The 143,178-nt window shown below is 46.5% G+C and overlaps 1 protein-coding gene across 1 annotated transcript; it reads left to right on the plus strand.

Moving 5' to 3' along the window:
* Window positions 1-18,337: 18,337 nt before the first annotated feature.
* STXBP6 (syntaxin binding protein 6) lies at window positions 18,338-80,071 on the plus strand. Its single transcript, XM_009911701.2, has 5 exons — window positions 18,338-18,519; window positions 56,927-57,057; window positions 58,657-58,822; window positions 77,206-77,363; window positions 79,399-80,071. The coding sequence occupies exons 1-5, from the start codon at window positions 18,366-18,368 to the stop codon at window positions 79,420-79,422; spliced, it is 633 nt and encodes a 210-aa protein (XP_009910003.1). The 5' UTR covers window positions 18,338-18,365; the 3' UTR covers window positions 79,423-80,071.
* The last annotated feature ends 63,107 nt before the right edge of the window (window positions 80,072-143,178 follow it).

A 143,178-nucleotide genomic window follows, 5' to 3' on the forward strand; every position in this document is an offset into this window, starting at 1 on the left:
TTAAAGGCATAGCCTAAAACTACCACAGCCAGCATCACCATGTATAGTTTGTACACTGTGCCATGAGCTGCTTGCTGCTGAAGGGCTGAGCTGCTCCAGCATGGGTGCGTGTGACCTGTGAGTGTGTTGGGTGCCTTTATCCTGTGCAGAAGCACTGCAATTGCCTCCTGCTTATGTGTCACCAGCACAGGCATGAACCCAGAGTCATACCCAGTGCTCATGTAATAGAGGCAGTGATGTAATGCAGTGTGGTGCACACGGGGCACGTGGATCTGTCAAACAGGAGCTGTGTGATGCAAATAAATGGCTGCCTTTGTGACAGACAGGTGTCTAGGGGGTTGATCTCTCACATGCTAGATGACAGGATTGTCAAGTACTAAATACAAAGCTCTGGAATTCTTTTTTTTTCTTTATTTATTTTATAAATTTAGGTTTAGAAGGTTGAGATCTGTACTTAATCACAGAGTGGTTTTGCTTGGAAGGGACCTCCAAAGGTCATCTAGTCCAGCCCCCCTGCAGTCAACAGGGACATCCTCCACTAAGTCAGGTTGCTCAGAGCCTTGTTGAGCCTGACCTGGAATATCTCCAGGGATGCAGCCTCAACTACCTCCCTGGGCAACCTGTTCCAGTGTTCCACCACCCTCATGGTAAAGAACTTGTTCCTCACATCCAATCTAAATCTCCTTTTCATTTCAAACCATTGCCCCTCATCCTGTCACTGCAGGCCTTTGCAAACAGTCCTTCTGCAGCTGCCTTGTAGCCTCCTTCAGGTACTGGCAGGCTGCTATGAGGTCTTCCTGCAGCCTTCTCTTCTCCAGGCTGAACAACCCCAGCTCCCTCAGCCTGTCCTCATAGCAGAGGTGTTCCAGCCCCCTGATTGTTTTTGCGGCCCTCCTCTGGACCCTCTCCATCAGGTCCATGTCCTTCCTGTGTTGAGGGCTCCTGAGCTGGACACACTACTGGAGGTGAGGTCTTACCAGAGCAGAGCAAAGTGGCAGAATCAACTCTTTTCATCTGGAATATCTCCAGGGATGAAGCCTCAGCTACCTCCCTGGGCAACCTGTTGCAGTGTTACACCCCCCTCATGGTGCAGAACTTATTCCTTTGGTTTAGACAGAGTTGGCCAAGAATGATGTTTCCTGGTTTCAGCTGCTGAAGGTGAAAAAAAATGCCTCTAAAAGGAGGTTTACTTGGGAGTGGCATTAAAATCTGTGTAGATAAATACCAGTTGTAAACCTGTGCTGGGCCTGCCCTCAGAAAGAATTGGATCTTTTGAAACACATTCCAGCTCTAGTTTCCAAATTTCAACATGAACTGAACTTCTACCAGAATGAAAACTGCCCCATGTTTTTTCCTGTCATCAGAAATAACTTGGTCCTTTGGTTTTGGTGTTCACCTGGTATTGATAGTTCTTAACTTAGAATCATAGAATTGTCAGGGTTGGAAGGGACCTCAAGGATCAGCCAGTTCCAACCCCCCCTGCCATGGGCTGGGACACCTCACACTACAGCAGGTTGCTCAGACCACATCCAGCCTGGCTGCAAACACCTCCAGGGATGGGGCTCCAACAACCTCCCTGGGCAGCCTGTGGCAGTGTCTCACCACCCAAGAACTTCCTAACACCCAATCTGAATCTACCCATTTCTCATTTTGCTCCATCCCCCCCAGTCCTATCACTACCTGACACCCTCAAAAGTCCTTCCCCAGCTTTCTTGTAGCCCCCTTCAGATACTGGAAGGCCAAAGTTGTAGTTTGTCTGGCAGTACCTGCTATTTTCTGCTTCACATCTCAACGTGTTGGCTCCTTATGCAACAGAGAAGAAGGTTGGGAGAAATCCATTTTGTGTTATCAATGAGTCTGACAGTCCTGGTTTATGATGGGGCAGTTCATTTAATGCCTTCACTGACCAAAAGTGCAAGAAAACTGTGGGAAGCAATGAAAGCTTTGAAACCCACCAAAATTTGTTACAATATATGACACCAAAGTTTCTCCTGACTGTTTAGGGGGAAGCTGTAGTCTCATACATAGCATTTCAAGAGCTAGGATTAATTAAGCTATTAAGATTTGTACTCAGTGTCTCATTGATAGTTGCCCATCCTAGTGACCAGTGAAAGGGGTTTACCTTTGTGAGTAACTGCTCAAAAGTGTAGTGTGGCCAGCAGGAGCAGGGAAGTCATTCTGCCCTGGACTCAGCACTGGTTAGGCCACACCTTGAGTCCTGTGTCCAGTTCTGGGCCTTTCAGTTTAGGAAAGATGTTGAGTTGCTGGAAGGTGTCCAGAGAAGGGCAACAAAGCTGGGGAGGGGTCTGGAGCACAGCCCTGTGAGGAGAGGCTGAGGGAGCTGGGGTTGCTTAGCCTGGAGAAGAGGAGGCTCAGGGGAGACCTTCTTGCTCTCTACAACTACCTGAAAGGAGGTTGTAGCCAGGTGGGGGTTGGTCTCTGCTCCCAGGCAACCAGCACCAGAACAAGAGGACACAGCCTCAAGATGTGCCAGGGGAGGTTTAGGCTGGATGTTAGGAAGAAATTCTTCATAGAAAGAGAGATTGGCCATTGGAATGTGCTGCCCAGGCAGGTGGTGGAGTCACCATCACTGGAGGTGTTTACGAGGTGACTGGATGAGGCACTTGGTGCCATGGTTTAGTTGATTAGATGGTGCTGGGTGATAGGTTGGACTGGATGATCTCAAAGGTCTTTTCCAACCTGGTTAATTCCATGCCATGCCATGCCATGCCATGCCATGCCATGCCATGCTATGCCATGCCATGCCATGCTATGACTTTCTGTTCTATTCTATTCTAATTTCCCTCTGTCATTAGGCAGTACATTGCTAGCTATTTGAAGTTGTTGTTTTTTTTTCCTTCAGACATGCCTATAGGATCAAGGATTTGTTTTCTTTTTTAATTTCTTCACCTTTATGGACTAGAGTCTTCTGGAGTCTTCCTGACATTCCTGACTATCCATTGCTGACTCATGTGGAAGGGAAACCATACTGAGCCATTTTGTGCCTAATTCTCCTTCCTGGCCTGCTCTGTTTATCTTCTCAGTAGAAAGTGATTATGCCCCTAGGATGTTGATAAGTATTGAGAATGATATTTGTGGTCTGAGTGGTTACTTCTATTATGCATGAACTCTTGTGTTTGAATAAGAAGGGATTTTTATTGACACCAACGTGATGTGCTGGGCTCTAGTACATCATTGTTACAGGCTCACAGGATGGTAGGGGTTGGAAGGGACCTCTGGAGACCATCAAGTCCAACCCCTCTTTAATTTAGAGAAGGAAAAGCAAATACCTTGTGTCATGTGCGTCTGGCAGATTCTTTGCTTTCATTCCCTAGCATACCATAGCATCTCACTACTTATCTACATTTAAATTATGCTTTACTTAAAATAAATACATGTCAGAATTGAAACTAAGGATCACAGGTTGTTAGGGATTGGTAGGGACCTCTGGAGATCATCAAATCCAACCCTCCTGCCAGAGCAGGACCACAGAATCCAGCACAGGTCACACAGGAACACATCCAGACAGGTCTGGAAAGTCTCCAGAGAAGGAGGCTCCACAACCTCTCTGGGCAGCCTGTTCCAGTGCTCTGTGACCCTTACAGTAAAGAAGTTCTTCCTCATGTTCAGGTGGAACTTTTGTGCTGTAGTTTGCATCTATTGTCCCTTGTCCTACAACAGAGCACAAGTGAGCAGAGGCTGTCCCTTCCTTCCTGACCCCCCGCCCTCAGATATTTATGGGCATTTATTAGATCCCCTCTCAGTATTCTCCTCTCAGGCCAAACAGCCCCAGGTCTCTCAACCATTCCCCATCAGGCAGTGCTGCAGTCCCTGAAGCATCCTTGTAGCCCTCCCTTGGACTCTTTCCAGTAGATCCCTATCCCTCTTGCACTGGATACACTGGTTATCTTGCTATCTTGACCTAGTGCCAAAGAGCTGGCAAGGCTTGGCTGGTGCTTTGCCTCCTATCTAACTGGATTTCTTGCCAGTGTCACTGAACCAGTTTTCTAATGCTCTTGTATTAGCCTTGAATTGCTCATCCTTCCTTTCTTGGCCACTAAGTCTCAGCTCCAGGTTTGTCAGAAGGACTCGGTGCATTCTTGCAGTGCTGGGGAGTGTTTCGAAGAACAGAGTGTGTCACTGCTCTGTGCACTGGAGCTTGCCTCTGGGAGGCAGGGTGACTAAGGCAGACAGTGTAGTCTTTCTAGGTCAAAGTCAAAGCAGGGTGCTGCTGGCATTCTGCAGGAGTTTCACAGCCCTCCCTCTGAAGGTCTCCATCTGCAGCTCTGAAGTCCTCGCTGCCCTTGCTACCCACAAGTGAGCACAAAGGTTTTGAGTCAGTGGTACAGCTTTCAGATGCAGGCTGTCTTCTTTCCCACTGCTGTGCTCTGCTAGTCTCTTGCATAATTGCCTCAGGCTGGCTACTGCTGCTGAATCAGAGATATTACTGTGTGCAAACAATGATTAGGTGTGTTTAACTGTTTCCTTCCTTGTGCCTCTCTGCCCTGTCCTTCCACAGCAGTCTCTCAGGTGATTTGCAGTCCATTACTTAAAAGCATGTAAAAATCAATCTTGTTTGCTTGATTCTTTTGGTTGTTTTCCCCTTTTCCCTGTCAAAACAAGACTTGGAATAACAGTGTGATAGCAAAAGGCTTGAATCAGTATGGGCTTTGTCTGGCCTGTATCAGGAATAGTGTAGCCAGCAGGAGCAGGGAAGTCATTCTGCCCTGGACTCAGCACTGGTTAGGCCACACCTTGAGTCCTGTGTCCGGTTCTGGGCTCCTCAGTTTAGGAAAGATGTTGAGTTGCTGGAAGGTGTCCAGAGAAGGGCAACAAAGCTGGGGAGGGGTCTGGAGCACAGCCCTGTGAGGAGAGGCTGAGGGAGCTGGGGTTGTTTAGCCTGGAGAAGAGGAGGCTCAGGGGAGACCTTATTGCCATCTACAACTACCTGAAGGGAGGTTGTATCCAGGTGGGGGCTGGTCTCTTCTCCCAGGTCACCAGCACCAGAAGAAGAGGACAGTCTCAAGCTGTGCCAAGGGAGGTTTAGGCTGGATGTGAAGAAGTTCTTCCCAGCAAGAGAGATTGGCCATTGGGATGTGCTGCCCAGGGAGGTGATGGAGTCACCATCACTGGAGGTGTTTAAGAAGAGACTGGATGGGTTGCTTGGTGCCATGGCTTAGTTGTTTAGATGGTGTTGGATGATAGGTTGGACTTGATGATGTTGAAAGTCTTTTCCAACCTGTTCTGTTCTGTTCTGTTCTGTTCTATTCTATTCTATTCTATTCCTGCTTGCTTCTTGGTACCTTTACTCAAGCTGTTGTTGATGTTCCTTGTGCAGGCAGTTACTGATTAGTTTTGAGTTTCTCCCTTTATTTCTTTCATTGGTTAAACCTGCTCAGGTGCTCCCTGTATCTCCCTATGGCTGGGTTACCAGGAGCAGCAAGCACTCCCCTGGGACCTGGGGCCAGGGCTGGGGGGCAGCCCTGGGGTGTTGGACACCTTCCTGGGGATGAGGACAAACTGAGGTCAGGCCAGGATATCATCACACTGGCAGATGAAGGGCAGGATCAGGCCCATTGAGGGGAGCTGTTGTCAGACAAGGCTGTAAGAGAAAAAGAGGACTACTTCCACCCTTCCTTCCTCTCTCTATGCCCTTTCTCCTTTATAGAGTCTGAAAATGAATATGTGAAGGGCTCTGCTTGTCTAATTGATGCACCTAGTAATATGGTTTACAGCACCAACAAGAGGAGTGGAAAAGGTTTTTCCACCCTCATTTTACTCTGTGGCAAAAGAAGACCTGGGTGTTTTTGTTCTTGGTTGTGCTTAAGTAAATGAAGTTAGTAATGAAGTTAGTATCTATCTTATTATGGGCATTCTGCAGAGCACATGGTTTAGTGAGAGTGTTTCCTCTCCTATACCACCTGTTCCATTTGGGAGAAATTTGTTTGCTGGTTTATGCTGTAGAAGGTAGACAAAAAGTTGCATAGCTCTAATAATTGCTTTTTATATGTCTGAAACTAGGTTAAGCTCAGACTTATTGGGTAGACTGCAGTGGGCATGTGACAAAATTCCTTCTCTAAGCACAGCAGTTCTGTAGCTGTCAGGCAGTGACCTGCTGGTGGCTGTGGTGATGTATTGAATGTGTTATGATCCAAGTGACCTCCAGCTGTTGTCATCTGTAGTTTTGTATCTCTGTCAGGTAGCTGATAGCACCCTTAACAGACCTGAATGCAACAGCTGCATGTTGGTTACTTGGCTGCAAAGGCAGAAAACCAAGGCTGGTGGGGAGGTGGTGATTGCAGTGTTGGTGTTTTATTTTTCATCACAAAATAAGCACACAGCTTACTGAGGAACTAGTCAAATGCATCATGCATCTGTATCTTGGAGGAGCAAAGGCATACATTTGTTGGTTAACTGCCACAGGGGTTTTTCCAGGTAATTAACACTTCAGCTGCATGGATACATGTCTTTTCTTGCACTTGCTGTTTAACTGGGTGATACTGGAATGCTGTGCTGTTTAGGGGCAGAGGAAGGGCAACACAGAAGCTGGTGAGGGGTCTGCAGCACAGTCCTGTGAGGAGAGGCTGAGGGAGCTGGGGTTATTTAGCCTGGAGAAGAGGAGGCTCAGGGAAGACCACCTTGCTCTCCACAACTCCCTGAAGGGAGGTTGTAGCCAGGTGGGGGTTGGTCTCTTCTGCCAGGCAACCAGCACCAGAACAAGAGGACACAGTCTCAAGCTGTGCAGGGGGAAGTTTAGGCTTGATCTTAGAAAGAAGTTTGTCACAGAAAGAGAGATTGCCCCTTGGAATGGGCTGCCAAGGCAGGTGGTGGGGCATACCTGGAGGTGTTTAAGAAAAGACTGGATGAGGCACCTAGTGCCATGGTCTAGTTGATTAGGTAGGGTTGGGTGATCAGGTGAGTTGATGATCTTGGAGGTCTCTTCCAACCTGGTTGATTCTGTGAAAATTGTAGAATGGTCTGGATTGGGAAGGGATCTCCAAAGGTCATCTAGTCCAAGCCACTGCAGTCAGCAGCAACATCCTCCACTAGATCAGGTTACTCAGAGCCTTGTCAAGCCTCACCTTGAGTATCTCCAGGGCTGAGACCTCAACTGCCTCCCTGGGCAACCTGTTCAGTGTCCCAACAGCCTCATGTTAAAAAGCTATTCCTGACATCCAATCTCAGTCTATTCTCTCATTTCAAACCATTGCTCCTCATCACTGCAGGCCTTTTGTAAACAGTTCCCCTGCAGCCTTTTTGTAGCCCCCTTCAGGTCCTGGAAGGTCACTATTATGTTTCCCTGGAGCCTTCTCTTCTCCAGGCTGAACAACCCCAGCTCCCTCAGCCTGTCCTCAGAGCAGAGGTGTTACAGCTCCCTGATTGTTTCTGTGGCCCTCGTCTGGACCTGCTCCATGGCCTTCCTGTGCTCAGGGCTCCAGAGCTCTCCAGGACACAGTACTGGAGATGAGGTCTTACCAGAGCAGAGCAAAGTGGCAGAATCACCTCTCTAATGAAATGAAACCACTCTGCTGTTTTGAGATTTGAGGTCAAGCTGTGCAATACTGAGATTGATTTATTTCAACTTAATTATCTGTTAATATATTCTGCTTGGGCCTTAGTTTGACTTTCTTGTCACAAGAAACAGCAATAGCCTAAGACCTAAGGAAGGAAACTTTAAAGCCTGGAACCTGAGCATTTCAAACTTGTTCAAGCAGCAGCAGCAGCAGCCACTGCCATTTGAGTTTTAATACAATAGTAGTTAGGAAAGAGCAAGGCAGGAGCATGACTGTCATGCCTTATCTTCTGCTTACAAACTGAAGCCTGGACTGTTTTATGGGCAAGGCATGCTGAAGGAATTAATTCATCACAAACAAAACATCTGTCTCCCCAGCACTTTTTATTTGCTAGGATCTGAATGAGTCATGGCTTTGGGAACTGCGCTGCTCTCAGCGCAATGAAATCACCACCAGACTTCAGCATTTGCACTGTGCTTTCCCAAGAGAGATGTTATGAAGGCAGTAAAACCTTCCTTTTATACATGGCCCTCTCATTTTATCCCTTGATGCTGGGGACTTCCTTCCAATAGAGCAGTTTCTTTTTATTCCTCATTAAATGGGTTGAAGGCACTTGAAGAATATTGGTATACTGCACCAGGGGAGGTTTAGGCTGGATGTTAGGAAGAAGTTCTTCATAGAAAGAGAGATTGGCCATTGGAATGGGCTGCCCAGGGCGGTGGTAGAGTCACCATCACTGGAGGTGTTTAGAAAGAGACTGGATGGGGCACTTGTTGCCATGGTTTAGTTGATGAGATGGTGTTGGGTGATAGGTTGGACTCAATGATCTCAAAGGTCTTTTCCAACCTGCTCTCATCCTCTCTTCTCTTCTCTTCTCTTCTCTTCTCTTCTCTTCTCTTCTCTTCTCTTCTCTTCTCTTCTCTTCTCTTCTCTTCTCTTCTCTTCTCTTCTCTTCTCTTCTCTTCTCTTCTCTTCTCTTCTCTTCTCTTCAAGAATCTGAATGCAGTTATAGGGAATGAAGAATATGGCAAGAGAGGTGAATGAACAGCATGTTGCTGCCAGCTCACTTTTAGCCTAAATCACCAGTCTTCAGGATTTTCACCATGCTTTCCCAAGAGAGATGTTATGAAGTCAAGTAAAACTTACCTTCCTTTTACACTGTTTTACACATGGCCCTCTCATTTTATCCCTTGATGCTAGGAGTTTCCTTCCAATAGAGTAGTTTGCTTTTATTCTTCATTAAATGGGTTGAAGGCACTTGAAGAAAATGTCTATACTAGTAAAAGTAAGAATCTGAATGTAGTTAGAGGGAATGAAGAATGTGGCAAGAGTGGTGAGGAACAGGGTGGGCTGGAACAAGATGATCCTTGAGGTTCCTTCCAACCCTAACAATTTTATAGTTCTGTGCTGCTGCCAGCTCACTTTTAGCCTAAATTTATATATGGTTAAATGCCATCATTGAAGGGAAAAACCTTTCAGTGTCTGGCAGAAAGCAGTACAGAAATGCTTCAAAGAAATGGGATTTTAAACACAAGCTACTTGAAAAGCAGGATTGTGACACTGCTAGTAGTTGTTGAAAATGAAGCTTTTTCCTGTACTTGAGACTCTTTGGAGAACCCCACCTCACATACTGCATCCAGTTCTTGTGTCACCATCATAAGGATGCAGAAATGTTGGAGCAAGTCCAGAGGAGGACCACAAAAATGATCCAAGGGCTGTAACACCTCTGCTATGACGATAGGCTGAGGGAGTTGTTCAGCCTGAAGGACACTGCAGGGAGACCTAATAGCAGCCTGCCAGTACCTGAAGGGGGCCTGCAAGAAGGCTGAAGAGGGACTGTTTGCAAAGGCCTGCAGTGACAGGGTGAGGGGTGATGGTTTCTGCACCATGAGGTTGGTGGAACACTGCAACAGATTGCCCAGGGTGGGCATCTCCCTGAGATGTTCAAGGCCAGGCTCAACAAGACTCCAAGTAACCTGATCTAGTGGAGGATGTCCCTGCTTAGTGCAGGGGGGCAGGACTAGATGACTTTGGTTGTCCCTTTTAACCCAAACCATTCTGTGATTCTGTGATTGTGGGTTCTCTCTGCTCCCTCATAGGTGAGGTGGTATTATATGGGTGAAGAAAAATGTCTTACCTTTTCCTCTGCCATATGGAGAACTTAGGGAGTCTTAATTTCTTGTGGCAAAATATTTCACAGCTGTGTCCCCTGCTAAGAGCTTCTAAATCAAAGGCAGGTAGAAGTTGGGTCTTGTGACTTTAAGCCAGCTGTGTGAGTTCTTAAGCTTATTTGATAAGTCACAGAATCAACCAGATTGGAAAAGACCTCAAGTCTAACCTATTTCCTAATACCTAACACCTCCTGACAACTAAACCATGGCTTCAAGTGCCACATCCAATCCTTTCTTGAGCACCTCCAGGGACGGGGACACCACCACCTCCCAGGGAAGCACATTCCAGTGGCCAATTACTCTTTGTGGGAAGCATTTCTTCCTAACATCCAGCCTAATCCTCCCCTGGCACAGCTTGAGACTGTGTCCTCTTCTTCTGGTGCTGGTTGCCTGGGAGAAGAGACCAACCCCCAGATGGCTACAACCTCCCTTCAGGTAGTTGTAGAGAGCAAGAAGGTCTCCCCTGAGCCTCCTCTTCTCCAGGCTAAGCAGCCCCAGCTCCCTCAGCCTCTCATAGGGCTTGTGCTCCAGACCTCTCCCCAGCCTCATTGTCCTGGTTAATTCTGTATTCTGTATAATACAGAGCAAGGAAATATTGCAGTTTCTTGCTACATGCTGTTATTTGCTTTGTGATAGATCTGGTTGATACACATCCACCGAAGGCTGTACACAAGAAGCCACAACAGACACCAACTGCACTAAGTGGAATCTCCAACTAAAATGTGCCCTCACTGCAAAGGCTGTGATCCTTCTGCTCCCAGCACTTAGTTTACAACAGCCTTAGATGTCTGAATTAGGCAATTTATCTAATGCAGTGTACTTGGCATGGCTGCTGAATCTAATGTGGAAACTGTGCCTGTGTGAAGACTTCTGAATCTGAAGTGTCAGAATAGTTTGGATGAAGTTGTGTTACACAGGACAAAAAATCCACAGCTGGATTTAAATAAGTAACCTTCTCCATATTTATTGATGGATCTCTGCAAAAGGTCTTTGCTTAAGTAAGTAAAACATTCCAGTGCACCTCTTTTTTAGAAGTACATAGAATCACAGAATTGTTAGGGTTGGAAGGATCATCTAGTTGCAATCCCCCTGCCATGGGCAGGGACACCTCACACTACAGCAGGTTGCTCACAGCCACATCCAGCCTGGCTGCAAAAACCTCCAGGGATGAGGCTTCCACCACCTCCCTGGGCAGCCTGTGCCAGTCTCTCACCACCCTCATGGGGAAGAACTTCTTCCTAGCATCCAATCTGAATCTACCCATTTCTACTTTTTTTTCCATCCCCCCTAGCCCTATCACTCCCTGACACCCTAAACAGTCCCTCCCCAGCTTTCTTGTGGCCCCTTTCAGATACTGGAAAGCCACAATTAGGTCTCCTCAGAGCCTTCTCTTCTCCAGACTGAACAGCCCCAGCTCCCTCAGTCTGTCCTCATAGAGGAGCAGCTCCATTATGCCAACTTTTGGTTAGCTTTATATAAAAAGAAAAGAATGGATGACTTGCTCAGTTGAACAAGTGCCAATTTTTCCCATTCTCCACCAAAAAACACCTCTGAAGAGGAAAAAAAAACCAAACAAAAGAATAAAATAAAAATACAAAATTAACAACAAAAAAACCAACCCCAAAGCCAACCAACCAACACAAACAAACAAAACCACCAAAAACCCAAGCAAAACTACAATGCTGGCTGTACATGCATTGCTTCCTGGAGGAAAAGAAGATTTCTTCACCCAGGAATGTTTTCTCTTGGCTCAGAACAGTGTTTTCTCTTGTTCCAGGACAAATTCAAGCCATCAGCAGTTTCCTCTGTGGTCAAATATGAAATGATTTACTGAATCACAGAATGGCTTAGGTTGGGAGGGGCCTCAGGGATCATCTACTCCAACCTCCCCACCATGGGCAAGGATGCCTCTCAACTAGGCTCAACTGCTCAAGGCCCCATCCAGCCTGACCTTGAACACCCCCCAGGCAGGAGCCACCTACAACCTTCCTGAGCAGCCTGTTCCATAGTCTTACCACCCTCATACAGAAGAACTTCTTCCTAAGATCCAGTGTAACCCTGCTCTCCCTCAGCTTCAAACCATTCCCCCTTGTCCTGTTGCTAGACACTCTTAGCAGAAGTCTCTCTCCAGCCTTCCTGTAGGATCCCTTCAGGTATTGGAAGGCAGCTCTAAGGTCCCCCCAGCGTCTTCTCTTCTCTAGGCTGAACAGCTCCAGTGCCTTCAGCCTGTCCTCACAGCAGCGGTGCTCCAGCTCTTGCATCATCTTTGTAGCCCTCCTCTGGACTCACTCCAACAGCTCTGTGTCCTCCTTCTACTGAGGACACCAGAACTGGCAGAGTCAAGGGTCAGAATCCCCTCTCTTGCCCTGCTGGCCACACTCCTCTTGATGCAGCTCAGGACACAATTTGCCTTCTGGGCTGCACGAACACGCTGGCAGATGATGGTGAGCTTCTCAATCAATACACCCAAGTCCCTTTCTTCAGAAGAAAACTTCTTGGAGGATCTCTGAGCACTGCCAGGACAGTGTGTTACTGTTCACAGCGCTCCCCACTCTGAGGCAAGCAGGATTTAAATGTGTCAGTAATGTGCCTTTGAAGCGAGTTCACATTTCCTGCCTCGCATGATTTCTTTGTTCCACATGTTCCACATGTTTAATTCCGTTCTGCTTTTGGCTGAACAAAGAAAATTCCATTTTCCTCCTCCAGTTTTTCACTCCAGCCATCCCAGCTTTATAAAAGAGGATTTTAGCCTTCACTCTGTTCCCCCCCCAGCACCCAACAAAAATGCCTGAGTTGGAAAGAGCAGATCCTGAGCAGATCCAAACCGGGGCCTGCAATGCAGTGCACATTTGCATCTAGTCATGTCTTCCCCCTACTGTAATTCTCCATGATATTTCCCTCACTAAGAAATCCTTCTGAACAGTGGGCCATTCTTCTGTAAGTGTATGAAGGGACAGCAATTAAAGCTGAAAGCTGGTGTTTTCACAGATCCCACACACTCAATAACAAAAAAACTTGGACCATTTTGTGGGTTTGGGCAGGCAGCCAGCAAGCAGCTGACTTATCTTTATATCCAGATGTTTTATGGAAGTGAGTGGGGAAGAGAAGAAGATTTACAGCACCTCTGTTGAGTTATCTGTACACAGAAAGAGCTGGGCAAACTAATCCTCTGCCTGCAGAGTTTTCATAGTAGTAAATTAGCAAAGAGAAATTAAGTAAGAAGCAAGAGAAGGGAGAGCAAGTAATGTTTGCCAGAAGAAGAGAGGGGGGAAAAAAAATTGTTCAGTCTGTTAAGTCTTGCTGCTTTCAAAGATCTTTAGCCACAAGCAGGGATGGGCTCACAGGACAGGCTAACCACCCAAATGCTGCCTGCAGCATGATGTCATCTGAGCAAGCTCTCCTTGGGCTGCAGTGGCAGCTCGAGCAAGCATTCAGATCTGCTTTTAATCAAGTCACCATTCTGGCAGAGGATGACATCTGCTTTGGGAAATCAGTTCAAGACACCAGCTTCTCCTGTTGTGATAATTGTCTGTACAGTTTAGAATCATAGAGTGGTCTGGGTTGGAAGGGACTCCCGAAGGTCATCTAGTCCAACCCCCTCTGCAGTAAGCAGGGGCATCCTCAACTAGCTGGAAGTATTGAGGCTGTTTGATCATTAATGTTCATCAACATCCAGCTTGGGAGAAGCAAAAAATCATTGGTAAACAAAGGGAACAGATTTATAAATCCTTAAAAAGCAAGTATTAGAACATATTCTAATGAAAGTCAGTTTGCAATAGGCTTAGTAAACGTCACTCTATCTTAAAGAAGTTAAATTAGCTCTGCAAACAAGGATTAAACTAGTAGATCAACCTTACTCTGAGACTTCTGCTACTTTGCTCTGCTAAGACTTCACCTGGAGTCCTGTGTCCAGTGCTGGTGCCCTCACCACAGGAAGGATGTGGACCTGATGGAGTGGGTCCAGAGAAGGGCCATGAAAATGATCAGGGACCTGGAGCACCTCTGCTGTGAGGACAGGCTGAGGGAGCACCAAAAAAGAAAAGCACTTGACATCTTAGTAACTAATTATTCCCATTTAAGAGTAGACTTCTTGTACTTCCATCTTCCAGGCTACTTCTCCAATACATAGAATATAGAATACATAGAATAAACCAGGTTGGAAGAGACCTTCAAGATCATCGCGTCCAACCCATCAACCAATCCAACACCACCCAAACATCTAACCCACGGCACCAAGCACCCCATCAAGTCTTCTCCTGAAAACCTCCAGTGATGGCGACTCCACCACCTCCCCAGGCAGCCCATTCCAATGGGCAATCACTCTCTCTGTATAGAACTTTTTCCTAACATCCAGCCTGAACCTCCCCTGGCGCAGCCTGAGACTGTGTCCTCTTGTTCTGGTACTGGCCACCTGGGAGAAGAGACCAACATCCGTCTGTCTACAACCTCCCTTCAGGGAGTTGTAGAGAGCAGTAAGGTCACCCCTGAGTCTCCTCTTCTCCAGGCTAAGCAAACCCAGCTCCCTCAGCCTCTCCTCGTAGGGCTTATGTTCCAAACCCCTCACCAACTTTGTTGCCCTTCTCTGGACTCGTTCCAGCAAGTCAACCTCCTTCCTAAACTGAGGGGCCCAGAACTGGACACAGTACTCAAGGTGTGGCCTAACCAGTGCATATCCTGTAAGCTCATTTGAAATTCCAATCCTATCTTCCAGCACTTCCAGTCTCTAGACTGACACCCACCAAAAGCCAGGATGAACGTTCTGTTTGCTACCACTTTGGCAAGTTAAAATTGCTTGAGACCCAGCACAGCCTGCCTTAACTCCTCCAATCAGATCCAGAAAGACACCAGCTCCTGTGAATGACTTCCACAATCACTTTTGTGTTTCCACATCTTGTGTTATTTCCATGTAAATTTAATTTCCTTAGCTCACTCGTAACTAAAGTGACATGAGTCAGTATTAAACTTGAGCTCTGTCTGCTAGTTCCAGCTTTATCTCATACTTTATCACAAATCAGTTGGTTTAAAGTTCTGGGTTGGGGTGGGTTGGTTTGGTTTTGGTTGGTTGATTGGGGGTTTTTTGAGTTCCCTCTCTATTTGTTCCGGATCCACAATACAGAATTAACCAGGTTGGAAAAGACCTTCAAGATCATCAAGTCCAACCTATCACCTAACACCATCTTATCATCTGATCACGTCTTCTAATCATGTTACTGCCAGTGGCATCCTAAAGTGCATTATAAAGGATGTGGTTAGTAGGTTGAGAGAGGTTCTCCTGTCCCTCTACTCTGCCCTGGTGAGGCTGCATCTGCAATACTGTGTCCAGTACTGGGTGCCTCAGTGCAAGAAGGACCTCAGGGAACTACTTGAGAGAGAGCCACAAAGGGCTGAAGGGAGTGGAACATTTCCCTTGTGAGGAAAGGCTGAGTGAGCTGGGGCTCTAGCTTGGAGGAGAGGAGGCTGAGGGGTGACCTCATTCATGTTTATAAAGATGTGAAAGGTCAGTGTCAGGAGGATGGAGCCAGGCTCTGCTCAGTGATGCCCAATGATAGGACAAGGGGAAGTAGATGCAAGCTGGAGCAGAGGAGATTCCACGTGAACATAAGGGAAAACTTTTTCACTGTGAGGGTGACAGAGCCCCGGAACAGGCTGCTTAGAGAAGTTGTGGAGTCTCCTCTGGAGACATTCAAACCTGCCTGGATGCATTCCTGTTTGACCTACTGTAGGTGGCCCTGCTCTGGCAAGGGTATTGGACTGGATGATCTTCCAAGGTCCCTTCCAACTCCTAACATTCTGTGGTTCTGTGATCTAGTGTGAGCTGTCCCTGCCCATGGCAGGGGGGTTGGAGCTAGCTGATCCTTGAGGTCCCTTCCAACCCTGACAATTCCATGATTCTATGATCTGAAGAACTATTCAGCAGCTGCGTTGCAGCACGAACAGCATCAGGTCTTTGCAAGCTGGAGAACGCTTTTTCAGTTGGATATAATTCAAGAGTATTTTTTGCCTCATAGCATTTGTGTTGCCAGCACTATTGAAAATTCTTTAAGCACATGAAGGTCTGAGGCTGTAGTTATTTTTGTGGAGTTTATCAGTCTCAGTCAGGAGGAGGTCTGTGTGATTAAAGCTATGGCCATTGACAGTGGCCTTGAATTGAACAAAAAAACCCAAAAGAATTAAACCAAAAACCTCCTTAAAATGTGCCCACAGCTTCCATGCTGGTAGAAGATATACTGCAAGTAATTTCATAAGGCAGGAAAAAATTGTGTCATGAACATGAATGTGAAAAGAGTCTTTTCTAAGTCACTCTTAAGTTTTCATTTTGATGTATTTGTTGCTCAGCGATGCAGTTGGTAAGTGTGAAGGATAGAATCCCACCCAGAGGGGCCTGGAAAGGTGGGCTGGGGAGAATCTCATGAGGTTCAGTAAAGCAAAGTGTAAGGTCCTGCATTTAGGTCAGGGCAATCCTAGGTATCAGCACAGGCTGGGGGTTGATGAAAATGAGAGCAGCCCTGCAGAAAAGGCCTTGGGGGTGCTGGTGGATGAATGGAATGGAATGGAATGGAATGGAATGGAATGGAATGGAATGGAATGGAATGGAATGGAATGGAATGGAATGGAATGGAATGGAATGGAATAGACCAGGTTGGAAGAGACCTTCAAGATCATCGCGTCCAACCCATCAACCAATCCAACACCACCTAAACAACTAACCCATGGCACCAAGCACCCCATCAAGTCTCCTCCTGAACACCTCCAGTGATGGTGACTCCACCACCTCCCCAGGCAGCCCATTCCAATGGGCAATCACTCTCTCTGCATAGAACTTCTTCCTAACATCCAGCCTAGAAGCTGGGCATGAGCCAACAATGTGAGCTTGCAGCCCAGAAGCCCAATGGCATCCAGGACTGCATCAAAAGCAGCATGGCCAGCAGATGGAGAGAGCTGATTCTGCCACCTTTATTCTGCTCTGATGAGACCTCACCTGGAGTACTGTGTCCAGCTCTGGAGCCTTCAGTACAGGAAGGACATGGACCTGATGGGATGGGTCCAGAGGGAGCTGGGGTCATTAAGTCTGGAGAAGGCTGCAGGGAGTCCTAATATCAGCCTTCCAGTGTTGGAAGGGGGCCCTCAAGAAGACTGCAGAGGGACTGTTCACAAAGGCCTGTAGTGTTAGGATGAGGGGCAGTGGTTTGAGATGAGAGAATAGGAGATTTAGATTGAATGCTGGGAACAAGTTCTTTAGCATGAGAGTGGTGGAACTCTGCAGCAGTTTGTCAAGGAGGTAGTTGATTCCCTATCCCTGGAGATATTCAAGGTCAGGCTAAACAAGGCTCTGAGCATCCTGATCTAGTGGAGGATGTCCCTGCTGACTGCAGGGATGATCTTTGGAGGTTCCTTCCAACCCCCATTCTGTGACCTTTTCAGGAGCTGCACGTTCTTTCTTCCTTCATAATTCCTCTGATAAAGCATTTTCTTAAGGCAGTTGATTTTTTTGTAAAGGGGTGTGTAAAATGACTTCATGCTAAAACTTTGCAGAGTTTCCACACCTCTCTGTTGCTTAACCAAGATCTATTACTAACTATTTTGGCAAAGGATTCTCTTTGCATCCCAGGATGAGGCTGTGGTGGATTTGATTTGAGCTAAGTTGTACTCTTACAGCTCCTTGAATACAGCTCTTGTGCTAAAGCAAGAGCACTAGTGGGGTAGTTTGCTGGTAGTGTGCACACTGAAAATAACAGATCCAAGAGTTTTGGCTCCATTATCTACTTTGACTGGAATTTATCTCTGTTTTCTAATAGTTGTGACAATATCCAATGAGTCCACCTCATGCTTCTCTGTAAGCTGTGCTCAGAGCTTCCCTCCTTTTCCCTCCCTGTTTTATGTACATTCTTTTAGTCAGTTATTTTTCTTCTCCAAATGTCTCTCCCGAGTTGCCTGTGCTGTTTTCTCATGAAACACATAGAGGAACTGACCTGGGTCAAAATTACTTGGCAGAAGAGAGGAGGTGTGGTTTTGTCTCCCTGAACCTGACCGGTTTCTCTGACACCGTTGCCCAGTTGGTGGTTATGGAGGAGTTGAGGGGATGAGGTGCTAAAGCTGCATGAGGTGCAGAAGCTGTTTAATCAAGTGCTGTCATCAAGGGCAGTGTTCCTGAAGGAACACTTGTACCATGTCTGGAGCTTGCTGTACCTTCTGGGAACGTGACTCCTCGTCTGCCAGAAGAACCACGCTGTTCCTTCTCCCTGCCCTTGCAGTGCTTTGCCTCTCTATGTGGGACAGGTGACTTCACCCTCACTTACCAGAGAGGGAATTACTGAAGCTTTTATACAGCATGGCGTTACAGGGTGTCTCTGAGAAGATTGTGCATCATTCTGGAGTGCTAGTATGGACAGCTTCTGCCTCATATGAGCCAAGCTAGTTTAACAGCGTTTAAGAAGCATGGAGAACAGCTTCAGTGAAGGCTCTTAGATCCTCTGAAAATTCTGCCTCTGAGAGCATGAAAGTATCTTAGAAATTCTTCCAAATCATTAAAAAAAACAACTTCTTGTTTTGTTGAAGGTCAGAGCTGCCAATGCCAGCCTAAGTTAACTGGACTTTACATAACCTAGGAGTTTCTAATGTATTTTCTTTTTCCATCATTTGATTTTCAGAGGGCAACAGCCTGCTGGACCTCTGATCTACCATGAACGCCAAATCTGCAATCAGCAAAGAAATTTTTGCCCCACATGATGAACGGATGCTGGGAGCTGTCCAAGTGAAAAGAAGAACAAAAAAAAAGATTCCTTTCCTAGCTACTGGGGGTCAGGGTGAATACCTAACATACATCTGCTTGTCAGGTAAGCTGAAAGATTTTTTTGACATCTGGTTACCTGGTTTGGTTTACCTTTGCTTAACTGATTGGATGTTATCTGTAGCCACAGGGAGCTGGGGGACTGGAAGCTTAATAATGGAAGCAAAGAATTATGGCACTTCAGTCTTAAAGCTTGAGAAACTAGGTGCTCAAGGCTGTTAATATTGCTGCCACATAATAAATTGAACTGGTGGAGTCATCATTTAAACAGAATTAGATGGTCTCTCACAGCATAGCTGCAGAGATGTGGCAGTTTGAGGCTATGCTTTTAAAAGTCAGCTGCAGATTTTCGAGCGGAAGAGGGGAGAAATATAAACAAATCCACAGTTGGGTGTAAAAAGGAAAACAAGAGAGTATTCTAAATGAATTTCATTGGCTGGATGTGAGATGTACCCCTCGCAATATCTCACATCCCACTTCATTCCTTTCTTTCCTTTCTGACTGTTGAGGCTGCTCTCTGCTCTGCTCAGCTGGGAGGACCATATCAGCCTAACCTTGAGATAAGAGCACTAACTCTCTGTCTCAGTCCAGAGAGGGAAAGAGCCTCAGTTCTTTTGAATATTCCCATGTTATGAAATTAGAGGCACAAAAAAGGCCAAAATATCAACAGCCCTCGAAGCTGTTTAATACACAAATAAAGTGGATGGATCCGAAGGGGAGAGAGAGAAAATAGAGAGGGAGAGAGAGAAAAGGGAGAGAGAAGTGGAAAGGAATTATATTACCACACCCCTCACCCCCCAAGACAGTTTGAGTCTGTGGAGGAAAGGTGCTGCAGCTTTGGATGTAGAGGTGATGTTGGGTCTGTAGAGGCCACACCTTGAGTCCTGTGTCCAGTTGTGGGCCCCTCAGTTCAGGAAGGATGTTGGCTTGCTGGAGCGTGTCCAGAGAAGAGCAACAAAGTTGGTGAGGGCTTGGAACACAAGCCCTGTGAGGAGAGGCTGAGGGAGCTGGGGTTGCTTAGCCTGGAGAAGAGGAGGATCAGGGGAGACCTTATTGCTGTCTATAACTCCCTGAAGGGAGGTTGTAGCCAGGTGGGGGGAACCCCCATTGCCTATAGCTTAATCCCTGTTTTCAAACAGAGTAGAATTCATAGTATCATAGAATCAGCAAGGGGGCATCAACAGAGGCTGCTAAAGGTGCAGCACATGGAATCATGGAATCAACCATGTTGAAAAAGACCTCAGAGATCATCAAGTCCAACCTATTACCTGATACCTAACACCTCCTGACAACTAAACCATGGCTCCAAGTGCCACATCCAATCCTTTTGTGAGCACCTCCAGTGATGGTGACTCCACCACCTCCCTGGGCAGCACATTCCAATGGCTAACAACTCTCTGTGAAGAACTTTCTCCTCACCTCCAGCCTAAACTTCCCCTGGCACAGCTTGAGACAGTGTCCTCTTGTTCTGGCTACAGCCTCCCTTCAGGTAGTTCAGCTGCCTGGAGGCACTGAGTTCAGTTTTAGGTTTCCATCCCTTCCTCCAGGCAGCATTTCAGAAGGGCAGAAATCCCATCTACATCTGCCAAATGAGTGTGTGAGATTATCTTCTGTATCCTAGGATGATTTAGACACTGCAGTTCTTAGGCATACCAGTTGATGCCCTTGGAATGTGTGCACCTTACTTGGAAACAAAGCTAGTGGTCAGAGGCAGCAGTACTCTACAATTCTCAGAAGAGTGAGATTTTAACTTCTTTTACTTCTTTTCTGCTTAAAATAATGCTGAAGCTTTCAAAGCATACCATGGAAAACCCAGTCACTCGACTACTGGTATGAGACATCACACACTTGCACACAAAATCACAGAATGGTTTAGGTTGGAAGGGACCTCCAGAGGTCATCTAGTCCCACACCACCCCTGGCTCCACCAGGTCAGGTTGCTCAGAGCCTTGTCAAGCCTGATTTTCAATAGCTTCAGGGATGGAGTTATTGATAGGGTGTCAGGGGGACTGGGGGGAATGGAGCAAAACTAGAAATGGGTAGATTCAGATTGGATGTGAGGAAGAAGTTCTTCACCATGGGGGTGGTGAGAGACTGGCACAGGTTGTCCAGGGAGGTTTTGGAAGCCTCATCCCTGGAGGTTTTGAAGGCCAGGCTGGATGTGGCTCTGAGCAGCTTGGTCCAGTGTGAGGTGTCTATGTCCCTGGCAGGGGGATTGGACCTGGATGATCCTTGAGGTCCCTTCCAACCCTAACAATTCTATGATTCTAAGGAGTCTCAACTACCTTCCTGGTCAACCTGTTGCAGTATTTCACCATCCTCATGGTGAAGAACTAGATCCTAACATCCAATCTAAATCATCTTTTATTTCAAACCATTGCCCCTCATCCTATCACTGAAAGCCTTTGTACACAATCCCTCTGAAGCCCTCTTGTAAGCCCCCTTCCAGTACTGGAAGGCTGATACTAGGCCTCCCTGGAGCCTTCTGCAGGCTGAACACCCTCAGCCTGTCCTCCTAGCAGAGGTGTTCCAGCCCCCTGATCATTTTCATGGTGGCAGAGTCACCAAGGGGGTTATCTGCAACCTTTTAGCCTGCTGTGATGAGGCGACTGGCCAAGTTAGATTGGCAAGGCGAGCCAAGAGAGATCTCTTGGGAGTTACTCAGTTGAAGAAAGGAGTAGACAGATGGGAAACACAGAGGTGGGGTAGCTGTAGGCAGAACAGAGAAGATGAAAACTGGGGTTTTTTTAATTTTATTTTATTTTTCTTTTTTTTTAATGTAGAAGAGGATTTAACACACACAAAGAAGACGACATTCAGAGCTGAAAGTGGATATTTATCACCTCCTCCACACTTGCAGACCTAGTGACAGCTATTGGATCAGAGCTCAGTTTTAATTTAGTCAGCATTGTCTTATGTAATTGAAGCATAATTGTTTAAAATAGTTCTCAGCCTTAGTTAGAATTCTGAATTAAGCAGAAAGCACTTGAAAGGTCACTTCAGAAATGTAGGACATTGGTGGTCTCTCTCTCTCTCTCTCCCTCTCCCTCTCGCTTGTGCACAGTTCTGGCTGTGTTATTTCCTCCCTCACCCTATCATTACATTTTTGAAGTAACTGCTAATACTTTACATTTGTTGCAGCACATTGGAAGCATTCCAGTTTGTACATATGGAAGTGCCATTGACCTTTCAGGGCTAAAACTCCATTGCAGTTGCAGTGAACTGAATGAACCAGATGGTTCCTTTTTGAACCTTCATTCCTGCGTGCCACAACACCCTGAGCTTAGCTGCATTGCTCTTTCTGGTCCCCCTGCTGAAGAGCTTGAGCTTCAACTGCAAAGCTGAAGTTGTGTAAAATTCAGAGGGCAACTTTTTCCCTCAGAGGTTATGACTTTAATAGCCATTTCTTTGCCACCTCCAAATTAGATGAACATGTTGGCAGTTCAGCTTATAAGCAAAAGTACAAGCTGTCAAGAGTGGTGCTAGAAAAGCCAGAAGAAAAGGCAATGAATCCATAATAGATATAAAATAAGGTGACCATGTAGGGGTGGGGGGAGAGCATGTTGGGTTTTTTTTGTGTGAGGGTGGTGAGACTCTAGAATAGGTTGCCCAGGGAGGTTGTGGATGCATCCTCTGTGGGGGGTAATCAAGGTCAGACTGAATGAGGCCTTGAGTGGTGGAGGTTGGAGCAGATGATCTCTGAGGTCCCTTCCAACCTAGAGCCATTTCATGGTTCTTTGACGATTTCTTCTTTAAAATTTAATCTTATTGACCATGTCCCAGACATTTTCGAAAGTCAAAAGACAGGTAGTGAATAGCTTACAAAGCTATTTGCACTTGGCACAAGAGGGTTTTTGGAGTTATTTTGGGTTGGTTTTGTTTGGTTGGTTTGGGTTTTGTTTTGCCTTTTTTCCTTTGTTTCTCTGGGTTTACCTCATTAATGTTTATACATGCATGAAGGGTGAGGTGAGTGTCAGGAGGATGGAGCCAGGCTCTTCTGAGGGATGTACAATGACAGGACAAGGGGCAGTGGTTGGAAGTTGAGGCATAGGAAGTTCCATAGAAACATGAGAAACGATTTTTTTCCCTGTGAGGGTGACAGAACACTGGAACAGGCTGCCCAGGGGTGTTGTGGAATCTCCTTCTCTGGAGTTGTTCAAAACCCACCTGGATGAGTTCCTTTGTGCCCTGCTCTAGGTGATCCTGCTCTGGCCAGGGGGTTGGACTGGATGAGCTTTTGAGGTCCTTTCCAACCCCTAACATTCTGTGATTCTGTGGTCATGTTTTGCCAAAAATTACTGTGGAAGATGTTGATTTTTGTCCTTCTCTGGAGTGATGCTTCTGACTGGCTTCCTCATGCCTTCACTGAGCCTCTGTCTACGTAGTGAGCTAACCAAAGCAGCTCACTGAAGCTTTTCACCATTGCTTATGCAGCTCTACAGGTGTAAATATATGAGCAAGAATCTCTGGCCATGATAAAATTGAACTTCAGTGCACCTTTATGAAACCATGAAGGCTAACAGTAAACAAAAAATAAATAGTGAAGTACAGTGATGAAAATGCTGTGAGGAAAACCACCTTTTTATTGTCCTTGTAACAGTAAGAATAGCAAAGTCATTCCCCTAGCTAGGTATGAGAAGTTAAATACTGGAGACCTTTGGGAAGGAGCTGTGGATATGTGTTGGGAATGGCAGTGAAGCTGACTGGGTTTGCGAATAGAATAGAATAGAATACAATAGAATACAATACAATACAATACAATACACCAGGTTGGAAGAGACCTTCAAGATCATCAAGTCCAACCTATCCCCCAACACCACCTAATCAACTAAGCCATGGAACCAAGCACCCTATCAAGTCTCCTCCTGAACACCTCCAGTGATGGTGACTCCACCACCTCCCTGGGCAGCACATTCCAATGGGCAATCACTCTCTCTGTGTAAAACTTCCTCCCAACCTCCAGCCTAAGCCTCCCCTGGTGCAGCCTGTGACTGTGTCCTCTTGTTCTGGTACTGGTTGCCTGGGAGAAGAGACCAACCTCTGCCTCTCTACACCCTCCCTTCAGGTAGCTGTAGGGAGCAATAAGGTGACCCCTGAGTCTCTTCTTCTCCAGGCTAAGCAACCCCAGCTCCCTCAGTCTCTCCTCACAGGGCTGTGTTCCAAGCCCCTCACCAACGTCGTTGCCCTTCTCTGGACACGCTCCAGCAAGTCAACCTCCTTCCTAAACTGAGGGGCCCAGAACTGGACACAGGACTCGAGGTGTGGCCTAACCAATGCAGTGTACAGGGGCAAGAAGGATGAGAAGATGTCCCTGCTCACTGCAGGGGGGTTGGACTAGATGACCTTTAGAGGTCCTTTCCAACCTGAGTGATTCTATGATTCTGTGATGCTCTGACAGATCCTTTCTGTTTAGTTTCACCTAGATTGGGGTGGGTGTGGGTGTTAAAATAGTACTTTACATTTTCTTTTATATTTTCCTTTATATATTTTTTTTATATTTTATATTTTATTTTAGTTTTATTTTAGCTTTTATTTGAGTCCTTGCTATATTTTATTTTGAATTTTTTATTTGATTTGATTTTATATTGATTTTTTTATATTTTATTTTTATTTTTTCTTTTCTTTTATTTTGATTTTTTATATTGTATTTAATTTTTTATTTGATTTTATATTGATTTTTTATATTTTGAATTTTTATTTGATTTTATATTGATTTTTTAAATATTTTATTTTGAATTTTTTTATTTTATATTTTTTTTTAATATTTTATTTTGAATTTTTTATTTTATATTGTTTTTTAATATTTTATTTTGAATTTTTTATTTTATATTGTTTTTTAATATTTTATTTTGAATTTTTTATTTGATTTTATATTTTTAAAATATTTTATTTTGAAATTTTTATTTTATTTTATATTGGTTTTTTAATATTTTATTTTGAAATTTTCATTTGATTTTATAGTGATTTTTAAAATTTTTTACTTTGTATTGATTAATTTTTTACTTTGTATTGATTTTAATTTTTTTCTACTTTCTTTTATATTGATTTTTAATATTTTTAATTTAAACTGATTTTTTATTTTTTTACTTTCTTTTATATTTAAATTTTATTTTATATTAATTTTTAATTTTTAACTTTATTTTCATTGATTTTTCTATTATTTATTTTCTTTTATATTGATTTTTAAAAATTTTATTTTCTATTGCAATTGATTAATTTCTTAATTTTCTTTTGTATTGCTTTTTACAATTTTATTTTCTGTTGATTTGTTTATTTTCTAGTGCATTTTTTAAGTTGTATTTTATTTTATATGGTATTTCTTACTGATTTTCAGAGGAGCTTCAGCCTAATTAACCTTCTCTTCTTCACCATTGATCATTTTGTGTCTCTTGAAATAGAAGAAGGGAAATGATGGAGTTCCATGGTGGGTAGGCTATATTTCTTGATAATATTCAGAACACTCCCCTTCATATATGTTGATGCTCTGATCCCTGCTGACTCTGAGATGCTCAGCCTAATATAACCTCTCCTCTTTCACAAGGAGTTTGTGTAGGAGGGAGTCTCCTTATAGCAAAGACACAGAATTGTGCATTTGCAAGCATCCAGCCTAAGATGAGCGTGGTGGGTTTTTTTCTGCTCCTAAAGTGGGGATGGAATGTATGTGTGGTCCTCTGCATCCTCCCAGCACGCTATTGGGTCTGATTTGCATACAGGAAATATTTTGATACAGAATTAACCAGGTTGGAAGAGACCTTTGAGATCATCCAGTCCAACCTATCACCCAACACCATCACATCAACTAAACCATGGCACCAAGTGCCTCAGCCAGGCTCTTCTTAAACACCTCCAGTGATGGTGACTCCACCACCTCCCTGGGCAGCACATTCCAATGGTCAATCTCTCTTGCTGGGAAGAATTTCTTCCTCACATCCAGCCTAAACCTCCCCTGGCACAGCTTGAGACTGTGTCTTCTTGTTCTGGTGCTGGTTGCCTGGGAGAAGAGACCAATCCCCACCTGGCTACAACCTCCCTTCAGGCAGTTGTAGAGAGCAAGAAGGTCTCTCTTGAGCCTCCTTTTCTCCAGGCTAAGCAACCCCAGCTCCCTCAGCCTCTCCTCACAGGGCTGTGCTCCAGATCCCTCCCCAGCTTTGTTGCCCTTCTCTGGACACATTCAAGTGTCTCAATGTCCTTCTTAAATTGAGGAGCCCAGAACTGGGCACAGGACTCAAGGTGTGGCCTAACCAGTGCTGAGCACAGGGCAGAAAGTGCTGATGATATGTGTCTGCTGCTTATTGATTTGGTTCCCCTTCCCACACTCTCTTTTCTTTCTCTTTTTTCTTTCTCTTTTTTCTTTTTCTTTTTCTTTTTCTTTTTCTTTTTCTTTTTCTTTTTCTTTTTCTTTTTCTTTTTCTTTTTCTTTTTCTTTTTCTTTTTCTTTTTCTTTTTCTTTTTCTTTTTCTTTTTCTTTTTCTTTTTCTTTTTCTTTTTTTTTCTTTTTCTTTTTCTTTTTTTTTCTTCTTTTTCTTCTTCTTCTTTTTCTTCTTCTTTTTCTTTTTCTTCTTCTTCTTCTTTTTCTTTTTTTCTTTTTCCAGAATAGAATTGACAAAACTTAACAGTTAATTATTATACATCACCTTAGAAGAGGAAGAGCTTGGACCTCATTTACCAGGTCCAGGGGAGGGCTGTGAAAATCTCTATGAGGACAAGCTGAGGGAGCTGGAGTTGTTCAACCTGGAGAAGAGAAAGATCCAAGGAGATCTAATAGCAGCCTGTCAGTACCTGAAGGGGTCTACAAGAAGGCTGCAGAGGGACTGTTTGCAAAGGCCTGCAGTGACAGGGTGAGGGACAATGGTTTGAAATAAAAGCAGATTAGATTTAGATTGGATGTTAGGAACAAGTTCTTTGGAACACGTTGCCCATGGAGGGAGTTGAGACCTCATCCCTGGAGCTATTCATGGTCAGGGTCAACCTGATCTAGTGGAGGATGTCCCTGCTGAGTGCAGGAGGCTTGGACTAGATGTCCTTTGGAGGTCCCCTTTGACCTAAACTATTCTGTGACTAATGATGTGAAAATGATGTGTCTGTCTAGGGAATTTGTGTTACTAATGTGGCCTGCAGTTTTATTCAAAATTGAGCTTTTGGAGTTGCTTTTCCTTCCACCTCAAGTACATATGGACTCCTTGGAAAGATTTCCAAGTACCAGATGAGACTATCTTGAAAAACAAGAAAGGATAAATCCTAAGCCAAGCAAAACCATAGAAAATTATGGGAAGAGTATGGCATCAAATCTCTTTATTTAGTCAGATGTAATTTTGCTGTAATTAATAGGGTGCAATAAGTCTGAAGTGTAGAAATATTGGTTGCAGAGCTGTGTGTTGGAAGCTGTATCATGCCCCGTTCAGAGAAGAAGCTTTATAAACTTATTCTTGGTTGAAATTTGTAGCCTTTTCCTTGGAAGCATAGAACCATAGAATCATAGAATTGTTAGGGTTGGAAGGGACCTCAAGGATCACCTAGTTCCAACCTCCCTGCCATGGGCTGGGACACCTCACACTGGATCAGGTTGCTCACAGCCACATCCAGCCTGGCTGCAAAAACCTCCAGGGATGTGGCTTCCACCACCTCCCTGGGCAACCTGTGCCAGTGTCTCACCACCCTCATGGGGAAGAATTTCTTCCTATCATTCAATTTTGTTCCATTCCCCCTAGTCCTGTCCTTACCTGACACCCTAAAAACTCCTTCAAAAATTGCTGTGAATTACTGTTAGATTGCTGACTCCACCCTCCCGTGTTCAGAAGGGAATGGTGGCTCTGTAGTGCTTTATTCCTTCATCAGAATTCCTTGGGCTGGGTAGGGTTTGTATGCCTCAAGAGCTGGCAGTAGCTTCCTTCAGCATATTTCAGAGCAGTAATCTGCCCAGAACACAGCAGATGCTTGCATCGAGTTTGATGCCAGGTTAAAATGCTTGAATGTTGTGCAGTCTTTGGAAGCAGTTTGTTTGTTCTTGATCCAAGTGAGGATTGTAGCAGGGTTTGGTGCTATCTTCCCTGTGATGTAAAGCTGCAAGTAAGGATACACTAAACCATATGGCATGGTAACTAGTCCTTCAAGTTGAAGTATACCAACTGTGCACAGAAGCCCTGGCTGAGTATCCCCTTATTGCTAGCTTTGGTGGGAAGTTTCCTCCTTGTACCATAACAGTTAAGCCCAGTCTGTTTTGCTTTGAGGCAGGGTTCATTTTGAGCAGCTTGCTGAGTTTTTCATGGTGCTAGTAAGTGGTATTTATAATACCTTGACTCACTGCATTATGGATTGCTGAACCTGAATCCTACTGGGCAGAAAACATCTGGATGGTTTTCTAGCTTGCTGTTCTTCTGCCAACTGCTGTGTAGCTCTACTCTTAGTAGTTGTATCAGCTGAGGGCCAATAGCATCCTGGCCTGCATCAAGAACAGCGTGGCCAGCAGGAGCAGGGAGGTCATTCTGCCCCTGTACACTGCACTGGTTAGGCCACACCTCGAGTCCTGTGTCCAGTTCTGGGCCTCTCGGTTTAGGAAGGAGGTTGACTTGCTGGAACGAGTCCAGAGAAGGGCAACAAAGCTGGGGAGGGGCTTGGAACACAGCCCTGTGAGGAGAGGCTGAGGGAGCTGGGGTTGCTTAGCCTGGAGAGGAGGAGACTCAGGGGTGACCTTATTCTCTCTACAACTACCTGAAGGGAGGTTGTAGACAGGCAGAGGTTGGTCTCTTCTCCCAGGCAGCCAGTACCAGAACAAGAGGACACAGTCTCAGGCTGCGCCAGGGGAGGTTTAGGTTGGATGTTAGGAAGAAGTTCTATACAGAGAGAGTGCCCATTGGGATGGGCTGCCTGGGGAGGTGGTGGAGTCACCATCATTGGAGGTGTTCAGGAGGAGACTTGATGGGGTGCTTGGTGCCATGGGTTAGTTGGTTAGGTGGTGTTGGATTGGTTGAGGGGTTGGACGCGATGATCTTGAAGGTCTCTTCCAACCTGGTTTTTTATTATTATTATTATTATTATTATTATTATTATTATTATTATTATTATTATTATTATTATTATTATTATTATTATTATTATTATTAAGCTAATGAAGAAAACCAGAAGTACTTTCTGTTTGACCAGTGCCTGGCATGTTTACAGACTCTCACAGTAGATAGGTGTCAGATTAAACTCTTACCTTTTATAGCACTCCAGGCTCTAGTAGCCAAATCTTTTGTTTTCATCCTACTTTCAGGCTTTGAAGGCTGTGCTAACAAATAGTTTTCAGTGCAGAGCAGCATGTCAGGAATTGCTGAGCTGATTGGAATGTCACATCAAGCTTCACTGTCATTAGGCAGGATTTATTATTGCCTTCACAAGGAAGAAGATGACTCATGCAGCCCCAGTCTCTAAATATTTTCAGTTTGAGACTTTAATCTGTAAACAATCTTTTTTTAAAGCAAGTTAAATAGAAGAACAGATCAGAACTGATGCTTGATCTTCTGCTGTGATTAGCCTGTATCCCCCAGTTTATCCCCACCACTGTCACAAACATTCAAGTAGTATGCCACATAGAAAACACAGAGGGAAGGAATTCTGCACTAATTTTGTCCCTCCCTGGTGTAATATCAAACTGTAGCAGTAAAAACAACCCTCTGGTGTCGTGTCTGTGTGTGTGTGTGTATGCTACCCCAAACAATTGTTCTGCATTTACAAGACAGTGTTTTTCCTCCAGCCTACCTACATTGAAGTTTTTATGTAACTTGGAAGGAAAAAACAACCTATGAAGGGTGGGGAGGCTGCAGGAATATAAACTATGCAAAGTTTTGTTGGCTTTCTATCAGGGAGGAGCCTAGACGTTTGTCCAAGTTAAAACAATCTCTAGTAACTGTTTAGCTGGAAGAACTTCATACAGCAAGTCTGGCACACCCTGTCAGCTGCACTTCTGCTGTGCTCTTTAGAGCTTAGCAGCACACAGGAGAATCATAGAACTGTTAGGGTTGGAAGGGACCTCAAGGATCATCTAGTTCCAGCCCCTCTCCCATGGGCAGGGACAACTCACACTACATCAGCTTGCTTAGAGCCTGGCCTTCAAAACCTCCAGGGATGAGGCTTCCACCACCTCCCTGGGCAACCTGTTCCAGTGTCTCACCACCCTCATGGGGAAGAACTTCTTCCTAACATCCAGTCTACCCATTTCTAGTTGTTTTTTCCATTCCCATTACTCCTATCACTCCCTGACGCCCTAAAAAGTCCCTCCCCAGTTTTCTTGTAGCGCCCCCTTCAGGTACTGGAAGGCCAGTAACTTTTGGTAGCCTCAGGGAATGATGGAGTTAAAACCATAATGCACCTCAAGTTCTCCCACAGGAGTGTTCTGAAGGAAGCTTCAGTTAGATGCAATTTCTAAGGGAGGGATCTGAGGTAGCTTTACAATAGTGTGGAACATACATCAAGCATTGAAGTTTGTTAGGCAGTTTTATCCCCCAAATCTAGATGGCTATTGAAAAATTGCTTGAAGCATCTAATTTTCTTTCTGTATGGTCTCCTCAACATATCTTCAGAGGAGGAGAGGCTGAGGAAGCTGGGATTGTTTAGCCTGGATAGAGGAGGCTCAGGGGAGACCTTCTTGCTGTCTACAACTCCCTGAAGGGAGGTTGTAGCCAGGTGGGGGTTGGTCTCTTCTCCCAGGCAACCAGCACCAGAACAAGAGGACACAGTCTCAAGCTGCACCAGGGGAAGTTTGGGCTCGAGGTGAGGAGAAGGTTCTTCACAGAAATAGTAATTTGCCATTGGAATGTCACCACCCCATCCCTGGAGGTGTTCAAGAGGGGTTTGGTCATAGCACTTGGTGCCATGGTTTAGTAGTCATGAGGTCTTGGGTGACAGGTTGGACTTGATGATCTTTGAGGTCTTTTCTTGACTCTATGATTCTATGACAGGCTCAGCTGAAAGGGAAACTGCAACACAAACTTCTGTCTGGATGAAATCACTAGTAAATTCTTTTCATGGATAACATGATACCAGCCCCTGCTGGGTTAGTTTTCTTAAATCTCTGCTTCCTGTCACTCTGTGGAGCACAGTAGTGATGGCAACAGCAGCTCTCTGTGACTGGATCAATGACTTGGAAGAGAACAGAACTGTTAAAGGAATATTCTCTTCTAGGAAAAGAAGTGTTTACACAAAGTCTGCTTTTTCTGACTGAGCTGAAAATTCACAGCTTAAATAAACAGAGGCTGTCAACCTCCAGTCCTTGTTTGTTCACCTGCATTGTTCACCTGCCCATGGCAGGGGGGTTGGAACTAGATGATCCTTGAGGTCCCTTCCAACCCTAACAATTCCATAATGACACATTCCTACCAAGATCTTGACTGTTCAGGTATCTGGTAATGGCTAAAGCTGTCTAAAATACTATCTGGTAAGACTTTATTTAGCTGGAATCTGTTGGATTTCCTTAAAAAGAAAACAAAAGCTGGGCAGAGAACTTTTTGAGAAGTTCTGGAAGAATTGGTTTTGGGGTTTGGTTTTGCATTCTGATCCCGCAGCTGCTTTTAAGAATAGCTTGCTTAAGTTTAGCCTACATCAGTTTAACACAGAAATATGCCTAAAGTACCCTTCAGCTCTACCTTTGGAGGGAATGCTGGTTCCTTACCCTGTCTTCACTCTATAAAGGGAGGTACTTGGGAATCAAAAGGATAAAAATCATATTCAGCTATGGAGAACGTGGAATTGGACAAGAGTTAGATGCTCTGAAATTTGTCAGGGATTGGAAAAAGGGATGGTTAGTGTTGTGGCTTCTTCAGAGATTCTAAACCAACAGACCACTGTGCAAGCTGACTGATAAATCTATGAAGTATTCATAGAATGGTACAATGGTTTGAGGTGGAAGGAACCTCCAAAGGTCCTCTAGTCCAACCCCCCTGCAGGCAGCAGGGACATCCTCCACTAGGTCAGGTTGCTCAGAGCCTTGTTGAGCCTCACCTTGAAGATCTCCAGGGATGGAGCCTCAACTGCCTCCATGGGCAACATGTTCCAGTGTTCCACTACCCTCATGGTGCAGAACTTGTTCCCAACATCCAATCTAAATCTGCTCTCCTCTCATTTCAAACCATTGTCCCTCATCCTATCACTGCAGGCCTTTGTAAACAGTCCCTCTGCAGCCTTCTTATAGCCCACTTCAGGTACTGTCAGGCTGCTATTAGATCTTCCTGCAGCCTTCTCTTCTCCAGGCTAAACAACCCCAGCTCCCTCAGGCTGTCCTCGCATGAAGCAGCATGGATCAGTTGTAAACAACGGTGAGGTTTGTTTGTTTTCTGGCTAGGAACTGATGTAGCCTCATGAAACTTTTGTGCTAATGTCAAATAGCTCTTTCCTTGGCCAGGAGGGGCGGCATCAGGAGTGGGAGAGCCGAAAGTACAGAATCAATGTTTGGAACTACTCAAGCTGATAGAGCTACAGACTTCTTTTGACTGATGTATTGGAGCATGATGTTGCCATTTTGCAAGACAGATCTTTCTGTCCGTGCTGAGATACTGGGAGGACTTTACCATGAGCTTTGAGTGGTGGTGGTTTGTGGTTTTGTAATCCAGGTGATGAGAAGCAGCCTTTTAAATATGACAAAAGTTTGTTTTTATTTAGCCCTATTTCAGTCCTTACATTGCATTGATCAGAGGATGGCAGAACAGCCAAAGGGACTTTGAAAGATCTCCTGAAAGGCCCTACCTTTACTCATCAAACACTGCTTTGAAAACATACAGCATGCAGTGAGAAGTGATATCAGTAAGTCAATCTACTAGAAGTATTCACAGCAGTAGTTTAAACAGTAGGATTACTGTCAAGAATTGTATTCACCCTTCATTTAGATGGCAGAATCTCAACATCTTGAGTAACCAGAGTTGTATTATTGCTTGGGACTCCAAACATAAAGAAGTGCAGAAAATCTCCAGAGAGGGACTTGTATTTATGACTTTTTACAGCTCTGCTATCCCTGTTTTAAGCATTTTCCCATAACCTATGGTTTCAGACTGTTTAAGCCCACAAAATATGTCTCCAAGATCATGCAGTCCAACCTTATCATAGAATCAATAAGGTTGGAAAAGGCCTCAGCGATCATCAAGTCCAACCTGTCACCCAACACCTCATGACTACTAAACCATGGCACCAAGTGCCACATCCAGTCCCCTCTTGAACACCTCCAGGGATGGTGGCTCCACCACCTCCCTGGGTAGCCCATTCCAATGCCTAACAGTTCTCTCTGGGAAGAACTTTGTCCTCACCTCGAGCCTAAACTTCCCCTGGCACAGCTTGAGACTGTGTCCTCTTGTTCTGGTGCTGGTTGCCTGGGAGAAGAGACCAACCCCCACCTGGCTACAACCTCCTTTTAGGTATTTGAAGAGAGCAAGAAGGTCTCCCCTGAGCCTCCTCTTCTCCAGGCTAAACAATCCCAGCTCCTTCAGCCTCTCCTGACAGGGCTGTGCTCAAGGCCTCTCCCCAGCTTTGTTGCCCTTCTTTGGACACGTTCAAGTATCTCAATGTCCTTCTTAAATTGAAGGGCCCAGAACTGGACACAGGACTCCAGATGTGGCCTAACCAGTGCTGAGTACAGGGCACAATGACTTCCCTGCTCTTTCTGACCACACTATTCTTTGTGCAGGCCAGGCCCAGCACCAAAGGGTCAACACTAAGCCATGTCCCCAGGCACCCAGTGTGCACCCCACTTGAACACTTCCAGGGATGGTGACCCCACCACTGCCCTGGGCAGACCACTCCACTGTTTGAGAACGCTTTCAGTGAAGAAATATTTCCTACTATCCAGCCTAAACCTCAATCTTGGTCGCTGCCTTGATGGATAATTTAGAAGACTCTACTTGCTTCATGATGCATTTCCTCCTTTTTGCATAACTAAAATGCCTTTAAAAGCTGGGAAATGCCCTTTTCCTCTCAGTGCCTCCTGTTTTAGAACAAAACTGCTGTGAACAGCTTCTGTTGGTCTCCTTGTTTGTGACAAGTGTACTTTGGCAGGGTTTCCCTTTATTATTTCTACTCTTAAAATATTCCTTTTTCCTTATGATTCATTAATGGATACTTTCTGCAGCCATTGGTATTGCTTCTTGCCATATCCACTGTTTTCTGTCGGCTGATGGTGACTCTCTGATGTTACACTACCTTCTTGGAGGAACTTCAGTCACTGAAGCTAGTTCCTTCACTTTGAGTCAATTCTTGGTTGAATTCTGCACGCTTCCTTCCTGAATGTGAGTATTCACCAGCAACAAGCCATTGGCCACTTGCCTCTGTTTCTGTTTAACTCAATTTCCAGCTGTCCAACTCTACTCAGGAACCTACCCCTTTTTTTAACAGTTAGGGCACTATTCTTCCTATGTCAGCCATCACTGATGCTCACCTCTTCCATTCCTAATGCAGACTAGTAATGTTTGATGATTATTAACCTCATCTGGTGATCTGATCCTGATTATCTCTCCCCTTCTACCTTTTTACTCTTTTAAGCAGTCCACTCTTCTGACATTCCCATCTTTTCAGTAAAGCTCTTCAATTCTCAGTGCCTCATCTGCTCTGTTGGATCACATTTTTGTTTTGCTTTGCTTTGTTTTGCTTTCCCTTTGTTTGTAGATTCCTGCTGCAGCTGTAAACCAAGGCTTCCTCTGTGCCATTTCCCTGAAAATTCGATATCCTATCACTTGGCTTCGTTCCCTGCTCAGGAGGAATTGTGGGGCACAGAATTCCCATTTCTTATTCTTCCTGGTGGATAAGAAGCTCAGCATGACCCACCACTGTGCACTTGCAGCCCAGAAAGCCAATCACATCCTGGGCTGCATCAAGAGAAGCACAGCCAGCAGGGCCAGGGAGGTGATGTTCCCCCTCTGCTCTGCTGAGACCCCACCTGGAGTACTGCATCCAGTTCTGGAGCCCCTAGACCTTGTTGTGGGTTTCCAGTATCTGAAGAGGGCTACAAGAAAGCTGGGGAGGGACTTTTGAGGGTGTCAGAGAGTGATAGGACTGGGGGGGATGGAAAAAATCTAGAAATAGGTAGATTCAGATTGGATGTTAGGAAGAAGTTCTTCCCCATGAGGGTGGTGAGAGACTGGCACAGGTTGCCCAGGGAGGTGGTGGAAGCCTCATCCCTGGAGGTTTTTGCAGCCAGGCTGGATGTGGCTGTGAGCAACCTGCTGTAGTGTGAGGTGTCCCTGATAACTGCAGGGGAGTTGGAACTAGATGATCCTTGAGGTCCCTTCCAAAACTAGTAATTATGTGATTCTCCCTGCAAGCTTTGCCTCCAGCCCAATTGGATGTTTGCTGTTTCTGTTAGGTTTTGTGAACTGTCCATGATGTGTTAGTGTCTCTTAGGAGATCAAAAGGCTTCATTCAGCTGATTTCTGTAGTATTCGATTAAAGCACTCCTGGCACTTGCTGGTTGGCTCTGTACAGGCAGTTGCAGAAGGGCACCCTCATGGGGATGAACTTCTTCCTAATATCCAATCTGAATCTACCCACTTCCAGTTTTGTTCCATTCCCCCCAGTCCTTATCACTCCCTGACACCCTAAAAAGTCCCTCCCCAGCTTTCTTCGGATACTGGAGGGCCACAATTAGGTCTCCTCAGAGCATTCTCTTCTCCAGGCTAAGCAAGCCCAGCTCCCTCAGCCTCTCCTCATAGGGCTGTGTTCCAAACCCCTCACCAACTTCATTGCCCTTCTCTGGACGTGTTCAAGTATCTCAACATCCTTCCTAAACTGAGGGGCCCAGAACTGGACACAGTACTCAAGGTGTGGCCTAACCAGTGCAGTATACAGGGGCAGAATGACCTCCCTGCTCCTGCTGGCCACACTGTTCCTGGTGCAGGCCAGGATGCCATTGGCCCTCTTGGCCGCCTGGGCACACTGCAGGCTCATGTTCAGCCTACCATCAACCAGCACCCCCAGGTCCCTCTCTACCTGTCCGCTCTCCAGCCACTCTGACCCCAGCCTGTAGCTCTGCATGGGGTTGTTGTGGCCAATGTGCAGAACCCGGCACTTGGATGTGTTCAGTTGTTTTTCCCAAGGACAGAAATGGTGTTTAGAGGATAGATTTTGGTTTAACTGTGCACATAATATGACTACAGGAAGGACTGGATGGAGTCAGTGCTCAATAAAATATTGAAATATTAATCTAATATATTCATAGGCAGCTTTCTCAAGCTGTGTCTTGACTCTGAGCTTGAGCTGTCAAAGCAATCTGACTCAGAGCACACGTAGAAGGTCCTAGAATAGGAATAACTTGACTGGCATGTACTTTAAGATGTTATTTTTACTGAACCAGGAGTTTCATAATCTAATTACCAATACTCCTGAAACAAAGGCAGTTCCCACCTAGCTGCTAAGTTGATTGTAAACTGGCATAAGGGGTAATCTGTAAACCAGAGGGCTAGACTGGCCAATTCTAAGGTTTTCAGTATAAAACCAAGAATTATCACACATTTTAGGTTCTTTGACACTGTGGATACAACTTTTACAGGAATTAGTTTTGTGTTACTGGATACTGTGTCCAGCTTTGGAACCCTCAACACAGGCAGGATATGGAGCTGATGGAGTGGGTCCAGACAAGGGCCATGAAGATGAATAGGGGGCTGGAACACCTCTGCTACGAGGACAGGCTGAGGGAGCTGGGGATGTTCAGCCTGGAGAAGAGAAGGCTCTGGGGACACCTAATAGCAGCCTAACAGTACCTGAAGGGGCTACAAGATGGATGGAGAGAGATGTTTACTAAGGCCTGCCAAAGGGGCAGTGGTTTGAAATGAGAGAAGAACAGATTTAGGTTGGATGTTAGGAAGAAGTTCATGAGGTTAGTGGAAGACTGGAACAGGTTGTCCAGGGAGGTAGTTGAGGCCCCATTCCTGGAGATTTTTAGTGTGAGGCTCAGCAAGGCTCTGGGAAACCTGATCTAGTGGTGGATGGCACTGCTGACTGCAGAGGGGGGATTAGACGAGATGACCTTTGATGGTCCCCTCCATCCCAAACCATTCCTTGATAGTGAGTGGCAATCATAATGTAGCTGATTGCAGGATTATGGGTGAAGGGAGTAGCAGGAGTAGATTCAAATGTGCCACAAAGAAAACCAGTCACTGAGAATTATGCTGGCTGTAGAACATCCAAGATGTGGTTAAGCAGGGTGTCAAGGTAGTAGTTCTGTATATTTTAAATACCATGAGGGTCTGCAGGATTCTCTTCACCACTACAATATCATATGAAGGAAAACCAATCCAAACAATGAAAGAATAGAAGCAGTGAATAATCTTGCATTCCCTTGGGTAATGAATTGAACACCTGGCTGAGGAAGGTTAAAGGAGATGAATTTACTGAACTGATGCATTTCAATACATGCAAACCCTGTATTCATAGAATCATAGAATCAGCCAGGTTGGAAAAAACCTGAGAGATCATCAAGTCCAACCTATCATCTAATACCTAACACCTCCTGACAACTAAACCATGGCTCCATGTGCCACATCCAATCCCCTTTTGAACATCTCCAGTGATGGTGACTCCACCACCTCCCTGGGCAGCACATTCCAGGGGAGGTTCAGGCTAGATGTTAGGAAAAAGTTCTATACAGAGAGAGTGATTGCCCATTGGAATGGGCTGCCTGGGGAGGTGGTGGAGTCACCATCATTGGAGGTTTTCAGGAGGAGACTTGATGGGGTGCTTGGTGCCGTGGGTTAGTTGTTTGGGCGGTGTTGGATTGGTTGATGGGTTGGACGTGATGATCTTGAAGGTCTCTTCCAACCTGGTTTGTTCTATGTATTCTATATATTCTATTCCAATGGCCAATCTCTCTTTCTGGGAGGAACTTTCTCCTCACCTCAAGCCTAAACTTCCCCTGGCACAGCTTGAGACTGTGTCCTCTTGTTCTAGTGCTGGTTGCCTGGGAGAAGAGACCAACCCCCACCTGGCTACAACCTCCCTTCTGGTAGTTGTAGAGAACAAGAAGGTCTCCCCTGAGCCTTCTCTTCTCCAGGCTAAGCAACCCCAGCTCCCTCAGCCTCTCCTCACAGGGCTGTGCTCAAGGCCTCTCCCTGGCTTTGTTGCCCTTCTCTGGACACGTTCAAGTGTCTCAATGTCCTTCTTAAACTGAGGGGCCCAGAACTGGACACAAGACTCAAGGTGTGGCCTAACCAGTACTGAGTGAAGGACAGAATGACTTCCCTGCTCCTGCTGGCCACAGTGTTAGTGTGTATTAGTGAGGTCTAGAGTCTGAAAAGGGTTGTAATATTTGAGCAGCAAAAGGGGATTCCTATGGACATCTCTAGAAATATTGGGTGTGCTTAGAAAGCAAATCCTGAGTAGTACTCTGTGTGTTTACCATTCCTCCTGTTCACCCTTGGGATTGTTTTGTTGCTCTGAAGTGCAGAGAATGTTACTAAAATGACTTTGTTGTCTTCCCAGTGTTTTACATCTTGTACCAGTTAGTGCTTGATTTACCATTCACAGTGATAACTCCTGAAGAGCTGAATTCTGTTGTCTTCCAGGTTCTCTGTGTTAGTTTTTTGAGGTGCACTGTCCAAGGAATGTGTTGTGGTGTCAGGAAGCTTAACCCAGGCGAGGAGGGGTTGAGATAGGAAAAAGAGCTATAATTTTAAATGCAGCCAGGGTATCCTGCTGGCAGTAGAGCTGATCTATAAAAATAGGTGGCTACTGCCATATCTGGTTCAACCAAGCCTGATTTTGTTTTATATCTGGTATACATTTGTTCAGAGCATTGTTAGAGCTATCACAGAGTTGGCTGGATGTCTGTTGTGCTTCGCCTGCTGTTGGATTGTGTTTGAGCTTGGTAATAGTGTTCCCCAGGGGTGATTGCACCCTCAGGGGGTGGTTCTTTTTTTAGATAAGGCATTTACATTTATTATTCTAGGAAACTTTAACTCCTTCTTTGTAGAAATGTTTTAAAATAGAATAGAATTAACCAGGTTGGAAAAGACCTTTGAGAACCATGGCACCAAGCGCCCCATCCAGTCCCCTCGTAAACACCTCCAGTGATGGTGACTCCACCACCTCCCTGGGCAGCACATTCCAATGGCCAATCTCTCTTGCTGGGAAGAATTTCTTCCGAGCATCCAGCCTAAACCTCCCCTGGCACAGCTTGAGACTGTGTCTTCTTGTTCTGGTGCTGGTTGCTGGTTGCAGTCCTGGAGAACAGAAGTTTCCATTTTCCTGGTAGTAACTTCCAGGTCCCAATAATACTGCCACTGCACTTCTCATCTGGAAAACCTTTCTTGGAAGATTATCCTGTGGTTATCCTGTAAGGTCTTGCTTTTCACATTCCTACTTGACTGTGCTTTCAGAACTGTTTGCTTTCAGGTGTAGATCATATATATAAACACTAAAGAACAAACCCCAAGCTCTACATCCTGTTACGTGGAACCTTCACCTGTGACAAGTGTACTGTATCTCTGATCCCATAATGTTAAATCATTCAACACCAAGATCCCTCTTGCAACCTGGGCACTCAGTCTACAGATAAGCACTGTTTATCATACTGCAGGAATAAAAGGTAATCATTTCCCACTCATTCATTACTGTAATTTTTAACTCTACAGGATCATGGAGTCAGCATCCCTGGAGGTGTTCCAAAGAGGATTAGATGTGGCACTTGGAGCCATGGTTTAGTTGTCAGGAGGTGTTAGGAATTAGGTAATAGGTTGGACTTGATGATCTTTTCCAACCTGGTTAATTCTATTTTCTTTTCTTTTCTTTTCTATTCTATTCTATTCTATTCTATTCTATCCTATCCTATCCTATCCTATCCTATCCTATCCTATCCTATCCTATCCTATCCTATTCTATTCTCTGAGGTCTTTTCCAGCCTGGTGGATTGTATGATTCTATGATCATCCAAATGATGATCACTCTTGACCTTGTCTTGCCCATGTTATGTATTCCACCTTCATAGGAGCTTTCAAGATGCAGCTGCTTCTTATGTTACTAAATCCTTTTCATTGCATATTCTTTAAAGAGGGATAAATGCAACAGGTACTAGGGCCACGAAGATGATCCGAGGGCTGGAACACCTCTGCTATGAGGAAAGGCTCAGGGAGCTGGGATTATTCAGCCTAGAGAAGTGAATGCTCCAGGGGGAACTTAGAGCTGTAGGGATCCTACAGGAAGGCTGCAGGGGGAGGTTTCATCAGGGTGTCTAGCAACAGGACAAGGGGGGACAGTTTGAAGTTGAGGAAGAGTAGGTTTAGGCAGAATCTCACAGAATCACAGAATTGTTAGGGTTGGAAGGGACCCTAAGGATCATCTAGTTCCAACCCCACTGCCATGGGCAGGAGCACCTCACACTAGAGCAGGTTGCTCACAGCCACATCCAGCCTGGCCTTCAAAACCTCCAGGGATGAGGCTTCCACTACCTCCCTGGGCAACCTGTGCCAGGCTCTCACCACCCTCAGGGGGAACAACTTCTTCCTAACACCCTATCTGAATCTACCCATTTCTAGTTTTGCTCCATTCCCCCCAGTCCTACCACTCCATGGCACCCTAAAAAGTCCCTCCCCAGCTTGGTTTGGGTTGGGTTGGGTTTTTTTTGTTTGCTTATGGAAGTGTCTTGCTCATATGTGTGTGCTTCATGGGTAGGAAAGCAAGCTGTGTAGCTTGAAGGTCTTTTATTACTTCAGAGATGACCTTTCTGCAAGGTCTTTTTGAAATGAAATTAATAGCTCTTATGTCTGGACAATTTGATAAACACAGAAGGGTGGAAAGGTTTCTGCCTCTTTTTTAGCTCACTCTTTGAATTCCTAATGAGCCTGAGAGTCCAAGTAGCTGTGAAACATCACTTGGCTGATGATGCATCTCAGCTCTCTGAAGAGAAATTGATTTGGTTCAGTTGTTTACTTTAAAGTAATCTGATGTTAGTTATTTTCCTGCAGTCTTGCTGCTCGTGTTCAGTACCTGTCCATCTGGGGATGATCTCACTTATCAAAATACAACTGAGTCAAATGTCCCTCTAAAATGTAATTACTATTCCCATGGTATTGTGCAGTAATTTTTGAGCAATTGTAAACTATTGGACTGTCCTTTAACCAATCTGGTCATCAGTACTGTATTTGAGTACAGCTGAGTTTGACTAGAGAGGGTAAGATGAGAAGCTCAACAGGAGCTCTCAGTGTGCACTTGCAGCCCAGAAAGCCAATCAGATCCTGGGCTGCATCATGAGAAGTGTGGCCAGCAGGTTGGGGAAGGTGATTCTCCCCCTCTACTCAGCTCTGCTGAGACTCCACCTGGAGTACGGCCTCCAGTTCTGGAGCCCGTAGTACAAGAGGCATATGGAGGTGCTGGAAGGTGTCCAGAGAAGAGCCATGAGGATGAGCAGAGGGCTGGAGCTCCTCTGCTGTGAGGAGGGGCTGAAGGAGTTGGGGCTGCTCAGTCTGGAGAAGAGAAGGCTCTGAGGTGACCTAATTGTGGCCTTCCAGGATCTGAAGGGGGCTACAAGAAAGCTGGGGAGGGACATCTCAGGTAGTGATAGGACTAGGGGGAATGGAATGAAGCTGGAGGTGGGGAGATTCAGGCCCGACATGAGGAGGAAGTTCTTCAGCATGAGAGTGGTGAAGCCCTGGAATGGGTTGTCCAGGGAGGTGGTTGGGGTGCCATCCCTGGAGGTGTTTAAGCCCAGGCTGGATGAGGCTGTGGCCAGCCTGATCTAGTGTGGGGTGTTCCTGCCCATGGCAGGGGGGTTGGAACTAGATGATTCTTGTGGTCCCTTCCAACCCTGACTGATGCTATGATACTAGCACAGTAAGATAAAACTCTTCAAACCCCATGTACCAGTGTATGCTGGGGGCTGAGCTGTTGGAGAGCAAGGAGAGAAGGACCTGGGAGTCTTGGTGGACAACAGGGTTACCAAAAGCCAGCAATGTGCTGCCCAGGGAGGTGGTGCAGTCATCATCACTGGAGGTGTTGAGGAAGAGACTTGACGGTGCTTGGTGCCATGGTTTAGTTGATTAGGTGGTGTTGGGTGATAGGTTGGACTCGAGCATCTCAAAGGTCTCTTCCAAGCTGGTTAATTCTATTCTATTGTATTTTAATGTGCCCTTGTGGCTGTTAACAATATGATTCTGCTGTAAATTGTTCAGAGTGGTGAACCCTTTTAGTGAGAAGCAAACCCTGTGGCTTGTGGGGTTTTTTTTAAGTATGAAACTGAGAACTTGACTTAAATGATCAGAGAAATAAAGTACTCAGATTTATCATTCCTTTTGCATTTAATTTTCATTTCACTTCTCTCGCCAGCTTGTAACCCAGTTCTGAAACTGAAATGAATTTTCTCAGCAAGGTACTATGAGGTAAAATGAAGATTTGATAAATAGGATTTGTGTTTGTAGGGATTTGCTTCTTCTGTGGAAAAACAGTGAAATCTGGGGAGTTTTTTTTCCTCTTCTGTGTGTGGCCAGCAGGAGCAGGGCAGTCATTCTGCCCTGTACTCAGCACTGCTTAGGCCACACCTTGAGTACTGTGTCCAGTTCTGGGCCCCTCAGTTTAGGAAAGATCTTGAGTTGCTGAATGTGTCCAGAGAAGGGCAACAAAGCTGGGGAGGGGTTTGGAGCACAGCCCTGTGAGGAGAGGCTGAGGGAGCTGGGGTTGCTTAGCCTGGAGAAAAGGAGGCTCAGAGGAGACTGGCACCAGAACAAGAGGACACAGTCTCAAGCTGTGCCAGGAGAGGCTTAGGCTGGATGTGAGGAAGAAATTCTTCCCAGCAAGAGAGATTGGCCTTTGGAATATGCTGCCCAGGGAGGTGGTGGAGTCACCATCACTGGAGGTGTTTAAAAAGGGACTGGATGAGGTGCTTTTTGCCATGGTTTAGTTGATTAGATGGTGTTGGGTGATAGGTTGGACTTGATGATCTCAAAGGTCTTTTCCGACATGGTCTGGTCTATTCTATTCTTATTCTATTCCATTCCATTCCATTCCATTCCATCTTTTTTCATTTCAAAGGAATTTAACTAATAACATACCCAACTTTTATAGAGGGAAAAGCTGGTGGAACTCTCTGTAACCTCCTTTGTGAGGACAGAGACAGAAGCCAGCTAGATGTTGCTTTAAGTTAACCTCTTTCTCTTTAAATGCCTGCTTCTGTGAAAGAAACAAAACATTTAATTGATTCATTAGTTCTCTTTTTGGGTACAAAAGTTGATTCCCAGCATTTAAGCACTGGCCAGCACATCCAGAGAGGTGATTCTGCCCCTTTACTCTGCTCTGCTAAAGCCTCACCTGGAGTCCTGTGTCCAGCTCTGAAGCCCTCAACACAGGCAGGATGTAGACCTGATGGAGCAGGTCCAGAGGAGAGCCACCAAAATGATCATGGGGTTGGAACACCTCTGCTACAAAGGCTGAGGGAGCTGGGGTTGTTCAGTCTGGAGAAGAGAAGGTTTCAGGGAGAAGTAATAGCAGCCTGCCAGTACCTGAATGGGGCTAGAAGGTGGCTGCAGAGGGACTGTTTACAAAGGCCTGCAGTGACAGGACGAGGGGCAGTGGTTTGCAATGACAGAAGAGGAGATTTAGATTTGATGTAAGGAAGAAGATCTTTGGAACACTGGGAGAGGGTTCACAAGGAGGTAGTTGAGGCCCTGTCCCTGGAGATCCTCAGTGTGAGGCTCAACAAGGCTCTGAGCTACCCGATCTAGTTGAGGATGTCCCTGCTGAGTGCAGGGGGGTTGGACTAGGTGACCTTTGGAGGTCCCTTCCAACCCAAACCATTCTGTGATTTTGTGAACCACATCTGTAAACCTCAATTATAAAGCAGGTCTTGGTATAGTGTAACGAGCTCTTCCAGGCTGGAAGGTACTGTGTGGGGCAGAGGAGGGCAAGGAAGCTGTGAAAGGCCTGGAGAAGAAATCTGGTGAAGAGAGACTGAAGGAGCTGGGGATGGTTAGTGTGAGACAGGAGGCTGAGGGCATACCTCACTGCTCTCTACAGCTCCCTGAAAGGAGGTTGTGGAGAGGCTGCTGCTGGTCTATTCTCACAGGGAATTAGTGACAGAACAAGAGGAACAGCCTCAAGCTGTGACTGGGCAGGGTTAGGCAGGACATTAGGAAACATTTTCCCCATCCAGAGTGGTCAGGGATTGGAATGTGCTGCCCAGGGAGGTGGTGGAGTCCCCAAGCCTGGATGTGTTCCAAGGTGGTTTGGATGTGGTGCTTGGGGCTATGGTTTAGGGATGAGCCTTGCAGAGCAGGGTTCTGGGTTGGACTTGGTGATCCTGGGGGTCTGTTCCAACCTGAATGTTTCTGTGAGTCTGTGTGGCTGTGAGCAACCTGCTCTAGTGTGAGGTGTCCCTGCCCATGGCAGGGGCTTTGTAGCTAGATGATCCTTGAGGTCCCTTCCAACCCTAACAATTCTATCATTCTATAAAGCATTTATTTATTACTGAGGCAGGACACAGTTTGACACTGTGAAGTTGAAATCTTCCTCAGCTTATACAAACAAAAAGATTAGCCTTAAGCCATGTGTAGAATACAATGGCTTGGAATTGCTTTCCTCCTGAAACATCAGCCAGAGATGTGGAGCTCTGACATAGTTGTCTCTTGATGGCTGAGGACGGCTGGCTGTGAACTGGCATGGAAGAGAGCTGTTAAGGGAAAACAGATTGTGCCAGAGCTTCTTGTCATGTTCTGCTTTTATCTTGACGTTAGAAGGTTGTCATGCCATTGTCACAGGGCTCTGATAGGAAAGGGAAGTGTTAGAAGTCTGAGCTCTGCAGACAGCAGTGGTGTGCAGCACAAGCATGCGGCTCGGTTAATCATTGATCAGCAGCGCGATGTGGGCTGCAGGCCTGAATTTCTCAGCCCTACTTCCTCCAACTGCACAGAGCTAAGCCCAGTAAAGTAAATAACCTTTGATCTGAAATGAAACAGACTTTCATTTGCTTATACCAGCATGCTTTTACAGTATTTCCATTGCTCAGCATCTTGCTTTAGCCATTTTGAATACCTTAAGGACTTCACCTGGAGTACTGCATCCAGTTCTGGAGCCCCTATCACAGGAAGGATCTGAAGGTGCTGGAAAGTGTCCAGAGAAGGGCCACGAGGATGAGGACAGACTGCTATGAGGACAGACTGAGAGCGTCGGGGCTGTTCAGTCTGGAGAAGTCAGAAGGCTCTGAGGAGACCTTATTGTGGCCTTCCAGTATCTGAAGGGGGCTACAAGAAAGTTGGGGAGGGACTTTTTAGGGTGTCAGGGAGTGATAGGACTGGGGGGAATGGAGCAAACCTAGAAATGGGGAGAAAAAAGGCTCTGGAGTTGCTATGCACTGCTGTAGTTCAAGTCCAAGGCCATTCTGTTAACATCTTAAATACCAAATTTCAACATAGTTTGGAGCCCTTGAGAATCATATTGGCACATTTCAACTAATTTACAGTAAGGACAGCAGATATATTTTATTCTTTGCTGCATCATTTAGCTGCTGTTACCAATGAGTATTTATGAATGTCTCTAACAGGGCAATTACAGGCAGCAGACAAGCCAACACTTAGGGTGATTTTTGGCTCTGAGCTATGCAGTGGGAAGAAGCCATCAACAGCAAATTTGTAAGCAATGAGGCTTAGAATAATAGAATATATTAATCCTATGTATTAGAGAGCAAGAGAATCAAGCAGTTGCTTTACTGTGCACACACTATTGGATTAGACACAGAAGCTTTCATTCAGGGATGGGAATTGTCTCATTTACAGACACACAAAGCAGAGAATAAGAAAGAAACTCCAAAAAGTCATAGCCAAGCCCACAAAATGCTTTAAAGGGCAAATACTAATTCAAAACAAAAGGCACATAAGAATAGAGTAGAGTAAAATAGAATAGAATAGAACAGAGTAAACCAGGTTGGAAGAGACCTTTGAGATCATCGTGTCCAACCCATCATCAAACGCCATCTAGTCAACTAAACCATGGCACCATGACTTGCATACTAATTAATTTCATACAAGAAAAATAGGAATCAGTGAGTTCTATGTGGAAATTCCAGTTGTTGAGTCCTGCTGTTTGGAGAATCTTCTCTGTGTTGAGGTACCTGTAAAACTGTTCTTTACCAGGAGGGTGGTGGAACACTGGAACAGGTTGTCTGGGGAGCTGATTGAGGCTCCCTCCCTGGAGATATTCAGTGTGAGGCTCCACAGGGCTCTGGGCAACCTGATGTGGTTGAGGATGTCACAGAATCACAGAATTTCAGGAGTTGGAAGGGACCTCAAGAGCCCATTGTGGCAGTTTGAGGCTGTGCCTTTAAGAAAGGGGCACACTGGCTAAATGTTTGTAAAATATTTTGGTATTCTAAACGAATTTCATTGGTAGGATTGTGGGAGGTCAGATTGGACCCGGGGGAGCTGGGAACTTTCTCTCAGTCTTCCTTCCTTCACTGTCCCTTTCAGCTGGATCTGCTTCTGGGCTTCTTGCCAAGAGATAAGAACTAACTCCTTCCCTGTAACAGGCCTGTCCGCTTCTTCCCCTGTCCTGTTAACCGTCCACATCTCTACCTCTTTTGGGGGAGAAGGGAGGTAGGGGGGTGAAGGGGGCACAGGGGGAAGCCCCCTCTGTGGGGGGTCTGGTTTCTGGTTGAGTTCATTTGCTGTATATTCCTGTATATATTGTAAAATACCTGTATTTGTTGTGTTACATAGATTCTGTTTCCTTGTAAAATATAATCTCATTTCTCCGACTGGGTTTAGCTGTGGTCTCTTTCTCAGTGGGGGAGGGAAAGCAGAGCCTTTCCTTTCAAACCACCACACCCATCCAGTCCAACCCCCCTGCCAGAGCAGGGTCACCTAGAGCAGATGACACAGGAACACATCCAGGAGTGTTTTGAGTATCTCCAGAGAGGGAGACTCCGCAACCCCCCTGGGCAGCCTGCTCCAGGGCTCTGTCACCCTCACAGGGAAAAAAAATTTCCTCATTTTACATGAAACTTCCTCTGCCTCAGCTTCCACCACTGCCCCTTGTGCTGGCATTGGGCATCACCCAGCAGAGCCTGGCTCTCTTGGCACTCACCCTATACATCTTCATAAACATTGATGAGGTCACCTCTCAGTCTCCTCCAAGCTGCAGAGCCCTCAGCTCCCTCAGGTTCTCCTTATAAGGAAGATGTTCTACTCCCTTAATCCTCTTTGTGGCTCTGTGCTGGACTCTCTCAAGCAGCTCACTGTCTTTCCTGAACTGAGTGGCCTAGAACTGGACACACTATTCCAGATGTGGCCTCACCTGTGCAGAGTAGAGGAGGGAGGAGAACCTCTCTCGACCTACTGGTCACATCCCTTCTAATCCATCCCAGAACAGCATTGGCCTTCCTGGCCACAAGAGCACATTGCTGGCTCATGTCCCTGCTGAGTGCAGAGGGGGTTGGACTAGCTGACCTTTGGAGGTCCTTTCCAACCCAGACCATTCTGTGTTTCTGAGTGGAGGGATGGGGAATTTGGTAAAAACATTGTTGGGGTTTTCTTTTACTGAATCCCTGCACTTTGAAGCGCTTGCAGTTTTTCCAGGGCAATCAGCACACACACAAAAATGGCTGTGACATAAACATTAACAATCCAGCATTTGATCAGAAGGAAGTGCTGACACCAGCTGAGTGGAATCAAATAATTGTTAGCTGTTGTCATTTCTGTGTACTTTTAGAGTACATTCAAGCTTTCACTAGAAGCTTAATGTAAATCTTACTTAAATTGAAAGTGCAAATTAGATTTGGTTTGCAAATCTGCTCAGTGCTAGGTCCTTGGACACTAAATTTGGCATTGTTGACCTCACCTGGAGTACTACACTCAGCTCTGGTGCCCTCAACACAGGCAGGACATAGACCTGATGGAGAGGGTCCAGAGGAGGGCCACAAAAATGATGAGGTAGATGGAACACCTCTGCTACAAGGACAGGCTGAGGGAGCTGGGGGTGTTCAGCCTGGAGAAGAAAGACCTCAGAGCAGCCTGACAGTACCTGAAGGGGGCTACAAGAAGGCTACAGAGGGACTGTTTCCAAAGGCCTAGAGTGATAGGATGAGAGGCAATGGTTTGAAATGAGAGAAGAGATTTAGATTGGATGTTAGAAAGGTGAAGCTTGACAAGTCTGTGAGCTACTTGATCGAGTGGAGAATGTCCCTGCTTACTGCAGGGGGCTTAGACTAGATGACCTTTGGGGCTCCCTTCCAACTCAGTCCATTTTATGCTTATATAATTGGTCTGGTTTTATGTGTTAGACCCTGAGGCTTCAATAATTGAGTAATGCTAAAACAGAACATTGCTGAGGGTAAACTATGGATATAGATAATTATGTAGAATAGACACCATAAGACAGAAGATCTCCAGCTCACTGTTTTGCATTGCAACAGGCAATTGATGTATTGGGGCTTGTAGTGGAATCTCAAGTAAGGCTAACATCACTCAGTTATCTCATGGGAAGGCAGTCATGGAAAAGTGTAGCACAGCTTTTAATGCTCTGCATTTCTCTTCTTGCAGGCAGATCTGATAATTTGCATTGCAGAGGTGGGACTGTTGGGCTCAGGGCAAGAGCTGGGAGGCCCACAGGGCTGGAAGGTGTGGGTCTCTGTCTCCTCAGAGGTTCAGAGTTTAACTGGCCAGCCATGGGTGACATGGTACAGAGGCTGATCTTGGAGCCTAGCCTGGGTCATGCCCTGGTCTATGACTAGGGCAACAGGATGTGTTGTGCTTCCCTTAGGTTTAAAAGTGGTACCAAGTTGGAGGGGAGTAATTGATATGCAGGGAGAGAGGCAGGACTTAGAGTAATCTGACTTTAGGTGAGGGAATGGATGATAGGAACTTAGAATCCTAGAATTGTTAGGGTTGGAAAGGACCTCAAGGATCATTTCTTCCTAACATCCAGTCTGAATCTACCCATTTCCAGTTTTGTTCCATCCCCCCCAGTCCTGTCACTCCCTGACACCCTAAAAAGTCCCTCCTCAGCTTTCTTGGAGCCCCCTTCAGATACTGGAAGGCCACAATTAGGTCTCACCTGAGCCTTCTCCTCTCCAGACTGCATAGCCCCAACTTCCTCAGTCTGTCCTCATAGTAGAGCAGCTCCAGCCCTCTGATCATCCTTGTGGCCCTTCTCTGGTCACCTTCCAGCACCTCCAGATCCTTCCTGTACTAGGGGCTCCAGAACTGGACACAGTGCTCCAGGTAGGGTCTCAGCAGAGCAGAGTAGAGGGGGAGAATCACCTCCCTTGACCTGCTGGCTCTGCTTCTCTTGATGCAGCCCAGGATGTGACTGGCTTTCTGGGCTGCAAGTGCTCACTGTTGGCTCATATTGAGCTTCTCATCCCCCCAGCTTCCCCAGGTCCTTTTCTCCAGGGCTGTTTTCCAGCCAGTCCCTGCTCATCAATGCTTGGGATGACATTCGGCCAAGACAAATGCGAAATCTTATACCTGGGCTGGAATAATCCATAGCTCAGTTGGGGGCTGGCTGACTGACTGAGTCAGGAGTAGCCTCTTCAGAAAGACAGGCTGGACAAGTGGCAGTTGGCCACCCTTGCAGCAGTGCAGACGAACTGCATGTTGAGCTCCATTAGCAGGAGCGTAGCCTGCAGGTAGCAGCAGCGATTCTGAGCATATGGGGCTGCATCTGGAAGCCTACCTTCAGGCTCCGAGTGCAAGGCACCTACTGTTCAACTTCAGAGTCTAGCATGAGTTAGCTAAGGTATTTGGGAAGCTGTAGCATATGGCAGGAGGAGAGGCTGAGAAAACTGGGTTTGTTTTAAAAGATCAGAAGACAAGGTATGGGGGAATCTCATTGCAGCCCTCCACTGCCTTATGTCTTAAGCTTGTTGAAAAGGCAGAACTAGATCCTTCTTAGCTGGCTACAGTGGCAAACGAGGAGGAGAAGTTAACAAGTCACAGCTGGGGAAATCCCACTGGGTTAGAAGGGAAAAGTTGAAAAAACCCAAGTATATCTATGACTATGGGAAAGTTTCACACTGGGCTTGACTATGGTTTGCCATTAGGCAGCATCACTGAACGCTGTTGTTTGCCCTGCTTCAAGATGACCTTAAGAAGTCTGTTTCCAGTCTGTGATTCCATGTTGAATAAACAAGCAGGTGGCAGTGGAGGATCTCCAGCATGTTTAGACAAAGTAATGCCAGTCTGTCACGAAACTGCAAATATTGGGGAAGTCTGAGTGTTGTATACAATAGAAGCTTCTTCAAACCCCAGGAATGGAAATAGAACAAGCAGAAAAACCTTTCTGGAGGAAGAGGAAGGAATTAGGTTTAGGCTAAATCTCTTCTTGAATGTTTGGGGTGCCTCTGGGTGCACCTGGGTCAGGGCAAACCCAAGCACCAATACAGGCTGGGCAGGGACCGGCTTGAGAACAGCCCTGAAGAAAAGGCCTTGGGGGTGCTGGTGGTTGAGAAGCTCAACAGAACCAGCAGTGAGCACTTGCAGCCCCAAGAGCCAACCAGAGCCTGGGCTGCATCAAGAGAAGCACAGCCAGCAGGTTGAGGGAGGTGATTCTCTCCCTCTGCTCCACTCTGGTGAGAGCCCACCTGGAGTACTGTGTCCAGTTCTGGAGTCCTTATTACAAGAGGGATCTAGAGGTGCTGGAAGGTGTCCAGAGAAGGGCCATGAGGATGAGCAGAGAGCTGGAACTCCTCTGCTATGAGGGCAGACTGAGGGAGTTGGGGCTGTTCAGTCTGGAGAAGAGGAGTCTTATTGTGGCCTTCCAGTATCTGAAGGGGGCTACAAGAAAGCAGGGGAGGGACACTTTAGGGTGTCAGGGAGTGATAGGACTGGGGGGAATGGAACAAAAATAGAAAATGGGTAGATTGAGATTGGATGTCAGGAAGAAGCTCTTCCCCATGAGGGTGGTGAGAGACTGGCACAGGTTGCCCAGGGAGGTGGTGGAAGCCTCATCCCTGGAGGTTTCGAAGGCCAGGCTGGATGTGGCTGTGAGCAACCTGCTGTAGTGTGAGGTGTCCCTGCCCATGGCAGGGGGGTTGCAAGTGGATGATCCTTGAGGTCCCTTCCAACCCTAACAACTCTATGATTCTATGATTCTTAAGGCTGTCACTGCTATCAGTGGACTTTTTTTGTTGTTGGTTTTTTTTTCCCCTGAAAATTGAGTTAGGTTATATCTGTTTATTCTGACTTAACTTTAATGACAAATGCATTCCATCAGAGCTAGGATGCTGGTAAAAGCAAGACCTTTAGAGAATATGGTCAAACTAAACTGATTTTATCCTTGCTCTGGATAAGCATTGCCAAATTTTTGCTGCTTGGTCATAAATTTCTCGATGATCCTGCCCAAACTTCAGCATTGAAGTGTAGCAGGGCTGCAACAACATCTTGCTGTGAAGAAAATTGCATTTGATTTTTAACTTCCCAGATGAATCTCCCTCCTGAGCAAATTCCCCAGTAAAGCCTCAGTCAGGGACTCCCATTTTGAAGAAGTGAGAATAATTATTTTCATCTCCTTTGATTGGTCACCTTTGGTTCTTCTGGTGTCTGGCTTGGAAGAAAGCAAATGTGTTTTCCATGCCAAGCATGTTTCCAGGGATTCTTGTAAAACATACAACACAATACAGGATATCCACACTGCTACTCCCAGGGCACTCCAAAAGACTGAATAAAGCAGTCATGAGAGTGAAATGCCCTGGGATGAGAAAGCTGTGCTGTCAGAATTTGCTTTGCAGCTTGTGCATCTCTTTAGAAGTGGTCATATTTATATAACTTCAAGTGTATGCTTATAGGGGGAAAAAAAAACCATACAAAACTAATATCACTCAGTTGTCACATGGGGAGGCAGTCATGGAAAAGTGTAGCACAGCTTTTAATGCTCTGCATTTCTCTTCTTGCAGGCAGATGTGATAATTTGCATTGCAGAGGTGGGACTGTTGGGCTCAGGGCAAGAGCTGGGAGTGCCACAGGGCTGGAAGGTGTGGGTCTGTGTCTCCTCGGTGGTTCAGACTTTAGCTGGCCAGCCATGGGTGACATGGTGCAGAGGCTGATCTTGGAGCCTAGCCTGAGTCATGCCCTGGTGTATGACTAGGGCAACAGGATGTGTTGTGCTTCCCTTAGGTTTAAAAGTGGTACCAAGTTGGAGGGGAGTAATTGATATGCAGGAAGAGAGGCAGGACTAAGAGTAGTCTGACTTTAGGTGGGGGAATGGATGATAGGAACTTAGAATCCTAGAATTGTTAGGGTTGGAAGAGACCTCAAGGATCATCCACTTCCAACCCCCCTGCCATGGGCAGGGACACCTCACACTAGAGCAGGTTGCTCACAGCCACATCCAGCCTGGCTGCAAACACCTCCAGGGATGAGGCTTCCACCACCTCCCTGGGCAACCTGTGCCAGGCTCTCACCACCCTCATGGGGAAGAACTTCTTCCTGACATCCAATCTGAATCTACCCATTTATGATGTTGCTCCATTCCCCCCAGTCCTATCACTCCCTGACACCCTAAAATGTCCCTTCCCAGCTTTCTTAAACACCTCAGGAAGATGACATCCATATTGCTTATCTGGATCTCATTTTTTACTGCAGAGAAGCTAAATGTCAAACAGAAGAATTAAGCCCAGGGAGAGAGTCATGAGCGCTTCCTGCACTCTCAAATCAATGCCTTTCATGGCATTGTGCAGTGAGTACCTAGTGACAACAAGGGGAGCAATCGAGCATGGTGGTAGAGTGGTGCTCCTGGTATCAGTTCTCTTCATGTGCAGCCCCCATTTCTGTATGAGGACATGGTGGGTGACATGGAGGCTGTTGGGGGGTTTACCATTTTTTTTAAAATTCATTTTCCCAGTTTACTCTTTCCCTCCATGTTTGGGGAATTATTTGCCCTCCAGAAGCTCTGTGGCCTAGGGCTTTTCTTGGCACTCCTAGAATCATAAAATCAATAAGGTTGGAAAAGACCTCAAAGATCATCAAGTCCAACCTGTCACCCAGCACCTCATGACTACTAAACCATGGCACCAAGTGCCACATCCAGTCCCCTCTTGAACACCTCCAGGGATGGTGACTCCACCACCTCCCTGGGCAGCACATTCCAATGGCTAACAACTCTCTCTGTGAAGAACTTTCTCCTCACCTCACACCTAAACTTCCCCTGCCACAGCTTGAGACTGTGTCCTCTTGTTCTGGTGCTGGGTACCTGGGAGAAGAGACCAACCCCCACCTGGCTACAACCTCCCTTCAGGGAGTTGTAGACAGCAAGAAGGTCTCCCCTGAGCCTTCTCTTCTCCAGGCTAAGCAACCCCAGCTCCCTCAGCCTCTCCTCACAGGGCTGTGGTTGAGCCATCTCCCGAGCCTCGATGCCCTTCTCTGGACATGTTCAAGAGTCTCAATGTCCTTCTTAAACTGAGGATCTCAGAACTGGACACAGTACTCAAGGTGTGGCCTAACCAGTGCAGTGTACAGGGGCAGAATGACCTCCCTGCTCCTGCTGGCCACACTGTTCCTGATTCAGGCCAGGATGCCATCGTGTAGCACTGACTTTCCTTGTCCTGATACGTGGCTATGTGGTGGGTTGAAAATTGCCTCCAACGTAAAATTGCCATCCCAGCTCAACTGGAAAGCAAATGAAGCTGTACTTACAAGCAAAACTACAATCTAAAATATGAAATACAATGAATATGCCCAAAATAAACAATATTTATATAGAGAGATACAATATATAAACAGTACAAGAGCCTCCCTGGCCATGCCAGGGGGCTACTAATAGCTTCCCACCTCCCTGCTCCCTTCCCTAACTAGCTGTACATGGGACAAAGCACAGCCTAAAACTACCACAGACTGTTGGTGGTAATAACTTACTTTTAATTTGATTGCAGTAGGGCTAATGTCCTCTGTACAACCACCCACCAGGACAGCAGGTAGCTGCACTGCATTAGAGCTCTTCCACCGACGAGCACAGCATGACTGTAAGCTAAGGGGGCACACCTGCTGTTCACACTATCCAGTGTCCTAGTTACAGAACTTCTGAGACAGAGTGAAACTCTATTAAATATTTCAGATCCTTGATTTCTGTGCTCTGTGTTTTCATGTTTTATCTTCAGTTCATTGGGCTTCTTTCTCCTTTCAAACTGCTGCATCGAAGGTGTCCAGAGAAGGGCAAGGAGGCTGGGGAGAGGTCTGGAGCACAGCCCTGTGAGGAGAGGCTGAGGGAGCTGGGGTTGCTTAGCCTGGAGAAGAGTAGGCTCAGGGGAGACCTTCTTGCTGTCTACAAATACCTGAAGGGAGGTTGCAACCAGGTGGGGGTTGGTCTCTTCTCTCCAACAACCAGCACCAGAACAAGAGGACACAGTCTCAAGCTGTGCCAGAGCAGGTTTAGGCTGGAGGTGAGGAGAAAATTCTTCCCAGCAAGAGAGATTGGCCATTGGAATGTGCTGCCCAGGGCGGTGGTGGAGTCACCATCCCTGGAGGTGTTCAAGAGGGGATTGGATGTGGCACTTGAAGCCATGATTTAGTTGTCAGGCGGTGTTAGGTAATAACTTGATGATCTCTGAGGTCTTTTCCAACCTGGTTGATTCTATGATTCATTTATCTGCTTGAAAACACCTTTAGCTTTAACCTTCAAAGGTAGAGGAAATAAGCATCTGAGAAACAATTTATTTCTTTTTCCCTCCCACTTGATGTTAATTTAGCTATGAATGTAAGTGTGTTACTCATACACAGCATCTTCATAAGAAAACAGTTGGTTTGCCCTTCTCAAAGACTGATGGTAGAGCACTGTGTCCAGGAACACTTTGGACGTTGCCTTAAAGAACACACTCTTTGCTCTGTGTGAGTTTCCTTCACCTTATTCTTTGTGCACTGGCAATTCATTTATACATTGACTGACTGTTTTCTGGTAGGAAATTGATCCAATTCAGTTATGCAAAACACACTTCCAGCCCAATAATTCGTAGTTATCTGTGCATTAAACAGTAGTGCTTTTAATAGACATGGCTTTATTTCTGGTCTGGCTTTTTCCTTTGGCTGTTTTGGGTTGAGGTTTTGTTTTGTTTTGCAAAGCAGATACATAGGTTAGATGTGGAACAGTTTTGGTACACCTTAGGCTTACCAGAGGAAGAGTAGTTGTCTTTTTCTGTTGGCTTTGTTTGTTTTGTGGATTTGGGTTCTGTTTGGTTGGGTTTTTTTTCATGAGGTGAGCTCCATCAGGCCAAGTCTAGATGAGACAGTATTCCAAAGCTAATCTGATGACCTGTTTCAAAACAGACATTAGTATGCAATTTCTGTCCAGAGAGCTTAACTGAGAGAACCTGAGTCATTAGCTCAGTTGGCCTTGCCTAGGATGATTAATTATCCTTCAAAAGGCCAATTCAGTTCATAAAATTTGGATGTTGATGTCTTATTTTGTAGCTTTTGAGGTGTGTGCTTCACCCATTATCTCCTGATTCCATTGTTCAACCTCTTAATAAATCCCAGGATATTTTGTTTTAGTGTGTATATTGGATGACCACAAACCAGCAATGGGTCCTTCTGGTCAGGAAGGCCAATGACATCCTGGGGTGTATTGGAAGGGGTATGGTTAGTAGGTTGAAAGAGGTTCTCCTCCCCCTGTACTCTGCCCTGGAATATTGTGTCCAGTTCTGGGCCTCTCAGTTCAAGAAGGACCTCAGGGAACTGCTTGAGAGAGTCCAATACAGAGCCAGAAAGATGCCAAAGGCAGTGGAACATCTTCCTTATGAGGAGAACCTGAGGGAGCTGAGGGCTCTTTAGCTTGGAACAGAAGAGACTGAGGAGTGACCTCATCCATGTTGATAAAGATGTGAAGGGCAGTGTCACAAGGATGGAGCCAGGCTCTGCTCAGTGATGTCCAATGATAGGACAAGGGGCACTGGGTGCAAACTGGAGCAAAGGAGGTTCCATAGGAACGTATGGCAAAATCTTTTCCCTGTGAGGGTGTCAGAGCCCTGGAGCAGGCTGCCCAGAGAGGTTGTGGAGTCTTCTTCTCTGGAGACATTCAAAACCCACCTGGATGCCTTCCTGTGTGACCTGCCCTTGGTGATCCTGCTCTGGTGGTGGACTTGGGCTGGATGAGCTTTGGAGGTCCCTTCCAAGCCCTAACATTCTGTGATTCTGTGAAGTGTTGAAAACAGTGGCTAGTTTCTTACCCTGTGAAGGGGGAGGACTTCTCTCCTTCCTTTGATTGTGAAAGATTTTTAGTAAACACATCTGAATGACTTGTCAGAGAGAGACTATGGTTAGGAGCATGTAATTGCTCTCAATATTTCTTCAGATTTAAAAAGAAACCCCTTTTTCCACACTTGCTGCAAGGTAACACCCACTCAGTGACTTGTGGGGGAATGCTCTGTATTGCAAAGCACCATAATAAGCAGCTAGTGAGAATGCTTCTCCCAGCTGCCAGAGAGCGTCTCCAAGTTGTAAGGACTGCTACACTACTGTCAAGCTGTCAGGGGCTAAATGAAGGGTTTGAAGCCTGTTTGCTGGGTTTGTGGGTAGCTGATATGCTGAAGGTTCTAGAAAGGCTAACGTTTCCTTCAATACCAAGATGCAAAAAGGGGACAGCTAGAGCAGGTTCCCTGTGCACAATGAGTCTTGAGACCTAGAAGGAGAGAAGTGTCATTTTTCAGAGAGGGTGCAGCAGCTGAATTGACTGAATTTCTACCAAAGGCAACTGAGATGTCCAAACACAACTGAGATACCAAGATTGCTGTAAGCTGTTCTCTGGAATACAGAATTAACCAGGTTGGAAAAAACCTTAGAGATCATTGAGTCCAACCTATCGCCCAACGCCATCTAATCAACTAAACCATGGCACCAAGTGCCTCATCCAGGCTCTTCCTAAACGCCTCCAGTGATGGTGACTGCACCACCTCCCTGGGCAGCACATTCCAATGGCCAATCTCTCTTTCTGGGAAGAATTTCTTCCTAACAGCCAGCCTAAACCTCCCCTGGCACAGCTTGAGACTGTGTCCTCTTGTTCTGGTGCTGGTTGCCTGGGAGAAGAGACCAACCCCCACCTGGCTACAACCTCCCTTCAGGGAGTTGTAGAGAGCCATAAGGTCTCCCCTGATCCTCCTCTTCTCCAGGCTAAACAATCCCAGCTCCTTCAGCCTCTCCTGACAGGGCTGTGCTCAAGGCCTCTCTCCAGCTTTGTTGCCTTCTCTGGACACGTTCAAGTATCTCAATGTCCTTCTTAAATTGAGGGGCCCAGAACTCGACACAGGACTCAAGGTGTGGCCTAACCAGTGCTGAGTACAGGGGCAGAATGACTTCCCTGCTCCTGCTGGCCACACTCTTCCTGATGCAGGCCAGGATGCCATTGGACTTCTTGGCCACCTGGGCACACTGCTGGCTCAAGTTCTGCCTACTACCAACCAGTCCCCCCAGGTCATGGGACACTGCAGAGAGTACACCAGCACGCCACCTCCTGATACAGTGAACTTAACAACGTGTTGCTGAAACATTAAGCCCCTTTCAACTGTATGGTTTTGTTTGTTTGTTTGTTTGTTTGTTTTCTCTGCTCAGTGACAAACAAGAAACCAGCTCAAGCCTCTATTACAAAGGTGAAGCAGTTTGAAGGCTCTACCTCTTTCGTCAGGAGAACGCAGTGGATGCTTGAGCAGCTTCGCCAGGTCAATGGCATAGACCCGAACCGGGTGAGTTTAAACAGGGCTGGAGAATCAACAGGAAAACTGAGCTCTTTCTGTGACTGGTTTGTGCATTCTTGCTCTGATTAAAAGACATCTGGGAAGCTAAGACACAAGTTTTATGTGCAAATTCTCCACAGAAAGAACGCAATGGGATATGTGAAAGAGGTTTAATGGGAAAGATAAGAGCAAGCCCAAGCTCAGAGTCATAGGGTTTGTTTTCCAACTGCCTTTCCCTGCTTTTCTTCCTACTCTCCCTCTTCTTTGTAAAAGCAAAAATAAGAACTTTGTGTGCCTTTTTTTTTCAGCTGTAAGCCTCTTGAGGTTCATTTTGGCGTGCAGCTGTGTGAGGGTTACTGAGGTTCACGTTTGTGAAACATTGTGGGCCTTGCATTGTTTTGTAGGATGATCCTCAGGTCCTTGGAATTATAGAACCAGACAGGTTGGAAAAGACCTGAGAGATCATCAAGTCCAACCTATCACCTAATACCTAACACCTCCTGACAACTAAACCATGGCTCCAAGTGCCACATCCAAGCCTTTTTTGAATAGCTCCAGGGACAGTGACTCCACCACCTCCCTGGGCAGCACATTCCGATGGCCAGTCTCTCTTTCTGGGAAGAACTTTCTCCTCACCTCTAGACTAAACTTCCCCTGGCACAGCTTGAGACTGTGTCCTCTTGTCCTGGTGCTGGTTGCCTGGGAGAAGAGAGCATCCCCACCTGGCTACAACCTCCCTTCAGGTAGTTGTAGAGAGCAAGAAGGTCACCCCTGAGCCTCCTCTTCTCCAGGCTAAGCAACCCCAGCTCCCTCAGCCTCTCCTCACAGGGCTGTGCTCCAGACCCCTCCCCAGCTTTGTTGCCCTTCTCTGGACACCTTCCAGCATCTCAACACCTCTCCTAAACTGAGGGGCCCAGAACTGGACACAGGACTCAAGGTGTGGCCTCAGCAGTGCTGAGCACAGGGCAGAATGCCTTCCTTGCTCTTGCTGGCCACACTATTTCTGATTCAAGCCAGGATGCCATTAACCTTCTTGGCCACCTGGGCACACTGCTGTCTCATGTTCAGCTGCTGTCAACCACAACCCCCAGGTCCTTTGCTGCCTGTCTGCTCTCCAGCCACTCTGACCCCAGCCTGTAACACTGCATAGGGTTGTAGCCAAAGTGCAGCACCTGGCACTTGGACTTGTTGAATGCCTTCAGGTCAGACTCTGCCCATCTGTCCAGCCTGTCAAGGTCCCTCTGCAGATCTCTCCTGCCCTCTGACAGATCAACACCTGCTCCCAGCTTAATATTGTCTGCAAACTTACTGCTGGTTGTTATTTGTTGTTTGGGATATTTCTTATCAACATCTGCATATTCCTTCATCAAAAAATACTTGCAGAAGGGCTTCCTTCACCTGTTTGGTTTGGGTTTTTTTCATTCAAAAACTTGTAAAGAAAAAGTGATCCCAGGATGGCCTTGAGTTTCATGACCTGTTTGCTTTTGCTCCCAGCCTAATACCTTTTCAAAAAATCATCTCTCTGTAGCCTTCTGCTAAGCATTTATAAACCCATCATAATAAGAATGTGTGTTGTTTTGTTGTGGTGTTTTTTTTTTTCCCTTCTAGGATTCCCCAGAATTTGATCTGCTCTTTGAAAATGCTTTTGACCAGTGGGTGGCAAGCACGGCTTCAGAGAAATGCACATTCTTCCAGGTTCTACACCACACTTGTCAGCGATACCTTACAGACAAGAAACCAGAGTTTATCAACTGCCAATCTAAAATCATGGGAGGTAAGTCCACCAGAGCTGGAGTACTTCTCTCTGTTGGACCTGTCTTCAAAGGAGCTTGCAGCCTCATTGCATCCTGAAGTCATGGATCTGAATATGCTAACATCATGGTAGTAAAATCTGGGGTCTCGGCATTTCTTCGTCAGGCACCGCTTTGCACTCCTCTGCTGTCTTTGCTTCCCCAGTGTTCAGCTCTAGAGGCAGCATCCCTTAGCCACCTTGTTGACAAGTCCTCCTTCTTCCTTAGCAACTGATTATCATAGAATCACAGAATCAGCAGGGTTGGAAAAGACCTATGACATCATTAAGTCCGACCTATCACCCAACACCTCATGGATAGGATAGGATAGGGTAGGGTAGGATAGGGTAGGATAGGATAGGATAGGATAGGATAGGATAGGATAGGATAGGATAGGATAGGATAGAATAGAATAGAATAGAATAAACCAGGTTGGAAAAGACCTTTGAGATCGTCAAGTCCAACCTATCACCCAACACCTCATGACCAGAATAGAATAGAATAGAGCAGAATAGAATTAACCAGGTTGGAAAAAACCTTCAAAATCATCAAGTCCAACCTATCACCCAACACCATCTCATCAACTAAACCATGGCAATAAGCACCTCATCCAGGCTCTTCTTAAACACTTCCAGTGATGGTGACTCCACCACCTCCCTGGGCAGCACATTCCAATGGGATTCCAGCTGTAGAAGACAAGTGCAAGCTGACTTGGGGTTTTGTTTAGCTGTCATTCCTTCCCCAATCAATAGACATCAATTATGAATACAGCAAGTCTTACTCAGTTCTGTATGGAGATTCTCCTCTCATGAATCTAGAATAATTCCTTCATGCTGTTAGCAAAAGTCTATTTTGTGCAGCTTTCTTTATATGCCCTTTTCTCATGGTGTTTTTTTGGCTTGCATCCCTTGCCTCTAAACCAGCAAAGGGAAACTTGAGGAAAGGGGTGCTTACATTCCACTAACTGGGTGGTCATAAATCTGTTGTGTCTGTGATCCCTTTCTTTTAGCATTTTCCCAAAGTAAGAAAAAAGGCCAAAAAAAACCCCAACAACCCTCTTCTAAACTTCCTCTTTTCGTTTTTCCTCTGCCACATTAATAGGATTTCCTTTGTTTTCTTTTTGGTTTGATGAGGAGGAGGGAGGAGCAGTTTCTGCACTCATGGCAGGAGACAACCTCCACAATTTTTCCATTTCATATGGGAGAAATCTCACATCCAGCCTTTGGCATCTTGTTTGCTGATGATGCTCACATCCATCCTTCTTGCTAGTAAGTCACTGTTAATAAACAAGCACCAATTATTGCTGTAATCTTGACCTGTCCAAAATTAAGTTCCTGTTCCAGCTGACCCAGATGTTGGCCTTTATCCTAAACAAGTGTCAGCACACTGAAAAAAAACCCAAACTAAACCAACCCAAACCCTCCACAAACCCACAGTGAGGTAATAAACTTCCTCTTGACTTCTACTTTCCTACACACTAGGCCTTCTATGTCCTATGAAGTGCACCCACATTCTCCCTGTTGCAACACCATACCTAAAATGGGCACAGCCAACAGGCACAGGGAGGTAATTCTCTCCCTCTGCTCTGCCCTGGTGAGACCCCACCTGGAGCACTGTGTCCAGTTCTGGAGCCCCTAGTACAGGAAGGATCTGGAGGTGTTGGAAGGTGTCCAGAGAAGGGCCACAAGGATGAGCAGAGGGCTGGAGCTGCTCTGCTATGAGGACAGACTGAGGGAGCTGGGGTTGTTCAGTCTGGAGAAGAGAAGGCTCCAAGAAGACCTAATTGTGGCCTTCCAGTATTTGAAGGGGGCTACAAGAAAGCTGGGGGGAATGGAGCAAAACTAGAAATGGGTAGATTGAGATTGGATGTTAGGAAGAAGTTCTTCCCCATGAGGGTGGTGAGAGACTGGCACAGGTTGCTGAGGGAGGTGGTGGAAGCCTCATCCTTGGAGATATTCAGGGTCAGGCTTGACAAGTTTCTGAGCAGCCTGATCTGCTGGAGGATGTTTCTGCTGACTGCAGGGGGGGTTGAACATTTGGGGGTCTCTTCCAACCCAAACCATTCTATGATTCTATGTCACTTCATGCCCTCTACCAAGGCAGCATTTGTGTTTTAAATTCCATGCTTGGAGATTCTGTGAGGGATGTGAGAAGCAGCACTCTTTCTGGCTGGTTGGTCAGTTCAGTTTAGAATACAGAATGCAGAATTAACCAGGTTGGAAGAGACCTTTGAGATCATCAAGTCCAACCTATCACCCAACACCACCTAATCAACTAAACCATGGCACCAAGTGCCCCAGCCAGGCTCTTTTTAAAACACTTTTCTCCTTTTTCTAAACCTAATTCTAATTTTTCTAATACTCTACAGGTATTTGTCAAGTATATTATTAGAATGGGCACATGGATACATCCACATGGTTGGATTTAATAACACAGGCATCCACATCAGATATGTGATGTGCATCTTGTAGCAGATGCCTATTTTCAGCACACACAAAAAATAAAGGCCAAGAAAGAACATTTCCTCCAAGTGGAACTGAAGATGAAAGAGCTTGAAGGGCTTGTTTACAAACTCACTTATCTTATTGAGCCTTCTTCCTTCCTGAAGGGTAGTAGTGAAGAAAGTGAAATTCATGCTGCTTCTGTTTCTGCAGGAAGTGCTTGAGAGCTTAGCCCTAGTAAATATTTGTGTCCCTGTGGAATTGCAGACCTTCTCCACTGACTTGCTTCTTTGACCTCTTCCCACACTCACACTCTTCTTCCTGTGGGACAAAGTCCTGTCCCAGATTCATCTTATTCAGAAGCACCTGCCCCTGTACTCAGCACTGGTTAGGCCACACCTTGAGTACTGTGTCCAGTTCTGGGCTCCTCAGTTTAAGAAGGATATTGAAACACTTGAATGTGTCCAGAGAAGGGCAACAAAGCTGGAGAGGGGTCTGGAGCACAGCCCTGTGAGGAGAGGCTCAGGGAACTGGGGTTGCTTAGCCTGGAGGAGAGGAGGCTCAGGGGAGACCTTATTGTTGTCTACAACTACCTGAAGGGAGGTTGTAGCCAGGAGGGGGTTTTGTCTTTACTCCCAGGCAACCAACACCAGAACAAGAGGACACAGTCTCAAGGTGTGCCAGGGGAAGTTTAGGCTGGAGGTTAGGAAGAGAGATTGGCCATTGGAATGTGCTGCCCAGGGAGGTGGTGGAGATGTTCAAAAAGGCTTGGATGTGGCACTTGGAGCCATGGTTTAGTTGTCAGGAGGTGTTAGGTGTTAGGTAATAGGTTGGACTTGATGATCTCTGAGGTCTTTTCCAACATGGTTGGTTCTATGATTTTCTGGCTCCATTTTCATTGGATTAGTGTGTAGCAATGCAGTCTGGAGTTAAATAGTCTAGACTGTTTCCTGTGACTTGATTAATGACATTAGTAATTATAGCAATAATGAGAAGTGATTAAAGGTATGGGTGCTGATTCTGAGAACAAAGAACAGATTCAAATGTAAAAGGGCTGTAACAAGATTCCTCCCACTAGTGCCTTGTACTAAATATTTCAGATGTGCCTTTTGTCTGGAATGTAGAAGAGTTGGGTCCAGAGCTCATGTGCAGTCTGGATGTGATTTTGCAGAGGAAGGGAAAGGCAGGCACTTGGAGCCACATTTGGCTTAGATAAGAAATAGTTTCCACCTTTCTGTCTTTCTGACATACAGGTTCTGATCCTGAGGGACTTTTAAAGGGTGGCAGGTAATGATAGGAGTAGGCAGAATGGAGCAAAACTAGAAATGGGGAGATTCAGATTGGATGTTAGGAAGAAGTTCTTCCCCAGGAGGGTGGTGAGACACTGGCACAGGTTGCCCAGGGACATGGTAGAAGCCTGGAGGTTTTGAAGGCCAGGCTGGATGAGGCTGTGAGCAACCTGATGCAGTGTGAGGTGTCCCTGCCCATGGCAGGGGGGTTGGAAGTGGATGGTCCTTGAAGTCCCTTCCAACCCTAACCATTCTATGGTTCTGATATCACACACTGGGATTGTGCTGTGCACACACTGGGATTCTTTGTGCTGTGTGGTTATTTGGTGGGTGAGTTAATCAGATGGCATTGATTTTGCATCACTAAGGTTAAAAACAAAGTTGGAGGTGAGTGGTGTGCGGAGGGTTTGTCACCTACAGGTTGTGTTCATTAGAACAACTTGATTCTTGGCATAACATCAGGCTGAGGCAGGATGAATTTGACTCTCATTTCTGGCCAATGGTACAGCATTTACAGCGCTTCAGAGACTAATTCTGGGCCTATAGGAGTGAACAATTGCTGCCACATTTAGACACACATTAGAAAAGCATAATCCTGGGAAAGGAGCAAGATCTCAGGTTGCTGGGATATTATGATCTTGCTGTTTTTCTTTGTCTACCTTAAGCTTTGTAGTCCCTGTATTCTTTGATTTTTAGCAGTCATTCTGAGGTAATTGAAATATTCTTAGCAACCTAAAGTAATGACATCTTTGCCTCTGTAACCTCTTCTCTAGGACAGCTGGCAGGATCATTCTCTTTTAATGGATCCTTTTTTTTCTCCTCCAGGAATATATTGCCAGTGTAAGAATGGTCATGAGCAATCCTTTTTTCCTCTGCTATTGTCTCAGCTTACCACATTTCAGACCTAGTAAGCATACAGTAGTGTTTACTCTGCTGTGCAGGATTTCATGGAAGGCCCTGGCTTGGAGGGGATCTTAAGGAATCATCTACTCCAACCTCCCCACCATGGGCAGGGACACCTTTCAGCTAGACTTGGCTGCTCAAGGCCTCATCCAACCTGGCCCTGAAGACCCCAAGGGAGGAGGCACCTACAACCTCCCTAGGCAGCCTATTCCAGGGTCTCACCATCCTTGTAATGAAGAACTCCTTTCTAAGATCCAGTCTAAACCTACTCTCCCTCAGCCTAAAGCCTCATTCCCCCTTGTTGTATTGCTAGACACCCTGATGAAAAGTCCCTCTGCAGCCTTCCTGTAGGATCCCTACAGGTACTGGAAGGCAGCTCCAAGGTTTCCCCACTAGAGTCTACTCTTCTGAGCAACTCCAGCTCCCTCAGCCTCTCCTCATAGCAGAGTTGTTACAGCCCTTGGATCAGCTTTGTGGCCCTCCTCTGGACTCACTCCAACAGCTCTGTGTCCTTCTTATGCTGGGGACACCAGACCTGAACACAGTATTTGAGGTGGGGCCTCACAAAAGTCGTGGGGCAGAATCCCTGCTGACCACACTCCTCTTGCTGCAGCCCAGCACACAGCTGCCTGCTGGGCTGCATGAGGGCACTGCTGGCTCACAGTGAGCTTCCCATCAATCAATGCACCCAAACCTTTCTTCAGAGCTACTCTCAACCCACTCTGCCCTCCGCCTGGATGCACTTTGCCATGTTGAACCTCATGCAGTTGTCCCTGTCCCAGTGATCTTGTTCCTATCATCAGGCAAACTACAAATTACCGAGGCTTAGGGCATGCCTTCATTGTGTAGTTGCTCCAGCCTTCCCTGTTGCTGTATTGTATCCCTTTGGGGAGATGATAATGCAGACAGCTGGGCAGACACTGCTGTGATCCACTGGGGCACTTCTGTTTAATTGTCTCCTCTATAAATAAAATACAGCTGGTTTCTAATGCTGTTCTGCTGCGCTGCTGTCCTATCTGGAATGCCTTCCAGCACCTCTCGGCCATGTGTTTGTGTGTGTATCTTCTTCCACTGTATGTCTGTGCCTTGCTAAATATTTTCCTAGGAAATTGATTCAGACTCAATCTGTTGTTTATTGTGGCTTCCAAGGTACTTCACTGCCGGTGTGGTGCCTTAGAGTTCTGCTGGAAACAGTGCTTTCTGTGGAAGAAATTGAACAGCCTGGAGAAATAAGTGGGTACAGAAGTCAGCTTCTGCACACATCAGCCATGCCAGGAGTCTAATTGGAGGGAAAAGCACAGTGTCACAGGGCTATCAGCAACAAGAAAGAGATTGTGTGGGTGTCCCACGTTGCATTACATTAGAAATCACATCCTCCACTTTTAAACCAGAAGAGGAGGACGCAGTCTCAAGCTGTGCCAGGGAAGATTTAGGCTGGATGTGAGGAAGAAGTTCTTCCCAGCAAGAGAGATTGGCCATTGGAATGTGCTGCCCAGGGAGGTGGTGGAGTCACTATCCCTGGAAGTGTCTAAGAAGAGCCTGGATGAGGTGCTTATTGCCATGGTTTAGTTGATTAGATGGTGTTGGGTGAGAGGTTGGACTTGATGGTCTCAAAGGTCTTTTCCAACCTGGTTAATTCTATTCTATTCTATTCTGTTCTGTTTGTGTTTTGTTTACTTTCAGAGAAGGTAGAAATCCCTGGAAATCCCCCTGTCCAAGCTGAGCAAGGACACTTCTGGATTTTAAGGCTTCAGTTTAAGCTGGAAAGTGCAGTAACCTTTAAAGAGAAAATGATGTTCAGATTTCAGTTCAGGTTTAAGTATTTCAGAGGTACACTTAATAACTCCAGTAAAGATTCTACTTTCTGTGCATGTTCAGTCTTTCAGATGACTTAGTCATCCTTTCTGGCTGATGATGTACATGTTGGAAGTCTGTGGAGAACATTCCATTCATGTGATATGGGGATTCATTAAGTTTTGAGAGGGAATTATCTTTCTGGGATTACAATCACAGAAGTACTGTTTCTGTAATCTACTTAGCTTGAGCTGATCACAGCCCTTTTATCTGTCTGATTCTTTTTTAGCTGTGGTTTCCTCTTTTATTCAAGAGAGCTTCTAAACTGCTCACTGCAGGGGGGTTGGACTAAATGGCCTTTGGAGGTCCCTTCCAACCCAAACCATTCTGGGGTTCTATGATTCTGGTAACAGGGTTGTCATCATAGCACCAGTACATGTGAAAGGATGTGTAGCAATCACTTGGCAGGGAAGTGAGAGGGATGAATAAGAAGGGGAAGAACATGTGTGTCCTGTCAACTTTTTATGCTCATCTGTTATGTTCAAGTAGTGGCTGATCACAGGATGTCAGGGGTTGTCAGGGATTTCAAACCATTGCTCTTGACTGGCTCCATCCTGACCCTGACCAGTTCTCACTCAGTCTTGTTGCTTCTTATGAGCAACAGCTTTTCCTTCAGCCCATCTGGGAATAGAAGTTGATGATTTTGAGCATGCTTCCTAAGTGCTGGGTTGGTAAATAAACAGGTTGGGTTTGTAACAGAGAATCATAGACTGGTGGAAGGAACCCCCAAAGGTCATCTAATCCAACCTCTTCTTCAGTCAGCAAGGACATCCTCAACTAGATCAGGTTGCTCAGAGCCTTGTTGAGCTTGGCTGTGAATTCATCTTCAGGGATGGAGCCTCAACTACCTCCCTGGGCAAGCCCATTGCTGTATTCCACCACCCTTATGGTATTGAACTTGTTCCTAACATCCAATCTAAATATCCTCTCATTTCAGACCATTGCCCCTTGTCCTATCACTGCAGGCCTTTGCAAGCAGTCCCTCTGAAGCCTTCTTGTAGCCCCCTGCAGGTACTGGCAGGCTGCTATTAGGTCTCCCTGGAGCCTTCTCTTCTCCAGGCTGAATACCCCAAGCTCCCTCAGCCTGTCCTTGCAGCAGAGGTGTTCCAGCTCCCTGACCATTTCTGTGTCCCTCCTCTGGACCTGCTCCATCAGGTCCATGTCCTTGCTGTGTTGAGGGCTCCAGAGCTGGACACAGCACTGCAGGTGAGGTCTAACCAGAGCAGAACAAAGTGGCAGAATCAACTCTCTCCATCTGGAATTTTCCAAGTCACCTACCTGATGTAGAAGTGCAAATCTATTGACAGATCAGACTGGGTGCTATGCCTCCATTTCAGGACTTTAGTGCACTAGGTTTCTCAGTAATTAACTACTTAATGAGCAGATCAATGATATTGACACAGTGCCTCTGAACAGCATCTTTGTTTAGAAAAATTCTGCTTTATCTTCAGGCCATGAAGTTCCAGTGGAACTCCATTTAAGCTAAGTGCTTACATTTGTCATCTCATTCTCAAGCAGCAGCTTGCCATGGTGCACAGCTGCTGGTTCTCTCTTTCAGCTACACATTCTGCTCCTTGATAGGTCAGCTGGAGCAGTGGTGCTCCTTCAGGTTCCCTAGACATCTAAACCTTTCTCCCCATCATTTGAGGGGGGAAGTTTGAGGGGTTTGGAGCTCAAGCCCTATGAGGAGAGGCTGAGGGATCTGGGGCTGCTTAGCCTGGAGGAGAGGAGGCTCAGAGGAGACCTTCTTGCTCTCTACAACTACCTGAAGGGAGGTTGTAGCCAGGTGGGGGCTGGTCTCTTCTCCCAGGCCACCAGCACCAGAACAAGAGGACACAGTCTCAAGCTGTGCCAGGGGAGGTTTAGGCTGGAGATGAAGAGAAAGTTCTTCCCAGCAAGAGAGATTGGCCATTGGAATGTGCTGCCCAGGGAGGTGGTGGAGTCACCATCACTGGAGGTGTTTAGGAAGAGTCTGGATAGGGTGCTTGGTGCCATGGTTTAGTTGATGAGATGGTGTTGGGTGATTAGAATAGAATAGAATAGACCAGGTTGGAAGAGACCTTCAAGATCATCGTGTCCAACCTATCATCCAACACCACCCAATGAACTAAACCATGCAACCAAGCATCCTGTCAAGCCTCGCCCTGAACACCCCCAGCGACAGCGACCCCACCACCTCCTCAGGCAGCCCATTCCAGTGGGCAATCACTCTCTCTGTGTAAAACTTCCTCCTAACCTCCAGCCTAAACCTCCCCTGGCACAGCCTGAGACTGTGTCCCCTTGTTCTGGTGCTGGTTGCCTGGGAGAAGAGACCAACCTCTGTCTGTCTACAACCTCCCTTCAGGTAGTTGTAGAGAGCAATAAGGTCTGCCCTGAGCCTCCTCTTCTCCAGGCTAAGCAACCCCAGCTCCCTCAATCTCTCCTCATAGGGCTTGTGTTCCAAGCCCCTCACCAACCTTGTTGCCCTTCTCTGGACATGATAGGTTGGACTGGATGATATTGAAGGTCTTTTCCAACCTGGTTATTTCTATTCTATTCTATTCTATTCTATTCTATTCTATTCTATTCTATTCTATTCTATTCTCTCATTGTCAAAATGGGCAAATATCACTGCTCAGTAGCATTTTTAGGCTATGTTAGTCCTCTAATCCCCAAGAAAATTGCACTCTTTAGAGCACAAATTTGCTTTCTTCCTTCAAAGTCATTACTCACAAAGTCTTTTCCACCTTGGATCTTTAGGTATTAAGGTTTTTTTCCCAGGAGTGCAAATTTCTGTGCTTTTGCCCTGTATTTTATATGCAGGGTTAATAGTCCTGACTGTGATTCTTTAACATTTATACAAGCACTAGTATTAGTTATCACCATTACTTAAGACTGATTTTAATTGGTCAGGACTTATCCATGAAAAGATACTTGTTTAAAATGGAGTAAATGGAACAGCATCATGCCCTCCCAAGGATTAACGTCACATTTTAAGCAAAGGAAAGAGAAGAGACAAGTTCCTACACTAAACTGAAGCATAGAATCCTGGAATCATTCAGGTTGGGAAAGACCCTTGAGAGCATGGAATCATAGAATCAACAAGGTTGGGAAAGACCTCAGAGATCATTAAGTCCAACCTATCACCCAGCACCTCATTACTAACTGAACCATGGCACCAAGTGCCACATCCTATCCCTTTTTGAACACCTCCAAGGATGGTGACTCCACCACCTCCCTGGGCAGCACATTCCAATGGCCAGTCTCTCTTGCTGGGAAGAACTTTCTCCTCACCTCCAGCCTAAACCTCCCCTGGCACAGCTTGAGACTGTGTCCTCTTGTTCTGGTGCTGGTTGCCTGGGAGAAGAGACCAACCCCCTTGGTCTGATGTGGGGTAGGTGATCCTTCCAACCCTAACAATTCTGTGATCCTGTAGGTAAGGACATAGATCTCTTCAGTCAACACAAATAGTCTCTGCTTACAAAAGCAGTTATAGTAACTTAACAAAGCAGTTATAGTAACTTAACAAAGCAGTTATAGTAACTTAACTGCTCAACAGGATGGATAATTGACTTGGCACCATTGCTATGGAGTACTGAATAAAACAGAAGAGAATCTCAGTAGCTCAAGGATCTTAAGAAGAAATTCTTCAGTACAAGGGTGCTGAGGCTCTGGAATAGGCTGCCCAGGGAGGCTGTGGCTGCCTTCTCCCTGGAGGTGTACAAGGCTAGGTTGGATGGGGCTTTGAGCAGCTGAGTCTAGTTGAGAGGTGTCCCTGCCCATGGTGAGGAGGTTGGAGAAGATGATCTCTGAGGTCCCTTCCCCCCTAGGGCATACCATGATCCTGTGATTTAGCAGTACCAAGTACAAATTCCCATGCAGTAGACCATTTCTTCCCACAGTTTCTCTTGCACCATGTTACCTTCAGGTTTAGCCTGGCAAATCACAGAATCAACCAGGTTGGAAAAGACCTCAGAGATCATCAAGTCCAACCTGTTATCTAATACCTAACACCTCCTGAGAACTAAACCATGGCTCCAAGTGCCACATCCAGTCCCTTTTTGAACACCTTCAGGGCTGGTGACTCCACCACCTCCCTGGGCAGCACATTCCAATGGCCAATTACTCTTTCTGGGAAGAACTTTCCCCTCACATCCAGCCTAAACTTCCCCTGGCTCAGCTTGAGACTGTGTCTTCTTGTTCTGTTATCTCTGAGAGAAGCTGAAGGCTAAAATAGCCACCTTTCCCTGACAGAAAGGCACAAAAGGACATTAGATTCAACTACAAGCCTCCTTGTGCCTGGAATGAGCTGTCATGCTGATAGATTTGATTTGATTTCTTCTCTCTCTCTAGTCTATTAAAACTTTTTTTTTCCCAGAAGTACTGAAGGAGTTGAGTATCAAGGAATTAGATCTTTGTGCAGTAATTGCAGGTAGGTGATTTGCAAAAACTTTTAATGAGGGCCAAGATGAAGGTGGATGAAAAAGATCTGATCATTCAGGAAGAAAAGGAAGTCCAAACAGCAGCCAGTTACTCTTGGCATTCCTTTTAAGTCAGCACCAGGGCCCATGCTGTTTAGCACTGGCAGGCTGAAATGCTGAGAGAGACCAAAGAAATGAACTGAAGTTTCTAAGGCAAAAAATAAAATGAACTTTACAGCATTTGGAAGCTCATTTAGAACTGGAGAGGTTGTCTTTAGAAGTCAAAGGAACACTCAACCTGAAATTGCTGGGTTTCTTGGACATTTTTCCCATTCTTGGGTAACTTGCCAGGAAGAGATTTGGAACATGAGAGCACAGATTGGCATTTTAGCTAACTAGGGGTTTTCTTTGTAGTTTTCATTAGCATCTATCATATAGATACACAGATAGATAGATAGATAGATAGATATTAAATACAAACATAATCATTGATAGGAAGAGTTAGAAACCTGCTATAACTAAGTGAATAGAATCATAGAATGGTCTGAGCTAGAATGCTCATCCAGCCCAACCCCCCTGCCATGGGCAGGGACACCTTACACTACAGCAGGTTGCCCAGAGCCCTGATGAGCTTCACCTTGAATATCTCCAGGGATGAAGCCTCAACTACCTCCCTGGGCAACCTGTGCCAGTCTTCCATCACCCTCATAGGACAGGACTGTTAGGTAATAGGTTGGTGTTGATGATCTCTGAGGTCTTTTCCAACCTGTTTGATTCTGTGATTGTATAAAACATCCAGTCTAAATCTCCTCTCATTTAAAACCATTGTCCCTCATTCTATCACTGCAGGCCTTTGCAGACAGACCCTCTGCAGCCTTCCTGTAGACCCCCTTCAGGTACTGAAGTTCTTCACCATGAGGGTGGGGAGACACTGGCACAGGTTGCCCAGGGACATGGTAGAAGCCTGGAGGTTTTTGCAGCCAGGCTGGATGTGGCTGTGAGCAACCTGCTCTAGTGTGAGGTGTCCCTGCCCATGGCAGGGGGGGGGTTGGAACTGGATGATCCTTGAGGTCCCTTCCAACCCTAACAATTCTATGCTTCTACTGGAAGGCTCAACCTATCCTCATAGCAAAGGTGTTCCAGCCCCCTGATCATTTTTGTGGCACTCCTCTGGAGCCTGAAGAGCAGCTTGAAAGTTTGGCAGGTTGAGATTTGCTCATAGGATTGATTCTCCAATACCTCCAGTATGAATGTGGCTGGGTTTGCAGTGAAACTAAGGTGAGGACAAGGCACAGTCAGTCATACCAGAAACCACCTACACCTGCTGTAAAAATACACTGATGAAATTCAGTAGGCTACTGACAGGTAGGTTTCTGTGCTGCTCATGGATTGGAGTGGAATTTTAAACAGCTCTTTTACTGCCATTCCATTGCAAAAGATTATCTAAAAGTGGCTCTCCAGTGCAATATCATAGCCACAGAATCACTAATGTTGGAGAGGACCTCAGAGATCATCCAGTCCAACCCTATAATCCTGGCTTCTGCAGGTCACCACCTGTAGCATAGTAGAGCAGAGCTTACCTAAAGAGAGCACAGGGCAGAACTTCCATGTTCTTTCTTCTCTGCTGAAAAGAATGTGGAGGAATAGATAGCAGTCTTTGGCCTCAAATCCTGATCTTTTCAGGAACATAGAAGGTAACAGAGCAGTTTCAGTGTGCACTGTCCTGTGAGCAGACCAGCAATCACAGAATCGTTAGGGTTGGAAGGGACCTCAAGGATCATCAAATTCCAACCCCCTGCCATGGGCAGGGATAATTTCCACTAGGCTGTCCACAGCCACATCTACCCTGGCCTTGAAAACTTCCAGGGATGAGGCTTCCACCACCTCTTTGTGCAACCTGTTCCAGTGTTTCACCACCCTTATGGTGAAGAACTTCCTCCTAAGTTCTAATCTAAATCTCCCCTCCTCTTCTCCCCAGTCCTATCACTCCCTCACACCCTCAAAAGTCCCTCCCCAGCTTTCTTGTAGCCCCCTGCAGATACTGGAAGGCCACAACAAGGTCTCCTGGGAGCCTTCTCTTCTCCAGACTGAACAGCCCCAACTCCCTCAGTCTGTCCTCATAGCAGAAGAGCTCCAGCCCTCTGCTCATCCTCATGGCCCTGCTCTGGGCATGTTCCAGCAATGTGTTCTAGCTTTTACTCACCACCACACTACAGAAGGTGCTTAGCTCTCTCAAGCTCTCCCTGTAGCCTGCTTCCCTTAGAGTTTAGCAGAATATTTGTAATCTTGTAAAGCAACCACAGAGTTAATCCAGTGTTGAGAGCTTTTGAAACTCTTACCCTAGAAAACTGGCATTGATTCAGGTTCAGGCCTTTAGGTCACACCAGCAAAAAAGGGAAAGCCAATCACAGCCTGGGCTGCAGCAAGGGAAGCACAGGCAGCAGGGCCAGGGAGGTGATTTCTCTCCCTCTGCTCTGCTCTAGTGAGACCCCACCTGGAGTACTGTGTCCAGTTCTGGAGCCCCTAGTACAGGAAGGATCTGGAGGTGCTGGAAGATGTCCAGAGAATGGGCATGAGGATGAGCAGAGGGCTGGAGCTGCTCTGCTATGAGGACAGCCTGAGGGAGTTGGGGCTGCTCAGTCTGGAGAAGGCTCTGAGGAGATCTATTGTGGCCTTCCACTATCTGAAGGGGGCTGCAAGAAAGCTGGGGAGGGACTTTTAGGGTGTCAGGGAGTGATAGGACTGGGGGGAATGGAACAAAACTAGAAATGGGGAGATTCAGATTGGATGTTAGGAAGAAGTTCTTGCCCAGGAGGCTGGTGATAGACTGGCACAGGTTGCCCAGGGAGGTGGTGGAAGCTTCATCCCTGGAGGTTTTTGCAGCCAGGCTGGATGTGGCTGTGAGCAACCTGCTGTAGTGTGAGGTGTCCCTGCCCATGGCAGGGGGCTTGGAACTGGATGATCCTTGAGGTCCCTTCCAACCTTAATAATTCTGTGGTTCTATTTCTCTTGTGGTGTTGCCCTGTACCTGTGTTTGTTGGAAAAGTTGCCTGAGCAGAAAGCCAAAATCATCTCCTGAGAACTGGCTTTCACCTAGAAAATTCATTTGTTTTTACTAATTTCACAATCTATCAAATGTTTTATGGAAACCAAAATACCAATCCACTGAAAACTTGGAAGTAAAGCAGTGGGCAGCATTTAAACTTGTTCGATTTTATCATCTGCCTCCTCTGCCTGAAGAGAGAGCAATTGGGAGGGTAAAGTTTCATTTCTGTTTCTGCAGATCCCAACCCAGAGTGCTCTCAGGTTCTGGTCTCACCACCAATGCCAATTGTTATGCAGCATCTTTGTTGCATGCAATAGTACAAATTAAAACCCAAACCTGCATCGTGGCCAGGAAGGCCAATGGCATCCTGGCCTGCATCAGGAACAGTGTGGCCAGCAGGAGCAGGGAGGTCATTCTGCCCTGTGCTCAGCACTGCTGAAGCCACACCTTGAGTCCTGTGTCCAGTTCTGGGCCTCTCAGTTTAGGAAAGATGTTGAGTTGCTGGAAGGTGTCCAGAGAAGGGCAACAGAGCTGGGGAGGGGTCTGGAGCACAGCCCTGTGAGGAGAGGCTGAGGGAGCTGGGGTTGTTTATCCTGGAGAAGAGGAGGCTCAGGGGAGACCTTCTTGCTCTCTACAACTACCTGAAGGGAGGTTGTAGCCAGGTGGGGGTTGGTCTCTTCTCCCAGGCAAGCAGCACCAGAACAAGAGGACACAGTCTCAGGCTGTGCCAGGGGAGGTTTAGGCTGGATGTGAGGAAGAAATACTTCATAGAGGGAGAGATTGGCCATTGGGATTTGCTGCCCAGGGAGGTGGTGGAGGTGACTCCACCATCCCTGGAAGGGTTTAAGAAGAGCCTGGATGAGGCCCTTGGTGCCATGGTTTAGTTGATTAGATGGTGCTGGGTCACAGATGATCTTGAAGGTCTTTTCCAACCTGGTTAATTCTCTATTCTGTAATTCTCTCTTGTGTTCCCCATTCTCTGCCTCCATCATTTTTAGTGACTGATGTTACAAAATGTGAGTCTTGGTGTACAGGAGGCCAGGATGCTCTTAGCTTTATTTCTGCTGTTGACTCATCACATGTGAGTCACTGTGTGTAGGTTCCTGGGTCCCTCCCTCCACCTCCATCGTTTGTGTTTTAGTTCCATACAATTTTCAGGCAGCTTTTTAATCCCAAGGGTTGCAGCATGTGCAGGCTGTACTGTGGCTGTTCCACAGCCTGCTTGGGGCAGCCTTCAGTTTCATTCTTCATTGTTTGTTTGCTGTTTCTAAGGAACAGGGCGTTATCTCTAAACCAAGGCTGAATGGGACTTTTGTTCTTCTTTCTGCTTAGGAAGCCTTCAAATGCATGTTTGGGCTTTGTTGCTTGGTGGTTTTGCTTAAGGTGGCCGTATTTTTGAAGCAGACACACTTTACAGAGTAAGAAAAGCCCTGGGGTTTGTGCTGAGTTTCTGTTGTCCTTGTAGGTCTGTGAGAAAGAGTAGTTGGCCACTGGAATGTGCTGCCCAGGGAGGTGGTGGAGTCACCATCCCTGGAGGTGTTCAAAAAGGGACTGGATGTGGCACTGGAAGCCATGGTTCAGTTAGTCATGAGATGTTGGGTGATAGGGTGGACTTGATGATCTCTGGGGTCTTTTCCAACCTTTTTGTTTCTATGATTCTAAGAAGAGTAGAGCTGTTTGCTGTAGTACCCTGTGCAGCTTTGCAAACAGGCCCTCTGCAGACTTCTTGTGGACCCCCTTCAGGTACTGGCAGGCTGCTGTTACATCTCCCTGAAGCTGGGAGCTGAAGCATTCTCTTCTCCAGGCTGAACACCCCCAGCTCTCTCAGCCTGTCCACTTGGCAGAGGTGTTCCACAGGCCCTGATCATTTTCATGGCCCTTCTCTGGACCCACTCTTGTCAGGTCCATGTTCCTCCTGTGCTGAGAGCTCCAGAGCTGGACTCAGTACTCCAGGTGATGAAAGCGGCAGAATCCTCTCTCCATCTCTGGCCACACTTCTTTTGGTGCAGCCCAGGATGCCATTGGCCTTCTGGGCTGCAAGAGCATACTGCTGACTCATGTCCAGCTTCTCATCCACCAGTACCCCCAAGTCATTTTCTGCTGGGCTGTACTCAGTTTCATCATCATTCAGTTCTAGGATTGCCCCAACCTAGGTGCAGGACCTTCCACTTTGCCTTGTTGAACCTCATGAGGTTCTCCTCAGCCCACCTCTCTGGCCTGATGGCAAATTCCCTGCAAAGTCAATTAAATCTTAGTGCTTGTGGCTGACACCACCAAGGGACTGCTGCATTGTGCAAAGCCAAAGTTTTACTCCTCCTTTTGCTGAGAAGGTTAAAGAATGGGACAAAGATGCTCCATGTATTTTGATGTGTAGCAGTTCCTGCTGGTAACACAGAGCTTTCACTGAGGAGTTTTCAGTTTGTGTGGTTCTGCACCTCATGAACATTCATCAGCAGTTCATCCCAGAAAGAGGATAATCCCTGCTGTTCAGAAGCAGTATGGAAAGATTACTGCAAAGGCTGAGCATTTAAAAGGGATAATTGTAGAGGAGGAATGCAGTTCTGTTGAAAACTTGAAGTAACTGCTTCACTGTGGGCCACAGAGCAGAAAAATGGGTAAGCTGGCTGCAATGATAAAACTGAAAGCATAGAAGATCATAGAATCATAGAATTGTTGGAGGGAACCTCAAGGATCAGCCAGTTCCAACCCCCTGCCATGGCTAGGGACACCTCACACTACAGCAGGTTGCTCACAGCCACATCCAGCCTGGCTGCAAACACCTCCAGGGATGAGGCTTCCACCACCTCCCTGGGCAACCTGTGCCAGGCTCTCACCACCCTCACGGGGAACAACTTCTTCCTAACATCCAATCTGAATCTACCCATTTCCAGTTTTGCTCCATTCCCCCCAGTCCTATCACTCCCTAACACCCTCAAAAGTCCCTTCCCAGCCTTCTTGTAGCCCCCTTCAGATACTGGAAGGCCACAATTAGGTCACCTGGGAGCCTTCTCTTCTCCAGACTGAACAGCCCCAACTCCCTCAGGCTGTCCTCATAGGAGAGCAGCTCCAGCCCTCTGCTCATCCTTGTGACCCTTCTCTGGACACCTCCCAGCACCTCCAGATCCCTCTTGTACTAGGGGCTCCAGAACTGGATGCATTACTCCAGGTGGGGTCTCACCAGAGCTGAGTAGAGGGGGAGAATCACCTCCCTTGACCAGGCTCAGAAAAGTCAAGTGTAGATAGATCAGAGCAGTTATTTTCTGTAGTGATAGTGCTTTGGGTGCACTTGAAAGTGAAATATTGTTATAATAATTGTAATATGGCAAAAAAAATGTCTTGACTGTATCCAGACTTGTCCTGCAGAGTCACTCTCTAGGGAAATAGTGTGACTTCCACTGAAAGATAATCTATGTTGACAGGAGTGCTGTGAAGAAGCTGTGTGCACTTGGAGATGGCTTCAATGATTTAGTAGAGCAGCTTCCTGAAATGATGTGTGAGCATAAGGCTTACCCAGCTGGGTGATGTTCATTGCTTCCTTCTGGTCCCCAAGTGCCACCTTGCAGTGTTGGGACCTCTATGATGCAGTCTGAGTGAGAAAACCACAACTTCCCCTGCTATCCAAAGTGCAGCTGGGTGATTAGCAGCTAGCACATCTGCTCTAAAACCTTCTGAAGGAAAATGATTGCCTGTATCAGGTAAAGTGTGGCCAGCAGGAGCAGGGAGGTCATTCTGCCCTCTACTCAGCACTGGTTAGGCCACATCTTGAGTCCTGTGTCCAGTTCTGGGCCCCTCAGTTTAGGAAAGATGTTGAGTTGCTGGAAGGTGTCCAGAGAAGGGCAACAAAGCTGGGGAGGGGTCTGGAGCACAGCCCTGTGAGGAGAGGCTGAGGGAGCTGGGGTTGCTTAGCCTGAAGAAGAGGAGGCTTAGGGGAGACCTTCTTGCTCTCTACAACTACCTGAAGGGAGGTTGTATCCAGGTGGGTATCTTCTCCCAGGCCACCAGCACCAGAACAAGAGGACACAGTCTCAAGCTGCACCAGGGGAGGTTTAAGCTGGATGTTAGGAAGAAGTTCTTCCCAGCAAGAGAGATTGGCCATTGGAATGTGCTGCCCAGGGACGTGGTGAAGTCACTGTCCCTGGAAGTGTTTAAGAAGAGCCTGGATGAGGCCCTTGGTGCCATGGTTTAGTTGATTGGATGGTGTTGGGTGATAGGTTGGATTTGATGATCTCAAAGGTCTTTTCCAACCTGGTTAATTCAATTCTATTCTATTCTATTCTATTCTATTCCACTAGTGCTTTACTTCCCCTGCTATACAATTGCAGCTGGGTGGTGAGCAGGTTGCACATCTGCTCTTTAACCTTCTGAAGGAAAATGATTGCATTTAATCCAAAGCATAAGAGGTGTTTGGCTCTTCTGTTCCTTTGGCTGTTGCAGGAAACAGCATCCTCCACTCAGCAGCAGACAGTGTGACGAGCGCGGTGCAGAAGGCAAGCCAGGCTCTGAACGAGCGAGGTGAAAGGCTAGGTCGAGCAGAGGAGAAGACAGAGGAGCTGAAAAACAGTGCTCAGCAGTTTGCAGAAACTGCACACAAGGTAAGCTTTTGGTGGCTCTCAGTAGGTCAGAGCCTTTGACATGGCTTTATTGTGAGAGGAGGAAGCTGGAGAGCAAATTGCAGTTGGCTGCTGATTGCAGCTTGCTGTTATTCCTTGGCGCAGTTCCTCATTGGCAGTGTTCTGCCTTATCATAGAATTGTTAGGGCTGGAAGGGACCTCAAGCATCATCTAGTCCCAACCCTTCACACTACACCTCACACTACAGCAGGTTGCTCACAGCCACATCCAGCCTGGCCTCAAAAACCTCCAAGGATGAGGCTTCCACCACCTCCCTGGGCAACCTGTGCCAGGCTCTCACCACCCTCATGGGGAACAACTTCTTCCTAACATCCAATCTGAATCTACCCATTTCCAGTTTTGTTCCATTCCCCCCAGTCCTATCACTCCCTAACACCCTCAAAAGTCCCTCCCCAGCTTTCTTGGAGCCCCCTTCAGATACTGGAAGGCCACAATTAGGTCTCCTTGGAGCCTTCTCTTCTCCAGACTGAACAGCCCCAACTCCCTCAGGCTGTCCTCATAGCAGAGCAGCTCCAGCCCTTTGATTATCCTCGTGGCCCTTCTCTGGACACCTTCCAGCACCTCCAGATCCTTCCTGTACTAGGGGCTCCAGAACTGGACACTGTACTCCAGGTGGGGTCTCAGCAGAGTAGAAGGGGAGAATCCCTTCCCTGGCCCTCCTGGCTGTGCTTCTCTTGATGCAGCCCAGGATGTGCTATAACTTTGTACTGGTGGAGCTGGTTCCCCCCAGAGCATGTGTCCTAGTGCTGTGTTTTGTAGTGGTAGCTGGAAGGGTGTTGATAACACCTCACTCAGTGTTTTGGCCTCTGCTGAGCACCAGTGCTGTGCTTTTCCAACATCCCCCCACCAGCAGTAGGCTGAGGGGTGGGTGAGATCTTGGGAGGGCCTAAACTGGCCAGAAGTGGTTTCCATACCATAAGCCATCAGCTCAGTTTGTCTGCACCTTTTATTGAACTCACTTAAGCTCTTTCTTCTCCCCTCTTATTCTCAGTTTTGAGTCCATTTTATACTTATTTGCCATGGAAATCACCAGTAATCACAGAGGTAGAAAGGCAATCAGTGCTGATTTTCATCATTCTGCAGTGGCAGATCTGCTCAGCAGATGTCTTAAATTGCTTGTCTAGGATTTCTGATTGTCATTTAAGTTCCCAGATTGTTAGGTCTCAATGAGTGGTCTTTTGAGCATCCTTGTTTCTAGCATCTTGCTCCAGCCCTCCTCACAGGTAGCAGAGTCAATGGAACACTGGGAAATACAGCTGAGAAAGCAGATGAATGCTGTCTGCCCCACACAGCAGAGGGAGGCTTTGCATATCTGTCACAGCAAAGAGAAGGACTCTGCATACCTTTGTGGAAAGAAGCTCAGGAGTACTGCATCCAGGTCTGGAGCCCTCAGTATAGGAAGGACATGGACCTGATGGAATGGGTCCAGAAGAGGGCCACGAAAATGATCAGGGGGTTGGAGCACCTTTGCTATGGGGACAGGCTGAGGAAGCTGGGGGTGTTCAGCCAGGGGAAGAGAAAGCTCTGGGGAGACCTAATAGCAGCCTACCAGAACCTGAGGGGGACTAGAAGGAGGATGGAGAGAGACTGTTTGCAAAGGCCTGCAGTGACAGGAGAAGGGCAATGGCTTCAAACTAAAGAGCAGATTTGGACTGGATGTTAGGAACAGGTGCTTTACTATGAGGTTGGTGGAACACTGGAACAGGATGCCCAGGGAGGTAGCTGGGGTCCCATCCCTGGAGATACAGAAAGTGAGGCTGCACAGGGCTCTGGGCAACCTGATCTACTTGGGGATGTCCCTGCTGACTGCAGAGGGGGTTGGACTGGATGACCTTTGGAGGTCCCTTCCAACCATTCTATGATTCAAGCATCTTTTGGGGTATTCAGTTGCCAAGCTTTCCTGATGCAGGCTGTGGCCACCCAAGCTTCATATGGCTGCTTTAGCATCTAACAACTCTTCCATTCACTTTTTCTTTTGCTGTTCTTTGTCTTTCAGCTTGCCATGAAGCACAAATGCTGAGATAACTGCCCACAGTGGAACCCTTCCCCAGAGAAACTGGAAAGGCTCTGTTCAGCACTTCTCACAGGAGGAGATCCAGACTACTGTGTGCTTTGTTTCTGCCACTTCAGTGGAGATGCATTTTCAGTTTCTGTGCAGGAAACAAAACCAGAAGTGTTGCATTTCTCCCCTTTTTGACTTACTTTTTGTTCCTCTTTTTGTACTCTCCCTACACACTCCTGCAGTACTTCCTCCCTGGAGTTCAGTTGTCACAGGAGGGAAAGCAAACAGGGGAAACTGGACCAAATGCCATGCTGGTCAGGATTAAAATAGTAATAAGCTTCCCCATTTGTCCAGAAAATGATTTAAGTGGTGTGGATGGAAATAAAATCCAGGCAAGGGGCACACTTCATTTCAGGTAGCATCAGCAGGCTGTGAAGGTTGGAATGGATTGCCTGGGGTTGGAACTGTGGTGGTGACTGGGCAAGAGGAAACTTGTGCCTGCTTGTGCAGTGTGAGGAGCTTAGCATGGTGCCATCAGCAGCGTTCAGCAGAGCACATCTGGATTTCACAGGGAAGTCTGGGGCTGGGGTTGCATTTGGAGTGTTTCTGGGTGGGTTGGTTGAGGAGTGGAACAAAACCTTGAGGTTGCAAAATTGAGGACAAAAAAAACCCCTGAAAAACATTTCTCTTTTTACATCTGTACACACACAGAGCTGTTCCTCAAACACAACCTAGAGTTCAGTCATCTGATAGAACATTTCATTCTCTTTTGGTTGATCTTTTTTGTAGCCTGTGGTTCTCTAAGGGTGCAGAGGGTTGGGAGTAGAGGGATGCAGCATTGTCCAAATCAAATTCCCATTCCAGATAGGAGTATTTGGGAACAGATGAAAGAAATTTGGCCTAGGAGAATGACTTTTGTCTTAGCTGCTAGTCTGGTTGTTGAAAGAGAGGTTTTTCACCAAGCATGGCTTAGTGCATTAGAATCCTAACAATTAGCTTGGCTCTCAGTTTTCACTCTGTATTATCACTTGAAGAGTGACTCCCTGCTTCATTCTCTGCTCACTGTGTGCAATATGTGCACAGGAGCTGGGAAGTCATTCTGGCCCTGTACTCAGCACTGGTTAGGCCACACCTGGAGTCCTGTGTCCAGTTCTGGGCCCCTCAGTTTAGGAAAGATGTTAAGATGCTGGAAGATGTCCAGAGAAGGGCAACAAAGCTGGGGAGGGGTCTGGAGCACAGCCCTGTGAGGAGAGGCTGAGGGAGCTGGGGTTGCTTAGCCTGCAGAAGAGGAGGCTCAGGGGAGACCTTATTACTCTCTACAACTGCCTGAAGGGAGGTTGTAGCCAGGTGGGGGTTGGTCTCTTCTCCCAGGCACTCAGCACCAGAACAAGAAGACACAGTCTCAAGCTGTGCTGGGGGAGGTTTAGGCTTGAGGTGAGGAGAAAGTTATTCCCAGAAAGATTAATTGGCCATTGGAATGTGCTGCCCAGGGAGGTGGTGGAGTCACCATCACTGGAGGTGTTTAAGAGGGGACTGGATGAAGCACTTGGTGCCATGGTTTAGTTGATTGGATGGTGTTGGGTGATAGGTTGGGACTGGATGATCTCAAAGTTCTTTTCCAACCTGGTTAATTCTATTCTATTCTATTCTATTCTATTGTATTCTATTCTATTCTATTCTATTCTATTCTATTCTATTCTATTCTATTCTATTCTATTCCATTGTATTCTCTCCTATTCTATTCCATTCTATTCTCCTACAAAAATAAGTAGGTTACTCTTCTTCAGAGCTCTTCACATTTTTAAGGTGTTCTAATGTGCTACTAAAAGGAAAGAAGAAACAAAAAGGAAGGGAAGGAAGGGAAAAAAAGGGGGAGGAGGGGAGAGGGAGGGGGAAGCTGCATTATTTTCTTTATGATTTTTGTTGTTGTTTTTAACCTGTGAGCTGGAAACAGAAAATCCAGCAGAAATTTCAGCCCTGGTCTTCAGAAGATGTCTGCTCTTCATTTCTGTCCTCATCCTAGCAGAGAGCCAGCCAGCTGGCCTGGTGTGAATGTACTGGAGTTTTCGTTTGCAGCGTGGAATAAGATTTGGGTTTGCATTATTGATGACCCTTTAAACAGGCTCAGATCCTCAGAGTGGTGTTTGTAAGGGAGAGAAAAGCTTCTGTAGTAACTGAGACTCTCCTTTAGTTCCTGCAAGCTGAAGTCACTGAAAAAAATCTCTTGGAAATGCCCATTTGGACAAAAGCTGCTTGGCTTTAGGAGAACAACTCCTTTGAAGGACAGCTGCCCAAGTGAACTGATTCCATTCCAGCTTGACATCTGCCCTGTTTGTTTTCCCTGTAATTTAAACCCTTCTGCATGAAGCTTTGTGTTTCATTTCACTGTGGGGAAATTGAGAGAAGGTAAATCTGTCATCTGGGTGGCATCACAGCACTGTTCAGATCTGTTTAGCATCACCCCTCCCAGTTGCTGCGTCAACTGGAAAAGGAATTTGGCCACATCTGCTCTTAAGTCAGAACAGGCTGGTGAGCACCATGGCTTCTGCACCCTCCACTGATCAAATGGATCAAATCAAATCAAAGATGCTGAGTTGCTGGAACATGGCCAGAGAAGGGCAACAAAGCTGGGGAGGGGTCTGGAGCACAGCCCTGTGAGGAGAGGCTGAGGGAGCTGGGGTTGCTTAGCTTGGGGAAGAGGAGGCTCAGGGGAGACCTTATTGCTCTCTACAACTACCTGAAGGGAGGTTGTAGGCAGGTGGGGGTTGGTCTCTTCTCCCAGGCAACCAGCACCAGAACAAGAGGACACAGTCTCAAGCTGCACAGGGGGAAGTTTAGGCTGGAGGTGAGGAAGAAATTATTCAGAGAGAGAGAGATTGGCCATTGGAATGTGCTGCCCAGGGAGGTGGTGGAGTCACCATCACTGGAGGTGTTTAGGAAGTGTCTGGATGGGGTGCTTGGTGCCATGGTTTAGTTGATTGGATGGTGTTGAGTGATAGGTTGGACTTGATGATCTTGAAGGTCTTTTCCAACCTGGTCTATTCTATTCTATTCTATTTCTATTCTATTCTGTTCTGTTCTATTCTATTCTGTTCTGTTCTATTCTATTCTGTTCTATTCTGTTCTGTTCTATTCTGTTCTGTTCTATTCTATTCTATTCTATTCTGTTCTGTTCTGTTCTGTTCTGTTCTGTTCTGTTCTACTGAGCTGTGTGTGTGCTGTGAATGCTGGGCCTGGAGGTGCCAGCCTTCCTGAGTGCTCTTGTGTTGAGAGTGGGGATTTGTGTACATTAACCAGCCCCTCGTTAGAAATCAAAGTTCTGCTACACACTAAATGCTTCAAAATAGCTGCATTAGGAATCAGTCAGGGTGTCTGTGAGGTTGGGGGGTTTTTTCTGACCACATAGCTGTCTCCTGTCATCATCTTTTTCCACTCCTGTTCTCTTTTTAAAGACTGAACTCTGCTGCTAACCTCCCAAGGCTCTTTCTCGTGCGAGGAGGATGGAATAGGTTTTGAGCTGCTGCCACCTAGCTGGTTTTCTGCGGTCAGGGAATGCAGGAGAAACATCTAAAGGGCAGGTGAGGTAAAACCGACAAGGATGAGCTGTCCAAACTCAGCTTCAGAGGCGCTGCTTTGCAGCTGTTTACATGACTGTCTGCTGGACAGAACAAGGTCGCCGTTGTGCTGCTAAGTTCCACAGCTTTTCAGAGCTGAGCTACCCTTAAAGCACTTCCTCCATCCCCACTGGCAGGGTTGGGGTGTGGGGGTGTTTTTTTCCCAGCATTTTGGGTTTCTCTCTCCTCCAGCTGAGTGTGTTTTGTGTTATGTGTCATACCTCAGGACTTTTTCAGCCAGCCATTAAAAGCCATTGAGCGTGGGATTTCTGCCTTCACCCAGGGGCTCCCGAACGGAGAGCAGAGCAGGTTTCTGTCTGCCTGTTTGCTTTGCTCCTTCCACTCCCAACCTTTCTGGGTAGCTTTTAGATAAACAATCAGAGGTGTGTAAATGTCTCTCCAAAGGTAAACCTTGACAGCATTTGCAGTTTCCTTCTGGGACCTAGCTTGTAGTGGATGCAGCCTAGTGTAATTAGGTAGTCCGTGTACATAAGGTAGACTTCAGGTTCAATGTTTCACATGGGAGAATGTGTCTGTAAATGGTAACAACATCCCATAAGTTCCTTCCTCTCCTTGAAGTTCTGCAAAGAATTAAAGACATAAACACTAATTGCATTGTTAGAACTTGACTGCTGTACTGCAAACTCTTTGTCTTAAAAGGCTACTTTTGTGTCTAGCAGAAGGTGTGCATCGTGTGAAACACTTCCAAACCAACGTGCTCTCTAAGGCAAGCAGCCAAACTTGCCCTGTAGGTAGGGCCTGCTGTGATAGGCCAGACTTGTCATACTTGCTGGTAGCTATTGTAACTTAATTCCTTGAAAGTTCTCAGAGATGTAGAAATTACTTTGTGCCATTCTGGGGGGGAGGGATGGAAAATACAAAAGGACAAAGTGGGAGCTACTCCTTCGAGTCAGTGCTGGAAAGCTTGACTTTTTTTGTCATTAAATACTTTAACTGTGATCAAAAAAACACCCTGTCCTTGGATTATTTATCTATTCAAGGTCAAATATAACTGCTAAGTAAATTCATATATATACATATTTCATGGAATCATGCAGTTGTCAGGGTTGGAAGGGACCCCAAGGATCAGCCAGCTCCAATCCCCCTGACATGGGCAGGGACACCTCACACTACAGCAGGTTGCTCACAGCCACATCCACCCTGGATGCAAAAACCTCCAGGGATGAGGCTTCCACCACCTCCCTGAGCAACCTGTGCCAGTCTCTCACCACCACAATGGGGAAGAACTTCTTCCTAACATCCAAGCTGAATCTACCCATTTCTAGTTTTGTTCCATTCCCCCCAGTCCTATCACTCCCTGACACCCTAAAAGTCCCTCCCCAGCTTTCTTGCAGCCCCCTTCAGATGGTGGAAGGCCACAATAAGATCTCCTCAGAGCCTTCTCCAGACTGAACAGCCCCAACTGCCTCAGTCTGTCCTCATAGCAGAGCAGCTCCAGCCCTCTGCTCATCCTTGTGGCCCTTCTCTGGACACTTTCCAGCACCTCCAGATCCTTCCTGTCCTAGGGGCTCCAGAGCTGGACACATTGCTCCAGGTGGGGTCTCAGCAGAGCAGAGCAGAGGGGAAGAATCACCTCCCTTGACCTGCTGGCTGTGCACTCTAGCAAAACTAAATTCAAAGTTAGTTTCCGCTTCAACACTGACAGTCTTCTCTGGAAAGACTCCTGCAATTAACACTGAAGTCATGGGAAGGAGGCTGGTGGATTTCATGTCCAGGCTGATTCCAGGCAATCAGGTTTAAGCTGGCATCCTACCCAAGGGCTGCACAGGATGAGAAATAATGGCTGTGTTCAGTTGCTTTCACTTTGCTTCAAAAATGATGTTTCTCATAGAAGCATAGAATCAACCAGGTTGGAAAAGACCTCAGAGATCACCAAGTCCAACCTAATACCTAACACCTCATGACAACTAAACCATGGCACCAGGTGCCACATCCAATCCCTTTGTGAACACCTCCAGTGATGGGGACTCCACCACCTCCCTGGGCAGCACATCACAATGGCCAATTACTCTCTGGGAGGAACTTTCTCCTCACCTCAAGCCCAAACCTGCCCTGGCACAGCTTGAGACTGTGTCCTCTTGTTCTGGTGCTGGTTGCCTGGGAGAAGAGACCAACCCCCACCTGGCTACAACCTCACTTCAGGTAGTTGTAGAGAGCAAGAAGGTCTCCCCTGAGCCTCCTCTTCTCCAGGCTAAGCAACCCCAGCTCCCTCAGCCTCTCCTCACAGGGCTGTGCTCCAGACCCCTCCCCAGCTTTGTTGCCCTTCTCTGGACATGTTCAATTTGAGGAGCCCAGAACTGGACACAGGACTCAAGGTGTGGCCTCAGCAGTGCTGAGCACAGGGCAGAATGACCTCCCTGCTCCTGCTGGCCACACTGCTCCTGATGCAGGCCAGGATGCCATTGGCCTTCTTGGCCACCTGGGGTCACCTCAAGTCATGCCAGTTTTCTTGTCCATCTCATTGTACTGAGCAAAAGCTGGTTTAGTTGTGTCCTTTAACTCAGCTGGCAGCCAAGTTCCAGCAGCCCAGTTACAGCAGAGGGATTTTTCTCCTTCCCCTCTCACCCCTCTGCTCCCCATCCCCCCATCCTCCATCTCCCCCCTCCTCCCCCCCTCCAGCCTTGGATGGGCAAGGAGCAGAGTGCCTGGAAAAAGCCAAAATGCCAACTGAGACAAGGACAATTTCCTGCTCTGTTGCAGAAATGTCAGATTGCAGAAAGGGGAAACACAAAGGAGAAAAGCAAAGTCAAAAGCTTATGTGTAGGAATTAGGGATCAAGGCAGCAAGGGGAAGCTTGTGCTCAGAGTCTGCTACAGGCATCCCAGTCAAGAGGAGCCTGTTGATGAAGCATTCCTACTCCAGCTACAGGAGGCACCCTGCTCACAGGCTCTCCTGCTGGGGGACTTCAGCTGCCCTGACACTGGAAAAGTAACACAGCAAGCTCTAGGCAACCCAGGAGGCTCCTGGAGTGCCTTGGTGATAACATCTTCAGACAAGAAATGGCCACTCCTACCTGAGGAGATGCAACTGGTCACCAGTGCAGGTGAGCTCATCAGGGATGTCACAACCTGGGCTGCAGTGATCATGCACTGGTGGAATTTCACAGAATGAAGCAGGATGGAAAAGACCTTTGAGATCATCAAGCCCAGCCTGAAGCAGTACTAAGGGATTCAATAAGGCCAATGGCATCCTGGCCTGCATCAGGAGCAGTGTGGCCAGCAGGAGCAGGGAGGTCATTCTGCCCTGCTCAGCACTGGTTAGGCCACACCTTGAGTCCTGTGTCCAGTTTTGGGCCCTCAGTTTAGGAAAGATGTTGAGTTGCTGGAAGGTGTCCAGAGAAGGGCAACAAAGCTGGGGAGGGGTCTGGAGCACAGCCCCGTGAGGACAGGCTGAGGGAGCTGGGGTTGCTTAGCCTGGAGAAGAGGAGGCTCAGGGGAGACCTTATTGCCATCTACAGCTACCTGAAGGGAGGTTGTAGCCAGGTGGGGGTTGGTCTCTTCTCCCAGGCAACCAGCACCAGAACAAGAGGACACAGTCTCAAGCTGTGCCAGGGGAGGTTTAGTCTCAAGGTGAGGAAGAAATTCTTCCCAGCAAGAGAGATTGGCCATTGGAATGTGCTGCCCAGGGAAGTGGTGGAGTCACCATCACTGGAGGTGTTTAGGAAGAGCCTGGCTGAGGCACTTGGTGCCATGGTTTAGTTGATTGGATGGTGTTGGGTGATAGGTTGGACTGGGTGATCTGAAAGATCTTTTCCAACCTGGTTAATTCTATCCTATCCTATCCTATCCTAAACCATCCTATCCTATCCTATCCTATCCTATCCTATCCTATCCTATCCTATCCTATCCTATCCTATCCTATCCTATCCTATCCTATCCTATCCTATCCTATCCCATCCCATTCCATTCTGTCAAGGAGCAGAGTCAGGACCCTGAATTTCAGACAAGCAAACTCCCAGCTCTTCAGGGAGTTAGTCATGCTAAGAGCAAGTCAGCAGTGACAGAGTATTGGCTAAGAGGTCCCTGTGATGATGCAGCCCCCAGGGAAGAGGACAGCAGTGGTGGAGGGCTCCCCATTAGTGTTTCCTCACGAGTGGGTAGAGGACCATCTGCAACCTCAGAAGCAAGTTCTAGCACAGTTTCCTCAGGACAGTGCAGAGGGGCTTTAAACCTCCCTGTGGAGAAACGTGGAGCCCACTGGGGTTTATGCTTCCCTCTGTTTTCTGGAGCTTCCCCACATGCCCCAGCACTTCAGACAGGCTGAAAAGAGGTCTCTTAGAGGCTGGAGCAGTCGAACTGCGTGACAGGTACCATTCCTCACCCAGGCCATGAGCAATTGCAGAGCTGCCAGGCTCTGACTGAAATAATAGCTGTACACACAGGATCATTTGTAAGGCAGCTGGCTGAGAAAGGTCCCATTCATCTGCCAGGCAAGGCTTCAGCATAACTCTTGGCATCCCTTCATGGGGAAAGCATCATTAAATGTTAGCTCTTGCTAATTGCCTCAACTTAGTAGAGGTTAGATTCAAATCCCTTTGATTTTGGGGAATTTTGGGGTTGGTTGGTTGGTTTTGTCTGGGGTTGTTGTTGGTTGGTTTGGGTTTGGGTTTTTGTTTGTTTGTTGGCTGGTTTGGGGTTTTTTGGGGGAGTTGGTTGTTTTCCCATGACCCTGAGCTCTCTCTTCTGTGTGGCAGCCTCTGCAGAGGTACTAAAAGAGAAGAGGTTCTGTGTTCATGTTTCTTGAGTGGCTATGCTTCACAGGATCTGCTCCTCTCTCTGTGGCACAGCAAATGTCCGAGGTCATTTATGGCTTCACTTCAGTTATGGTTCCCCTCCCCCTCTACTCTGCCCTGCTGAGAACTCATCTTGAGTACTGCCCTCAGTTTTGGGCTCCCCAGCTCAAGAGGGACAGGGATCTGCTGCAGAGAGTCCAGGGGAGGACTATGAGGATGATTAGGGGACTGGAGCACTGCTTGGTGAGGAGAAGCTGAGGGACCTGGGGCTTTTGAGTCTGGAAAAGAGAAGACTGAGAGGGGATTTAATAAATGTTTCTAAATATCTGAGGGCTGGGGGTCAGGAGGGAGGGGACAGGCTCTGCTCACTTGCTCCCTGGGATAGGACAAGGAGCAATGGATGGAAGCTGCAGCACAGGAGGCTCCACCTCAACACAAGGAGGAACTTATTTACTGTGAGGCTCACAGAGCTCTGGAACAGGCTGCCCAGAGAGGTTGTGGAGTCTCCTTCTCTGGAGACTTTCAAGGCCTGTCTGGATGTGTTCCTGTGTGACCTGAGCTCAATTGTATGGTCCTGCTCTGGCAGGGGGGTTGGACTCCAGAGGTCCCTTCCAACCCCTGCCATCCTGTGCTCCTGTGCTCCTGTGAACCACCCTGAGTGCCTCCTAGCTCCCACTTTTGTACAGGCTTCCCACTTTCAGTATCATCAAGTTTTCCACTTTTCCCTCACAAATCCCTCACCCTTGGAGGTGGCTCTGCAGCTAAACTCAGGATTTTAAAAGCCAGCAGAAAGTGTGATCTTGAGCCCTTGAGCCCTTCTGGGGTTTGAGCAGCTCCTGTTGTGTTCTTTACTGCCTGCAGTTTGTTGCAGAGGATGTGCACTGCACATAAAATGAGGCTATTTCACGAGGACAAAAGGATAAAAGGACTTAGGACAAGATTGGCAATGCCTGATCACCAGCCTAGGTGGTTTTCTTGACTCTCACTAAACAGTTTTCTCCAGTGACTGTGCTGAAGGTGCACTGGTAGCAGGCATTTGTCTTGAATGGAGGAGGTTTCACCCTCTTGTAACAAGAATTCAAAGAGAAATGTCAATTTAATGGTTGGGGGGGGTGGTTCTTCACATTAATATAAACTAAGGCATGAAAGTCATTTACAGTAAAGAAATGGGCAGGAAAGGAATGAAAATCCAGGTAGGTTGGACTGGATGATCTCTCCTTGAGTCTCCTTCTCTTCTCTTCTCTTCTCTTCTCTTCTCTTCTCTTCTCTTCTCTTCTCTTCTCTTCTCTTCTCTTCTCTTCTCTTCTCTTCTCTTCTCTTCTCTTCTCTTCTCTTCTCTTCTCTTCTCTTCTCTTCTCTTCTCTTCTCCTCTCTTCTCCTCTCTTCTCCTCTCTTCTCCTCTCTTCTTCTCTCTTCTCTCTTCTCTTCTCTTCTCTTCTCTTCTCTTCTCTTCTCTTCTCTTCTCTTCTCTTCTCTTCTCTTCTCTTCTCTTCTCTTCTCTTCTCTTCTCTTCTCTTCTCTTCTCTTCTCTTCTCTTCTCTTCTCTTCTCTTCTCTTCTCTTCTCTTCTCATCCCAAACCTTCCCTTCTCCCAAACCTTCCCTTCTCCCAAACCTTCCCTTCTCCCTTCCCTTCCCTTCTCCCTTCCCTTCCCTTCTCCCTTCCCTTCCCTTCTCCCTTCCCTTCCCTTCTCCCTTCCCTTCCCTTCCCTTCTCCCTTCCCTCCCTTCTCCCTTCCCTTCCCTTCTCCCTTCCCTTCCCTTCTCCCTTCCCTTCCCTTCCCTTCCTTCATTCCTAGCAGAAAAAAAAAGTCAGGACTGCAATGGAAACCTTTTTTCCTAGTTTCTAGTTGGGTTAAAAGCATCAGAGGGAAGAGTAAGCTGCTAGCAAGGACTCTGGTTTCCTTTCCTTTCCTGCCCTAGCAATGTAGTATCTTCCCTTGTGTATCCTCTGCCTGTTGTTGCAAAATGTTTCTGGAGAAAGAAGGATAGCAGAAGAAAGCTGGGCAAAGACAGCAATAAAATCCCATTGCTTCTCCACTGGGATTTTGCAGGCACTGCAGGAAGCTGTTAGCAGCCTGAATGCATTTGTATGAATGCAATGAAAGAACCCAGCTCAAGGCAGCTGGGGGGGCTGGGGCTGCTGTGTGTGCATGCCTTTTGTCACAGCCTTCAGCAGCTGCCTTGTGCTCTAAGAGTCCTCTGACATCCTCTGGTTTGGTGTAAGGAACAAAAGCATCTCTGTGGCAGAGCCACACAGAGCCCCTTGTCAGTGTCAGCTTCCATTTCACTGACAAGCAGAGTCCCTCAGGGCTCAGTCCTGGCACCAGGCTTGTTTGACATCTTTGTTGGGGCCATGGACAGTGTCATTGAGTGCACCCTCAGCAGGTCTGCTGATGACACCACGCTGTGTGCTGCAGCTGACACGCTGGAGGGAAGGGATCCATCCAGAGGGACCTTGACAGGCTGGAGAGGTGATCCCATGACAACCTCATGAGGTTCAACAAGACCAAGTGCGAGGTCCTGCATCTGGGTCAGGGCAATGCCAAACACTGATATAGACTGGGCAGGGACTGGCTTGAGAGCAGCCCTGAAGAAAAGGCCTTGGAGTGCTAGTGGATGAGAAGCTCAGCATGAGCCAGCAGTGAGCACTTGCAGCCCAGAGAGCCAAGCAGAGCCTGGGCTGCAGCAAGAGAAGCACAGCCAGCAGGGCAAGGGAGTGGATTCTTCTCCTCTGCTCCGCTCTGCTGAGACCCCACCTGGAGTACTGCATCCAGTTCTGGAGCCCCTTGCACAGGAAGGATCTGGAGGTACTGGAAAGTGTCCAGAGAAGGGCCACGAGGATGAGCAGAGGGCTGGAGCTGCTCTGCTCTGAGGACAGACTGAGGGAGTTGGGGCTGTTCAGGAGGAGAAGGCTCCAAGGAGACCTAATTGTGGCCTTCCAGTATCTGAAGGGGGCTACAAGAAAGCTGGGGAGGGACTTTTGAGGGTGTCAGGGAGTGACAGGACTGGGGGGAATGGAACAAAACTAGAAGTGGGTAGATTCAGATTGAATGTTAGGAAGAAGTTCTTCCCCATGAGGGTGGTGAGAGCCTGGCACAGGCTGCCCAGGGAGGTGGTGGCAGCCTCATCCCTGAAGGTGTTTGCAGCCAGGCTGGATGTGGCTGTGAGCAACCTGCTGTAGTTTGAGGTGTCCCTGCCCTTGGCAGGGGGGTTGGAACTGGCTGATCCTTGAGGTTCCCTCCCACCCTAACAATTCTATGATTCTATGCTTAATGGCTCTGCAGCCATTTGAACAAGCATAGTTGATTTCAGAAGTAGGAAGCATAAGAGAATCTCCATGGCCAGGTTTTATGGCTTAACTCATGAGTTAAGCTGGCTTGGCACAGTATGGCAGGAGTCACACAGCCATAACTTAATGCTTGCTTTGGTTATTGCAATTGAGTTGTTATTCTCAATTTGAGTTATTGCAACCAGGGCTACAAGGCTGCTGAAGGGGCTGGAGCAGGTGCCCTGTGAGGAGAGGCTGAGAGCCCTGGGGCTGATTGGTCTGGTGAAGGGAAGACTGAGAGGGCATTTAATAAGTGTTTATAAATATCTGAGGGCTGGGGCTCAGGAGGGAGGGGACAGGCTCTGCTCACTTGCTCCCTGGGATAGCACAAGGAGCAATGGATGGAAGCTGCAGCACAGGAGGTTCCACCTCAACACAAGGGGGAGCTTCTTCACTGTTTGGGTCACAGAGCACTGGAACAGGCTGCCCAGAGAGGTTGTGGAGTCTCCTTCTCTGGAGACTTTCCAGCCCCATCTGGATGTGTTCCTGTGTGACCTGTGCTGGATTCTATGGTCCTGCCCTGGCAGGGGGGGGTTGGGCTTGATAATCTTCGGAGGTCCCTTCCAACCCCTAACATCCTGGGAGCCTGTGTGATCCTGTGATGAATAATGCTCTGTGCAGGAAGTTTGCAGAACTGAAAGGAAACAAAAAGACAAAAACCAAAGCAAAGCAAGGGATGATGTGAAAAGAAACCCTTTCTGCTGTGAAAAGGCTCTTCCTGAGTTAATTAGCCTAGTTACAACAGCTAAGTGGAAAATGCAGCTTATTACAATGCTTGTTAATACTCTCAGGCTGATTAATATGAGCAGCAGTGATTATCAGCCTTGTTTCTTGTCTATCACTTAGGCAATGGGATGCTTAGAGGGGATCCAGGGAAGAGTTTACATCTCTTGACTTGAAAACATAGCTGAATGGTGTCAAGAAACTGTGTCTGTGCTTTACTACTGAATTGCATTAGTAGTCTCACTCCTTTTCATGGTGCTAATTAACCATCCTAATATTTGGCATTATGTGACAAAATAATTGCCATAGAGAATATGTGTCAGAGTTAGAATCACAGAATGGCTTAGGTTGGAAGGGACCTCAGAGATCATCTACTGCAACCTCCCCACCATGGGCAGGGACGCCTCTCAGCTAGACCTGGCTGCTCAATGCCTTGTCCAGCTTGACCTTGAACACCACCAGGGAGGAGGCATCCACAACCTCCCTGGGCAGAGTCTCACCACCCTCATACTGAAGAACTTCTTCCTAAGATCCAGTCTAAGCCTACTGCCTCTCAATAGGAGCATTCTCCTCGTCCTGTTGCTAGATACTGTTATGGAAAGCCCCTCTGCAAGCTTCCTGCAGGTTCTCTTCATGTACTGGAAGGCAGCTCAAAGGTCCAGTGAGTTCTTTCAGAGGGTGGATATTTAGTTTAGATTTGTGTTATCCAAGACTCTGGAACAGGTTGCCCAGGGAGGTTGTGGATCTCTCCTCCTTGAGAGTGTCCAAGGGCCAGGTTGGATGAATACAGAATACAGAATTGATCACATGGGGAAAGACCTTTGAGGTCATCCAGTCCAACCTAGCACCCAACACCATCTAATCAACTAAACCATGGCACCAAGTGCCTCATGCAGGCTCCTCTTAAACACCTCCAGGGATGGTGACTCCACCACCTCCCTGGGCAGCACATTCCAAAGGCCAATCTCTCTTGCTGGGCAGAGTTTCTTCCTAACACGCAGCATGGAGCTGACTGACTCACCCCAGGCAAACCCCTGCATGGACCTTCATCCACATCCTTGTTTGCCTCACCTTCAATTTCCAGAGCCCCATGTTTGTTGTGTAAGGGCAGCTGGGAAGGTGAGTGGCATGGCTTGAATTGAATCTTTGGGTTTGTACAGAACACAGAATGAACCAGGCTGGAAAAGACCTTTGAGGTCATCGAGTCAAAAGATGTCCCTGCCCACGGTGGAGGGGGTGGGTGGAGTAGATGATCTCTGATGTTCCTTCCAACTTAAGCCATCCTGTGATGATTCTAAGCCATCCTGTGATGATTCTATGAGTCTATGATTTCAGCTTCTGGAGTGGGACATCATAATCACAAGCTTCCCTTCTCCTCTCTTGCTTTCCCTTTGTTTCCCCCTGAAAGAACAAAACCTCTCCACACGCAGGGCAGAACTCAGCCACACACTTTGAAGCCACTTTAAGCCAACTGGGGAGAAGAGAAGGTGGGATGCATGCACAGCACTTTTCCCTTCTGTCTTGGCAGAGCAGAAAGGTTAAGACTCCCCTGCCCAACATGATAAATTGTGGCATTTCTGTCTCCTTTGCAAAGGTTGGAAAATGAATATCCTTCATGTTGCAAAGTGTGAATTGCAGAAAGTAGGACCTGAGGAATCGATTGTGAGCTCTGTAGGAGGGCTGACCAACTGCAGGCAAGGCAATGCAAGGAGGAATGAAAGTATGGGTCTTGACTGAAGATGTGAAAGATGAGGGACTACCAGAAGAAGAAGAAAAGTTGGAATGGTTGTTAAACCCAGAATTCCAGAGTCAGCTCAAAACCACTTTGGTCAGTGTAGCTTTGGGTCACAATGGAGTTAGGCAAGGCAGAGCATGCACCGGGAGGCTTTGTCATGGTCATTAATCCCTGCAGGCACTGGTGCCAGGTCCTGCACTTGGGTCACAACAACCCCAAGCAATGCTATAGGCTTGGGGCAGTGTGGCTGGAAAGCTGCCTGGCAGAAAGGGACCTGGGGGTTCTAATGGACAAGCAACTGTATAGGAGCCAGCAGTGTGCCCAGGTGGCCAAGAAAGCCAAAGGCATCCTGGCTGGGGTTAGAAATGCTGTGTCCAGCAGCAGCAGGGAGGGGATTGCCTTCTTGTGCTCAGCTCTGGTGAAGCCACACCTGGAGTATTGTGTCCAGTTTTGGGCACCTCAATCCAAGAGAGATGTGGAGGTGCTGGAGCCAGGGCAGAGGAGGGCAAGGAAGCTGGGAAGGGCCTGGAGAATGAATCTGATGAAGAGCAGCTGAAGGAGCTGGGGATGGTTAGTGTGAAAAAGAGGAGGCTGTGAGGAGACCTCATTGCTGTCTACAACTACCTGAAAAGACAATGTGCAGAAGCTGGTGCTGGTCTCTTCTCACAGGGAATTAGAACAGGAGGGAATGGCCTCAAGCTACAACTGGGTAGGTTTAGACTGGACATTAGGAAACATTTTTTCATGGCAAGAGTGGTCAGGGATTGGAATGTGCTGCCCAGGGAGGTGGTGGATTCCCCAAGCCTGTCTGTGTTTCAAGGTTGTTTGGATGTGGTGCTTGAGGCTATGGTTTAGGGGTGACCCTTGTAGAGTAGGGTTCTGGGTTGTGGTGAGTAGGTCAAGAAAGGATCTCCTCTCTCTGTACTCTGCCCTGGTGAGGCCACATCTGGAGTATTGTGTCCAGTTCTGAGCCCCTCAGTTCAAGAAGGACTTCAGGGAACTGCTTGAAAGAGGCCAGTGCAGAGCCATGACAATGATGGAGTGGAACACCTTCCTGATGTGGAGAGCCTGAGGGAGCTGAGGGCTCTTGAGCTTGGAGAAGAGGAGACTAAGGGGAAACCTCATTCATGTTGATAAAGATGTGCAGGGTGAGTGCCAAGAGGCTGGAGCCAGGCTCTGCTGGCTGATGCCCAATGGCAGCTCAAGGGGCAGTGGTGGAAGCTGAGGCAGAGGAAGTTCCAGGGAAACAGGAGGAAGAATTATTTCCCTGTGAGGGTGCCAGAGCCCTGGAACAGGCTGCCCAGGGGGGTTGTGGAGTCTCCCTCTCTGGAAACATTCCAAAGCCACCTCGATGCATTCCTGTGTGACCTGCTCTGGGTGCTCCTGCTCTGGCAGGGGGGTTGGACTGGATGAGGTTTGAGGTTTCCTTCCACCCCCCAGCACTCTGTGATTCTGTGATTAATTGTTCTCTAGGCTGAGGCAGCTTGTCAGACTCTGTAGGAGTTCATGGACTATTTTTCCCCTAAACATCCATCTCAACTAATGTGCCTTCTCACCTTGCTACACTACATAACTGCTATTGATTATCTGCCCTCTGTTAAATTCTGCTCCTCTCCAGCACTGAAAGGTGTGTACAGGAGTTATGACAGATTGATCAGGAGGTGCAGAAAGCAGTTTAAGGAGATGATAGCTCTGACCTTCAACTGAGAAGCCAATCCTGCTGCTGTGTGAAGTGGTTTTTAATTAGCCTAATCATTTCATTGATATTTTCCAGCAGAGGCAGGGAACACCTCTGCTATGAGGATAGGCTGAGGGAGCTGGGGTGGTTCAGCCTGAAGAAGAGAAGACTCCAGAGGGACCTGTGGTGGGTTGAAGTTACCCCCCCACACCCTCAAAAAATTGTCAGACTAGATCAGTTGGAAAGCAAATGAAGCTATGTTTGCAAGCATCAGCCTAAAACTGCCATAGGACAGCTATCTGCCTTCTAGCATCTGAAGGGATAGAATAGAATAGAATAGAATAGAATAGAATAGAATAGAATAGAATAGAGTAGAATAGAATAGAGTAGAGTAGAAAGGAATAGGATAGGATAGGACAGGATAGGATAGGATAGGATAGGATAGGGTAGGATAGGATAGGATAGGAGAATAGAATAGAATAGAATAGAATAGAATAGAATAGAATAGAATAGAATAGGATAGAATAGAATAGAATAGGATAGAATAGAATAGGATAGAATAGGATAGGATAGAATAGAATAGAATAGAATAGAATAGAATAGAATAGAATAGAATAGAATAGAATAGAATAGAATAGAAGAATAGAATAGAATAGAATAGAATAGAATAGAATAGAATAGAAAGGAATAGGATAGAAAGGAATAGGATAGGATAGGATAGGATAGGATAGGATAGGATAGGATAGGATAGGATAGGATAGGATAGGATAGGATAGGATAGGATAGGATAGGATAGGATAGGAATGGAAGGGATGGAATGGAATGGAATGGAATAGAATAGACCAGGTTGGAAGAGACCTTCAAGCTCATCCAGTCCAACCTATCACCCAACACCATCTAATCAACTAAACCAAATCCTACAGGAGGAAGGCTGCAGAGGGACTTTTCATCAGGGTGTCTAGCAATAGAACAGGAGTTTGAAACTGAGGGAGAGTAGGTTCAGGGTGGATCTGAGGAAGAAGTCCTTCAGTATGAGGGTGGTGAGACTCTGGAATAAGCTGCCCAGAGGGGTTGTGAATGCTGGGTTGGATGAGGCCTTGAGCAGCCAAGTCTAGTTGAGAGATGTGCCTGCTCATGACAGGGAGGTTAGAGTAGATGATCTCTGAGGTGCCCTCCAACCTAAGCCCATTCCCTGGTTCTGTTATTCTCTACCTTTAGCAATAATTTCATATTGTTATATATAAACACAAATATATATGTTTATATTTGTAATTTTTAATGCATATTTATATAATATAGTACTTATTCATTTATTTAGGTGACATTTATGGGAGTTCCTATGGACACAAAGCAAGGAAAGCTGCAGAAAGGAAGGCTACTTTTGCCTGGCCATGACAGAAAAGCAGCAAATAAACAAACATCCCAAACCAACCAATTCCACCAAAAATCAGACAAAAAGCCTCAGCTAAACAAACAACCACAACATCAGCACAAGCACACAGGAAAACAAAACCAATGAAAACCATAACAGAGATCTTTGTCCCTTGGCAGCAGCAGCACTATCATCATCATCTTTTCCAACCTGGTTAATTCTATTCTATTCTATTCTATTCTATTCTATTCTATTCTATTCTATTCTATTCTATTCTATTCTATTCTATTCCATTCCATTCCATTCTATTCTATTCCATTCCATTCCATTCCATTCTATTCTATTCTTATTCTATTCTATTCTGTTCCATTCCATTCCATTCCATTCCATTCCATTCCATTCCATTCCATTCCATTCCATTCTATTCTATTCTATTCTATTCTATTCTATTCTATTCTATTCTATTCTATTCTATTCCATTCCATTCCATTCCATTCCATTCCATTCCATTCTCTCCTGACATTGAAGAAACCACAGCAGCATGGTAGAGTATAGACAACCATAACCTTATGGCCTGGTTGCTTGGTTGGAGTTTCTTTGACTCTTACTCCTTCTACAGTAGTAGGCAGGTGGCTAACTTTCTGCTGCAACCCCTTAAAGCAAGGCTAAGCAGGAGGAAATCTCTGAGGTTTACTCTACTCTTAGAAGCCAATTATGGTCTGGAGTGCAGTTGGGAAAGGTTATCCTTCTGCCAGCAAACACAGAATGCAGCAGCTGGGTGAACATACAAAGGAGGCAGGAATATTGCTGTGGTAGCTGCTGCCTTGATCCAGGGAACCCTCATAAGCATTGTGATTGCCTGGTAAGCCAAAAGAACAGTGGCGAGTGTGAAGCTGCTGCTTTGCCTTTTGGATAGTAGCTGTTTGGGAGGACCTCGGGCACTGAGGGACTTTTGCTCACGGTATCACAGAAACCTAGAATGGCTTAGGCTGGAAGAGACCTCAGAGATCATCTGCTCCAACCTCCCCACCATGGGCAGGGATGCCTCAACTAGACTGAGCTGCTCAAGGCCTCATCCAGCCTGGCCTTAAACACCCTCAGGAAGCAGACAACCACAACCTCCCTGGGCAGCCTATTCCAGAGTCTCATCACCCTTGTACTGAAGAACTTCTTCCCAAGATCCAGTCTAAACCTACTCTCCCTCAGCTTTAAACTATTCCCCCTTGTCCTACTGCTAGACATCCAAAAGTCCCTCTCCAGCCTTCCTGTAGGATTCCTTCAGGTACTGGAAGAGAGCTCCAAGGTCCCCTTGGAAACTTCTCTTCTCTAGGCTGAACAACCCCAGCTGCTTCAGCCTCACCTCGTAGCAGGATCATATCAACACCTTTCTAGTACTCAACCAGCCACTTTGACCTCAGAAAATATTTTGCCTTCAGAGTGCCGGGAAAGTTTGGGTTTTAATGAAGCAAAGCTGAGCTTTCTTTGTGTTTCCAAAAACTGCCTCAAGTGTTTGGCCAGCAGAAGCAAACATAGCTGGGAATTGCCACAGCTAAAGCCTCACCATGACAACAAACCTGAAATGAAACCCATTGGGGATGTTTCTTACATTCAAACAAAACCAGACTTCTTTTTTTCTGCACACAGCAACAAATCTGTTCAGATCTGTACCATTTCCTCTCAAATTAGAATCATAGAATCATAGAATCAACCAGGTTGGAAAAGACTTCAGAGATCATCAAGTCCAACCAATTACTTAATACCTAACACATCCTGACAACTAAACCATGGCTTCAAGTGCCACATTCAATCCCTTTTTGAACGCCTCCAGGGACAGGGACTCCACCACCTCCCTGGGCAGCACATCCCAATGGCCAATCTCTCTTGCTGGGAAGAATTTCTTCCTAACATCCAGCCTGAACCTCCCCTGCCACAGCTTGAGACTCTGTCCTCTTGTTCTGGTGCTGGTTGCCTGGGAGAAGAGACCAACCCCCACCTGGCTACAACCTCTCTTCAGGTGGTTGTAGAGCTCTGGTGGCTAATCTTTGGCCTATTTTGTAATATTCCTTTTTCTGATATCTTAGTTGACCAAATTCCTCCCTCTGACAATAACTCAGCTTTTCTGGGACAGCGTTTTACACCCAAATGTATGCAGCAATCAAACCACAGATGCCAGAGGGTGCTTCTGCTTTATCCTTGTTCATATCTCTTCTGTTTCATACACTTTTGACATCACAGGATGTCAGGGGTTGGAAGGGATACAAAGAGATCATCAAGTCCAACCCCCCTGCCAGAGCAGGACCATACAATCTAGCTCAGGTCACCACAGGAACACATCCAGTTGGGTCTGGAAAGTCTCCAGAGAAGGAGACTCCACAACCTCTCTGGGCAGCCTGTTCCAGTGCTCTGTGACCCTCACAGTAAAGAAGTTGCCCCTTGTGTTGAGGTGGAACCTCCTGTGCTGCAGCTTCCATCCATTGCTCCTTGTCCTATCCCAGGGAGCAAGTGAGCAGAAACTGTCACGGAATCACAGAATCTCCAAGGTTGGAAGAGACCTCAAATATCATCAAGTCCAACCTGTCACTACAGACCTCATGACTAAACTATGGCACCAAGTCCCTTCCTTCCTGCCCCCCAGCCCTCAGATATTTATAAACATGTATTAAATGCCCTCTCAGTCTTCTCTTTCCCAGACTAAAGAGCCCCAGGTCCCTCAGCCTCTCCTCACCAGGCAGTGCTCCAGTCTCCTAACCATCCCTCTTCCCCATTTTCCAGCACTCTTCTCTACATCATTTCTCTTTCTCTACATCATTTCTCTTTCACTACAAATCAAACTGTTAAGTTGGTTTGATTATTCTTTGATTATTTTCTTTACCTTATTCTTTGCCTTTCCACACCAAAAAAAAAGAATTATATATAAGCCATCTATCTATCTATCTACCTACCTACCTACCTACCTACAGATCTATCTATCTATCTATCTATCTATATGTAGTAGTGCTCACAAGCTCCCAAACCATTTTTCCTACCCCTTTCATGGGCAAGCAACAAATATCTCTCTTTCTTGCATTCTTGTTGAGTCTTCCACAGAAAGAAGTCTGAGGTGAGTGGAGTGGAACTGAAATGGTCTCCCAAATGTAAGTAACAAGGAAAATCTGACTGCATTCCGGTCCTTTAGTGTGGCAAATCAAAGCAGAGAATCCATGATGCTGGCTTCCAAATATACTAAAAGATAATAATGAAGGAGAAAGGATTAAAGAGGATTAAAGTATTTCATAACAGATAGCTTAAGAGGCAATGATATTATAGTTGCAGGAGTGGAGATAGCAGTTAGACCCTAGAAAAATGGGTACTTTAGGGTGTAAATAGAATTGAATGGGCATCACTGAGAGTGCTGAAGACCAGAAATGATGGAGATATGATTCATCTTCTCTTGGGGCAGGTAACCTCAGTATCCTTTTCATCCATACCATTAATTGCTCTGTGACTTCTGATCTCTTTTCTATTAGCTGTTCACATAAATAGACTCAGGGAAACTGGATTTCACCTCATCATTATCCTGGTACTGGCTCTTCAAATGTGCTCATTGCATCATGAATTAAATGAGATTGCAAGTGACCTTTCCTTGAGGACTGCTTTCAAGTGGCAGTTCAGCACATGGCACAGTAGAAAAAGCTATTGAGCTCGCTCTGAAACACATCTCTCTCTCTCTCTGCAGAGAAACTCTAAGCCTCCTTGGAAATTAGGAGGAGTGAAAAGTATAAAGATCAAATATGAGAAAATAAAGATAGCATTAACTGGCTTGACACACTGTGGAGCAAACCTGGGCACTGCCACTGAGGCTCTGAAGTTTTTGGATGTGCTGGAAGGTGTCCAGAGAAGGGCCACGAGCATGAGCAGAGGGCTGGAGCTGCTCTGCTGTGAGGACAGACTGAGGGAGTTGGGGCTGTTCAGTCTGGAGAAGAGAAGGCTCCCAGGAGACCTAATTGTGGCCTTCCAGTATCTGAAGGGGGCTGCAAGAAAGCTGGGGAGAGACTTTCCAGGGTGTCAGGGAGTGATAGGACTGGGGGGAATGGAGCAAAACTAGAAATGGGTAGATTGAGATTGGATGTTAGGAAGAAGTTCTTCCCCATGAGGGTGGTGAGAGACTGGCACAGGTTGCCCAGGGAGGTGGTGGAAGCCTCATGCCTGGAGGTTTTGAAGGCCAGGCTGGATGTGGCTGTGAGCAACCTGCTGTAGTGTAAGGTGTCCCTGCCCATGGCAGGGGGGTTGGAACTGGCTGATCCTTGAGGTCCCTTCCAACCCTGACAACTCTGTGATTCCACCTTTAATGACAACTGACTTGAGCTCATCTCTGTGACTGTTACTCAACAGCTACTTTACAAAAGTACAAGACCAATAGCACTGCATAGCTGCAGAGAGGCTAAAAGTCCCCTGGGGATGACTTTGTGCCTAGAGTGTTATTTCCCCTCTGGTTTCCTTTCCCATTTTGTTCACATTTAATAGTGAGAATGCAAAAGCCTCAGATGCAAACATTCCCAGAAAGGTGTTATTAGATTGCTTGCCTTCTGCACTGCCTGTAGAAGGCTTTGATAAGTTAGTGGTTTGTGTTGTACTTGAAAACAGCATGAGCAGAAGACAGAGGTAAGAGTGGAGTTCTCTGTGTGTATCAAATCCAGTAGGATGCAATCCATGGCTCTAGCACTTTGGTTTGAATAAAAAGTGGAACCCCTCTGCTATGAGGATAGGCTGAGGGAGCTGGGGTTGTTCAGCCTAGAGAAGGGAACACTCTAGGGAGACCATAGAGCTGCCTTCCAATACCTGAAGGGATCCTTCAGGAAGGTTGGAGAAGGACTTTTCATCAGGGTGCCTAGAGACAGGACAGGGAGGGATGGTTTGAAGCTGAGGGAGAGTAGATTTAGACTGGATCCTAGGAAGAGGTTCTACAGTATGAGGGAAGCAAGACTCTGGAACATGCTGTCTAGGGAGGCTGTGGATACCTCCTTCCTGAGGGTGTTCAAGGCCAGGCTGGATGAGGTCTTGAGCAGCCAAGTCTAGTTGAGAGCTGTCCCTGCCCATGGCAGGGAAGTTGGAGTAGATGATCTCTGAGGTCCCTTTCAACTTAAGCCATTCTGGGATTCTGGGATTCTGTGTTTCACATGTATTTTCTGCAGCTCAGTGTCTGATGTTGCCTGCTGGGCTGAATGGAGCAGTGAGCTAGACATTTGGGTCTCTTGGGTTTTTCTAATGCCAGAGTGGAAGGGGAGAATCACCTCCTTCAACCTCCTGGCTATGCTTCACAGAATCACTGAATCACAGAATGTTAGGGGTTGGAAGGGACCTCCAGAGATCATCCAGTCCAACTCCCCCTGCCAAAGCAGGGTTCCCTAGGGCAGGTTGAACAGGAGCACAGCCAGACAGGTCCTGAAAGTCTCCAGAGCAGAAGAAACCACAACCTCTCTGGGCAGCCTGTTCCAGGGCTCTGTCCCCTTCCCCACAGCAAAGTGTCTTGTGTGTTGAGGTGGAACCCCCTCTGCTCTAGCTTGTACCCATTGCTCCTTGTCCTATCACTGGGCACCCCACACCATACCACAAAAGGCTTTCTGAAGTCCCATTACTTAGAGGACACAGTCTCAGGCTGCGCCAGGGGAGGCTTAGGCTGGATGTTAGGAAGAAGTTCTATACAGTGAGAGTGATTGCCCATTGGAATGGGCTGCCTGGGGAGGTGGTGGAGTCACCATCATTGGAGGTGTTCAGGAGGAGACTTGATGGGGTGCTTGGTGCCATGGGTTAGTTGATTAGGTGGTGTTGGATTGGTTGATGGGTTGGATGCGATGATCTTGAAGGTCTCTTCCAACCTGGTCTATTCTATTCTATTCTATCTCGATGCAGCCCAGGCTCTGCTTGGCTCTCTGGGCTGCAAGTGCTCACTGCTGGCTCATGTTGAGCTTCTCATCCCCCAGCACCCCCAAGTCCTTTTCTTCAGGGCTGCTCTCAAGCCAGTCTCTACCCAGCCTATATTTGTGCATAGGATTGCAGGCCCCTGCTCTGGCCAATGATCAAATACACTACATCTTTAACTCCCGCCAAGAGAAAGAAGTTGTTAGTGAATGCCCAAAGATTCAGTCCAAAACCTTTATCCATCAGCTGTGTTCAGAAATCACTGATTTACTGACTGTGATGCTTCCTTTTTTCCCCACTCTGAGTGAAATGTGTTTAATTGCTTGATCAAATGTTGCATTAAACAACTGAGTTTAAACCTTTGAGCTCTGTGCTCTTATTTTTGTTGCATTTTAACATAAGAATAACTACTTTGATTTGTTCCCCCTCCCTTTTTTCCCCTCTTTTAAATAGAAGGTCATGCCTGGTAAAGGTCTGCTTTAAATCATGTCCATTAAAATAACCCCTGCAGCTTTGCAAGTGATTGGAATAGTGGGTACATTTGCTGAAACCTATTTTTCCTCTTTCTGTTGGAATATATCAGAGGGGGGAAAAAAAAAGAGTAAAAGAAAGAGAAAGAAAAAGAAGTGTCCTTCCTACCAATGGGCTCCAGGTTTAACAGCCTAACACTTTAAAGCTATTTTTGGAACTATGCTAAAGGCTGGCATTGCTACCTGGCACAGCTCTGCAGCTGATGGTGCTGCTGGTGAGTTTTGTCAATTAACACTCACTGACTTCATGGGTTCTGGATCTTTGTCTGCCACTGGTAACCTGCTGTTATCAGAGAGCAGGTTCTGATTGTAGGAGAGGGTGCTAACAGACTAGAGTAGACTAGGCTAGGCTAGGCTAGGCTAGACTAGATAGAGTAGACTAGACTAGACTAGACCAGAATAGAATAGAATAGAATGGAATAGAATGGAATGGAATAGAATAAACCAGGTTGGAAAAGACCTTTGAGATCATCGAGTCCAACCTATCGCCCAACACCATCTAATCAACTAAACCATGGCACCAAGTGCTTCATCCAGGCTCTTCCTAAACACCTCCAGTGATGGTGACTCCACCACCTCCCTGGGCAGCACATTCCAATGGCCAGTCTCTCTTTCTATGAAGAACTTCTACCTGACAGCCAGCCTAAACCTCCCCTGCCACAGCTTGAGACTGTGTCTTCTTGTTCTGGTGCTGGTGGCCTGGGAGAAGAAACCAACCCCCACCTGGCTACAACCTTCCTTCAGGGAGTTGGAGAGAGCAAGAAGGTCTCCCCTGAGCCTCCTCTTCTCCAGGCTAAGCAACCCCAGCTCCCTCAGCCTCTCCTCACAGGGCTGTGCTCCAGACCCCTCCCCAGCCTTGTTGCCCTTCCCTGGACACATTCCAGCAAATCTCCAGGTGTAAATCGCCTCTCAATTAACAGCACTAAGGCCACACTCATTAACTGTGCTCATCATTAAAACCATTTCCACATCATCTTCAGTGCTGGAGTGACTGTGTCTGCACTAATGTACATGAAGGAAGAATTTGACTTATGATGTCTTGGTTAACTTGGAATTTATCCTCCTAGGTGGCTGCCTGAGGGTGTAAAAAAATGTACAGCTGTGTGTTGCTATGAGGAGAGGCTGGGGAAGGGAAGGGAAGGGAAGGGAAGGGAAGGGAAGGGAAGGGAAGGGAAGGGAAGGGAAGGGAAGGGAAGGGAAGGGAAGGGAAGGGAAGGGAAGGGAAGGGAAGGGAAGGGAAGGGAAGGGAAGGGTGAGGTGTCCCTGCCCATGGCAGGGGGGGTTGGAACTAGGTGATCCTTGAGGTCCCTTCCAACCCTAACAATTCTATGGTTCTATGAGATACTGCTCTATTTGAGCACTTATTCCAAATATAGTGAGGCAAGCATAAGACTGGCTAAGTAGGGTTATTAATCTTTTTTTTCCTGTATGAAGAGAGTGAACTTTTAACTGGACTCCTCATTATGAGATACAGCCATAAGTCCTGAAGATTCTGAAATAAAGCCTACTTTGACATCCTGCTAATAGCTGTCCAAATTGAATATTTTCTTGTGGCAGCCACCCCCCTCCTCAGCCCAGCTGGTGCAAAAGATAGAGGCCTCCCATTTCCTTAAATAGGTTTCCATCCTCTGGATTATTTGCTATGCAAAGGCTGCTGTCCTAAAAAAGGTTGTTGAAATCCTTTTAGAGGCTGGCTACACTTGCATTATTTTCCTCCATGCCTTTTTTTTTTCCCTTTGGCCCTGTGAATTAAGCCTGGCACAATTGTGACTGCTCCCGTTTGAGCAGGCACTGAGGACAAGGGGTGGGCTTCACTCATTACCTCTCAAGCCCCCATGTCCAAGTGCATTACAGAGCAGTGGTGTCTGAGGAGGTGTTTGCACTATCTGCACCAAGCAGGCACATTTGCAAATTCATGAGGAGCTCTTTGAAATTCATGAGCAGCCCTCTGCCCAGTGCTTCATTTTGTTTTCCACAATAGAATATGCAGAAGACCTAATTGTCTGGGTTTTTTTTCTCCCCTCCTTCTGCAAGCACATTCCTGCATATTTCAAAATAGAAAGCCAACAATAAAGATCAAATTGTTATGTAAATAGGATAGGATAGGATAGGATAGGATAGGATAGGGTAGAATAGAATAGAATGGAATAGAATAGACCAGGTTGGAAGAGACCTTCAAGATCATCATGTCCAACCCATCAACCAATCCAACCCACCTAATCAATTAAACCACGGCACCAAGCACCTCATCAAGTCTCCTCCTGAACACCTCCAATGATGGTGACTCCACCACCTCCCTGGGCAGCACATTCCAATGGGCAATCACTCTCTCTGTGTAAAACTTCCTCCTAACATCCAGCCTAAGCCTCCCCTGGCACAGCTTGAGACTGTGTCCTCTTGTTCTGGTGCTGGCTGCCTGGGAGAAGAGACCAAGATCCACCTGTCTACAACCTCCCTTCAGGTAGTTGTAGAAGCAATAAGGTCACCCCTGAGTCTCCTCTTCTCCAGGCTAAGCAACCCCAGCTCCCTCAGTCTCTTCTCACAGGGCTGTGTTCCAAACCCCTTACCAACTTTGTTACCCTTCTCTGGACACCTTCCAGCAAGTCAGCCTCCTTCCTAAACTGTGCCTTTTGGTTCACTCCTGTTCCAGTGTCTGAGCACCTTCTTCTGATAAATCCTGTCTGGTCTTCACACTGGGGAGTTGCCAGGCTCAGGAGGAGTAATCAAGATAAATTATTGGACCCTTGCAAGGGCAGGGCTGAGCTCTACAGGGACATTTTATGGACACCATCAAAATTCTTTTTTAACCTCTGCATATCCTGTGCTGCTCACATCATTAGCAGACAAAGTCAGAAGAGAAGTTATTCCTCTCACCTGTGTGGGGCAATGAGGATAACTCAACCCAGAGGACACAGTCTCAAGCTGTGCCAGGGGAGGTTTAGGCTGGATGTTAGGAAGAAGTTTTTCCCAGCAAGAGAGACTGGCCATTGGAATGTGCTGCCCAGGGAGGTGGTGGAGTCACCATCACTGGAGGTGTTTAGGAAGAGACTGGATAGGGTGCTTGGTGCCATGGTTTAGTTGATTAGATGGTGTTAGGTGATAGGTTGGACTTGATGATCTCAAAGGTCTTTTCCAACCTGGTTAATTCTGTTCTATTCTATTCTATTCTAGTCTAGTCTAGTCTAGTCTAGTCTATTCAACATGCAACTGAAGAGGAGCCAGCAGTGTGCCCAGGTGGCCAAGAAAGCCAATGGCATCCTGGCTGGGGTTAGGAATGCTGTGTCCAGCGGGAGCAGGGAGGTGATTGTCCCCTGGGACTCAGCTCTGATGAGGCCACACCTGGAGTATTGTGTCCAGTTTTGGGCACCTCAATACAAGAATAGAATAGAATAGAATAGAATAGAATAGAATAGAATAGAATAGACCAAGTTGGAAGAAACCTTCAAGATCATCGTGTCCAACCCATCAACCAATCCAACCCACCTAAACAACCAAACCATAGCACCAAGCACCCCATCAAGTCTGAACACCCAAGAGAGATGTGGAGGTGCTGGAGCCAATGCAGAGGAGGGCAAGGAAGCTGTGAAGGGCCTGGAGAATAAATCTGATGAAGAACAACTGAAGGAGCTGGGGATGGTTAGCTTGGAAAAGAGGAGGCTGAGGGGAGACACACCCCCTGATAAATAATGTTATTAGAGTTCTAATTACCTCCCAGGGGGAAAAAAAATGTAATTCACAAAATCAAGTTTGCAAATGAACAGCATGCAATTAATGAATTAGAAGCAAATTGAAGTGGAAATATTCTTTTAAGCTACCTCAGCACGACTTGGCTTGTGTTGCAAGTGATGGTTCAGTTGTATTTCTAAGCATCCAGTGCCTGATTCATCTGGTACAGGTCAAACAGTCTTTCAGCTCAGGTCAGAAATTTCCCAGCCTCTGGAAAGGAAGGGGAAATTGAAGAGAAGGGATTTTCCAGCTCCATGGTACCCCAGAATGCAAGGTAATCCTCATTTTAAGCACATCTATCTGCTGAATGGTTCCCTCTTTCTGCTTTGCAAGATGCTGGGCTATCAAATGAACAATAGTCATTTGAGTGACTGCATCTGTCAAAAGCACTCTGCCAGAGTGGAAGATGTATCCTCTGGATAGGATTGCATGTAATGTCAATGATTATTCTTGCTCAAGAACATATTGTCAGACATATTTTCAAACTGGTCTTCTCTAAGAGCCCCTTGCTGGTGTTGCTGAGGGTGTCCTGGGGCTGCACAGCCTCCAGCCTGCTTTTCAAAGAGGGATTGTAGACTCAGACAGCTGAGACACAGCAGAACACCTTTGAACTTTGTTTTTCCTTCCCCCTCTCCCTTGCCCTTCTCTCTGCTCAAAGTCTGGGGACAGGATGCTCTGGCTAAGGGAAGATTTGGACTGAAGAGTGAATGGCTTGTACAACAGTAAAAGCATTACTGTTCTCAGGATTCCACATCCATTGAAGGGAGGGCAAGGAAGCTATGAAGGGCCTGGAGAATAAATCTGATGAAGAGCAACTGAAGGAGCTGGGGATGGTTAGTTTGGAAAAGAGGAGGCTGAGGGGAGACCTCATGGCTCTCTGCAACTACCTGTAAGGAGATTGTGGAGAGGTTGGTGCTGGTCTCTTCTCCCAGGTAATTAGTGATAGAACAAGAGGGAATGGCCTCAAGCTGTGACTGGACAGGTTTAGACTGGACATTAGGAAACATTTTTTCATGGCAAGAGTGGTCAGGGATTGGAATGTGCTGCCCAGGGAGGTGGTGGAATCCCCAAGCCTGGCTGTGCTTCAAGGTGTTTTGGATGTGGTGCTTGGGGATATGGTTTAGGGGTGACCCTTGTAGAGCAGGGTTGTGGGTTGGACTTGGTGATCCTGAGGGTCTGTTCCAAGCTGAATGTTTCTGTGAGAAGCCTAGGGAAGAAGGTACTTTAAAAGTAAATTAGTGACATTTCACAGGATCTTTTTTACCTCCCCCCCACAATGAGTCAGTTCTCTAGACTTCCATAATATTTGTTCCCTTAAATGTTTTCTAATATCACAGAATGGCTTAGGTTGGTTTGTTCTATTCTTAGAAGCCAATTATGGTCTGGAGTGCAGTTGGGAAAGGTTATCCTTCTGCCAGCAAACACAGAATGCAGCAGCTGGGTGAACATACAGAGGAGGCAGGAATATTGCTGTGGTAGCTGCTGCCTTGATCCAGGGAGCCCTCATATGCACTGTGGTTGCCTGGTAAGCCAAAAGAACAGTGGCAAGTGTGAAGCTGCTGCTTTGTTTGCCTTTTGGATAGCAGCTGTTTGGTAGGACCTGGGGCACTGAGGGGCTTTTGCTCACGGTATCACAGAAACCTAGAATGGCTTAGGCTGGAAGAGACCTCAGAGATCATCTGCTCCAACCTCCCCACCATGGGCAGGGATGCCTCTCAGCTACACTGATCTGCTCAAGGCCTCATCCAACCTGGCCTTGAACACCCTCAGGCATGCACAACCTCCCTGGGCAGCCTATTCCAGAGTCTCATTGGCTGCTGGTTCACTTCAGAAGCATATTCTTTTATTTTCAAGTGAGGTCTAAGCTTAGTGTACATTGAGTAACAGTACTGGTGTGTCAGACATTTGTGGAAAGTACTGTGTGGCCCTGAGCAGCCTGATCTGGTGTGACATGTCCCTGCCCATGGCAGGGGGGTTGGAACTAGCTGAGCCTTGAGGGCCCTTCCAACCCTAACAATTCTGTGATTCTCTGTAGAGTTTCGCTCACTGCTATTTTAATGCACCTGTATGTTCAGCTGTAATGTCCCAGGAGGAGGAGAGACCAACCCCCACCTGGCTACAACCTCCCTTCAGGTAGCTGTAGAGAGCAAGAAGGTCTCCCCTGAGCCTCCTCTTCTCCAGGCTAAGCAACCCCAGCTCCCTCAGCCTCTCCTCATAGGGCTGTGCTCCAAACTCCTCCCCAGCTTTGTTGCCCTTCTCTGGACACTTTCAAGTATCACAGTATCACAGTATAACCAAGGTTGGAAGAGAACCCAAGGATCATCGAGTCCAACCTGTCCCAACAGACCTCACAACTAGACCATGGCACCAAGTGCCATGTCCAATCTCCCCTTGAACACCTCCAGGGACGGCGACTCCACCACCTCCCTGGGCAGCACATTCCAATGACGAACGACTCGCTCAGTGAAGAACTTCTTCCTCACCTCGAGTCTAAACCTCCCCTGGCACAGCTTGAGACTGTGTCCCCTTGTTCTGGTGTTGGTTGCCTGGGAGAAAAGACCAACCCCTTCCTGTCTACAACCACCTTTCAGGTAGTTGTAGAGGGCAATGAGGTCACCCCTGATCCTTCTCTTCTTCAGGCTAAACAATCCCGGCTCCCTCAGCCTCTCCTCATAGGGCTTGTACTCAAGGCCTCTCCCCAGCCTTGTTGCCCTTAAGTGTCTCAATGTCCTTCCTAAACTGAGGACCCCAGGACTCAGGTCACAGGACTCAAGCTGTGGCCTAACCAGTGCTGAGCACAGGGTAGAATGACTTCCCTGCTCCTGCTGGCTACACCATTCCTGATGCAAGCCAGGATGCCACTGGCCTTCTTGGCCACCTGGGCACACTGCTGGCTCGTCTTCATCACAAGTGTTTCTTGCATATTCTGAAATTACACAGGCAAAACAAACCAAATCAAAACAAAGCAACAAACAAACAAACAAACAAGAAACAAAAGAAGCCAACAAACACACCAAAGAGAACCAAACCAAACAAAACAGAAACAAAGCAAGCAGACAGGCACACAAAAGAGAACCAAACCAACCAAACAAAACAGAAACAAAGCAAGCAAACAAATAAAAGAGAAACAAACCCAGTAAATAAACAAATAAGAGAGAAACAAACCAAATAAATAAAGGGGAAACAAACCAAACAAATCAACAAATAAAACAGAAGCAAAGCAAGCAAATAAACAAAGAGAGGAGAAGCAAAACAAACAAATAAGTAAAAGAGAAACAAAGCAAAGAAATAAAAGAGAAACAAAGCAAAGAAATAGAAGAGAAACAAAGCAAAGAAATAGAAGAGAAACAAAGCAAAGAAATAAAAGAGAAACAAAGCAAATAAATAGAAGAGAAACAAAGCAAATAAATAAAAGAGAAACAAAGCAAAGAAATAGAAGAGAAACAAAGCAAAGAAATAGAAGAGAAACAAAGCAAAGAAATAGAAGAGAAACAAAGCAAAGAAATAAAAGAGAAACAAAGCAAAGAAATAGAAGAGAAACAAAGCAAAGAAATAGAAGAGAAACAAAGCAAAGAAATAGAAGAGAAACAAAACAAAGAAATAGAAGAGAAACAAAGCAAAGAAATAGAAGAGAAACAAAACAAAGAAATAGAAGAGAAACAAAGCAAAGAAATAAAAGAGAAACAAAGCACAGAAATAAAAGAGAAACAAAGCAAAGAAATAGAAGAGAAACAAAGCAAAGAAATAGAAGAGAAACAAAGCAAAGAAATAGAAGAGAAACAAAACAAAGAAATAGAAGAGAAACAAAGCAAAGAAATAAAAGAGAAACAAAGCACAGAAATAAAAGAGAAACAAAGCAAAGAAATAGAAGAGAAACAAAGCAAAGAAATAGAAGAGAAACAAAGCAAAGAAATAAAAGAGAAACAAAGCAAAGAAATAGAAGAGAAACAAAGCAAAGAAATAAAAGAGAAACAAAGCAAAGAAATAGAAGAGAAACAAAGCAAAGAAATAGAAGAGAAACAAAGCAAAGAAATAGAAGAGAAACAAAACAAAGAAATAGAAGAGAAACAAAGCAAAGAAATAAAAGAGAAACAAAGCACAGAAATAAAAGAGAAACAAAGCAAAGAAATAGAAGAGAAACAAAGCAAAGAAATAGAAGAGAAACAAAGCAAAGAAATAAAAGAGAAACAAAGCAAAGAAATAGAAGAGAAACAAAGCAAAGAAATAAAAGAGAAACCAAAGCAGCAAATAAACACATCAAAGAGAAACAAAACAAACAAGTAAACAGCAGAAAAGCAAAGCAAGCAAATAAATGGCACAGAAACCAAAGCAGCAAATAAACAAATGAAGCAGAAACAAAACCAAGAAGTAGCCAAACTCCCCCTGCCCATTAGAAAAAAAGAGCCAAAAAGCCCAACTCAAACCAAACCAAACCACAAAACCAACTTGATCCCAGGTTCCTTCGACTGGCAGAACACCAGCTGTTGGAAGTTTGTCTGCTGCTGCTGAAAGGTGACATTGAAGTTACAGAGCCAGCACTGAGTGCGCGGAGTCAGTCGCTGCCGCTATCAGGCCTTGGCCGCAGCTTGCAGCAAGGTTGGAATATTGTCATCCTTGGCAGAACTCCCTCTGTGCAGTAGCATCAAATGGTATATATACAAAGCCTGCACAGTCAATAAAGATGTAAAGGCTGGAGGGGGTAATAAAATATATATGAAAATATGTTTAATTGGGGTTGGGTTTTTTTTTCCGCAGTTCCCTGGGCTCATTAAATTGGCTCAAAAACTGGAGTGAAAATACCTGAGCCGATGGATCAACCCCAAATCAGGGTTCCTTTTATGCCAGAAACAGCAGCCCTGTGCTTTGCAGCTCTGATGCTAGGTTTTTCTTCCTGTGGCACACTGCCCTCTTGTGCATCAGGAGCTTTGTGATAGTGATAACCCAGGAGTGAGAAGCCCTTTTGCAGTCTCCTACAATGGAAGTCTGATACTGATATGACTCTAACAACTTGCAAGACATTCCCCAGAGAATGAGGGACAGAGAGAAAAGGTAATAAACAGTAGTTTTCAGAGTGTCTCCTATAGAATCACAGAATCATAGAATCAATAAGGTTGGAAAAGACCTCAGAGATCTTCAAGTCTAACCCATCACCCAACACCTCATGACTAAATGAACCATGGCTCCAAGTGCCACATCCAAGCCTTTTTTGAACACCTCCAGGGACTTCCACCACCTCCCTGGGCAGCACATCCCAATGGCCAATCTCTCTTGCTGGGAAGAACTTTCTCCTCACCTCCAGCCTAAACTTCCCCTGGTGTAGTTGACCTCTTTTGAGATTTTTCTTTCTTTCTTTCTCTTTCTTTCTTTCTTTCTTTCTTCCTTTCTTTCTTTCCTCCTTTCTTTCTTTCTTTCTTCCTTTCTTTCTTTCTTTCTTCCTTTCTTTCTTTCTTTCCTCCTTTCTTTCTTCCTTTCTTCCTTCCTTCCTTCCTTTCTTCCTTCCTTTCTTCCTTCCTTTCTTTTATTTCTTTCTTTCTTTCTTTCTTTCTTTCTTTCTTTCTTTCTTTCTTTCTTTCTTTCTTTCTTTCTTTCTTTCTTTCTTTCTTTCTTTCTTTCTTTCTTTCTTTCTTTCTTTCTTTCTTTCTTTCTTTCTTTCTTTCTTTCTTTCTTTCTCTTCCTTCCTTCCTTCCTTCCTTCCTTCCTTCCTTCCTTCCTTCCTTCCTTCCTTCCTTCCTTCCTTTCTTGTTAAACAGCATGAATGGAACTTCTTCTTAGAAAATTCAACAAATAAATAGATGCTGTCTTGTGGTTGAAATTTCAGCCCCACCCCCCCTTTAAATTTGCCAGACCAGCTCAGCTGGAATAGACTAGACTAGACTAAGCTAGAATTAACCAGGTTGGAAAAGACCTTCGAGATCAAGTCCAGCCTATCACCCAACACCATCCAATCAACTACACCATGGCACCAAGTGCCACATCCAGTCTCTTCTTAAACACCTCCAGTGGTGGTGACTCCACCACCTCCCTGGTCAGCACAATTCAATGGCCAGTCTCTCTTGCTGGGAAGAATTTCTTCCTCACATCCAGCCTAAACCTCCCCTGGCACAGCTTGAGACTGTGTCCTCTTGTTCTGGTGCTGGTTGCCTGGGTGAAGAGACCAACAAACTCCAAACTTCTCTGTTTGCTTAAATTCAACAGCAGCTCAGCTACACTACCATACAATACTGGAAGCAAAGCTGACACTATTTCATTCATTCTTTGTAAATGATGTTATTATGCATGCATTTTGTTCATTTTATGCCTTGTATTTGACCTAGCTGTGCAGAAAAAACTCTGTGTTTAACCTTATCTCATACTGACTGCTCTTGAGAATCAGAGCCCTTGCACACAGCAGAATTTGGCTCTGGCCTGAAACTTTCCTAGATTCAATTTGGCAGCATCTTCTACTGTCACTGGTGTACTGCTGCACTTGTTCTGCACAGCTATTATCTGGCCTGTGGAGTAAAATCTGCTTAATAAGGCTGCAGTAATTGTTTGGGCCACACTTTCTTCCTGCAGAACACAAGGTATTTCCAATTACTGAGTTTATTTACTGCCTGCCTTCTAAGCTACTTATCCTGTCTATCAGTAACCTGATCTAGGTGCACATTTTAGTCATGCTAGGTTCCCAACAAGCACTTTTTATCATAACCTGCTCCAGCTTCCAAATTACAGTGGCTGTTTACAGATCATGAAACAAAGTTAATGAGCTGCTGCTTTGGTCCTGCTGTACATAAAAATAAGCAGCAGTGAAGCTCAGAGAGACAGAGTTCCTAGGAGTAAAATGTCTACAGTCCACTCTGACTGGATTTATATTTAGTATGATGGAATAAAATATCACAGAATCACAGAATGCTAGAGGCTGGAAGGGACCTCCAGAGATCATCCAGCCCAACCCCCCTGCCAAAGCAGGGTCACCCAGGGGAGTCCACACAGCAATGCATCCAGGTGGGTTTGGAAAGTCTCCAGAGAAGGAGACTCCACAACCTCTCTGGGCAGCCTGTTCCAGGGTTCTGGCACCCTCATCCTCACCCTTCTGATGCTGAGACAAAACCTTCTGTGGTCAAGTTTGTATCCATTTTTCATTAGCTTATTGCTGTGCACCACCCAAAAGAGTTTGGCTCCATCCACTTGACACCCACCCCTCAGATATTGACAGACATTGATCAGATCCCCTCTCAGTCTTCTCTTCTCCAGACTACACAGCCCCAGGGCTCCTTTTTCCTTTCTCTGTAAGACAGATTACTTTTGAACATCTCCATGATTTCTAGCAGTATATTCCTAGCATTTCTTTCCTCCAATTTAGTGTCACAGTATCACAGTACATTAGAGGCTGGAAGGGACCTCCAGAGATCACCCAGTCCAACCCCCCTGCCAAAGCAGGATCACCCAGGGTAGTCCACACAGGAATGCATCCAGGTGGGTTTGGAAAGTCTCCAGAGAAGGAGACTCCACAACCTCTCTGGGCAGCCTGTGCCAGGGCTCTGGCACCCTCACCCTCTGTCACCTTCCTCATGTTGAGGTGAAACCTTCTGCGTTCTGGTTTGTATCCATTGTTCTTTGGTTTGTTACTGTGCACCACCAAGAAGAGCTTGGCCCCCTCCACTTGACACCCACCCCTCAGATATTGACAGACATTGATCAGACCCCCTCTCAGCCTTCTCTTCTCCAGACTACACAGCTCCAGGGCTCTCAGTGCCAGCAGTGATGTTCTAGTCCTATCCATCATCCTCATGGCTCTCCACTGAATTCTAGCAGGTCTCTGTCTCTCTTGAACTGGGTAGCCCAAAACTGAACAGGATATTCCAGGTGTGATCTCACCAGGGTAGAGTAGAGGGGGAGAAGAACCTCCCTAGACCTTCTGGACACACTTTTCTTGCTGCCCCCCAGGATCCCATTGGCTCTCTTGGCCACAAGGGCACATTGCTGTCCCGTGGAGAGCTTGCTGTCCACTAGCACTCCGTGGTCTTTCTCCCTGAAGCTGCTTTCCAGCAGGGCAGCTCCTGAACCTGCCCTGGTGCCTGCTGTTATTCCTCCCCAGATGCAGGACCTTGCACTTGTCCTTACTGAACTTCATGAGGTTCTCCTTCACCCAGCTCTCAGCCTGTCTGGATCTCTCGGATGGCAGCACAGCCTGCCAGGTGTCAGCATCCCCCCCTGCCCCCACCCAGCTCCTCTCAATCCTCTCCTCCAGGTCATTATACCATAAATAATGGTGAAGCATGAGAGAGACCTTTGTGTTTAATTTCATGCAGAGTGAGCAGATATAACACAAAACCACAATTTAAAGAAACAGACTGCTGCTTATTTGTAAGATAAAGGGATTCACAGCAGAGAGAGTTTTGCTGCTGTGAATACAACCTAAAGCTTCCCTGCAAAGCTTTGCAGTGTAATTTACCTTCTTCTGACAAAGGATGATGATGAAAATATTATGGGGGAAGAAAGAATGGTGGGGGGGGAAAGCTCACACACACAGAGGTTTAGCTTACAGATTTCTCATCTAGGATCACATTTTAACCCTCTGAGGCTGGAAAACCTCCCTGAAATTAGAACAGAGAAATCAGACCTGCAGGCTTCTGTGGTTTTCATGGAATCATAGAGTTGGTAGGGATGGAAGGGACCTCAAGGATCATTCAGTTCCAACCCCCACCTTGCCATGATCAGGGACACCTCACACTGGGTCAGGTTGCTCACAGCCACATCCAGCCTGGCCTTAAGAACCTCCAGGGATAAAGCTTCCAACACCTCCCTGGTGTCTCACCACCCTCATGGGGAAGAACTTTTTCCTAATATCCAATCTTAATGTATCCATTTCTAGTTTTGTTCCATTCCTCCCAGACCTATCACTCCCTGACATCCCAAAAAGTCCCTCCCCAGCTTTCTTGTAGGCCCCACTAAGATACTGCAAGGCCAAAATAAGGTATCCTTGGAGCCTTTTCTTCTCTAGACTGAATAGCCCCAACTGTTCTCCAGACTGAGCAGCCCCAACTCCTCCCTTTTGACTGTAAGCTAATAAATAGTCAGATTTAAAACCTATGAGTCCCCTAATTCAGCCTCTGGTCCTCAAATTGTGCTGAACAAACTTGAACAGTGCCCTTATCAAATCAAAGATGCAATTGCAATCAGATTCCCTCCATCACTAGGAGAGAATGAAGAAGTAAGACAAAGTGGCTCATCAAAGAGGCTGAAAAGATTGAATTACATATTTGCCTGACTTTTAACATCTAAGCACTGACAAAGTAAACTTCTTTAGCTCTTTTCATAATTGGACAGCAAGCCCATCTCAGTTACTGTCTACACAATTGCTTGTAAGGGGGTCCACATTCTGTTTCAAACCTCTGTGTTGAGGCAACATGAAATGTGTCAAATTTTGGACTCCCCAGGTGAAGAGAGACAGATACCTGCTGGAGAGAGTCCAACAGAGAGCCACAAGGATGATTAGGGGACTTGAGCATCTCCCCTGTGAAGAGAGACTGAGAGCCCTGGGGCTGTTTAGTCTGGAGAAGACTGAGAGGGGATCTGATCAATGTCTATCAATATCTGAGGGGTGAGTGCCAAGTGGATGGAGCCAAACTCTTTTGGGTGGTGCACAGCAATAAGCTAATGAAAAATGGGTACAAACTTGACCACAGAAGGTTTTGTCTCAGCATGAGGAGGGTGAGGATGAGGGTGCCAGAGCCCTGGAACAGGCTGCCCAGAGAGGTTGTGGAGTCTCCTTCTCTGGAGACTTTCCAAACCCACCTGGATGCATTGCTGTGTGGACTCCCCTGGGTGACCCTGCATTAGCAGGGGGGTTGGACTGGGTGATCTCTGGAGGTCCCTTGCAACCTGTAACATCCTATGATTCTATAAATCCCAATAGCTTTTGCCTGGCAGAATACTTTAAGGTGAAAAATGCAAAACATAAGCTGCTTCCTGGAACTGTCTGCTGGCTGGAAGGATAACATACACCTTATGACCTGGTGAAAAGGTCTCCCTTAGGCCTTCTTCTCTCAGGGCTGAACAAATCCACTTCTCTCTGCTCTTCTTCGTGTGAAAACCATTTGAGTCCTTTGATCTTCTTTGTGGCTTCATGTAACGTATACATACACTTGAGCTGGTTGGTCTTCTGGTTCTCAGGAGCCAGCTAAGGGGCAATTGTTGCTGCTGTGTTTGTCCTGGCTTATTCACCAGCTGGCTGCAATGGTATGAGTGTTGCCACTGTGGATCCTTTTGCCCTAGTCTTTTGGTTTAAAGCCCACTTTGCCACCTGCCCACCCTGCTGCTGAGGGCCCTGAGCAACCTGATCTAGTCAAAGATGTTGCTGCTTACTGTGGAGGGGTTAGGCTAGGTCACCTTTAAAATCCCTTCAACCTAAAGCATTCTATCATTATCCAGTTCCTTTGCTATAGTTTTCCTTCATCATCCTGCTGGTAGACAAAGGAAATCTGGAAACATCCCAGCATGGAGCTAGAGAAGGACCACTCTTCCTTTCATCTCCCTTACAGTATTAACCAGGTTAGAAAAGACCTTCAAGATCATCAAGTCCAACCTATCAGCCAACACCATCTAATCAACTAAACCATGGCACCAAGTGCCTCATCCAGGCTCTTCCTAAACACGTCCAGGGATGGTGACTCCACCACCACCCTGGGCAGCACATTCCAATGGCCAATCTCTCTTGCTGGGAAGAGTATCTTCCTAACATCCAGCCTGAACCTTCCCTGGTGCAGCTTGAGACTGTGTCCTCTCGTTCTGGTGCTGGTTGCCTGGGAGAAGAGACTAAATCCCAATTGTTATATTGATTTCTACACACTTGTACTGGCTTTGGACAGGGGGAATTTTCTTCCCAATATGGAACTGTGTTCCCAGTTTGTGATGAAAAGTGTGTTGGTAACACAGGGATGTTTTAGCTGTTGCTGAGCAGTGCTTGCACAGCATCAAGATCTTCTTTGTTTCTCACACCGCCCCACAGGTGAGTAGGCTGAGGTGGCACAAAAAGTTGACAGTACCAGAAATAACAGCACTTATGTGTGATGGTTCAGTTGACTGCTTGAGCATCAAAACATGGATTGTGCCTGAAATGCAGCACATATTGCAGCCACATAAAGAAAAGAAAAGAAAAGAAAAGAAAAGAAAAGAAAAGAAAAGAAAAGAAAAGAAAAGAAAAGAAAAGAAAAGAAAAGAAAAGAAAAGAAAAGAAAAGAAAAGAAAAGAAAAGAAAAGAAAAGAAAAGAAAAGAAAAGAAAAGAAAAGAAAAGAAAAGAAAAGAAAAGAAGATAAAAGAAGGGAAGGGAAGGGAAGGGAAGGGAAGGGAAGGGAAGGGAAGGGAAGGGAAGGGAAGGGAAGGGAAGGGAAGGGAAGGGAAGGGAAGGGAAGGGAAGGGAAGGGAAGGGAAGGGAAGGGAAGGGAAGGGAAGGGAAGGGAAGGGAAGGGAAGGGAAGGGAAGGGAAGGGAAGGGAAGGGAAGGGAAGGGAAGGGAAGGGAAGGGAAGGGAAGGGAAGGGAAGGGAAGGGAAGGGAAGGGAAGGGAAGAGAAGAGAAGAGAAGAGAAGAGAAGAGAAGAGAAGAGAAGAGAAGAGAAGAGAAGAGAAGAGAAGAGAAGAGAAGAGAAGAGAAGAGAAGAGAAGAGAAGAGAAGAGAAGAGAAGAGAAGAGAAGAGAAGAGAAGAGAAGAGAAGAGAAGAGAAGAGAAGAGAAGAGAAGAGAAGAGAAGAGGAACCAAGATCCTAGTTGATAATAGATAATCTCAGTCAACTCTTTTCAGCTTGTACAAGAGGAAGCTGAGAGGAGACCTCATTGCTCTCTACAGCTACCTGAAAGGACATTGTAGAGAGGTTGGTGCTCGTCTCTTCTCCCAGGTAATTAGTGATAGAACAAGAGGGAATGGCCTCAAGCTGTGACTTGATATAAGGATGTTTAGATATTAGGATATTTAGGATATTAGGATGTTTAGACTGGATATTAGGAAACATTTTTTCATGGCAAGAGTGGTCAGGGATTGGAATGTGCTGCCCAGGGAGGTGGTGGAGTCCCCAAGCCTGGCTGTGTTTAAAGTGGTTTGGGTGTGGTGCTTGAGGATATGGTTTAGGGGTGACCCTTGTAGATTAGGGTTGTGCATTGAACTTTTTGATCCTGAGGGTCTTTTCCAACCTGAGCGTTTCTGTGATTCTGTGATAATCTGTTTATTTAATGTTTATATTTCATTAGTGTCTGATGAGTTCTAGCTGCCAGGTTGAGGCTTTTATATTAAGGCTGAATGCAGATACACTCTGTCACATTGTCCTGAAAGAGTTGGCTTTATTTTCCCAGAGAATGTTAAAGCTCATTTTATGATGCAAAGTGTACAGAGAGAAGGAGATAGAGAAGAAGAAAGGGAGCTGGGAGTACTGGTTGACTCTAGTCTGAACATGAACCTGCAGTGTGCCCAGGTGGCCAAGAAGACCAATGGCATTCTGGCCTGCATCAGAAATAGTGTGGCCAGCAGGAGCAGGGAAGTCATTCTGCCCTGTACTAGGAAGAAATTCTTCCCAGCAAGAGAGACTGGCCATTGGAATGTGCTGCCCAGGGAGGTGGTGGAGTCACCATCACTGGAGGTGTTTAAGAAGAGACTGCATGAGGCACTTGGTGCCATGGTTTAGTTGATTAGATGGTGTTGGGTTGGACTGGATGATCTCAAAGGTCTTTTCCAGCCTGGTTAATTCTATATCCTGTATTCTGTAAAGAGAAATTCACCTGGATCACAACAACCTCCTGGTAAGCTACAGACTTGGGGATGTGTGGTTGGAAGGATGCAACTCAGAGAGGGACCTTTGGAATCTGGCTGACAGTTGATTAAATATGAGCCAGCAGTGCTCAGGTGGCCAAGAAGGCCAATGGCATCCTGGCTTGGATTAGAAACACTGTGGACAGAGGGACAGGGAGGTGATCATCCCCTTGTGCTCAGCACTGGTGAGGCCACACCTTGAGGGTTGTGTCCAGTTTTGGGCCCCTCAGTATAGGAAGGACAGTGAGGTGCTGGAGCCTATCCAGAGAAGGGCAATGTTATACCATGGGCATTCTTGAAGCTTTGATAGATAGACTTTCAAAATGGCATTTCTTGCTCTTTTCCTTCTTTGCTAAAACCCTACACCATCTACAGCACATCTGGGCCTTTCAGAAGCTCAGCTGGAAAATATTCATGTCTGTCACAGGCAGCACAACTCAGAGCTAGGAGACAGCCTTGACTGCTTAGGTAATTACAGCTTCCTGAGTGAGACTGATTCTAAATACACAAGCATAAAGTTCTCCTGTTCACTTCCCTTTCAAAATCAGAAAGGAGGTCAGCTTGAGCCATCTGTTTGGCATGCATGAGAACATGGCAAAAGGAGCTCGCTCTCTGCTGGGATTTCTCTGCTTCCCCAGCCTCCTCTTCTCTCTTTGGCTTCTCCTTCCTTGGTGAAGCAGAGGAAGGAGCATACACATATAGAAGCAGGGTGCAGCCCCTCTATGGAGGCTGAGCTGTTGTTCCCTCCTCACTGAACAAGGTGTCAGCTGCGAGAAGGCAGATTTCCCTTTTCCCCAGTTTATATGAGCCATATGCCTGTCTTTCTGCTGCCCTATTCTAGAGCTTACTACTGCATCTACTGATGCTTCATAAAGCTGATGCTAAATACAGAATACAGAATTAATCAGGTTGGAAAAGACCTCAGAGATCACGCAGTCCAACCCATCACCCAACACCATCTAATCAACTAAACCATGGCACCAAGTGCCTCCTCATCCAGGCTCTTTTTAAACACTTCCAGTAAGGGTGATTCCACCTGGGCAGCGCATTCCAATGGCCAATCTCTCTTTCTAGGAAGAACTTCTTCCTAACATCCAGCCTAAACCTCCCCTGGTGCAGCTTGAGACTGTGTCCTCTTGTTCTGGTGCTGGTTGCCTGGGAGAAGAGACCAACCCCCACCTGGCTACAACCTCCCTTCAGGTAGTTGTGACAGCAATAAGGTCTCCCCTGAGACCTTATGCAAAGGGCTAACAGTAGTGCCTCTTATACCGAGTTCTCACCTTCCAGATACCCAAGCTCCTACTTAGTATAGCTTAGCTACCTTTTCTTTTGAGTCCAGGGACATAGAGAAGCAACCCCTGGATTTGTTCCAAGCTGCTTTACAATGGTTTTGTGGACACAGTGATGGATTATTTGTTGCTGGCAGAAAGAAGTCTCCATTTCCAACCCAGCTCTGTGGCCATCTGTGGTGTTCACAGATCACTGGCATTTACCTTCGAATTTTCAGATGCTTCTGAATCAGAGAACTGACATTTGTCAACCCTCATTACCATGTCCTGTCCTCATTTGAGTCTCACATAACAACAAAACCAGCAGTGGCTGGATTAGGTTGAAGCTCATTTAAGTGAGGGGGTGGGAGTGGGGGGATATGCACATCTGGTATAGACTCACTGCTAGGTAGCTCAGGTTTTAGAAAGGCTTTGAATACAATCACTTCTCCTTCTTTATTTTGGGTGCTGTGGAATCTATGTCTTGCTACTTACTGCTGAGAAAACTATCTTAATAAGAGGTAACTTTGAGAAATATTTCTCAATCAGGAAGAAAATCATAGGAAAATGGAATCATAGACTCATAGACTCAATCAAGTTGGAAAAGACCTCAGACATCATCAAGTCCAACCTATTACCTAATACCTAACACCTCAGGACAACTAAACCATGACTCCACCTCCAATCCTTTTATAGAATTATCCAGGTTGGAAAAGACCTTTGAGATCATCAAGTCCAAACTATCACCCAACACCATCGGATCAACTAAACCATGGCCCCAAGCACCCCATCCAGTCTCTTCCTAAACACCTCCAGAGATGGTGACTCCACCACCTCCCTGGCAGCACATTCCAATGGCCAATCTCTCTTTCTGGGAGGAATTTCTTCCTCACATCCAGCCTAAACTGGGCTAAGCAACCCCAGCTCCCTCAGCCTCTCCTCACAGGGCTGTGCTCCAGACCCCTCCCCAGCTTTGTTGCCCTTCTCTGGACACCTTCCAGCAACTCAACATCTTTCCTAAACTGAGGGGCCCAGAACTGGACACAGGACTCAAGATGCAACATTCTGTTTCATGAAGTGAAATCCCATGTCACAGGAGAGGTCTGCGCCTCAAATTTGATGATGAACTCTGATTTCAGTAACAAAAGGATTCCTTATTCCTATGAGGAGTTAAGCAGAGCTGCCTCAATGTTTCTGCTGCCTGTGTCCATGGCCTCATGCAGACACTGCCAGTCTCCCTCTGCCTGCTCTTTGTATATCATAGAATCCTAGAACGGTCTGGGTTGGAAGGGACCTCCAAAGGTCATCCAGTCCAACCTCCCTGCAGTCAGCAGGGACATCCTCCACCAGATCAGGTTGCCCAGGGCCTTGTTGAGCTTCACCTTTGATATCTCCAGGGAAGGGGCCCAAACCACCTCCCTGGGCAACCTGTTTCAGTGTTCCATTACCCTCATGGCGCAGAACTTGTTGCTAACATCCAATCTAAATCTCCTCTTCTCTCCCTTCAAACCCTTGCCCCTTGTCCTGTCACTGCAGGCATTTGTAAACAGTCTCTCTCCATCCTTTATGTGGGCCCCCATCAGGTAAGGAAGGCCACTATTAGGTCCCCCCTGAGCCTTCTCTTGCCCAGGCTGAACAACCTTTAGGTTAGAAATGGTGAACCTCTCAAAAAGCCACTCAGGTCACCTGCCTGTACTGCTTCTGCCTAGCCTGGAGGTCGCTCATCAGGAGTTATCTTTACTTTATTCCTTGCTATGGAGCTGATACAGCCCAAATCTCCTTGTGTGAGTGAAGCACAGTGTGTGGATTCAGCAGTCCCAGCTTGAAGAGCAGGGGGTTAGAGTCTTTGGTTTTGACTGCCTCTGAGAAGAGGTTTACAGTGGGTCAGAATTCGCAGTTGCTTCCAAATTTAATGGCTGCAGTTCTTTTTCTCCCTGTTATGAAGGTATTATGAAACAATAGAATGAATGAAACAATAGAATGAAATTTCAGCCAAATAGGATTCTTCACAGAAAGAGTAATTGGCCATTGGAATGTGCTGCCCAGGGAGGTGGTGGAGTCACCGTCCCGGGAGGTGTTCATAATAGTGTGGCCAGCAGGAGCAGGGAACTCAATCAGCTCTGTCCTCAGCTCTGGTTAGGCTGCACCTTGAGTCCTGTGTCCAGTTCTGGGTCTATCAGCTTAGGAAAGATGTTGAGTTGCTGGAAGGTGTCCAGAGAAGGGCAACAAAGCTGGGGAGGGGTCTGGAGCACAGCCCTGTGAGGAGAGGCTGAGGGAGCTGGGGTTGCTTAGCCTGGAGAAGAGGAGGCTCAGGGGAGACCTTCTTATGTCTACAACTACCTGAAGGGAGGTTGTAGCCAGGTGGGGGTTGGTCTCTTCTGCCAGGCCACCAGCACCAGAACAAGAGGACAGAGTCTCAAGCTGCACCAGGGGAGGTTTGGGCTGGATGTTAGGAAGAAATTCTTCCCAGAAAGATTAATTGGCCATTGGGATGTGCTGCCCAGGGAGGTGGTGGAGTCACCATCACTGGAGGTGTTTAGGAAGAGACTGGATGGGGTGCCTGGTGCCATGGTTTAGTTGATTAGATGGTGTTGGGTGATAGGTTGGACTTGATGATCTTGAAGGTCTTTTCCAACCTGGTTAATTCTATTCTATTCTATTCTATTCTATTCTATTCTATTCTATTCTATTCTATTCTATTCTATTCTATTCTATTCTATTCTATTCTATTCATCTTGGTCCTGTGTGCCTTTATTCAGATAGCCAAGACTAGAGCATCAGAATTTGAAGCTGTGATAGATTCTTGTATTACAGTCTTATTTAGAAGCTTCTAACCCACTCTTCTAACTTTTCATTACTAATTATACATTTGTGTGTCAGTTTTGACTTGAAAAAATAAACCCTCACACTAATGAAGGTTTCATAATCAGGAATTCTATACCTAAGTAACTCACTTGATGTCCTAAAACCAACATGATGATATAAAGTCAAAAATGGTCCCAGCATCTGAGTAATTTTTTTTCTGAGGCCACTAGATGGTGCCCCCTGTATTGTTATAAGCCCAGGAAACGAGGTTCTGGGGAGCAGTCCAGCAACCAAACCAGACAGAAGCAGGAGGAGTTAATCAAGCCTGATGAGGAGCATGCAGGAGTGAGACCCTGGAGCTCACTAATTGTGATTTGGGGCTAATCCAAACTATTCTTGTTCTTCTAGGCAAACCTTTTTAGAGGGATTTTAAAGTGGCCTGGAGATTTATTTTTTTGCACTAAGTGGCATAAAGTTGATTTCCTCACTAGTCTTAGAATATATGGTAGCTTAATATACACACTAATCTTAGTATTAGGCCAAAGGCCAAGAGGAGTGTCCTGTGGCATGAGGCAGCACTCTTGGCTAGAAACCATGAAGGTCCCCATTTTCTCAGGGCTTGTTTCACAGTATCAACCAGGTTGGAAAAGACCTCAGAGATCATCAAGTCCAACCTAATACCTAACACCTCCTGACAACTAAACCATGGCTTCAAGTGCCACATCCAGTCCTTTCTTGAACACCTCCAGGGATGGGGTTTCCACCACCTCCCTGGGCAGCACATTCCAATGGCCAATCTCTCTTTCTGGGAAGAACTTTCTCCTCACTTTGAGCCTAAACTTTCCCTGGTGCAGCTTGAGACTGTGTCCTCTCGTTCTGGTGCTGGTTGCCTGGGAGAAGAGACCAGCCCCCATCTGGCTACAGTCTCCCTTCAGGTAGTTGCAGAGAGCAATAAGGTCTCAAAGTTGTTTGTTTGTTGTTTTGTGGTTGTTGGGGTGGGGTTTTTTTGCCTTTCCAGACAGTCAGCCCTAAAGGGAGACAGAAAATTCATCAGAGAGTAGCTCAGCAGCTGAGCAGTGTGAGCTGATGCAAGAGCAGCCAGGGCCATAGGTCTCACATTGATGGCAGCTTTTACAGTGTGAAGATACTACCAATGTGTGAGCATCTGGTTCAGGATGTTGATAAACACCAGTGACACAAACACTCACCATATGCATTCAGCCAAACTTTAGTAAGAATGCAAGAAAGATGTGTGGGAGTAAGCAGGTTTGGGATTACCATGGTTAAGCAGGGATAAAGCCAGTGGAGTAAATTAAATCAATAGCTGAGATGAAAGACTGCACAAAACAGAGAGCAAGTAGCACTGTCACGAAGTGGAGAACATTTCTAGTTTGAACAGGCCTCTGAAGGCAAATGCTGGGTGCTGAATCACTTTACCCTAATGGCTGACATCCCTAGAAATGTCATCCAGCCATCAGAACCCAGCTTCAGTCTTCCAATCAGACATCAGAACCCAGCTCCAGCCTTCCAATTTACACTTACTTCACTAATTGGTGTCACTAAAGCATCTTGCACGAGTGCAGGTCTTCATTCAACATCCAACTGCAATCATATTTCACCACATTCTTGATCTGAAATTGATGGACATCCCATAAACCCTTCTGGTTACTCTATTACCAAATTGGACTTGAGGGGTGGAGCACTTGTTGGGTAAGGAACTGGCTGGATGGCTGCACTCAGGGAGCTGCAATCAGCAACACTGTCCACATGGAGCCCAGTGATGAGTGGTGTCCCTTGGGGGTTGGTACTGGCACCAGTGCTGGTTAACGTCTTTGTTGGTGATGTGGACAGGGGGATTGAGGCAAGTTTAGGTGACACCAAGCTGTGTGGTCTGGCTGACATGCTGGAGGGAAGGGATCCATCCAGAGGGACTTGGACAGTGTTGAAAGGTGGGCCCAAGACAGATTCATGAAGTTCAACAAAGCCAGGTGCAAGGTCCTGCACGTGGGTCAGGGCAATCCCAAGCGCAAATACAGGCTGGCTGAGGAGTGGCTCAAGAGCAGTCTCAAGGAGAATGACTTGGGGGAGTTAGCTGCTGAAAAACTCAGCATGAGCTGGCAATGGTTGCTGGCAGCACAGAAGGCAGCTGTGTGCTGGGCTGCATCAAATTAAGTGTAAGCAGCAGGATGTGAGAGGTGATTCCGTCCCCCTACTCTGCTCTTATGAGACCTTCACCTGGAATACTGCACCCAGTTCTGGTGCCCCCAGCATAAGAGGGACATGGAGCTGATGGAGCAGGTTCAGAGGAGAGCCACAAAGATGGTCAGAGGGCTGGAGCACTTCCCCTGTGGGGACAAACTGTGAGAGTTGGAGCTGCTCAGCCTGGAGAAAAGAAGGCTCCATGTCAGCCTTCCAGACCTGTAGAGGGTCTACAAGAAAGCCAGAAAGAGACTTTGTCCAAGGGCTTGTTGTGATAGGACCACAAGGAATGGATTGAAGCTTGAGGAGAGTGCAGATTAGGAAGAAATTCTTTATAGTGAAGGTGGTGAGATACTGGAACACGTTGCCCAAGGAGGTCCTGGATGTCCCCTCCCTGCAGCTGTTCAAAGCAAGGTGGGATGAGCCCTTGAGCCACCTGGTCTGGAAGAAAGAGTCCCTGCCCATTGCAGGTGGGTTGGAATAAGATAATCTTCAGGGTCCCTTCCAACCTGACCCATCCTGTGAATATTCTTCTCAGACTTTGGCTCTTTAATGCCCAGAGCTTTTCCTCTGTATGGTTGTTACCATAAAGCATTTCACAACTACTTTGCAATACAGCAGAGGGCACTAATGGAGCATATGAAGTGCTCTTGAGCTGCATGAAATGAGGACAGCTGATGTCTGCAAGTATGTCTTTATTCATTCACTGGTGTCAGACCTATTTGGTCTGCTGATGCTAAGGGGCCTGCTGATGCAATCACACTTGACCAAACAATCTCAGACATAAAGAAAATAGAAAGAAAATAAGATAGAAGTAATCAAGTGGTTCAAAGTTCATGTGTGCTTTGAACTTATGACAGATGGGAGAGAAAAACTTTTGCCATTTAAATGATGGATAAACATTTCAGGCTCAGCAGTGTGGGTGATGAGTCTGAAGGATGGGATGGGATGGGATGGCATGAAGGATGGGATGAGGGGCCTGGACAGACTGGGGAGGTGGGCTGAGGAGAACCTCATCCGGTTTAACAAGGCAAATTGTAAGGTCCTGCACCTAGGTTGGTGCAGTCCTAGGTACCAATAGAGGTTGGAGGGTGGTGAAATTGAGAGCAGCCCTGCAGAAAAGGATTTGGGCGTGCTGGACACTAGCCAACAGTTTGTGCTTGCAGCCCAGAAGGCCAATGGCATCCTGGGCTGCATCAAAAGAAGTGTGGCCAGCAAATGGAGAGAGGGGATTCTGACACTTTGCTCTGGTAATAGCTCACCTGGAGTGCTGCATTCAGCTCTGGAGCCCTCAACATTAGAATAGAATAGAATAGAATAGAATAGAATAGAATAGAATAGAATAGAATAGAATAGAATAGAATAGAATAGAATAGAATAGACCAGGTTGGAAGAGACCTTCAAGATCATTGTGTCCAACCTATCATCCAACACCACCTAATCAACTAAACCATGGCACCAAGCATCCTGTCAAGCCTCGCCCTGAACACCCCCAGTGACGGTGACCCCACCACCTCCTCAGGCAGCCCATTCCAATGGGCAATCACTCTCTCTGTGTAAAACTTCCTCCTAACCTCCAGCCTAAAGCTCCCCTGACGCAGCCTGAGACTGTGTCCTCTTGTTCTGGTACTGGTTGCCTGGGAGAAGAGACTAACCTCTGTCTATCTACAACCTCCCTTCAGGTAGTTGTAGAGAGCAATAAGGTCTCCCCTGAGCCTCCTCCTCTCCAGGCTAAGCAACCCCAGCTCCCTCAGCCTCTCCTCATAGGGCTTGTGCTCCAAGCCCCTCACCAACCTTGTTGCCCTTCTCTGGACATGCTCCAGCAAGGCAACATCCTTACTAGGAAGGACATGGACCTGATGGAGTGGGTCCAGAGGGGAGCCACAACAATGATCAGAGAACTAGAACACCTCTGCTATGAGGTGAGGCTGAGGAAGTTGGAGCTGTTTAGCCTGGAGAAGAGGAGGCTTAGGGGAGACCTTCTTGCAGTCTACAACTACCTGAAGGGAGGTTGTAGCCAGGCAGGGGTTGGTCTCTTCTCCCAGGCAACCAGCACCAGAACAAGAGGACACAGTCTCAAGATGCCCCAGCGGAGGTTTAAGCTGGATGTGGGGAAGAAGTTCTTCCCAGCAAGAGAGATTGGCCATTGGAATGTGCTGCCCAGGGAGGTGGTGGAGTCACCATCCCTGAAGGAGTTTAAGAGGAGCCTGGATGAGGCCCTTGGTGCCATGGCTTAGTTGGTGTTGGGTGATAGGTTGGACTCGATGATCTCAGAGCTCTTTTCCAACCTGGTTAATTCTGTGCTTCTGTATTCTGAATTAATTCAGGGAGACTTTGTAGCCTTTCTGAATTAATTCAGGGAGACTTTGCAGCCTTTCACCAAGATCAGTCCCACCTAAATGCAGATCTAGGCCTAGATCTGCCACACGATCCTAGGGGAGGGAACAGAAAGCATTTCGCGAGCCTGTTCCCAAGCTCCTCTGTGGCTTATGTAAGGTTATTTTATACGATTGGCTCCTGACAGCCATTCATAAAACTTGCAGCATTTGCTATCCAAATAGCTTCCAGCTACTGACATTCTATCCTCTAGCATATCTGCTTACACTCTGCTGTTGTCCTACTTCCAGATACCATTCATCTTTGAGCGCAGAGCCTCGTGAGATGCAGCCTTGCTCGCCCTGCTGATGTCTTCATTGAAGGCTCCTCTCATGTACTAAAGACAGCAGGTGTCATCTAAACAGAGCATCCATGTGATGTCATAGGCTAACATTCTGCAGGTCTGCTCTAAACCTGCTAATCTTAAGCATATGCAAAAGACTGCTTACTCACTGACTACTCATCTTGCTTTGTCCACATGATTGTAAAGCTAATTAAAAATTAGTTAGCCTGAAGGAAACAATTACCAACAGTACTAAGCATGCCCACATCACCCATGTGACAGTTCTGCTCTTTAGGTGCCTGAGACAGCTATTCATAGACATCAAATCCACACCATCAAACAGGGACATGAACCCAGCTGTTCATTCCTGGTGCTGTGCCTCTCCATCCTGTCACAGAATCACAGAATCTCAGAATTAGTGAGGCTGGAAAAGACCTCTGAGATCATCAAGTTCAGCCTATGACCTAACACCACTCACATCACATAAACCATGCCACCAAGTGCCACATCCACGCTTTTAAACACCTCCAGTGATGGTGATGCCACCACCTCCCTGGGCAGTCCATCCCAGTGCCTGATCAGACTTGCAGTGAGGAAGTGCTTCCTAATATCCAACCTAAACCTCCCCTGGTGCAGCTTCAGGCCATGCCCTCTTGTCCTGTCACAAGTTGCCTGGGAGAAGAGCCTGACCCCCACTGACTACAACTTCCTTTTCTGTAGTTGTAGAGAGTCATAAGGTCCCCTCTAAATGGCCTCTTCTCCAGGCTGAACACCCCCAGCTCCCTCAGCCTTTCCTCATCAGCTTTTTCCTCCAGTCCCTTCCCCAGTCTCATCACTCTCCTCTGAGCCTATTCCAACATCTCAATATCCTTCCTGAAGTGAGGGGCTCAGAGCTGCACACAGTGCTTGAGGTGAGGCCACACCAGTGCCCACAGGGCAGAATTCCATCCCTAGTCCTGCTGACCACATTAGAATAGAATAGAGTAGAGTAGAGTAGAGAAGAGTAGGGTAGAATAGAGTAGAATAGAGTGGAATAGAATAGAATACAATAGAATTAACCAGGTTGGAAAAGTCCTCAGAGATCATCAAGTCCAACACCATCTATCACCCAACACTATCTATCACCCAACACCATCTAATCAACCAAACCATGGCACTAAGTCTCCAGTCTCCTCTTCAACACCTCCAGGGATGGTGACTCCACCACCTTCCTGAGCAGCACATTCCAATGGTCAATCTCCCTTGCTGGGAAGAATTTCTTCCTAACATCCAGCCTGAACCTCCCCTGGCACAGCTTGAGACTGTATCCTCTTATTCTGGTGCTGGGAGAAGAGACCAACCCCCACCTGGCTACAACCTCCCTTCAGGGAGTTGGAGAGAGCAAGAAGGTCTCCCCTGAGCCTCCTCTTCTCCAGGCTGAGCAACCCCAGCTCCCTCAGCCTCTCCTCATCCTGATACAAGATGCCATTGGCCTTCTGTGCCATCTGGGCACACTGTCTTATCTTCCTTCACTATTCTAGTGTTCTATGCCCCATTTATATGACTATGAGTCTGAAACTGGGCTGGGGGAACTGACCTGGGTTAAAATCAGTTCAGCACAAGACTGGTTTTTGCAGTCTGTGTTTGCTCTGTATGTCCATGTGGTACTTCTAGGCCATGCCTTTAAAATTGTTTCACAGATCTTGAACAGAAAAGCAGTAAAATGCAAACAAATCACTATTGGGTGTCAGAAGGAAAAGAAAGCAGCTCCACAATGAGGCTGGTATTAAGGAGCCAAACAGCACATGGTTGAAAACAAGCAGAAGAGCAGCCAACATCTGTTTGGGGCAAACTCTTAGGCTCCCAGCATTTGTGGAACTCCTTCTTCTGCACTGTTTTAGACATCATTGCCTGGTGTGGCCTCAGCTTAAGGTTTAGGAATAGCACAGCTGAAGTATTAGAGATCTTCTTAACAACGTCCCACAGCGGTCAGCATTTTATACCTGCAGACTGTAAGGCTATTAGAATAACCTTGATTCCCTAAAAACTTCAAGAGGAAGTGTTTCCATGGGATGTAGAAAAAAGCAGGAATTTTTATATCCAGCCTATACAAATCACATTGGAGATCCTATTTCAGTTCCAGTTTTTCTCTGCAGTGGGTGAGCAAATAAAGTCAGGATTAAACATCCCCTGAATACATTTTCTCATCGACTTCCTTGGCAGTAGTGCAAACATCAACATCTTGGGGAAAGAAAGGCAAAACTTCAGCACATTCAGTGTAAAATATCACTTGTATAAATCCCAAATGAGCTGTAAAGAAGGGGGGAAAAAATATGCTTGCTATTTCTTTTAATGCTTGTCTCTTTTTAAAGCAATATAGAAGGCAAATTTGCCACAACAACCCCATGGAGTGCTACAGGCTGGGGACAGAGTGGCTGGAGAGCAGCCAGGCAGAAAGGGACCTGGGGGTACTGGTTGATAGTAGGCTGAACATGAGCCAGCAGTGTGCCCAGGCCAATGGCATCCTGGCCTGTAGCAGGAGCAGCGTGGCCAGCAGAAGCAGGGAAGTCATTCTGCCCTCTACTCAGCTCTGGTTAGGCCACACCTTGAGTCCTGTGTCCAGTTCTGGGCTCCTCAGTTTAAAAAGGACATTGAGACACTTGAAGGTGTCCAGGGAAGGGCAACAAAGCTGAGGAGGGGTTTGGAGCACAGCCCTGTGAAGAGAGGCTGAGGGAGCTGGGGTTGCTTAGCCTGGAGAAGAGGAGGCTCAGGGGAGACCTTATTGCTGTCTACAACTACCTGAAGGAAGGTTGTAGCCAGATGGGGGTTGGTCTCTTCTCCTAGGCAACCTGTGCCAGAACAAGAGGACACAGTCTCAAGCTGTGCCAGGGGAGGTTTAGGCTGGATGTGAGGAAGAAATTCTTCCCAGCAAGAGAGATTGACCATTGGAATGGGCTGCCCAGGGTGGCGGTGGAGTCACCATCACTGGAGGTGTTTAAGAGGAGCCTGGATGAGTCACTTGGTGCCATGGTTTAATTGATAGGATGGTGTTGGGTGCTAGGTTGGACTTGCTGATCTCAGAGGTCTTTTCCAACCTGGTTAATTCTATTCTAGTCTATTCTATTCTATTCTAGTCTAGTCTATTCAAATTGTAATTTGGCCCACAGGGATTCTGAGTCACTGTGGGGTTTGTTGGAGGTCCTGCCAGCTTTCTAATACTTATCTCTGGCAGCCCTTGCACTATTTAATAGTTTTTTAAGTGGGTTAAGCAGGAGTTTTCTTGTTGCAACACAACTGTATCATTTTGCAGTCCAAACTGCTGAGCTTGCAGAACATAAGTGAAATCTAGCTGGAAAGAAACAGTGAGTCACTTCATCTAATAAATATCTTTTTAAGTGCTAGGAAAAAAAAGAAATCATCACCAGCACATTACATTGTCTGCACAAAGGGTAGTGATCAGTGAATAAATCACAGAGCTGGATGACTTGAGACCAGAGCTGTTCTGCTTTCTTGCATACAATTGCTCTGTGACCTTAGAGTCCATCTGCAGAGTACTTTCCATTGATTACCTGTAAACTGAGTAATTCATCTCACTGAACCTCAGCTGTGTAAATGCCAGGTAGCTGGTTAAGTTATTCAGCTGAGCTGCATCTAGCTCTTGTCAAGACAGATACAAAGACACTGTTCAAGTGGATGAACCTGCCTTGGCATCTCTCTCCATTCTCAGCAGAGAGAATGTAGCTTGAACCAGAATATAGAATAGAATAGAATAGAATAGAATAGAATAGAATAGAATAGAATAGAATAGAATAGAATAGAATAGAATAGAATTATCCAGACTGGAAAAGACCTATGAGATCATCAAGTCCAACCTGTCATCCAACACCATCTGATCAACTAAACCATAGCACCAAGTGCCTCATCCAGTCTCTTCCTAAACACCTCCAGTGATGGTGACTCCACCACCTCCCTGGGCAGCACATTCCTATGGCCAATCTCTCTTTCTGGGAAGAACTTCTTCCTCACATCCAGCCCAAACCTCCCCTGGCACAGTTTGAGACTGTGTCCTCTTGTTCTGGTGCTGGTTGCCTGCAGAAGAGACCAACCCCCACCTGGCTGCAACCTCCCTTCAGGCAGTTGTAGACAGCCATAAGGTCTCCCCTGAGCCTCCTCTTCTCCAGGCTAAGCAACCCCAGCTCCCTCAGCCTCTCCTCCCAGGGCTGTGCTCCAGACCCCTCCCCAGCTTTGTTGCCCTTCTCTGGACACCTTCCAGCAACTCAACATCTTTCCTAAACTGAGGGGCCCAGAACTGGACACAGGACTCAAGGTCTGGCCTAACCAGTGCTGAGCACAAGGGCAGAAAGATTTCCCTGCTCCTGCTGGCCACACTATTCCTAATGTAAGCCAGGATGCCATTGGCCTCCTGGGCACACTGCTGGCTCCTGTTCAGCCTACTGTCAACCAGTACCCCTGGGTCCCTTTCTGCCTGGCCGCTCTCCAGCCTGCAGCACTGCCTGGGGTTGTTGTGGCCAATGTGTAGAACCTGGCACTTAGATGTGCCCTTGGACTCTGCCCATCTGTCCAGCCTGTCACGATCCCTCTGCAGAGCTCTCCTACCCTCTAACAGATCAACACTTGCCCCCAGCTTTGTGTCTTCTGCAAATTTACTGATGATGGACTCAATGCCCTTATCCAGGTCATCAATAAAGATATTGAACAGGATGGGGCCCAGCAGTGATCCCTGGGGGACACCACTAGTGCCTGGCTGCCAGCTGGCAGTGGCACTGTTCACCACCACTCTCTGGGCCCAGATGCATTCATATCAGCTAGGTAAATCAGGTGAGCTAAAGATTACTCTAGCAGCTCCCTGGCTAACATTCAGTTTCTTACTGGCTACTTCCTCTATGAATTTCAGATGCAGGCTGAGTACCTTGGATTTGGGAACCTTTACCATGTCTCTTTTCTTCTTTCATCTCTCCTCACGGCAAAAGAGGACTGATGTTTGCCTGCTTGCGGAGAGCAGTTTCTTTTTCATGCCTTCCTTGCAACCAAAACAATAAATCTGAAATAAGTTCCAAACTACTCAGAGTTCATTGGCATGTGATTGAATTCCCATGGAATCCTGACTCTCAGATTCTGGCAATCACTGACATGCATTTGGTTGCTTGAAAAGGCCACATGCTGCCTTCTTAAAAATAGGCTGCACTCCTATCCAGTCTAATCAAGATTTTGGCTAAGGCTGCAGTGCAGACTCCAGCCCCCTGCTCGACATTCTTCGAATCAGTGTGAATATTTGTTTAAAAGAGATGAAAGGAAGAATTTCACATGCCCTGGAAAACAAAAAAGCAAAGCCAACCCTTGCTTCTAAATCAGTTGCTGCAGCAGCTCATCCCTTTGGGCCACCTCAAGGCAAGAGGTCGTAGTATGGACTAATGGCCTGCAAAATTTCAGGGTAATGACAGGATTTTCTTTCTGGCAGACTGTCAGGATTTTGTTATTTTGGGGGGAAAGGCTGTAGGGGTAACCACAGCACAAAAGTAAGGTCAGCTCCAGTCAGACAATTTTTAGTAACTGGAAGCTTGTGAGGGTTGCCTGGCAACGGCAGCAGATATAAACTAGCATTTCCAGGTGACTTGGGAGACTTCTGGCTGTTTTAGCTTGGTGTGTTGAGAAGATTACCTTTGAAAGGGTCCAGCAGTCAGGTGAATTAATCAGAGTTAACTTGACCCATGATAGAAGCAGACCCTGGCTGATCTGAATTCTTCCCAGGGTTTTTCTTTCCCACCCCACTCCATGTTTTCACGAAGTGTTACTACATCACCCAGCTCCTGGAACGAAGAGGCACAGCCTTGATTCCTTTGCTGCATTTGGGTAAACTAACAACATTTGTGGGCTCAAAACACAGCTCTAGCTTCCCAGAATTAGCCCCTAAGAATTTCCCTCAGCCTGCAGAGAGCACTCAACAAGGTCTAGGTGAGACCCACTCTCTGCAGAACTCCCTCTTTGTGCCATTTGTTATGCATCAGGAGGCAATGGTTACGGAAGGCAACGTTTCTTTTCTCACCAAGGAGATAGCTGTAAGAGTTTCAAACTTGCTCTGCATCTCTGCTGTATCTCTGAGTCATTCCCAGCCTCTGGGACTTTGCTCAATGCTTTGTTTCATTAAAGAAGTCACTCACCCTTCAGGCTGGCAAATCAGGTGCCTCTTTTTTTTTAACAAAGGCTGACTTAGGAACAAGCTCTTTGTCATGAGGGTGGTGGAACACTGGAACAGGTTGCCCAGGGAGGCAGTTGGAGCCCTGTCCCTGGAGGTATTCAAGGTGAGGCTCAACAGGGCTCTGGGCAGCCTGATCTAGTTGAGGATGCCCCTGCTTACTGCAGAGGGGGTTGGACTGGATGACCTTTGTGGGTCCCTTGAGGAGCTTTGGAGGCCACTTCCAAGCCAAACCATTCTATGTTTCTATGACTTACACTTTTGTTCTGCCCACAGGCATAGCGTACATTGGAATAGAACAGAACAGGACAGGACAGGACAGGACAGGACAGGACAGAACAGAATAGAATAGAATAGAATAGAATAGAATAGAATAGAATAGAATAGAATAGAATAGAATAGAATAGAATAGAATAGAATAGAATAGAATTAACAAGGTTGGAAGAGACCTTTGAGATCATCAAGTCCAACCTAGCACCCAACACCATCTAATCAACTAAACCATGGCACCAAGTGCCTCATCCAATCTCTTCCTAAACACCTCCAGAGATGGTGACTCCACTACGTCCCTGGGCAGCACATTCCAATGGCCAGTCTCTCTTTCTATGAAGATCTTCTTCCTAACATCCAGCCTAAACCTCCCCTGGCACAGCTTGAGACTGTGTCCTCTTGTTCTGGTGCTGGTGGCCTGGGAGAAGAGACCAACCCCCAGATGGCTACAACCTCCCTTCAGGTTGTTGTGGACAGCAATAAGGTCTCCCCTGAGCCTCCTCTTCTCCAGGCTAAGCAACCCCAGCTCCCTCAGCCTCTCCTCACAGGGCTGTGCCCCAGACCCCTCCCCAGCTTTGTTGCCCTTCTCTGGACACCTTCCAGCAGCTCAACATCTTTCCTAAACTGAGGGGCCCTCCTCCATACTGAGACCTTCTGTAGTGGGTTGAAATTCCACCCCCCCAGCCTAAAATTGCCAAACCAGCTCAGTGGGAAGCAAATGAAGCTGCATTTACAGGCAAGCTACAATCTAGAAATGTGAAATGCAATGAGGATGTACAAAATGTACCATCCTTGCATGTATTTACAATTATTAGTGTTATGGAATGTTAATTCATTTTAATGCCACCAGCTGCTATTGATGAATAACTAATGTGCCAAAATAAAAGATAAGGTTAGTGAATTGTGTGCACTGCATTGAAGGCTTCCCAAGCAGGCTGAGGGAGCTGGGCTTGGTCAGCCTGGAGAAAACAAGGCTCTGGGGAGACCTAATAGAGATCTTCCAGTACCTGAATGAGGCCTAAAAGAAGGATGGAGAGAGACTGTTTACAAATGTCTGTACTGATAGGACAAGAGGCAATGGCTTCAAACTAGAGAGGAGTAGACTAGAATAGAATAGAATAGAATAGAATAGAATAGAATAGAATAGAATAGAATAGAATAGAATAGACCAGGTTGGAAGAGACCTTCAAGATCATGTCCAGCCTATCATCCAACACAACCTAATCAACTAAACCATGCCACCAAGCACCCTATCAAGTCTCCTCCTGAACACCTCCAGTGATGGTGACTCCACCACGTCCCTGGGCAGCCCATTCCAATGGGCAATCACTCTCTCTGTGTAAAACTTCCTCCTAACCTCCAGCCTAAACCTCCCCTGGCATAGGAGTAGATTTAGATTGGATGTTAGGAAGAAGTTCTTGCCCATGAGGGTGGTGAGACACTGGCACAGGTTGCCCAGGGAGGTGGTGGAAGCCTCATCCCTGGAGCTTTTTAAGGCCAGGCTGGATGTGGCTCTGGGCAACCTCATTTAGTGGAAAGTGTCCCTGCCCATGGCAGGGGGATTGGAACTGGATGATCCTAGAGGTCCCTTCCAATCCTCACAATTCTGTGATAACTTACAGCTATGTTTAGCCCATGGGCTCAAATACTGTGCCATAGCAAAATAGCAAGCAGAAAATGTTCATCTGGAGTTCTGATTACATCAAAAATGATCTGTATATGATATACACTACACCATTTGAGTAGGGGGAGGGGGTAGAAAAGCAAAGCCAAGAGGTAGAACAAATTTAATCAGAGCAAACTTTAGGTGCTGGGGTGTGCTTCAGTACAGAAAAGTTTCAGTATAGGAAAGTTCCAAGTGGATTGCTTTAAGAAAGATTTAGAACACGTGGGGAAATTCCTCCTTCCCACACTGTGTTGAATGTGGAAGTGGTCAAGGCAGAAAAAAATATTCAAGTATAAAGGAAAAAATAAATTAAACAATAAATAAATGACAAAATAAGAAAGGATACTATGCAAGCACATTTCCCCTGTTAACTCAGTGGTAAAATTAAGAGGTTCTGATGATGAACTACCAGCAGGCAAACATCCATGAGGCAGCAATATGCACCTTGTGGCCAAGGCCAGTGGTGTCCTGGGGTGTATTAGAAGATATGTGGTTAGTAGGTTGAGAGAGGTTCTCCTCCCCCTCTGCTCTGCCCTGGTGAGGCCACATCTGGAATATTGTGGCCAGTTCTGGGCCCCTCAGGTCAAGAATGACCCCAGGGAACTGCCTGACAGAGTCCTGCGCAGAGCCACAAACATGATGGAGTGGAACATCTCCCTTGTGAGGAAAGGCTGAGGGAGCTGGGGCTCTGCAGCTTGGAGCAGAGGAGCCTGAGGGGTGACCTCATTCACATTTATTAAGATTTGATGGGTGGGTGTCAGGAGGACTGAGCCAGGCTCTGTTCAGTGACGTCCAGTGATAGGACAAGGAGGTTCCATCTGAACATACAGAATCATAGAATCATAGAATTGGGTTGGAAGGGACCGCAAGGATCAGCCAGTTCCAAGCCCCTGCCATGGGCAGGGACACACCTCACACTACAGCAGGTTGCTCACAGCCACATCCAGCCTGGCCTTCAAAACCTCCAGGGATGAGGCTTTCACCCCCTCCCTAGGCAACCTGTGCCAGTGCCTCATCATCCACATGAAGAAGAACTTCTTCCTAATATTCAATGGAAAATTCTTTGTGAGGGTGACAGAGGCCTGGAACAGGCTGCCCAGAGAGGTTGTGGAGTCTCTCTCTCTCTCTGGAGATATTCAAGACCCTGCTCTAGGTGATCCTGCTCTGGTAGGGGGGTTGGACTGGATGGTCTTTTGAGGTCCCTTCCAGCTGCTAAAATTCTGTGATTCTGTTCTTTCTTTTCTGTCCTTCCATTCAGCATCAAGCAAAGCTCTCTCTCACAGGCAATCCCCTGGTCTGTCACATCGTTGATATTATCTGCCTCTAAGAAGACAGATCTTTGCTTGTAGCTTGACAACAAGAGAAAGTGACATTGTCTTGAAAACTCTATTGCTAGGCCACTCAAAAATCAATAGAATGTTAGAATAGAATAGAATAGAATAGAATAGAATAGAATAAATTGGGTTGGAAGAGACCTTGAAGATCATGGCTTCCAACCCATCAACCAATCCAACACCACCTAAACAACTAACCCATGGCACCAAGCACCCCATCAAGTCTTCTCCTGAACACCTCCAGTGATGGTGACTCCACCACCTCCCCAGGCAGCCCATTCCAACGGGCAATCACTCTCTCTATATAGAACTTCTTCCTCACATCCAACCTAAACCTCCCCTGGCACAGCCTGAGACTGTGTCCTCTTGTTCTGGTGCTGGCTGCCTGGGAGAAGAGACCAACATCCGTCTGTCTACAACCTCCCTTCAGGTAGTTGTAGAGAGTGATAAGGTCATCCCTGAGTCTCCTTCTCTCCAGGCTAAGCAACCCCAGCTCCCTCAGTCTTTCCTCATAGGGCTTGTGTTCCAAACCCCTCACCAACTTCGTTGCTGCAGTGCAGACCCTACCTTTCCCCCAGGTTATTGTTCCCTGCTAAAATCTGCTCAAAGATGTATTTGGCTGATTTTAGCTCTCTGTAAGCCTCTCCACATGTACTGTGGTGAAATAACTGCTTAAAGAATTTGTCAGATGTTTTGAGTTTCCATCATTTTTCTCTCAAGAGTTCAAAGACATTGTGTTGGTTTCAGTGTCACATACAGCTTCAGTGTACACACTCAGCTTCCTCCTCCATCTAGAGGGCACAGCCTCAAGCTGCATCAGGGGAGGTTTAGTCTGGGTGTTAGGAAGAAATTCTTTCCAGAGAGATTGGCCATTGGAATGTGCTGCCCAGGGAGGTGGTGGAGTCACCATCCCTGAAGGTGTTTAATAGGAGACTGGATGAGGACCTTGGTGCCATGGTTTAGTTGATTAGATGGTGTTGAATGATAGGTTGGACTGGATGATCTCGAAGGTCTTTTCCAACCTGGTCAATTCAATTCACTTCAATTCAACTCAATTCAATTCAACTCTATTCAATTCAATTCAATTCAATTCAATTCAACTCAACTCAACTCAACTCAACTCAACTCAACTCTATTCTATTCCATTCCATTCCATTCCATTCCATTCTATTCTATTCTATTCCATTCCATTCCATTCCATTCCATTCCATTCCATTCTACTCTAGTCTATCCTACTCTATTCTATTCTCCCTAGAAAATAACTCTGCTAAGACAAGATAAAGAGATAAGAAAAGTGATGTCAAATGGTAGCTCTGAATGACCTCTCCCAACCACTTATCTTTGACTCAAGGGACAAATTGAGTGACACACTGAGGGATTTAACCTGTTGGGGCTTTTTTTTTTGTCTTCCATGAAAAAATTCTTCCTAGAGAAACAGCAGACTCTATAAATAGCATGCTTCCTTAAACCAGCTGACCTAACCTTATTTAACATAGTCCTAGATATAAAACTCAGTCACTTTCTGTTAACTTCAAACCTCTGGCTACTCCCTCAGATTGTCTCATGACTATCTGAGAGCCTGAAGCCAAAGCCAGGGAGCTGACAAGCATTGCCAGTGTCAAAAGACTCCTTCTGTATGCACCCACCAAGGGTGCTGAGGTCTTAGGCTGCAAAAGGGCCTACCTGGTGTCATAATCCAGCCCCACATCTTCTGTGCTAAGGGCACAGGTGTTCTTCTGCCTGGGTGTTAAAGATTTATGAAGGCTTTTAAGGAGGTCTGTTGATTTCTGAAGGCTTTTGGAAGTGTTGTGAGAATGCATCGATAGGTTTCAGACTGGTTTCTAGTTTAGGAAGCATACTGTGCTTTTCACCCCAGATCACCTTGCAGTTCTCACATTCATCCCTATGTGACAGAATGCAGCTGAAACCAGCCCTGGAGCTATTATGCAAAAGCTAATGCCTGGGTTTTTTTGTTGTTATTTATAGAGGAAAGCAGCCATTTTCTCTACAGCCTGGATGCTGCCATTCTGAAGTGTCCTACAAAATGGCTTAGATGCTTTCCCTGTTCATTCCAACAGCCTTATCGATCCAGTGACATGGAAATTCCAAAAGAAGGAGTTATCCCAATCAATGCTGATGGAGTTTGTTGTTTCTTTCTTTGTTTTTACATTGATTATGATTAATTTCCTTTATTATGTTTAAGGTTATAGCTTCTGTACTTGGAAATAACAATACAACGAACAGGCAGACTCACCTGGATGTGTTCCTGTGTGGTCTGCTCTAGGTGACCCTGCTCTGGCAGGGGGCTTGGACTGGATGAGTTTTCCAGGTCCCTTCCAGCTCCTGAAATTCTGTGATTCTGTGGTTTTGTTTGGGTATTTGTTGAATAAGAAGGTAGGTTGTTTTTTTAAGAAACATTATAGATTTGGGGATGTCAGAAAGACAGAAGCCAATGGTAAGAAGAAAACATAACCAGAATGTGCAGGGCTTTCCATCTACTGAAAAATCAAGGAGTCTTATCCTCTCAACTGCAGCAGGAAGGAAGGTAGGCCACCAACAAAATGCTTTGGAAAATCTCCATCACCTCTCCTATGAGGACAGACTGAGGGAGTTGGGGCTGTTCAGTCTGGAGAAGAGAAGGCTCCAAGGAGACCTTATTGTAGCCTTCCAGTATCTGAAGAGGGCTACAAGAAAGCTGGGGAGGGACTTCTGAGGGTGTCAGGGAGTGATAGGAATGGGGGGAATGGAACAAAATAAAACACTAGAAATGGGTAGATTCAGATTGGATGCTAGGAAGAAGTTCTTCCCATGAGGGTGGTGAGAGACTGGCACAGGTTGCCCAGGGAGATGGCAGAAGCCTCATCCCTGGAGGTGTTTGCAGCCAGGCTGGATGTGGCTGTGAGCAACCTGCTGTAGTGTGAGGTGTCCCTGCCCATGGCAGTGGGGTTGGAACTGGCTGATCCTTGAGGTCCCTTCCAACCCTGACAATTCTAGGATTCTATGATTCTCTCATATGTTTCAGGGAAACCTACCAGGGCAGTAAAAAGAACAGCACTCTGCAGATGAATGAGCAGATGAATTACTTTCCTTGGGATGGAAAAAGCTATTCCTAAACCATTAATCTCCAGTCTTCCCTTTCTAAGGGTTGTTGCAGTGGTATTACTGAACATCTTTAAGTGGTGTGTGCCTGCCCTGTTGCCAAGGCCAGAGAGAAACCATTATGAAAATGGGATTTCTTTTTAGTTTAATAAGGAGTAAGCTCACAGAGAGTATACTGTGAAGAGCAAAAATGTCTGCTTTTGTGCTCTGTTGCTCTCTTTTCATGCTAAAAGGCTTCTTTTGTGGTTATTTTCCTACACTAGTCTGTGTTACTGGGCTCCATCTGCTGTATAAAGTGGCATATTACTTTAGGCGTGATCTGTCTTCACGCTAAGCTGGAGCATGTTCCTTCAGTCAGAGCATGGGGAGAGTGCAGAGAAAGTGTCCTTTTCTTGTTGCTTTTTGTTTGTTTGATTGATTGTTTGGTTTTGATCGTTTTTGTTTCTTTTGTTTTGTTTTTCAACACATCATTACAGAAAGCACAGACAGAATCTTTTCCTTTGTTGCTGCCAAGTACAAAAGAATCATGGAGTTGTTAGGGAATTGAAGGGACTTCAAGGATTGTCTAGTTCCAACCCCACTGCCATGGCCAGGGACACCTCACACTACAGCAGGTTGCTCAGACCACATCCAGCCTGGCCATAAAAACCTCCAGGGATGAGGCTTCCACCACCTCCCTGGGCAACCTGTGCCAGTCTCTCACCACCCTCATGGGGAACAACTTCTTCCTAACATCCAAGCTGAATCTACCCAGTTCTAGTTTTGTTCCATCCCCCTAGTCCTATCACTCCCTGACACCCTACAAAGTCCCTTCCCAGCTTTCTTGGAGCCCCCTTCAGATCCTGGAAGGCCACAATTAGGTCTCCTCAGAGCCTTCTCTTCTCCAGACTGAACAGCCCCAACTCCCTCAGTCTGTCCTCACAGCAGAGCAGCTCCAGCCCTCTGCTCATCCTCATGGCCCTTCTCTGGACACGCTCCAGCACCTCCAGATCCTTCCTGGCTGAGTGTGCACTCAATGCCCCTGTCTATGTTGCCAACAAAGGTGTTAAACGAGACTGGTCCCAGTACTGATCCCTGGGGGACTCCACTTGTCACTGGCCTCCACTTGGATGTGGATCCATTGACAGCCACCCTTTGGGTACAGCCCTCAAACCAGCTCTGTATGCACTGAATGGTCCATCCATCAAACCCATACTGCACCAGCAGTATGTTGGCCATTATCACATCTCCAGCCTTCTAAAACCTGCTTTGGTTCATAGCCAGAAAATGATGGTAGTGCATGGTTTGGGGTGGGAGGGATCTGGGAGGAAGAAGGTTTTGCTTGTTTTCTATTCCCAGGTTTTGCTTTATTCTGTTCCCACTAACAGGGAGGAGAGAAAAGCCAGTGACAATTTTCAGATGTTTTTGAAGAGTTGGGAGTCATTTACAAGTGACTCAATTAGGATAACACATAGGGAAATGAAATGGGTTTGGAAAACATAAATACACCCCATCATGCAGAGGCATCTTGGCCATATGGCAAAATGTGGAGTCAGCTCAGGTCCTGATGGTCCAACAGGAAGAACTGAGAGGCATTAAGAACAGAGGGGGAAAAGGCAAGGGCTGGCATTAAGGCTGTATCACTCCTGGCTCCTGTTAGAGATAACTGATTTAGCACAACTTTTTCCTGTGAAGAAAGTGAAAAATGATAAATGGTGCCAGCTGTTATCTGGATAAAAATCATCTCTTTTAAGTTAAAAAAGCATATTTTGCAACTTGGCATCTTTCCCTGAAGAATTTTTAGCCAGCAACTGTTTATTGAGTGGCTGGGTTGGTGCTTTTTTGTTATAGATATCACACAGATGAGAGTAGCTGAAACCTGAAGGGCTTGAAGGAGTGAGAGATACAGGCCAGCCTTTTTAGTGAGGAGAGATAGCAGCTTTCCCTTGCCTTTTTCTGCATGGGCCATATGGAGGCTTTGCTGGGCCCTCTGTAGGAGGTTTATGTCCCCATCCATCCATCTCCCAGCCCACGTGGAGGAAGCCGTGGCAGCTCCTCTGAGGAAAAGGCAGCTGGCCAAGCAGATTCATCCCCTGGGTGACATCCAGCTCGCAGGATCCTGGAGGCCATCCTGGCCTGAGCTGCTCGTGGCTGCGTGAGTCTGAG

The sequence above is a fragment of the Dryobates pubescens genome, chromosome 5 (genome assembly GCF_014839835.1).
Source record: "Dryobates pubescens isolate bDryPub1 chromosome 5, bDryPub1.pri, whole genome shotgun sequence".
NCBI classification, from domain to species: Eukaryota; Metazoa; Chordata; class Aves; order Piciformes; family Picidae; genus Dryobates; species Dryobates pubescens.

What these genes read in the sequence shown, in the direction of transcription:
- STXBP6 (XM_009911701.2), top strand. Translation starts at nt 18,366, where the DNA reads ATGAACGCCAAATCTGCAATCAGCAAAGAAATTTTTGCCCCACATGAT. An exon ending in AACATACATCTGCTTGTCAG is followed by an intron (nt 18,520 to 56,926) that starts GTAAGCTGAAAG and finishes TTCTCTGCTCAG; the next exon opens with TGACAAACAAGAAACCAGCT. An exon ending in TTGCAGAAACTGCACACAAG is followed by an intron (nt 77,364 to 79,398) that starts GTAAGCTTTTGG and finishes TTTGTCTTTCAG; the next exon opens with CTTGCCATGAAGCACAAATG.